Below are 144179 nucleotides of genomic sequence, written 5' to 3'. Positions count from 1 at the left end.
TCGTTTAATTAACCCTCAGGTATCAGCTGGTCTCTTCACACTCAATTATTCAAAGTAAATCATGTGCTAATTATTGGTAATGCGTACTGGGGGATTTAACATTAGCATTTCCGCAGTAGAGAATAAAAATACTAAGCTACTCATAAATTCGTAATGAGGCAATAAAAAGGAAACGGGTCGGTAATCAACTCATTATTTAGGTTTTAAGGCGACCTCATACGGCCAAACGCAAAATGTAAATTTTCATGGCTGATATTTCATCTAAAATATTCATTTTTAATTGGAGCTTTCGGAATAGTATCGTTCCCTGTATCATGGGGCACTAAATTATTTATAATTTTATTCAACAGGTTGCTACATTTTCGCTGATCAATGACAATACTGGTTAAGTTATTTTATTCAAAATTTAAGTGTAATTGCTGGGTAGAAAATTTGAGTCGCAGTTTACGTAGTTTCGACCCCTCGTATTCTTCAGAAAAATCTAATTGAATATTTTTACCAATATATTTCAATTTATTGGGTTCTTTACTTTACCAGTTTCTTGTTGGGATAAAAGATTGCTCGCAATGTGTTATAATTCGGTGTCTAGATATCCATTTCATTACCTGCTCATTGCTTTGCCAAAATTGCTGTAAAACACCACAATTATACAATGCTATGGCTCCATCTACCGTCGAAATTTTTTCTGATATGACTATAATTAAATGGATTCTATCACTATATCACATTAAGTTTATATTTTCCTAAATGAAATAGTTGAAAATTCTGAATGTAGTTGTAAATGGTACTTTGCGTTCTTTCTTGCGAATTAACGCGTTCCAATCGCCGAATCGCCTAAAATAAAGCATATGTATATTTTTATTTATTATTTAATTATATTAAAGTAAAAACAAAAACATATACTGGTATATTATTATAACGACAAATCACATTCAATACAACGAGAAGTAGATAAATCTTACTTGTAAAAAATACAGTTCACTAAGCTTCGTCAAATTTTGATAAGGCAAACTCTCTGATAAGCTTGTTTCATTTGAAATTAACACAACTCACTTTTTCGTGGAATGTTTTAAAAAAATGGAATACAGAGTCATATATATATACGTTACGTTCTAGCATAAAAAACTTTTATCGAGTTGACGTTAATTATCTAAATACGGAAATTGAAAGCATGTGATCGACAAATGATTAACCCTGCAATAAACTTGTTTAATTACTCTTCCTGCGGGAATCGTAGTATTGCATCGTGCGTTTTAACACCACGCTGTCAAAGATTAAGTGGAATTTCCTCGGATCATCGACATAAATATTTTATTAAAATCGTTATATATACGAGTGAGTGTCTTCGCGAACTCGTAACAAAATACTTTGCGCGACAAATAGTCAGGAATAGGGATGGATATATGGCCCCGATCGACGTTAGCTTACTCTATGGCGGGCTATGGGCTATACTGTATAAAAAGAGAGTTTGATTTTGAGAGGTCTGTTTCTTAGCATTTGTCATAGAATTGCCATACTATACAACGCATTTGTGATAACCGCAAAAGCAATAAATATGAAAGATACATATCATCATAATGAAAGCAAATGCGAGAACTTCAAAGATGTGCATTTATTATTCAAACGATCCACCTTCTTCTTTGTACTATATTTGCAGTTATTTATTTGTTTCTTAACTACGTTTGCAAATTACTATTTGAAAAGAAAAAGAAATGGCTTCCTGCAAACTTATCATCGTTTCTGTCGGTGAGTGTTTATCCATATATACATAAATAAAAATAATAAATTATGGCAACATCTTAGAAAATTGATACACGGGAACAAAAAGTAAGTCGAGGTGACATTGCAATTTTTGGCAACGTCATTCAAATCATACACTTTTCGAAGTATCTAAAAATTTGGGTAATTAAAGCTGAGGCTTTTAAAATTACGTCAGTTTTTATACACTACATTTTATTATCATGCACATAGCGCATTTAAGAATTGTCGTCATGACCTATGTAATATATATGTATATTTGTTTTCAGCGTATTTCAAAGATTTATACCCATAGTCTTTTTTCGCAAAATACTAATTTCGTTCGATACAGATAATTAAGGACTTTTATTTATTTATTTGTAGTTTTCTCTCTTGCATTCTCATACGTTATTGGGCAAACAACCATCGCTACCGCTACGGTGACAAACAATTCCACGAACTCTGAGACAATGTCTGCGGCAATGGCAGCAACTGCTGGCACAAATTCAAACAATGGCGATGCAACTCAAACAGGTGAGTCGTATTATAAGACCAATTTATTTGATGCTCATTGTTTAGCCGAAAGTATTTTCAATTGATGCTTTTTCAAATTGGCGAATACTGTATATAGTTTATTCTCCGATTAAAGCTGCATCTAGTTGGGCGCCACGCGCGGGAATCTATCGAGTTAAGTGAGCCATAAACTTTTTTGTTGCTCGAATCCCGCACATTTATTTCATTATAATAAGTAATGAAAATTCATAACTGATGTACCGGTAAAGGCTAGAACCCAAAAATTTCATGTTATATATATAGAAAAATTTTACATGATGATGATATTAAATGTAAGCAACAACAGTATATATTTAATCAAATTCTATTATAGGTGCAACACAAGCCAACCAGGCAACGAACGCTGCTAATCCTTCTGGTACAACCCAAGGTTCAAGCGAAGAACAAACAACCACGTCGGGATTCGAGATCGCCTCCATCTCCAAATATCTGATTGTTTTGAATGTTGCCCTGATCTTCTCCTCAACCAGGATGATTTCCAACTTCTGATCTAGAAAGTTAAACTTTAACACAAGATTTATATTTTATTTTTTGTCTTTATTAAGACTGTAGACTGTAGGTATTATTGATCGAGTGAATAGGTTAAAAGTTGAGGTTTCTTTTGATATATTCAGCAACAACTCATTTATGTCTAAACAATATATATATATATATATGAATACATAATGTATAAAATCTCACTCCGTTTAAATTACTTTTATTCTCTTAATAGAAACCAATGGCAACCCAATAAATGGACTTGGCATTTGGATTATTTGATATTCGAACATTATCTGCTATGTGAAATTAATGAAAGGAAAATTTAAGTATGATCGAAATCCACAACTCTGTATTATTAAAAAACACGCGGGCGATGAAGCGTTCGGCGCTGATGCCACGTTAAAACAAAAACCAGATTGTGTGATCAGTTTATTTATATTACCCAACAGAATTTTTGCATCATACAATACAAGATAGTTTATGTGCATGCTTTATGGATCATAGCTAAATCGGGGTGCGTTTTATTCAATCACGTGTCATTATGACTGAACTATATAGGTATTGCAAAATTGCTGAATAGTGCTACTGCACCATTTGGTCAAATGTTTTCGTATGGAGTATTACATTATAGGCACTTACCTATCCAGGTCCGACTTAAATGCATTAGATTTGTTGCATTGAACTAAATAAATAATTTTTGGAAAAATTGTCTGGACTCTGGTGGCACTTTATTACCGACAGTTGAAAATGTTGAGCTCAGAATGAATTATGCGAGAAGGTTTATGACTGCAGGATGACTGGTAAGGATTTTCAAAATGGAAAACATAAGCAATTTGGGTAAATAATCTTCGGTGAGATGGCATGCAAACGAAAAATCAAATATGCAAACAAAAACGCGCGCCATGTTGTTTGTTAGGTCTTTTAACATCCTCCCTTTTCCACATCCACACACGTCAAAATATATCGCCGCAATATCGTCTAAATCTCAAATATACAACTTAACTACCTGGGACTTCATGTTTTGCCTCCGACCGTCGTCGGGTGCGGACGTGTCAGCTTGAAAAGACTACGCCTTGTATGTTTCGGTATCTGTAATCTGTATCGCGTAATATCAACATCAGCAAAGCCCATCCACTGGAATTAAAGAAGTTTATGGATAAAAGATTGGATTTAAAGTTAAATGGTGGACGATCTGTTACGGGTATAATGCGAGGTTTCGATCCTTTTATGGATCTAGTCGTGGACTTCGTTTTAAGTCTTAGCTAGAGGCATGGAAGGGTAAACAGGTGAAATACTAGAATTGTAAACTGAACAAAAAGTAATAGCGCTGAGGATAACAACTTGGTTAGTGGAAACAAATGGAATACAAAAATGAGAAACAATCAACATTCTAAATGATGGACAACGAAATAATAGCATTCGGATAATAAAGACTACTTTGGCATTGCTGCACGGGCTACCCAAGATTCCAATTTTACATACTTGCTTCGCAAAGAACTCAGGAAAAACAGATGGACAGGCATTTTATATGAAACATTGCACCTAGTATACTACAGCACATCACACCGTCGGATTTTATTTACAATGAGGAAATCAACCAAAGACATTTCGATTTATTTATTACTCATTCTGACACTGACATGACATTGGTAATTAGAGTCAAATTATGAAGTGACCAAACAGCGCATATTGAATCCGATTCAGAGATATATACTTAAATTTATATTCTCCGAGTACCACACAACACTTTTGGACAAATGTAGTACCAAAATTTTTTAACCTACGTTTTTGCCGCCCATTATACGCTGACTGACTGTTCCATTAGATAAGTTTTGAAAAATCATTTTATCAATTCTTTATAAGCGTTTTGAAATCAAAGTGGAGCGAAAATATGATCAAATGCACTCAAAAAAATATACCATTACAAATTCCAAAGCGGAACTCCGATGAATACCGGTATGGGGTTCCATTTCTCTGACAACCGCAGATGGACAAACGGGTCTTAGGATACCCACATTATTTAGTAGCATTCTTAATATACGTATACCCAGGGGCGCAGCCAGGAGAAGGGGTTACATGGGTCGTAACTAGGGCTGGGCATTTCGAATCGAATATTCGAATCGAATAGTAAATTATTCGAATCGATTCAGAGCTAAATTTCGAATCGTCGCCATCTTGTTTTTATCTTTCCGCTAAAAAATCGAGGTGAATTCCCCAATTTTATTTTCATTGGAGTCATATCTTTTCAATGAAATTCTAACATATGACTATTTTCTGTAGTGAGTTATTGATAAAACGTGTTTGTTATTCTGTGTGAGCGCTCAGTAATCTATCTGGGTGATTTATTCTATGTCTTCGGTAATTCATTTGTTGAGAGGACCAATTACTATAATAAAATCGCTTACAATTATATATTTTCAAGTATTCGAGATTCGATTCGATTCGAAAAATATTATTCGATTCGATTCTGAAATCACAAGGTATTCAAAAATGCCCAGCCCTAGTCGTAACCCCCCGTTTGGAATCGTTTTTTTTAATAATGTTACGATACTTTCGCGCAGCGTCCGACTTTATTAATCATGTTTACGATTCGTGATTCAAATTAAAATAGGCTCGTTGAGACGTTAGCATACTTTGTAAAAATTGGCATAGTATCAAAAGGCTTTACTCGGGTAAGCGTGTATGTAGTCTATTGCCGTTAACTTAGCTGTGGGATATCTGCCGCATTTACAGATTAAACACGAAGTTTAGCGAATGGCGCCCCAGACCTCCTAGCATGTATAGGAAATTTAGGAATAAATAAACGCCTTCTCGTGAAAAATACAGTCTTATACCACTGAAAATTTCAAAGCGATTTTCTTACAATAACGGGTGGAAAAATAGGTACAACAACAACAACAACAACAAAAGGATCCACATAAATGAGAAAAAATGATTAGTTTTTTAGAGTGTCTTCACGCATGGATTCAGGTTGACGATGTACGACATTGGTAATTAGAGTCAAATTATGAAGTGACCAAACAGCGCATATTGAATCCGATTCAGAGATATATACTTAAATTTATATTCTCCGAGTACCATACAACACTTTTGGACAAATGTAGTACCAAAATTTTTCAACTTACGTTTTTGCCGCCCATTATACGCTGACTGACTGTTCCATTAGATAAGTTTTGAAAAATCATTTTATTAATTCTTTATAAGCGTTTTGAAATCAAAGTGGCGCGAAAATATGATCAAATGCACTTAAAAAAATATACCATTACAAATTCCAAAACGGAACTCCGATGAATACCGGTATGGGGTTCCATTTCTCTGACAACCGCAGATGGACAAACGGGTCTTAGGATACCCACATTATTTAGTAGCATTCTTAATATACGTATACCCAGGGGCGCAGCCAGGAGAAGGGGTTACATGGGTCGTAACCCCCCGTTTGGAATCGTTTTTTTTAATAATGTTACGATACTTTCGCGCAGCGTCCGACTTTATTAACCCTTTCCGTGCGGTGGGCACGTATAGGTACCCACGACAAAACTCGCTAGATTGCGGCGGGTACGTTGATGTACTCCACTGTTTTATTTAGCAATCGGTCGCAAACTGTTGGTCTAGTTTTTCCGGGTTTTAGTTTATTGATAAGAAGTCTTCTTCGAGATTAACATAAGCGACGGTAAATCTCGCTTTCGTTTACCATGGGAATTTTATTTGCGGCGGAACGAGGGAGTGTTTTTGAAATTTATGCAAATTTCGGTGTTTTTTGGGTGGTAATAGAAGACATATTATCCCTTCCATCTACCAAAGTATTTTGAGTTAGATAACGAAATTGCTACAGCAATATTATGCTATTGTTTGCCAACCAAGAAGCGGTAACAGTAAAGGATTTAGCAAATATTTCTATTTTTTATCACGGTTTGAAGTTTTAACACCCAAGAAGAAAAAAATGCCCTTTTTCTATCCGGTTTGTGACTCAGACCACCCCTTTTAAAAAAAACATTTTTTAATCGCCAATTGCAAGCTCTTTAAATAAGCTTTCCAACGAGCCGTCAGTGGGCAGCAGAGGATCATTACTTTTTCGTTAGTCGATCGATTAGTTGTGGGGGTACAAATGCATAAAGTCGGCGTAGCAAATACGATTATTTAATAAAAAATAAAAATCGCATGGAAAGGGTTAATCATGTTTACGATTCGTGATCGCTGTTACGCGGCAGCTGCCAGCGGGGGGTTACGGAAGTCACAATCTTCACTAAACATTTTTAAATAAAATTGTACTACCTTTCATTTGATAAAAATAGCAACGGACGTATCACACTATTGCCGTCAAAACTATTCCACAAGCGCGCTCTCGCCTCGCCACATTCAACGATATCACAAGCGCGCTCTCGCCTCGCCACATTCAACGCATCCATACTTTTAATCACATACGTTATCGTTGTTTATCGCTAACTACGAATTTTAGTTATGTAGTGCATTTTTATCAAGCGATGGCACCAGGTTCATGAGCAAATAACAGACAAAATGAATTATTGGAAATGTATGGTTTATTAACAAAGGATTGCCAAATGTGGCAGCATCGAAGAAGCATCGAAGAAAAAGTGTCATAAAATAATATTCAATCTTCGAAAACAAAGCATTGCAAAATAATGTTCAATCTTCGATAAAAAAATATTACAGAATAATGTCCAGGCTTCGAGATTTTTGGGTAGCAAACCCGTCCAAGACTCGTCGTTCTCAATCAGTACGATACATGAGCTTGTTATTGAACGATTGTAATCGTTTTATGAAGTTATAAATACGGGAACATCAAATATATATTCATTTTGGAAATGGATTGATATTTTGTGACGCCCCCCTAAAAAATAGTTTATGAACCATTGGCATTTGGCAAATATCATTAATTTATGCTATTTCTTCATGTTTCATGATTGCTAATATTTCATTCTATTCTTATTTTACATTTTTTGCGTTATTTCAATTAAAATCATGTGTGGCATTTTATTTAACCGGTGACAATGGGGCAATAATCGGCGATTACTAAAAGGTTGAAATTGGACATACAAAAACTAAATAAACGAATGTCTGTCAAGGGGGTCGGGCGACAAAGAGCCACATGTGTCGGTGTTTCTCTATCATCGGCATCACTTTGAAACTCTAAAACGCAAGGGCACCCCGCGAAGTGAAGACTTACGCATAGGGAAATATTTGAAATACGATTGCTGAATAAGCGAAAAAAACAAATGCTTATTTTCTTGCTTGAAACAACGATAAACCAATTTAACCCTGTTGCCAAAAATAATAGCATGCATTAACAAACTGGTAATAGTATGTTAATAAATCACCGCTAAAAGTAGAGAAGCGTTATGCGCAGATATCACAGGAATTTAAATTCGCGACGAATTCACTTTCAGTAAAATAGTTAACGGCGCATTGAAATGAAAAGTTGATTATTCTTGACCAAAGTGAATGGTCGACGATTGCTGAAAGTATGACATGCAAAGAAAGGCTAATGAGACACAGCGCCGCACATGTTGTTTTGCCATCATCGGAACATCTTTTTAAAGACCTATTAACGCGTTCTTATTTTACCGCAGAACAAACAAAAATCATTTGCGAGCAATTCATTAAGAATTCAACAGCTATATTAAATATGGGAAGAATAAAATGTATGCTTGATTTTCGGTTCTTTTAGTGCAACAGCCAACAGAGTTGTTTATTACAATACAAAATAATTTATTAAGATCAGTGGAGGAAATTTATACTATAAAAAGCCTATTACTCTGCTACAAATGTAATACTCCATTGAAACATATCTCAGAGAATGTTCAATTTTAAATAAAATTTTCTTTGAAGACAGTGGAATGGAGAAAAACAAAATAGTTTGATCCAGGTATATAGTATTATGCTTGCTACTTATGGAAAAGTGTTTGTAAAAAATACCCATCATTTAAATAATTGCTAAAGAAATTCATACTTTGAAAACCCGCATTATTGTCGCACATGGTAAATTATTAAAACATAATGAATTTGTCATACATGCGATAATTAAATCATAAATTTCCTATGTTCTATGTGCGCCTGTATATTAATATCAATCCTATTATCACATATGGTCATGAACTTGAGTATACTGGAATGGGTTGGCAATTAAAATTCTATAGCACAATAAAAATATATATGTAATCAGCAAGTGCATAAAGGGGTTAATGAAGATTGCCAGGAATTACGCATGAAATGTACTGAAAATTTTTTTTAATCTATTTTCCTTCTTTCTTTTCTGGGCCGCTGATGATTATACTGTTGGTTTTGATAGGAATTGAGTATCAAAAGACAGAAATTGATGACATAAGTTGTGACACATACAACACAAAAATCATGTAAGATGTAAGCAAGAACATATCCAAGATAAATGCACATCAAGACCGTTACGACTGATAACCATAGCAAAATTTTGTTCAAGAGCCTGTTGTTTTGGAAGATTCCTGCATAAAATGTAATAGAACATTATTCGAAATAAGCATACTGAGAAAAACTTCAAACCTAGATAAAGTATCATACCAACTATTTGTAAGCTGTAGAAAAGGATCCCGAAAATTGAATTCGATATGTTAAGTGGACTATCTTTCCCAACAATATGATGAAGAAACCCAAAGCCAGCGCCATATCTGATGAAAAGAGTAGAATCAAGTTGAAAATGTCAACACCGAAACTTTTTTAAACAAAATTATCATATTAAATTACCCTGATTTTCATTACATATACTGATCTATAACATACAGCTTTGAATTACCAAACACTTTCTATCAATGAGAAATGAAAATTTAACAATTTGCACACGATCTGCAATACTTGGACCCCAGTAGACTTGCACAGAAAGTAAGAAGGGTATATTTTTCTTTTAACTGACAATACAGCAATAACCAGAAGTGATTCTATTCGCTTTCGATAATTCACAATACTTACTCAGAAGTGAATATCTTTGAGCAACTTATGCTCTCGCTGATATCACAAAATGCTTCATAATCAGTAGAAGATTGCTTTGCTTTGCTAACATAATTTGCATAGATTGACAAAGTTAATCCGCTCAAAGACAAGAACAAGCCAGAAACTACAACCCAAAATCCAGCTTGTTTTGTTGATTTTGAAGCCATCATCCGGTTGCTCAAATAAAAATATTATTTCTGTGAGTTAAAAATGATATCAAAGGAAACAATACTCAGATATTGCAATATAATACTATAACTGATTGTTTTAGATCAGTGTTACAGTTTTTAATTTTCAATTATTGAATGAAAAATAGATACCGGATAGTCTAAGTCTGAACTTTTAGCCATTAAAATAAAAAAAATTTAATCGTTTGAGTAATTTTGTTTAGATTTTAGTATTTCTGTATTAGATCATTTCAATTACAGAATTATGTCTGTAGGGTAAAGTTGTTCTGTCTGTATGCTAAACTAAGCCCCGAAAGACTGGCAACTGAGTCCGGGTACGGTACTGGTACCGGTATGTCTTTTGGGGTTTCTTCCCAGCACTGCTGTAGTTATCAAGACACGGGTTTTGAGGCCACCGCAATGCCAGCAAAATTCCAGCCAAATCTTGAAAAAGTTGTACCGAATGTCATATCGAAGTGTGGCCGTGATTTTATACGAAATAATTGACTATTTCGAATCTTTTCGGTCACAGGGGAAAAAATTCGAAAACACCATTGGATAGAAGACTACTAATAGAACTTATTCAAACAAAAAAATTAAAGTGACATCCCACGAGTTTTCGAACTTTTTGAGGTTCGAAAATGTTCAAATACACAAAAATTAAACTTTTTCAGGAAAAATCGAATTATTTCGAATCTTTCCGATCTTGGGGGCAAAGATTTGAATATACCATTGGATAGAGGACTAACATAAAAATATATTCCAACAAAAAAATTGTAGTGACATCCGGAGAGTTTTCGAACTTTTTGAGATTCGAAAATGTTCAAATACACAAAAATTTAACTTTTTCATGAAAAATCGAATTATTCCGAATCTTTCCGGTCCTGGGGGCAAAGATTTGAATATACCATTGGATAGATGACTAATATAGGAACACATTCCAACAAAAAAATTGTGGTGACATCCGACGAGTTTCCGAACTTTTTGAGGTTCGAAAATGTTCAAGTATGCGAAAATTGAACTTTTCCACAAAAAATCGAATTATTTCGAATCTTTCCGGTCTTGGGGGCAAAGATTTGAATATACCATTGGATAGAAGACTAATATAGAAACATATTCCAACAAAAAAATTGTGGTGACATCTCACGAGTTTTCGAACTTTTTGAGGTTCGAAAATGTTCAACTACACAAAAATTGAACTTTTTCATGAAATATCGAATTATTCCGAATCTTTCCGGTCTTGGGGGCAAAGATTTGAATATACCATTGGATAGAAGACTAATATAGGAACATATCCCAACAAAAAAATTGTGGTGACATCTGACGAGTTTTCGAACTTTTTGAGGTTCGAAAATGTTCAATTACACAAAAATTGAACTTTTTCATGAAATATCGAATTATTCCGAATCTTTCCGGTCTTGGGGGCAAAGATTTGAATATACCATTGAATAGAAGACTAATATAGGAACATATTCCAACAAAAAAATTGTGGTGACATCCGAAGAGTTTCCGAACTTTTTGATGTTCGAAATTGTTCAAGTATGCGAAAATTGAACTTTTCCACAAAAAATCGAATTATTTCGAATTTTTCCGGTCTTGGGGGCAAAGATTTGAATATACCATTGGATAGAAGACTAATATAGGAACATATCCCAACAAAAAAATTGTGGTGACATCCGAAGAGTTTCCGAACTTTTTGATGTTCGAAATTGTTCAAGTATGCGAAAATTGAACTTTTCCACAAAAAATCGAATTATTTCGAATTTTTCCGGTCTTGGGGGCAAAGATTTGAATATACCATTGGATAGAAGACTAATATAGGAACATATCCCAACAAAAAAATTGTGGTGACATCCGAAGAGTTTCCGAACTTTTTGATGTTCGAAATTGTTCAATTATGCGAAAATTGAACTTTTCCACAAAAAATCGAATTATTTCGAATTTTTCCGGTCTTGGGGGCAAAGATTTGAATATACCATTGGATAGAAGACTAATATAGGAACATATGCCAACAAAAAAATTGTGGTGACATCCGAAGAGTTTCCGAACTTTTTGATGTTCGAAATTGTTCAAGTATGCGAAAATTGAACTTTTCCACAAAAAATCGAATTATTTCGAATCTTTCCGTTCTTGGGGGCAATGATTTGAATATACCATTGGATAGAAAACTAATATAGGAACATATTCCAACAAAAAAAATGTGGTGACATCTGACGAGTTTTCGAACTTTTTGAGGTTCGAAAATGTTCAATTACACAAAAATTGAACTTTTTCATGAAATATTGAATTATTCCGAATCTTTCCGGTCTTGGGGGCAAAGATTTGAATATACCATTGAATAGAAGACTAATATAGGAACATATTCCAACAAAAAAATTGTGGTGACATCCGACGAGTTTTCGAACTTTTTGAGGTTCGAAAATGTTCAATTACACAAAAATTGAACTTTTCCATGAAAAATCGAATTATTCCGAATCTTTCCGGTCTTGGGGGCAAAGATTTGAATATACCATTGGATAGAAGACTAATATAGAAACATATTCCAACAAAAAAATTGTGGTGACATCTGACGAGTTTTCGAACTTTTTGAGGTTCGAAAATGTTCAATTAAACAAAAATTGAACTTTTTCATGAAATATCGAATTATTCCGAATCTTTCCGGTCTTGGGGGCAAAGATTTGAATATACCATTGAATAGAAGACTAATATAGGAACATATTCCAACAAAAAAATTGTTGTGACATCCGAAGAGTTTCCGAACTTTTTGATGTTCGAAATTGTTCAAGTATGCGAAAATTGAACTTTTCCACAAAAAATCGAATTATTTCGAATTTTTCCGGTCTTGGGGGCAAAGATTTGAATATACCATTGGATAGAAGACTAATATAGGAACATATCCCAACAAAAAAATTGTGGTGACATCCGAAGAGTTTCCGAACTTTTTGATGTTCGAAATTGTTCAAGTATGCGAAAATTGAACTTTTCCACAAAAAATCGAATTATTTCGAATCTTTCCGGTCTTGGGGGCAAAGATTTGAATATACCATTGGATAGAAGACTAATATAGAAACATATTCCAACAAAAAAATTGTGGTGACATCTGACGAGTTTTCGAACTTTTTGAGGTTCGAAAATGTTCAACTACACAAAAATTGAACTTTTTCATGAAATATCGAATTATTCCGAATCTTTCCGGTCTTGGGGGCAAAGATTTGAATATACCATTGGATAGAAGACTAATATAGGAACATATCCCAACAAAAAAATTGTGGTGACATCTGACGAGTTTTCGAACTTTTTGAGGTTCGAAAATGTTCAATTACACAAAAATTGAACTTTTTCATGAAATATCGAATTATTCCGAATCTTTCCGGTCTTGGGGGCAAAGATTTGAATATACCATTGAATAGAATACTAATATAGGAACATATTCCAACAAAAAAATTGTGGTGACATCCGACGAGTTTTCGAACTTTTTGAGGTTCGAAAATGTTCAATTACACAAAAATTGAACTTTTTCATGAAAAATCGAATTATTCCGAATCTTTCCGGTCTTGGGGGCAAAGATTTGAATATACCATTGGATAGAAGACTAATATAGAAACATATTCCAACAGAAAAATTGTGGTGACATCTGGCGAGTTTTCGAACTTTTTGAGGTTCGAAAATGTTCAATTAAACAAAAATTGAACTTTTTCATGAAATATCGAATTATTCCGAATCTTTCCGGTCTTGGGGGCAAAGATTTGAATATACCATTGAATAGAAGACTAATATAGGAACATATTCCAACAAAAAAATTGTGGTGACATCCGAAGAGTTTCCGAACTTTTTGATGTTCGAAATTGTTCAAGTATGCGAAAATTGAACTTTTCCACAAAAATCGAATTATTTCGAATCTTTCCGGTCTTGGGGGCAATGATTTGAATATACCATTGGATAGAAGACTAATATAGGAACATATTCCAACAAAAAAATTGTGGTGACATCCGACGAGTTTTCGAACTTTTTGAGGTTCGAAAATGTTCAATTACACAAAAATTGAACTTTTTCATGAAAAATCGAATTATTCCGAATCTTTCCGGTCTTGGGGGCAAAGATTTGAATATACCATTGGATAGAAGACTAATATAGGAACATATTCCAACAAAAAAATTGTTGTGACATCCGAAGAGTTTCCGAACTTTTTGATGTTCGAAATTGTTCAAGTATGCGAAAATTGAACTTTTCCACAAAAAATCGAATTATTTCGAATTTTTCCGGTCTTGGGGGCAAAGATTTGAATATACCATTGGATAGAAGACTAATATAGGAACATATCCCAACAAAAAAATTGTGGTGACATCCGAAGAGTTTACGAACTTTTTGATGTTCGAAATTGTTCAAGTATGCGAAAATTGAACTTTTCCACAAAAAATCGAATTATTTCGAATCTTTCCGGTCTTGGGGGCAAAGATTTGAATATACCATTGGATAGAAGACTAATATAGGAACATATCCCAACAAAAAAATTGTGGTGACATCTGACGAGTTTTCGAACTTTTTGAGGTTCGAAAATGTTCAATTACACAAAAATTGAACTTTTTCATGAAATATCGAATTATTCCGAATCTTTCCGGTCTTGGGGGCAAAGATTTGAATATACCATTGGATAGAAGACTAATATAGGAACATATCCCAACAAAAAAATTGTGGTGACATCTGACGAGTTTTCGAACTTTTTGAGGTTCGAAAATGTTCAATTACACAAAAATTGAACTTTTTCATGAAATATCGAATTATTCCGAATCTTTCCGGTCTTGGGGGCAAAGATTTGAATATACCATTGAATAGAAGACTAATATAGGAACATATTCCAACAAAAAGATTGTGGTGACATCTGAAGAGTTTTCGAACTTTTTGAGGTTCGAAAATGTTCAAATACACAAAAATTGAACTTTTTCATGAAATATTGAATTATTCCAAATCTTTCCGGTCCTGGGGGCAAAGATTTGAATATACCATTGGATAGAGGACTGATAGAAGATCTTTTTCACAAAATATAGAGTTATTTCGAATCTTTCTGGTTTCGGGGGATTTGATTTGAATATACCATTGGATGCTTCGTGCTAAAACTAGACTCTATAGTCGCCCTCCGTCGGTTTCTTTAACTGTCGTCTTGAAATCTTCATTATTACGTCACAATATAGTCTGGTGTAGTATGTCGTGGTTTCGCATTGGAGTGAATGTATTCCAATGCATCGCATTAACTTCTTTTTTATTCCAGTGTTGGCCAACAACTAGATGTCAAAGGTGAGTAGCAATTGAAATTTCAGCAGTATATATTCCAGAATGGTTCTAAATATTAGCTCGTTTTGGGGGTTTAGCAAGCTCGAAAAAAGCCTTTATAAATTCAGCTGATCGCAGTTTACAAATACACTCGTCAGAATGATGTTATGATCTTGAATACCTCACTAGATATTGACTAGGCTATATGATAAATTGTAATTGCATTCTCATTTCAGTGAATCATTGATGAAACAAATCATAGGTATACTTCTGTGGATAAGATATATTGGAATTTTGAAGTTTTCATGAGAGAAATGAAAGGTATATATATTTGAGAATTTTAGGTTAATATTTTGAGAATTTTATTAGGTCTTGTGGCCAGCATTGATGATAGAGCAACTAATAAGTAAAAAATGGATTGTCGGTGTATAATCCATTTTTGTTTAACGCACAAAAAAGACATACCATGAACGGGCTCGCAGATTACCGCGATATTTCAAGAACGGGTTCTCGCGAACCTGCTGAATCCACAACTAATCGATTGAATCGACCTTGATTTGGGCAAACTTGTACTATATGCGAACTACAGAATATATGGTTCATGTCCTATCCCTCCCAAGTTTATCCTCAGGGGATCGTGTTAATGAACTTACAGGGTGTTCATGAGGTCTCGTTGTAACTTGTAATGGAGTCAGTTCTTTATAAATCCTAACCAGGTTTGTTTATTTCAATCCGTGTTAATTCTTGCATTTAAGACTTCATGAGCACCCAGTGTTAGCGGATTAACCGTGTGCGTAGCATAGTTAATGAATGGGATCAGATTTTGTTTTTGATGTGACGTGTAATTTTGAGATTATTTCAACCAATTTACTTACTACAAATACAAGAAAGGCGATAAAGTTTAGCATTGGTGACAGCTAGTTATATGTTATAGGCTTTAAAGAGCACCGTGCAAACAAAGCGAGCAATATTTCAAAAGGAAGAAAGAACCGCGTAATCAGGTATTTCACCAATAGGCAAAAAATTATCACCAGAATGTCAGAGTTTTTTATTTTGAAAAATTTAAATGAGTTTGAATCAGACGGTCAAAGAGAAGACTTTTTGAAGTCTTGTGGATGTTGGATTAAAAGGTCAGCATCCACACGCATCTCTTGTCTCAAGATCTTTTACGAAAATAATTTGAACGATATTGAAAAATGCATCAATTCAAAAAAAAGTGTCGGGCAAAAGGAAATATGTACCACGAAAATACATAATAAATCTCAGGGTTTTTACAAGATGGCCAAAACTATGTTACACCAACGCCATGATACAGCAAGCAGGCATAAAATAAACCAAGTTATGAAAAACTTGACTAGATATAAACCAGATGAAGAAAACAATTATAATGATTTTCCGGAAGAAAAAACTGAAAATAGCGAATTGAATGACGAAACTGTTTTATATTGTATTTGCAAAAGACCATATTCAGGCGAGTTTATGGTTGAGTGCGAAAGTTGTTTTAATTGGTTTCATCCGTCTTGCTTGTTTGACTCGTCGCCAGAAGGGGCGTGGGAGGATCAAAAGTTTTTATGCGAAGGAGTGAAAGTAGAAATAACAGGTAGTACCAGTAAAATATATTTTCATACCAAAAATGGGAATGGAAATTGCTGTGAGTTGATTTCGCCAAAACAAATTAAAGAAGAAATACATGGAAATGAAAAGTCTATGATTAATATCTCATCTGACCAATCAGATTCAGCGGATAGCGTTATAATTGTACGAAAGACAGGCAAAGGTCGCGCACGGAAGTCACGATTTGTAAACTCAGTTCAAAATTGTTCAAAAGATATTTCATGCAAACGCATTCCATCTTTCAAATCCCTGTACCGTTTGGGAAAGTATAATAAAAAAGTAATTAAATCGTTGAAAAGAAAAACTTACATTAAAAGACAAGGAAAATTTCAAATCACGTTTGAGGAATGGAAACGACTTTCAGAGCATCGATCTAAGCACCGCTTCAAGAACACAGATTATACAGAAATATTTCTTAAACATTTCCGGCAAATTTACAATGAATGCGTTCCCTACGTTGCCAATCACTATCTACGCAGCTTGGATAGTGCTCTAATTGGGGAAGCCTATAAAGGAAAGATTAATTTATATTGCGGTCACAGAAAATGCTGCAACTGTCAAGTTGAAGGAAAAATTTTAATATTTTCCCGAAAAGATACCATAGAGTGCACAGTTGACATCATCGGCTATCGAGTCCACAAGTCGAAATGTATTCGCCGGAGATACGTGAGAGGAAATTTGCGGGATGGCATGCATAAAGAAATGGAGTACAAATCGTCAGAGTGCTTCCAGCGGCAACTTTACAATAAAATGACATCAGAGGAAAGATATCTAGGCTCTTTCACAAATGTGCCGAGTAAATCGACTCTTAGGAATATAAAATATGCCGAAACAAACAGCAACGATTGGATTAAAAATTTAGAACATCTGAAAAATGAAATGGAGTCAGAAGGCGACCATTTGTTGAGGCAATTTACAGTTCATCCACCAAGTGTTACCCTATATTCGGACGAACAGCTTGAAATGTACAAGCAAACCTGCAGAAACGATGTTACATATCTTGATGCAACTGGAAGTGTGATGAAACGAAAGTCTGACACAAAAGATTTTCAAGTGTACACACTACTTATACGGAATCCGACCAAAGGAAAGCTAGCTTTGCCAATTGCGACGTTTGTAGCGAATGAACATGGCGCCATGAATATTGGACATTTTTTAGAGAGATTTGTTTTTGACGCCATCAGACACGTGAATTTTGATAAAAAGCCAATCATGATGATAATAGATGGCTCAATGGCTCTCTGGATAGCAGTTTTGAAAGCTTTTTGCCGCGAAACGCGATTGGAATACTATCAAAGATGCTATCGAATTGTTACTGGAATTGCCACAATAGAAGATGCAGAACGAACTATTGTACACAACTGTTTGAGCCATTCGATGCATGCAGCGAAAATCATGTGCCTCAAATATTACCAACGCCACACGGTTTTAGCGATGCATTGGATTACCCTATGCTTCAAATGTGAAAGTCTACAAGAACTAGATGATATAGTGTTCAGTATGCTGGTGGTTACAACTTGTCAGCAATCTTCGCAAGTTGTAATAAAACATTTCAAGAGTTTGATGAATGGAATTGTTTTGAACGAAAATCAAAACCAAAATGAACATTTGATGGTAGAAGAAGTCGGGAGTGGGGACAATTTTTTTCTGTCTTCTAAAAAAGTCGACAAAAAACAAGAAAGAAAATCCCCATTTTATCTAAGATACAAATTTAAATACGATACATTTCGAAAATCAAGATTGTACAAAGTTCATAGCAACAATGAGAAACTTGCGGAAGGCAACATTTACTATTCAGAAAAATTTTTTCGGGCGTTTTTAAATAACATTCTCAGTCGCATACCATCTACGTCTCAATTGATGCTTGGCAATTTGGAAAGACATGCTACTGGTCAAAATTCAAAGGCTTATGACAATTATCGCGACAAGTATAATGATTTGAAAGATTGTTCGTTTCAAACCATTTTTAGTAACAACGAAACTCAGGGAATCATAGAACAGCATTTTGGACAGATGAAGCGCGTATTTTTCAAACATAAAAGGTTCTCTGATTTATATCAGTTTACCAAAACGTATGCTCAGGAATTACAAATAACACAAAAGCAGTACGCAGATTCTATTATCCACGCTAAATCACAGAAAGGAAAAGGCAAGAGCATTAAATTCCCCGAATCAACTTTCAAAAAACGAAAACGTCGCGATAAAGGATTTTACACAACTTATTCGGCTGCCAAAAAGATAGTTCCACCGCAAATTAACGTCAACCAAACCCCGCTTGCACGACTTGGCATTTCAGCAAATTTGGCAAGAGTTACTGATTCGCAATCTAGAGTTGATATATTTTGCTCTGAAGTTTGGGCAGATATGAGCTACGCAGAAAATTCCATCAATCACCCTGCTCTTACACTAGAGAGTGGAATGACTGTAACATTTGCTGATTTGATGTCAGTTAACGAAGCACCGGAAGAACGAATACATGGTGCCCTAAAAAAGCATTCAAATAATCCTTATCATAATCGCGGATGGCTGACCGATAATGTTGCTTGCGCGTTCATTCAGCAATTGACTCGCAGTTACAACGAACTACAAGAAAATAATATTTATGGTTCTTGTGATGCTTTGTTCACTAACCATATTTTATCTGGAAAAAAAATAAAAAACTTCACTAATTTGAAACAGGAATTAACTACACCTTCCAATAACAAGATTCTCCGTGAGCATACATTTTATCCAATATTATATGAAAATCATTTTACTGTCCTGCATATGTGCTCGTCTTCCGGTTCTCTGACATTGATTGATTCGGCTGACGGTAATAATGACGAATTAAAAAGCAAAATAAATATTCACTTCATGCCCTTCCTAAAACAATTTGAAAATATAGAAGATGTCAGATTCGATCAATTGGTTATGCTCCCTCAGGTAGACCAAATGAGTTGTGGAGTATACATGTGTATGGCAGTCAATATGATCTGCTCTAATAAACAAAAGCATCCGACTGATCCCATTCTGTACCGAAGAAAAATTCTTTATGAGTTATGTGTTAGTTCGATTAAAATGGATACTAGCCTAAAAAATAAGTTGGAGGACTCTTTTCACGGATTACTCTTCCAGGGGTTACCAAATTTTTCTCAAAATTGTTGGTTCAATGCTGTAATCCAGTCCATTTATTTCACGACTCGCAACCTGTATTCTATGAGAAAATCTCAAGTAGGAGGATCTCCAGTCATTGTCAACATCATGAATGTGTATCGCAACCTGGTGGACTTAGTTTCAATAAATCATGAAGCTGTTGAAAAGTGTATTCGTATGATATGTGCGTGCCTTGGCTGGAGGTTTGGTGTACAACAAGATGCACAGGAGTTCCTACTTCAATCAGGCCTATTAGCCGCTTTAAAAAATCATGGATACAATCACGAAGTGTCAGTAAGATCACATAGGACGTGCAATAATTGTGACTGGGCTTCAATTGGACAATGTACTAAAGAGACATGCATCATTTCAAATATGTATGAAGATTTGACTGATGGATGCTGTATTACTGACTATATCAAACACTTTCAGTGCATGCCTTCCGATATGGTCTGTCCGTCTTGTCAAAACCAATGCATTTCAGAAAAAGTTCATTTTGAAGATATGCCAAAATATTTGATTATTTGGCTTGCAAGGTACGAATATTCGGATCATAAATGTTCCAAGATTATTCTTCCGAGTATTAAATTTGAGCTAAATGAGACAACGTACAATTTGGACAGTGTACTTCTACACCTAGGAATGGATACACGATCCGGCCATTACCTGGCCTATAACTTCATTAACAACAATTTTATTAAATGCGACGACGAACAGATTTCGTTGGCTTCTTACTCAAACGCAGTTCGGGATATTGGCGAAAACGGATATTTATACTTTTTCGCGCGCGCACGCCTTACAGCTACTGGTGACTCTGTGACCAGAAAAGAAAATTCGTCTGTTCTTCGCCGTCGGTTGCCTGGTGAGCTTCCTCCGGTGGTCGTCACTATTGCCAACGTTGAAGATTCGTATGAAATAAAATTCGACCTCGAATGGGAAAAAATCAATGAGAAATTGCTTGGAGAAATAATATATATTTTGACCACCACTGCTCAACTGACATACGAAAAATCCCAAACTGACTGTACATATTTGAGACATTGTTTGTTTATAAAAGGATGTAACGAAGATACAAAAACTTATCTAAAAGATTCTGCTGCGGTGGATGAGGTCACATTGAACAACCTTCGTCCTTATTTGTTTTTTAAATTCTGCAGACGCACCATTAGGAAGCGACTGAATGGGAAACATGAACTATCTCGTTTCACTTCGCCAGTTCCTATTCACAATTCGACCATCATTGGACCACAAACAGAACTTGGGCACATATTTATCAAAAAAACTAGAACTATAACAGAATATATAGATAGAGTTATGATTTTGGAAGGAATTATAATATTTAATGCTAGAAGACAGGGAATCAGTTACAAAGAGTCATCGGAAGCTTTGTTCCATATTCCGCCATGTACCTTCAACGATTTTATGAAGGATAGAAACTGTAAAACATGATAAGTGAAGAATAAAGACGAGGTAGATAAGCAAGTTACAAAGTTAGATCAACAGCTGGCAAAGTTTCACAATAATATATTATTTTGTTTCAAAATATACGTTTTATCCAGAGGATTACGTTTTGTATCAACCGGTAAAATTTCACAGTGTAGCGTATTTTATATAGCAACCGGAGTCAGATTCACTCCCCAGTTTTTTTCGGCGCTTCAGAAGTATGTGAACCAAGATGGCGAACACTGGAACGTAGTATTTGTACCAGGTTAGCGTTAGGCAATAATTTTATTCCAATTTTCCTTATTTCAGTTCTGTAACGAGTTCGGTGATTCCTATAGTATTTGTACTTGGAATCACGGCCTAAACCTGGTACACATACTACGTTTCCGTGCCCGCCATCTTGGTTCACATCCTTCTGGAGTGCCGTTTTTTCTATGGTTTAGAATCATTTTCTTTTTGGTCTAATATTTGTATTTGCTTAGAAATGCATGAAACAATCTTTTTGCAATTGTTACCTATTCTATTCTAATTAATCATGGACCTTTTTATAAACACGCCGTTTCAATCGTCCACGTGATTGCTTATTGGACACGAAATGGGCATATGGAATTGCTTTCTTATTATGCTATTGTTAGTCTTTTTCTTCTTGTGGTTACCGTATTCAAAAATTTCATTCAGTAACTTTGTTAACTTTTTTATGAATCGTATAATATCTGATATTTCATCCGAAATTTCCGTATTTTTTTTATTTTTCATGGAAATACCGTTTTCATTTCGACAAGCGTGATTGCGGTTTCCAATCTGCGCGATACTCGGATATTACTTATAATAGTGGTACGGTAAGAAAACTGAAAAGTGTTTTTGGACACGGAGTGGACCTATGTATGGATCGTTTTGTTATTATATATATCGGAATTTTGGAATTTTTCCTCATATCGTTATAAAAAATCGCTTTTCTCTTCAATTACCCGACTAATTACTGTGAAATTTTCATCGATTAAAACTTGTATTTACTTTCGAATCTACTAATTTTATTCAAGCGATCCGTGTCCATATACCAGATCATGGCTCTCTTGCATATTTATTACTGAACCAATTGCTTTAAAATTTAATTTATTAAAAATATTTTCGTTTTATTGTGTGTGCGATGACGTTGTTGGTATTTCCTACTTACTTCTCTCTTAAACTACTGTATCGATTGTTTTGAAATTTTCAGTGCTTCAAGTTTGCATTTTTCTTTAGAAGGCTTTCACTTTTGTCTCCAAATAATTTAATATTTGGTTGTCAAAATGATTATGTTTAAAGAAAATCACGCTTGTTTTTACTTTTATTGCTATCGTACCTCATTTAAAATTCAACTTTAGGTGAGGTGGTCTAAGACCTTCAGCGGAAGGTGACAGTTAATTGCCAGGACTCGAAATAGACAAATTTTCGTCTTGAAAAACCAACGTTTTCTGGTTCCCATGCGCAAAAATCCAAAACACAAGGATTGTAGTAAACTGCTTATCTGCGGAATTCTGGTTTGGGTCAGAGAAAACGTTACAGAAATACATTTGTGCTGGTGTGCAGCAGCACTCTTGAATTGTATAGTATGGTATTTTTATTCCAGCTTAAGTCAGCATCCTTGCATCATATGCATATGAATCCACTAGCGCAAAGGCATTGAAAAAGAATAAGTAGTTAGCCTCGCGTAACCTCTACTTATAATTTCATAAAATAAATTAATTTTTGAATCACTAATAGATAACTTCAATTTTTTTCATCCGGGTCCGCAAAATTTGAAAATAGTCGGAAAAATTATCTCATCAAAATTTTCAATTATGAAAAATTTGCCAATAATTGAACCTCAAACGTTCAAAAACTTCAATGGTGTCACTACAATTTTTTTGTTGGAATAAGTTGTTTCATTAGTCAGTATCCAATGTATTTTCAAATTTTTACCTCCGAGACCGGAAAGATTCAAAATAAATCGATTTTTCGAGTGAAAAGTTCAGTTTTAGCGAAATTGACCACTTTCGAACCTCAAAAAGTGTAAAAACTCGTCGAATGTCACTACAATTTTTTTTTGTTGAAATAAATTCTTTTATTAGTCCTCTATCCAATGGTGTTTTCAAACTTTTGCCCCCAAGACGGGAAAGATTCGAAATAATTAGATTTTTCATGAAAAAGTTCAATTTTTGTGTATTTGAACATTTTCGAACCTCAAAAAGTTCTAAAACTCTTCGGATGTCACCACAATTTTTTCGTTGGAATATGTTTTTATGTTAGTCCTCTATCCAATGGTATATTCAAATCTTTGCCCCCGAGACCGGAAAGATTCGAAATAATTCGATTTTTTATGAAAAAAGTTTAATTTTTGTGTATTTGAACAGTTTCGAACCTCAAAAAGTTCGAAAACTCGTCGGATGTCACCACAATTTTTTTGTTGGAATATGTTCCTATATTAGTCTTCTATCCAATGGTATATTCAAATCTTTGCCCCCGAGACCGGAAAGATTCGAAATAATTCGATATTTTGTGAAAAAGTTCAATTTTTTCATACTTGTACATTTTCGAACCTCAAAAAGTTCGAAAACTCGTCGGATGTCACCACAATTTTTTCGTTGGAATATGTTCCTATATTAGTCTTCTATCCAATGGTATATTCAAATATTTGCCCCCGAGACCGGAAAGATTCGAAATAATTCGATATTTTGTGAAAAAGTTCAATTTTTTCATACTTGTACATTTTCGAACCTCAAAAAGTTCGAAAACTCGTCGGATGTCACCACAATTTTTTAGTTGGAATATGTTCCTATATTAGTCTTCTATCCAATGGTATATTCAAATCTTTGCCCCCGAGACCGGAAAGATTCGAAATAATTCGATATTTTGTGAAAAAGTTCAATTTTTTCATACTTGAACATTTTCGAACCTCAAAAAGTTCGAAAACTCGTCGGATGTCACCACAATTTTTTAGTTGGAATATGTTCCTATATTAGTCTTCTATCCAATGGTATATTCAAATCTTTGCCCCCGAGAACGGAAAGATTCGAAATAATTCGATATTTTGTGAAAAAGTTCAATTTTTTCATACTTGTACATTTTCGAACCTCAAAAAGTTCGAAAACTCGTCGGATGTCACCACAATTTTTTTGTTGGAATATGTTCCTATATTAGTCTTCTATCCAATGGTATATTCAAATCTTTGCCCCCGAGACCGGAAAGATTCGAAATAATTCGATATTTTGTGAAAAAGTTCAATTTTTTCATACTTGTACATTTTCGAACCTCAAAAAGTTCGAAAACTCGTCGGATGTCACCACAATTTTTTTGTTGGAATATGTTCCTATATTAGTCTTCTATCCAATGGTATATTCAAATCTTTGCCCCCGAGACCGGAAAGATTCGAAATAATTCGATATTTTGTGAAAAAGTTCAATTTTTTCATACTTGTACATTTTCGAACCTCAAAAAGTTCGAAAACTCGTCGGATGTCACCACAATTTTTTAGTTGGAATATGTTCCTATATTAGTCTTCTATCCAATGGTATATTCAAATCTTTGCCCCCGAGACCGGAAAGATTCGAAATAATTCGATATTTTGTGAAAAAGTTCAATTTTTTCATACTTGTACATTTTCGAACCTCAAAAAGTTCGAAAACTCGTCGGATGTCACCACAATTTTTTAGTTGGAATATGTTCCTATATTAGTCTTCTATCCAATGGTATATTCAAATCTTTGCCCCCGAGACCGGAAAGATTCGAAATAATTCGATATTTTGTGAAAAAGTTCAATTTTTTCATACTTGAACATTTTCGAACCTCAAAAAGTTCGAAAACTCGTCGGATGTCACCACAATTTTTTTGTTGGAATATGTTCCTATATTAGTCTTCTATCCAATGGTATATTCAAATATTTGCCCCCGAGACCGGAAAGATTCGAAATAATTCGATATTTTGTGAAAAAGTTCAATTTTTTCATACTTGTACATTTTCGAACCTCAAAAAGTTCGAAAACTCGTCGGATGTCACCACAATTTTTTCGTTGGAATATGTTCCTATATTAGTCTTCTATCCAATGGTATATTCAAATCTTTGCCCCCAAGACCGGAAAGATTCGAAATATTTCGATATTTTGTGAAAAAGTTCAATTTTTTCATACTTGAACATTTTCGAACCTCAAAAAGTTCGAAAACTCGTCGGATGTCACCACAATTTTTTTGTTGGAATATGTTCCTATATTAGTCTTCTATCCAATGGTATATTCAAATCTTTGCCCCCGAGACCGGAAAGATTCGAAATAATTCGATATTTTGTGAAAAAGTTCAATTTTTTCATACTTGAACATTTTCGAACCTCAAAAAGTTCGAAAACTCGTCGGATGTCACCACAATTTTTTTGTTGGAATATGTTCCTATATTAGTCTTCTATCCAATGGTATATTCAAATATTTGCCCCCGAGACCGGAAAGATTCGAAATAATTCGATATTTTGTGAAAAAGTTCAATTTTTTCATACTTGTACATTTTCGAACCTCAAAAAGTTCGAAAACTCGTCGGATGTCACCACAATTTTTTCGTTGGAATATGTTCCTATATTAGTCTTCTATCCAATGGTATATTCAAATCTTTGCCCCCAATACCGGAAAGATTCGAAATATTTCGATATTTTGTGAAAAAGTTCAATTTTTTCATACTTGAACATTTTCGAACCTCAAAAAGTTCGAAAACTCGTCGGATGTCACCACAATTTTTTTGTTGGAATATGTTCCTATATTAGTCTTCTATCCAATGGTATATTCAAATCTTTGCCCCCGAGACCGGAAAGATTCGAAATAATTCGATATTTTGTGAAAAAGTTCAATTTTTTCATACTTGTACATTTTCGAACCTCAAAAAGTTCGAAAACTCGTCGGATGTCACCACAATTTTTTCGTTGGAATATGTTTTTATGTTAGTCCTCTATCCAATGGTATATTTAAATCTTTGCCCCCGAGACCGGGAAGATTCGAAATAATTCGATATTTTGTGAAAAAGTTCAATTTTTTCATACTTGTACATTTTCGAACCTCAAAAAGTTCGAAAACTCGTCGGATGTCACCACAATTTTTTTGTTGGAATATGTTCCTATATTCGTCTTCTATCCAATGGTATATTCAAATCTTTGCCCCCGAGACCGGAAAGATTCGAAATAATTCGATATTTTGTGAAAAAGTTCAATTTTTTCATACTTGTACATTTTCGAACCTCAAAAAGTTCGAAAACTCTTCGGATGTCACCACAATTTTTTCGTTGGAATATGTTTTTATGTTAGTCCTCTATCCAATGGTATATTTAAATCTTTGCCCCCGAGACCGGAAAGATTCGAAATAATTCGATATTTTGTGAAAAAGTTCAATTTTTTCATACTTGTACATTTTCGAACCTCAAAAAGTTCGAAAACTCGTCGGATGTCACCACAATTTTTTTGTTGGAATATGTTCCTATATTAGTCTTCTATCCAATGGTATATTCAAATCTTTGCCCCCGAGACCGGAAAGATTCGAAATAATTCGATATTTTGTGAAAAAGTTCAATTTTTTCATACTTGTACATTTTCGAACCTCAAAAAGTTCGAAAACTCGTCGGATGTCACCACAATTTTTTTGTTGGAATATGTTCCTATATTAGTCTTCTATCCAATGGTATATTCAAATCTTTGCCCCCGAGACCGGAAAGATTCGAAATAATTCGATATTTTGTGAAAATTTTCAATTTTTTCATACTTGTACATTTTCGAACCTCAAAAAGTTCGAAAACTCGTCGGATGTCACCACAATTTTTTAGTTGGAATATGTTCCTATATTAGTCTTCTATCCAATGGTATATTCAAATCTTTGCCCCCGAGACCGGAAAGATTCGAAATAATTCGATATTTTGTGAAAAAGTTCAATTTTTTCATACTTGTACATTTTCGAACCTCAAAAAGTTCGAAAACTCGTCGGATGTCACCACAATTTTTTCGTTGGAATATGTTCCTATATTAGTCTTCTATCCAATGGTATATTCAAATATTTGCCCCCGAGACCGGAAAGATTCGAAATAATTCGATATTTTGTGAAAAAGTTCAATTTTTTCATACTTGAACATTTTCGAACCTCAAAAAGTTCAAAAACTCGTCGGATGTCACCACAATTTTTTAGTTGGAATATGTTCCTATATTAGTCTTCTATCCAATGGTATATTCAAATCTTTGTCCCCGAGACCGGAAAGATTCGAAATAATTCGATATTTTGTGAAAAAGTTCAATTTTTTCATACTTGAACATTTTCGAACCTCAAAAAGTTCGAAAACTCGTGAGATGTCACCACAATTTTTTTGTTGGAATATGTTCCTATATTAGTCTTCTATCCAATGGTATATTCAAATCTTTGCCCCCGAGACCGGAAAGATTCGAAATAATTCGATATTTTGTGAAAAAGTTCAATTTTTTCATACTTGTACATTTTCGAACCTCAAAAAGTTCGAAAACTCGTCGGATGTCACCACAATTTTTTCGTTGGAATATGTTCCTATATTAGTCTTCTATCCAATGGTATATTCAAATCTTTGCCCCCAAGACCGGAAAAATTCGAAATATTTCGATATTTTGTGAAAAAGTTCAATTTTTTCATACTTGAACATTTTCGAACCTCAAAAAGTTCGAAAACTCGTCGGATGTCACCACAATTTTTTTGTTGGAATATGTTCCTATATTAGTCTTCTATCCAATGGTATATTCAAATCTTTGCCCCCGAGACCGGAAAGATTCGAAATAATTCGATATTTTGTGAAAAAGTTCAATTTTTTCATACTTGTACATTTTCGAACCTCAAAAAGTTCGAAAACTCGTCGGATGTTACCACAATTTTTTTGTTGGAATATGTTCCTATATTAGTCTTCTATCCAATGGTATATTCAAATCTTTGCCCCCGAGACCGGAAAGATTCGAAATAATTCGATATTTTGTGAAAAAGTTCAATTTTTTCATACTTGAACATTTTCGAACCTCAAAAAGTTCGAAAACTCGTCGGATGTTACCACAATTTTTTTGTTGGAATATGTTCCTATATTAGTCTTCTATCCAATGGTATATTCAAATCTTTGCCCCCGAGACCGGAAAGATTCGAAATAATTCGATATTTTGTGAAAAAGTTCAATTTTTTCATACTTGTACATTTTCGAACCTCAAAAAGTTCGAAAACTCGTCGGATGTCACCACAATTTTTTTGTTGGAATATGTTCCTATATTAGTCTTCTATCCAATGGTATATTCAAATCTTTGCCCCCGAGACCGGAAAGATTCGAAATAATTCGATATTTTGTGAAAAAGTTCAATTTTTTCATACTTGTACATTTTCGAACCTCAAAAAGTTCGAAAACTCGTCGGATGTCACCACAATTTTTTCGTTGGAATATGTTCCTATGTTAGTCTTCTATCCAATGGTATATTCAAATCTTTGCCCCCGATACCGGAAAGATTCGAAATAATTCGATATTTTGTGAAAAAGTTCAATTTTTTCATACTTGTACATTTTCGAACCTCAAAAAGTTCAAAAACTCGTCGGATGTCACCACAATTTTTTAGTTGGAATATGTTCCTATATTAGTCTTCTATCCAATGGTATATTCAAATCTTTGCCCCCGAGACCGGAAAGATTCGAAATAATTCGATATTTTGTGAAAAAGTTCAATTTTTTCATACTTGTACATTTTCGAACCTCAAAAAGTTCGAAAACTCGTCGGATGTCACCACAATTTTTTTGTTGGAATGTGTTCCTATATTAGTCATCTATCCAATGGTATATTCAAATCTTTGCCCCCAAGACCGGAAAGATTCGAAATAATTCGATATTTTGTGAAAAAGTTAAATTTTTTCATACTTGTACATTTTCGAACCTCAAAAAGTTCAAAAACTCGTGGGATGTCACCACAATTTTTTTGTTGGAATATATTATTATGTTAGTCCCCTATCCAATGGTAAATTCATATCTTTGCCCCCAAGGCCGAAAAGATTCGAAATATATCGATTTTTTATGAAAAAGTTCAATTTTTGTGTATTTGAACAGTTTCGAACCTCAAAAAGTTCGAAAACTCTTCGGATGTCACCACAATTTTTTTGTTGAAATATGTTTTTATGTTAGTCCTCTATCCAATGGTAAATTCAAATCTTTGCCCCCGAAACCGGAAAGATTCGAAATAATTCGATATTTTGTGAAAAAGTTCAATTTTTTCATACTTGAACATTTTCGAACCTCAAAAAGTTCAAAAAGTCGGGGATGTCACCACAATTTTTTTATTGGAATATGTTCCTATATTAGTCTACTATCCAATGGTATATTCAAATCTTTGCCCCCGAGACCGGAAAGATTCGAAATAATTCGATATTTTGTGAAAAAGTAAATTTTTTTTATACTTGAACATTTTCGAACCTCAAGAAGTTCAAAAACTCGTCGGATGTCACCACAATTTTTTTGTTGGAATATATTTTTATGTTAGTCCTCTATCCAATGGTAAATTCAAATCTTTGCCCCCAAGACCGGAAAGATTCGAAATAATTCGATTTTTTATGATAAAGTTCAATTTTTGTGTATTTGAACAGTTTCGAACCTCAAAAAATTCGAAAACTCGTGGGATGTCACCACAATTTTTTTGTTGGAATATGTTCTTATGTTAGTCCCCTATCCAATGGTATATTCAAATCTTCGCCCTCGAGACCGGAAAGATTTAAAATAATTCGATTTTTTATGAAAAAATTCAATTTTCGCATACTTGAAAGATTTTCGAACCTCAAAAAGTTCGAAAATCACTCAAATTTTTTTGTCGGAATATGTTCTTATGTTAATCCTCTACCCAATGGTATATTCAAATCTTTTCCTCCGAGACCGGAAAGATTTGAAATAATTCTATTTTTAATGAAAAAATTCAATTTTCACACAATTGAACTTTTTTTTCAAATTTTGAATATTTCCCTATCATGTCATTATAATAAGTTGCAGTAATATTCCTAAATCAACATCTGAATATAAATCCTCCGATAGCGTGATGTCCCAAAGTATTAGTTTTCGTTGAAAGTCCGAAAGTACATTTTGTTAGACCAGGAAACACTTTAATATGAAATTCGGGAATATGAGTTTGAAATTTGGCTGGTATTTGGCTGGCATGACAGTGGTGTTTTGAGAATGGAAACCAAATTTCTTATTATTGGAACTTGTCCCTAATTACCAAACATTAACACGCATCAGTCTTGCTTTGGGGGAGAAATTCAAATAGGCTAGCATCATCTTCTATTATAGTACCACAATACACTATCGGTACCGGTAGCCTGCGATGATAAAAAAAAATTGATGGACCTTTTGGCTAATGGCTGTAGATGTTTCTCCGACCCTTGACCCCAGAAAATTCTCCCTAATTTTTAATGCGTATTTTGAGAATAATTTAGAGAGTTGGCGCTTACAAACTGGTTTGAATGTTCAAATCCACCATTTTTAATATAATTATTTAACCAACTGCCGCTAACATTGGCTTTGTAATCAATATTAATTTTTTCATACTCCAATGTCATTGACGAGACTGAAGCCTTCCTCTTTCCCGGGATAAACATACATATCCTCTATTTTCGAGACTGATTTTGATCAATGCATCTAAACCAGAGCTTTTTTTCTAACGTCACCGTTGACAGCTTAGTCAATATTGAGGAAGTAAGCAAGGAAATCGCGGAAAGGCATCCATTGCCTGCTCGTTTTCACGGGATGCTGATTTAGGATTAGCCAACTTGCGGGAATATATTTTGCAAAAGTTTTTATGAAAACTGTTTTTATTTTGAAATTTGTATGCAAAGATGATTGTTTCGTGAATTTAAATGACCTTTTTATGATTTAATTTATTTAAATTCGCGCAAAACCACAGAGAATGAGAGAATTCACTATCGGGTTCAAAGGTCGTTCCACATGAGTAAAGAGGTACGGAAGTAGAAACTGCGATGTTTTTCTCAGCGCGATCTATTTCAGCGTTGGCCGTTTGGTGTTAAGATGTCGCGGGTTCGTATCTTGTCATCCTGATCCGTTAAAATAAAATAAAAAGTTCGTATCTAGCCAATCCATCAGTTCAGGGTCATGATTCGGTAGTTTGCATTCAGAATTATTAAATATGCTTCTCTACTGTTTACTATCAATATTGTATTGGCCTCTGCGATTGAAAACCACTGTATTTTACTCTATTTTTATTGGACTGCTATCTTACCATTTATTCTCATACTAAATCGATGCTAAAACCGTTATCTGTCTGAAATCAGCCACATAGCCTAATTGGTGAGAAAAAGGGAGTGTTGATTAATTAAAGTCAAAAGCATTACCACGTTTAGATTTTCAATTTGCACAATCTCTGTAATTAATTATTTTTCACATACCCAGCCTAGCTCTAGTTCATTACTTTACTATCGGGTTCAAAGGTCGTTCCACATGAGTAAAGAGGTACGGAAGTAGGAAATGCGATGTTTTTCTCAGCGCGATCTATTTCAGCGTTGGCCGTTTGGTGTTAAAATGTCGCGGGTTCGTATCTTGTCATCCTGATCCGTTAAAATAAAAAAATAAAAAGTTCGCATCTAGCCAATCCATCAGTTCAGGGTCATGATTCGGTAGTTTGCATTCAGAATTATTAAATATGTTTCTCTACTGTCTACTATCAATATTGTATTGGCCTCTGCGATTGAAAACCACTGTATTTTACTCTATTTTTATTGGACTGCTATCTTACCATTTATTCTCAAACTAAATCGATGCTAAAACGGTTATCTGTCTGAAATCAGCCACATAGCCTAATTGGTGAGAAAAAAGGAGTGTTGATTAATTAAAAGTCAAAAGCATCACCACGTTTAGATTTACAATTTGCACAATCTCTGTAATTAATTATTTTTCACATACCCAGCCTAGATCTAGTTCATTACTCAGTAACTTATAAGTTATCTTACTTACTGTTATTTAGCTGTATTATGGCTACTAACGAGATACATGGAATTGTTGAGTTCCTTTTTGAGGATTTCGATAAAATCGAAGAATTTCCTCATTCGAAAGCATCAACACAAGTAAAAAATAGAAGAACTACTGAAGTTTCCGATGATCAAGAGATCCGACTTACAGCTAACATTTGAAGGCTTGCCCTCATGCAAGTCTTTGCCAGAGAGAAAGGAGCTTACCAAGTCATGCTAAAATTCTCTCAATGCTCACACCTCTCGCCAAAGATGTTCGCTGGGCATACGGAGAAAATTTTTACAGCGAAAGCCATGTTGGAAATAACCAACTACATTCTCAAGCCACTGGATGACAATGTAACATTTGCCGCCCTGAAAAATTTATAATTGAGTACATTGCAGGATATACCCTGAAAAGGGGGTATATTAAATTTGCAGAATCAGCAAAAGCCCTGGACTCCCTCTGTGCAGAAAGACCCTCCCATTCAACAATCCCATTACTGCAGTTCCCGGAGGGAAAGCTAAAGTATCCAACTCAAGCATACTTGTTACTATTAGAAGAGGCTTATCAAAAAGTAGCGCAGGAATGTGCTAAACAGCCACATCTTATAGACTTTGCAGGAATTGAAAATAAGTTAGAAGAGTCTCAAAACTTTGCTACCAATGTCAATGACATGCTACCCTATTGCAATGAACACAAATAAAGTATCAAGATAGCAAGATATGTAACGAGTTTATTTATAAGAGTGCTTCCACATGCATATGCAAAAAAGTTGTTTTACAAATTATTCAAAAACAAAAAGAGGGCCCCGGGGTCTGGTGTCTGTTCTAGAGGTACTAGACCAGATTTGGCAAGAATCAGCAGCAGTCATATTTTCAATTAGTTTTTTTAAGTACCTGCTTAAATAAAAAGCTTGAGGTACTTGATTGAGTCTATTGTTAAATTATTGTGTGGGCCAGGTTATCTCAGTGTTTCTCTTAGGTACCAAACAAAAAGCACCCAATTAAATTTGATTCGACTAAAATACAAAGTCTCAAATACATCAGTCTATTAAGGCAATAAACTGCATCATCCACTTCAATCTTCTGCCAGCCAAACTTGTTATTTGATTGCCAAGCTATTATAAAACAGCAATAATATTTTTCCGAGCAGGCTGTGAAGCCCAATAAATTTAGACCATAATTCAAATTTGACAAAGAGTTCGAAACAGGCTACAACAAACCAAACTTACAAAAACTTTAGTGAGTCTTACTGAATTTAATTATCTATTGAAAATACTCTAGTCAATTCAATGCTAGACACATATTCCAAACCATTTGCCAGAAAGTATTTGCACATCTCTATGAAATTGTGTGTGGTGAATTTTAGTCCCTCTAAGGTTGGGCGAGCCAGAAAACTCTTTTCATCACCACCATGCTCATTCTATAATTGTTTCTAAGAATAAATAATACATGAAAATACCACTAGCCAACCCCAAAATAACATCTCTCATTTCCAATGTTATGGCAATGTAAATACAATATAATCTTCAAATGCTATGGTTGTAGATCTTTTGTAGGGGGTCTGGTTGTAGGGGGTATATTAAATTTGCAGAATCAGCAAAAGCCCTGGACTCCCTCTGTGCAGAAAGACCCTCCCATTCAACAATCCCATTACTGCAGTTCCCGGAGGGAAAGCTAAAGTATCCAACTCAAGCATACTTGTTACTATTAGAAGAGGCTTACCAAAAAGTAGCGCAGGAATGTGCTAAACAGCCACATCTTATAGACTTTGCAGGAATTGAAAATAAGTTAGAAGAGTCTCAAAACTTTGCTACCAATGTCAATGACATGCTACCCTATTGCAATGGACACAAATAAAGTATCAAGATAGCAAGATATGTAACGAGTTTATTTATAAGAGTGCTTCCACATGCATATGCAAAAAAGTTGTTTTACAAATTATTCAAAAACAAAAAGAGGGCCCCGGGGTCTGGTGTCTGTTCTAGAGGTACTAGACCAGATTTGGCAAGAATCAGCAGCAGTCATATTTTCAATTAGTTTTTTTAAGTACCTGCTTAAATAAAAAGCTTGAGGTACTTGATTGAGTCTATTGTTAAATTATTGTGTGGGCCAGGTTATCTCAGTGTTTCTCTTAGGTACCAAACAAAAAGCACCCAATTAAATTTGATTCGACTAAAATACAAAGTCTCAAATACATCAGTCTATTAAGGCAATAAACTGCATCATCCACTTCAATCTTCTGCCAGCCAAACTTGTTATTTGATTGCCAAGCTATTATAAAACAGCAATAATATTTTTCCGAGCAGGCTGTGAAGCCCAATAAATTTAGACCATAATTCAAATTTGACAAAGAGTTCGAAACAGGCTACAACAAACCAAACTTACAAAAACTTTAGTGAGTCTTACTGAATTTAATTATCTATTGAAAATACTCTAGTCAATTCAATGCTAGACACATATTCCAAACCATTTGCCAGAAAGTATTTGCACATCTCTATGAAATTGTGTGTGGTGAATTTTAGTCCCTCTAAGGTTGGGCGAGCCAGAAAACTCTTTTCATCACCACCATGCTCATTCTATAATTGTTTCTAAGAATAAATAATACATGAAAATACCACTAGCCAACCCCAAAATGACATCTCTCATTTCCAATGTTATGGCAATGTAAATACAATATAATCTTCAAATGCTATGGTTGTAGATCTTTTTAGAGATTGTGATCATATTGAATAAAACCATACAAAAAATACAACTCACTTCCCACTCCAACAGTGAACCTATGAAGTCATTCTTCAACCAAGACAGTCTATCATCGTCGACGCATCGTTATGGGCAATTACAGGAACAGTTGACAATTTCATACCATCTGAATGGACGATACATGCATAACTGACATAAAAATAGGGAATTTTTTTTCTTCTAAAAAATGACAGACTTACTTTGCAAACATCAAAACAAATTTGGCAGTTCCATTCGTCTCATTCATGATTTTTAAACATTGGCAGACGTTCCAGCTCAGCACATCAGTTGCAAGATTGGTTTTTCATCTGAAAATAAAGAAGATTTTCTCAAATCACTCTGTATTAAAAAAAATTAGCTATTGAAAATCCTGTTACCACAGTCAAGGGCATTGGCAGCAAATCAAAAATTTTAGTTGAAATAAGTCCATTTCAGGGATTTCATCAGCGTGTCGTGCGGCCAAACCAACACAAATAGACTATTAGCTTACCTTACTATATGGTGTTAACTCTACAACAGATCTATTCTATATAGGAATATAGCCATCCAAGATCATGCAGAATAACATTGGAACGATGCAACCATTTGATTCCGATGGAGACCCGCACGGTATTTCCCAACGGTGGCAACGTTGGAGACGTTCATTTAAATTATATTTGACGGCCAAGGGAACGACGGAAGATAGCTCCAAGAAAGCTTTGCTTTTGTTCACCGCTGGTGTAAAGGTACAAGATATTTTTTATACTTTAGCGGGACTCGATGAAGAGAAAACATTTTCCGAAACTTTAAATTTACTTGATGAATATTTTACTCCGAAATCCAATATTCCTTTTGAACGACATTTATTCAGGCAAATTAAACAGGCCAGTGATGAAACGGTCGATCAGTTTGTTTGTAGGTTGCGTCAAAGAGCAACAACATGTGGCTTCGATGATAAAGAAGATGATCACATACGGGACCAAGTAATTGATAATTGTCGGTCCAATTCCACGCGACGAAGATTTCTCGAAAAGGAAAATCTCGAATTAAGTGATTTGCTAAAAATTGCAAGGGCAATGGAAGCTGTTGATCATCAGGCAAAAGCAATTGAAGCTGACGCAGAATCGCACCAGGTGAATCTAGTAAATAATCCAAATACGAATTGTGTTGATTGTTCGAATGACGAAAATAGTGAGTTTACATTCACCGTGAGAGATCACAATTCCTACCATGATGGAATAATTACTTTAAAGGTAATTTGTCGAATGTAATAATTGATTCGGGTGCTTGCCGAAATTTCATGGGAAGCAATACTTGGGAATGGCTGAAGAGTGAGAGAATTGTGTGTAATTCGAGAAAATGCTCGATACCATCACTCTACGCTTATGAAGTACTAAACCACTTCAGGTCTTAGGTACGTTTACTGCTAATGTTTTCGTTTTGAATAATGAAAGTAAATGTCGGACTGATTTTGTTGTTGTCAAAGGCAATTGTCAAACTTTGTTAGGAAAAGAAGCTGCAACAAAACTTAATGTATTAAGAGTGGGGCCCGTGAATGCAATGAGTTCCAAAACTATTGATACTTCAAATTCTGATATATTTTCCAAGTATGGAAAGTTGTTTGAAGGAATTGGCCTTTTAAAAGATTACAAATTGACTTTGAATATTGACAAAACTGTTAAACCAATTGCTCAATCTCTGCGCCGTATACCATATGCGTTGCGCGACAAAGTAGATGCAAAAATAGATGAAATGCTGAAAGCAGACTTAATGGAAAAAGCGCCTGAAGGTACCTGGAGTAGCTGGATTTCGCCTTTAACTGTAGATCATAAAAAGGATGGAGATATTAGAATTTGTGTTGACATGCGCCGAGCTAACCAAGCCATACTCCGTGAAAGGCAACCTATACCGACTGTTGAAGACCTACTTACTCCACGACTTGAGCGGAAGCGCCGTATTTTCGAAGTTAGATCTGAAATGGGGGTTTCATCAAATATTGCTGGATGAGAAATGCCGATATATCACAACGTTCGTAACTAATAATGAAATTTTTAGATACAAAAGACTTATGTTTGGTTTATCATCTGCACCAGAAAAGTATCAGCAAATAATCAGAGACGTTGTGAAGAACTGTCGGGGTGTCGCAAACATAGCGGACGATATCATTATCCATGGGCGGAATGTGAAGGAACATGATGAAAGATTATTTGATGTTCTTGATAAGTTGGACAAAGCCGGTCTAACGCTGAATGGTATGAAATGTCAATTTCGACTTACTGAGATCAAGTTTTTTGGTCATAAGCTCACAAGTCAAGGTATTGATCCTTGTGAGGAAAAGGTGGCGGCAGTAAGAAATGCACGACGACCAAAAGATGCCAGAGAAGTAAAATCTTTTATGGGTCTTGTTCAATATTGTGCAAAGTTTATATCAAACCTTTCTTCGATTGCAGCGCCTTTACGTGCATTGACTAAGAAAAATTCTAAATTTGATTGGGATAAGCAGTGTGAAAATTCATTCGAAAGATTGAAACGTTCATTAACTAATGCAAACACATTAGCTTATTTCAGATCTGACTGCAGGACAAGAATAATTGCAGATGCTTCACCGACAGGACTAGGATCCGCTTTAACCCAACTGCAAGACGGAATTTGGAGTGTAATTTCGTATGCTTCGAGGACAATGTCAGACGTAGAAAGACGATATAGCCAGACGGAAAAGGAAGCTTTAGCTATAGTGTGGGCATGTGAGAGATTTAACTTGTATATTTTTGGCAGAAAATTTGAACTTGAAACCGATCACAAACCTTTGGAATGCATATACTCTAAAACTTCAAAGCCCTCAGCAAGGATTGAACGATGGGTATTGCGATTGCAAGCGTATGACTTCAAGGTAATATACCGACCGGGTAAGAATAATATTGCTGATGTATTATCTCGTCTTAATGCGCCTGGCTAGCGTGATACAACAGCGGAATATGATTTCTTCATACGAATGGTTGTGCAAAGTAGTTGCCCGATTGCTTTGACGCCACATGAAATTGGGCAGGCATCTGCTAACGATCCTGAATTGCAAATTGTGAGAGATTGCATTAAATCACAGAATTGGTCAAAGTGTGGTACTTCATTTTTGCATGTGAAGAATGAACTTTGTATTTATGGTCAATTAATTTTACGTGGTACGAGAATTGTAATTCCACAAATACTCAGAAAACGTGTTCTAGAGCTTGCACATGAAGGACACCAGGGAATTGTGAAGACGAAAAATCGACTTCGAAGTAAAGTGTGGTGGCCAAACATTGATCGTGATGCTGAACGAAAATGTAAAGTATGTCATGGATGTCAGGTAACAAGTTCGTATAGTCCGCCTGAACCAATGACGCGAACACGACCACCCAGTGGACCTTGGATAGATTGTTGTGCCGATGTTTTAGGACCTTTGCCTTCTGGTGATAACATACTGGTAATTGTAGATTACTACAGTCGTTTTTATAAAATTGTAATTGTGCGGTCGACAACAAGTAAGAAAATAATTGAAGCGTTGAGCACCATATTTTCACGTTACGGAATTCCACTTACGTTAAGAACTGACAATGCACCACAGTTTGTATCTAATGAATTCAAATCATTTTTAGGCAAACATGGAATTCAACATAAATCTACTACTCCATTGTGGCCACAAGCGAACGGCGAGGTGGAGAGACAAAACCGAAGTTTAATGAAAGCCATACGAATAGCCCAAGTAGAAGGGAAAGATTGGAAATCTGAATTAAACAAATTTCTACTTGCATACAGGTCTACACCGCATACAACGACAGGAGTATCGCCATATTATTTGGGGTTTGGTCGAGAGATGAGAACAAAGCTTCCAGAAATCAGACCAAAGTACAACATAATCGGCAAAGAACACAGAGACAGAGACTGGAGAAACAAGCTACAAGGGAAATTGTACTCAGATTACAACAGAAGAAAGATCAATTTTACAAGATGTTGAGGTCGGAGATTCGGTGTTCGTTAAGCAAGAGAAAGTTGACAAGATGTCGACAAACTTCAATGAATATCCGTGTGAAATCGTCAAGAAGGAAGGAGGGGAAGTCACAGTCTGAGATGAGAAGGGAAAAGAATTTCGTCGCAATTCAACATTTGTAAAGAAATACGAAGAAGACACCCAGAATAAAATTGGCAATAATGCCAAAGAGTCGCAAATTGCTCCAGACGCGACCAGGCCAAGTTCGGAGGAATCAATTACTCAGGCTTATGAGCGTCCAAGGCGAGAACGAAAACTGCCTTCCAGATTTAAAGACTTTATAATAAAATAAGTCTAGTTTACCATCTACTCGTAACAAAAGGAGGGATGTAGTGTTCATGGTTCGATGGTCATGAATTGCACGATTGATTTAGTCCTGCGCGATATAAATGCGCAAGGATACATGTCAAGGGGAGCAGAAGGACATTGACGACGTGGCTGGTGCTGGTTCTATTGTATGGTGTTATTCGCTGTTTATTAAGTTGTATCAGTTATTTTTGTGCATACTGAATTGTAGCAGTAAAAGCCTCTTATTTTGTGTGCAAGATAAAGAACATCGAAGATAGAGGCGAGACTCTACAGTTGGTACTGTGACCATCTGCGATTACAGCGAGGATCTTTTCGCTTCGGCTCTCACATTCAATTAAAAGTTCCCAAAACACCCGACAAAGCTTGGAAGCTGGGGAGTTACAGGTTGCATACCACGCCAAAGGAATTGACAGATCTCGCTTCACGGTTCGTGGAATACTGAAGAAACATGTAAAACATTAATACTGCGTTACATGAAAAGTCTATCGTAGTTTAACCACAGTAACAACTTACCTAAAATGTGTGAAGCAAGCTGGTCATTATTGCCATTTCCTTGTCTACGAAACCAATCAATTTGCCGTTACGACAGACCAGATTTTCTCTAACTGTATCAGAGATTCATATATTTGACAATGATGTAAGATTGTAAATAAAAATTAAGGTGAGTTTACCCTTCATCTCATCGAGAGCAACAAATCCAATCAATGAACCCTTGTCTTTGATGACACTCTCCATTTCTTTCAATGCCAGTTGGTTAATCCCAGATTGTGGTGGAATGACATTTCTGCAAAAATAAAAATAAAATCAGCAATCGCGAGTCACTGACCAATGTATGATATAATGAGTAGACAGATAATAGACAAAATATTTTTTTTAAATAGACCGAAAGAAAACAACATTGCCAAATGGTTATCAAAGTTAATTTAAATTCACCATAGTACACCCCAACAATTGTCAGAAGCATTACATTTACCTGTACGATTCAAAGTGCTTGGGGAAGGGAGAGTCAGCACCTGACTTGTTCGCAGATGATCATAGGCAGAAGGCGATCTGCAATAGAGTTCCATAGTCCAAAGGATCACATCTGGATGGTACCGACGCAAAGAGGGGTGAGCATTGGAGTTGGCAAGCTGCTGACCAAAAATCATTTGCTGCCAAGTATTCAAGATGGAACTTTCAGAAGCGAAAGTGACCAGTGAAAATATTCACAAGTCAGTCATACAATTAATCTCTTGAGTCTAGTGCATGCACATGCACAGTATCATCAACTTGCAACATGACCTGACTTGGATGATGTTCTTCCTCGTCATTTTTGAACTGTTCTGACATGCAGCTGCTGCACATTGGGCATCCAATTGACACATCCACTGAAAATATCCTGTAATCATATATATGCTCTCGAGACAGTCAACAGCAATTTTTTACTAACATACCAATTGTGCTACATGATGTTGACCAATATATATTTTTGATATTAATCTTGTCACCTCCCCACGACAAAACTGGGTGAACCAATGTACTGCCATCCCGCCGATCACTACCGCAACACAACTCCAATTTGCCTAATTTGTCTTAAATGGATAACACAAATTTGAGTTACAGAATAAAACAAAGGTGAACTTGTCAAAAGAAAATGCATACCTAAAACTGAATTTAGAGTATCACATCTGTCAACTCCTAGCTTTGCAATCTTGACTTTCCAGCCAGAAAAATGAGCACTTTGCATTGCACCATCTTCTCAATACTCAACTCTTTTTTCATCATTGTGTAAAATTATTTCAGTTTGTTTTAGATTGATAAGATGTTAGATACAATTTGGTATGTCATATGGCTCATGGGTATATTTGTGATTTTGTATTTGCAATTTATCTTAGCTATTTACTCTGTACAATCCTGTAGCCTCCTAGTATGAGTTTTATTATTCTGCCATCTAAAAATATTCCTTAACGACAAACTTGCACTACAATGAAAAATTTCTGAACTTACAATTCATGCTGTCAAACTCAATTACTACTCAAATGACACAGCAACAAAATAATTGTAAAATAACATGTTATCCTGTTCTCTGCAAGTTGAAAACCAAACTATAATTAATAACTTCTGTTTAAAAACAACTACCTTATACTAGGCACGCAGTAATCATCCTTTCTCATCTCTGCAATAAATTTTCCTCGGTGCTCATACAAAGATCACTTATCTGTATAAAAAGTTCAATCAAAATTTGCTAAACAAGCAAAAAAAATTTCTACAAATGCATACCTTTCATAGATTGCGACAAGTATGAAGTGGCACTGACCAAACTCCTAGTAGATCGATACCGAATTTTTCTGGCAGTGGTTCACGGGAGAGTGGGAGGTTCTTGTTTTTTCCTGGTACACAGCTGAACTCCTGGGAATTTTTCTGCATGGAACTGCTCCGAGTCTTAAAGAGCTTTTTTTCCATGCCGAAGTATATCAGTTCCCAGGAAATGGTCTTCACATATTAAGGCCCTAAATATAAAAAGGTATATTGGTATAACAATATGAAGATGTCAAAAGCTAGCTATGGTCATTTTGTGCAAAATTTGAATTAAATGCAAAACAAATTAGTTGGCTTGGTAGGCTTAGCAAATTATAACGATAAATATACGATAAGAAAAATTAACAAATATTCTGGGTTTCTGATAATCTACACAGCAGACATTTTGAAAGCAATTACTCAATTATACTATTATAGGACGTATAAATTTGTTTATATGTTTAGTATGCCTAGATAAGTATATTACGTTTCTTTGTGCAGCATAGCCTTGATGTTATCTCCTCTGCTACTGTCTCTCATCGCCAATAAAAAATTGGACAACCCTTCTCGGTGTTTCCTTTCCTGAGGAGTCTTTGCCAGATCGGGCCGAAGAACAGAAATTAGTGTTTTTACAGACTGTCCTGCTTTCTTAGACTTGACATAGGAGTAGCTGCATCCCGGCACTGCACAATGCGTTCCAGCTGGCATAGTAAAAAAATATTTAAATCACTTAATATATATATATATAACAATACTCACGTATCGATACCACAAATACTTGGTTTGCTTCTCCAAACTATGTTCCCTCTTCACATAAGTTGAAATAAAGGATTCCTGTGCAAGTACGGTACCTACGATTAGAACTATATGTACCGGTAGATAGATTAGAGCTAAGTTGTCTACAATACTGTGGTACGGGCCTGAAAGCAAAATTACCGAAAATGAAATAGCAATATCTGAATAATATTATTGCTACTGCTGTCAGTTCAGCAGTTACCGGTGCCAGGTTACCGTGCCGTGTTAGGTCAAGTTCGCAGTCTGTGACATAAATATCGCATCGGAACGAAAGCTAGCGTGATTTTTAGTGCTAATCTACTCATATATATATATATACGAAGCGTTACAAAATAACTTTAAAATGCCCGCATCTTGGGGCAACAAAAACCTTTGGTCAAAATATTTGGCGGCAAAGGGTAAGCGCTGAGAAGGTCATACTTCTTTACTCATGCGGAACTATGACGTCACACAGAGGTGGTGTCTCTATCAAAGCAATGACATTAAACAACATGATAGGCAACTCCGACGTCACTCCATAAGACTACAGGCAAAACATTGTATTTCATGATACGCTCCAATGCACATATTTCTCGTCGCCTTTCGCGTCCGTTTTCCGCTCGCTCTTGCTACTCGGCGTCTTTTTTACGTATAGTACCTGCCTTTTTGCGCCTGTAACGAAACAAAATAATCTCTATATCTAAGAAGTTTTGCTTACTTGGAAAGCTGGAATAACAGGCAAGCTGTAAAGAGCAATTCTGGACATCATAGACGTTTTTTTTTTATCAGAGAAGATTACAAACGCGATAGCGGGAAGATTTGTGTGGAACATTTTGCAGATAATGACAAAGTTCAAAGTTAGTAATTTTAATGTTTGCGCTTAATCATTGAAATTTCATTTAAAGAGGGTGTCATACAAAACTGTGCTGCGATACAATTCCATAACACAAAGTTTGCACCTATCGAACTTGCTTTTGTAGGTGAATTTATTAGACATATTACATATTCAGTTAATCGTAGGTAACATTGCTGGTACATAATGCATCGTAGATAGGTTTGTTTAAATTTAGGAATTTAGCTCATAGCCCACTAATTAATATTATCTTCTATGCAGGAGGTTGCAGGGCTGAATTAAACTTGCAGCCTTACCGATCACCTGACGATGCTCATTTAGTTTGGCTCGAGCAAGTCTTCTTGAAATGCTTGTGTGGATGGAAACTACCTATATTTTTTGCCTTCCTCCGATTTTAGACAAATTTATTCTGAGGGATTTCGCATATAATTCTCACTGATTGTTGGCTGTTTATAATTCCTATTGATTGTGAATTCTGATTATAACAATGAGTTGAAAATTTTTTTACCTAATTTACTGGCACCTTTTTCTTGTCAATACTCCAAGCTGAGGTAATAAACATGACAATACATTTATGTCATCTGGAAGCAAAATATGCACACTAATTAATAGTTTGGCACATTGAGATAATACATCATGACAGAAAATACAAGTTCAAGATATGTATGACCATCACATGGTAATTAAAATTAAAAAAAAATAATAGGGGCTGTGGAGTATGGAAAGTTCAAGACAAAGAAAAGAACAAATGTTCATAGCTCATGAACTCTCAATTTGGCCTCCATTGCTTTGTGAAGGCCAGTATATTTCGAGTGGCTGACTTGGTTTACCTTTATGATAGCAACGATTTTGTATTTAATATAGCGAGATTATTTCAATTTAATTGAAGTGATATAATTTCCCAAAGCAATGCTTGAATCGTCTAGAATAGATCAGTGGTGTCAAACTCATGGGTTTTTGAGAGCCGCATTGCATTTTGAAAATTGTAAAAAGAGCCGCAAACAGTTTTTGATAATGTATACTTAAAAGATATTTTTAAGATAGTTTTAGTTTGTGACATATATTGTGATGCAACTAAACAGTTGGATTAAGTTTTATTATTTTCTTCAATTTCAAATGCAATTACATATTATTATTTGCATTCCACTATTATTGCAACATTTGCAAGTTACAGTATTTATTATAAAAAATCGTAAAATTCTATGTACAACCATCAAAATCATTTTTGAACAAGCTTTGAATAAGGAAAGAATAATACATACACTAAAAATAACTTAATCTAAATATATGAACCTAAAATTAACAAAAATACTACAGTATAAACTCAATGTTTTAATAATTACATTTGTCCTGGCGTTTGGCATCTTTTTTGTGTCACCAGCATACTAAGGCCAGTCTGAAATGATTTTATAGTACCAACTCTAACTAACGAGGCCACATGATCATGGGTTTATCTGGATCTTTACGAATGTTTAATTAATTCCAGTAATGCAAAAAAGTTACTTTTATCATTTCATGTATAGATCAGTAAAAAAACAAATGACAGATTTTTTCGACAAGACATTTCGCACTACATTGCGTGGCATAGGATTGCTTGAATTATTATTGATATTGATTTTTAGTAACTAAGTCGTTGTATAATTATATTAATATACAAACACATGGAAATTTTCTGTTCGAAGTTGGTCTTCGAATTTGTCATATTGACTGCTGAGCTTATTGTGTTTTTTGATTGTTTTGATGAAAATATGACAAATTAAACAATGTGCTTCAGAATTTTGTGAAGAGCAGAAATGTTACAACTCCCATTTTCTTCGAAAATGCCACCTTCTTCATGTACTTTGCGTTTAATTTAATTACTCAAGTGTTTTATTCAAGTATTCTTTTGCTAGCTTGATGTGTATTCTTAATTGGGTCAAAATGTGGACAAAAAAAATCAATATTCCAAAACTACTTTCAGTAAATTGTTTTTTGTGTGAATAATCAATTTCACTTTAGAAGGTTTGAAAAATCTATTACATTTAGATAAAAATAAAAAAACTTCCAAAATACTATTACAATTATTGTTAAACGTTCGAGGGCCGCACTGGAAGTTCTCTGGGGCCGCGAGTTTGAGATCCCTGGTCTAGATTGAAGTTGTTCAAAAAATATATGATAGTATTTTATCATGAATGATGATTATACCCCTTCCGGAATTTCTTCTATAGTACTACCAAAAGTTGATGAACCAAATATAACACAGGTGCAGTGAGGTACCCGTAATCCTCATTTCCAAAGCTGTTTTAAGTATGTCTGGCGTGTTTTGTGCCCTTTTACAAATAAGACCGCTTATGCAATCTTACGCTTCGGAATTTTTAGTTATTTTTCTCAAGCCCTGCAGGATGTGGGGGCCATACACAACTCTACCGGAGGGTCAAATGTCTTTGCATGCCTCCATAGGTTGTTTTTCTATTGCAATTTTCTATTTTCAAATGCATTATATTTCTTGGAATCACACTGTCACTGATATGTCGCCAGACTTCTGATATATCCCCGTCTGCTATAGTTGTCCTGTGAATAAATAATAGGAAATTGAGATTAGACGAATAGTTGAAAGTTTTGCTTTATGTCGGCTTAATTTCTTGATTGATATACTTACTATTTCTGCTATTGCCTCTTGTGCTGCAAGAGTCTCACAATGCTTGGACAGGTTTGTCCACAACTTTCACATCTGAAGAAGTTAAGAATAAATAAAGCAGTCTATATGATTCAGAATGGAAAAGCTAATAAATCCAATATCTTATGTTTTATTTAAAAAATATTTTACTGAATTTGGTATATAAACCAACTAATAAAAGGGTTTAGTCAGAAAATTACAAGCATTCGTGGCTCCAAATACTTGAGAAATCAGACTATACAATATAGACCGGTATGAGTGAAATGTTAGGTGAACTTGTTAACACTTTGATTCAATACGCAAATAAAAGTGAATGCGTAATAGTATGTTACAATGAGCAGCAATCAACAATGAGTATATATCCTCACTGATTAAAAAAATCTAACTGGAGGTGCATGAACTATTTGAAACCATAAGGGGTAAGTAAATATGTAATTTCGGCAAATGGGCAACTACGTACCGTATTCGTGCTACGCCTTGAAAGCAGCACACATCCGCTCGTTTTCGTCTCGTCAAGTATGTGCATTGGAGCGTGCTATCGAATACGATCTTCGGACAAAAATGCCGGAGTTGCGCATCATGTTGTTTAATGTCATTGATCAAAGTGACTATAAACCAAGTGGCGACACCGAGTGTAATGATGCATAACAGACGTCATTTTGTGTCCAGCGAATCGGGAAGAACGCGGCAGCGTCGGTTTGTTTTAGCTTCGTCAGAAGGTCTCGTTCGTCAATTTGTTTGAAGATTTTTTTTCTGTTTTGCATTTTATTCGGGTAATTTCATTATTTGTTATTTGCCTGTTTGCCTCGTGGAATCATACTTGTATCGTGCGGTTTCGTGAAAGTTGCGATAGTTATCTTATCATCCCGTGTGAGTTGTGCAACTTTGAAACCTCATATCTCACGAACCTTATATTATATGCAGATACGTTTTTTATTGTTTGAGAGACAATCTAGGAGACTGATTATATTTATGAGATAGAGATAAAATGTTGCGATTATCATACATAAATCGGCAAAATTGAGAAGCGTGGAATATTTTTGAAAAGCTTGTGAATTAAATAACAAAAACTTCGATTTGTTCTTGTTTTAACCTAATATGACATCGACACATTTGCATAGGTTAAAGATAGCTTTTGTCATTAGATAGAATTTATCGTGCACCAGTAAAATTGTATAAGTTATTTCATTCAATGTTCTCCAATTCTTGGCATGTCCACTGCGCCATCTTGAGTTAAACAACAACGTTCCCTAATTATTTCGTTACGCAATTACGTCGCAATGTTCCGTATGAAAAAAACATATCGCTTTCCTTCGCAAGTGTGAATCGTCATTAACCTAATGCATACGTTTAAATCAGGTACTATTTGAACCGGTATTATGATACCTGTTCACACCATGCCAAAAGTTTAAAGCCTGCGTTTTACATTAATCATTCCAGAAACTGATCGAATGAATTTTCTCGGGAAAATTTTTCTTAATTCAACGAGCTGTTGCAACAGTTGCTCCAAAAATTATAGAATGTAAACGATCTCATGGCTGGCACATTGTGTGCCTCATCAATTTCATCGAAGCATGTACATTATAGGGTACAAAATTGAAAAACCAGCCGCCGCGACTGGTGTTGCAGCTCTTATCAACCTATTATTGGCAGGATATTTCAATTCTTTTGCGTCGAAAAATGTAAAATATTTACTAGGTGATCTAGCGACGCCATTATGTCTTCTACGTTCTCGTTGATAAAACTTAATTGTAATTTTATCGATATCCAACAGTGAAAAATTAGCCTTGATGTTTCCGGGGGAACCCTATAAACCACGGGGTTCAAATTGATTGTTTGTTTCTATGAAAAGTGTCAATCCCGATGAATGCCCACAATCGTTACTAACTTTTTTTAGGTCTTACACGCATGATAAATATTTGAAAATTGATAGTTTTACCCAATATTCATGCCACTCATCCAAAAAAGCAATCGTATTTTTGCGCGAAGCATAAAATATATTTCGCGCCAATATTAATATTCATTTTCATAATATATGTTCGCCTATATTTACGGTTCGCCTCTTACTTTTCTGACAGATATAGTTGCTCGAAATATAATTTCCCATCCTGCAACAATATCGCTTTTAAAACTTTGAAACGTTTTCTCAATTTAAAGTTAAATATTCACGCGAAAGAGGAGACAAATAAAATTATTGAAAAACGGTATGCTAGTACACCTCTCGGCAAGAGCTCAAGTCAAATAGATAATATATTATTTTATACACTCCAGATTATTAGATGTTCTTGTAAACTTGGTATACGCCGTTATCCTTCATTCCAAGCATGTAGTATATTTTTTTAATATTATTTTGGCAATGTACACCTTGTTGAAAATGTTAAAATAGGTTTTGTGCAAGTAGCGATACTTACATCAGGAATTTTATAATAAAATGTGTATCTTTTGTTTAATATTTAGGTCTCATTGGGTGTTGATTCATCGAGTGAAGTTGGATGACTTTAACCTTAACTTCGTATATGCTGACCATACCGCCGAGCTGAGTTATCCGAGAAACATCTGCGAATATTTAATTTTTCAGAAGAATGTTCATTTGTTTTGCCGCTGGGAAACTTTGGTCCAAATTATTGAGCATCGTTTATTTTATTCAGCTGTTAACGATCGCAGGTTTAAATCACTCAGTTGGGATCATACAGCGATAGAATTCTGGACACAAAATGGCTGGTGTGACGTCACACGGGCGCTTATAACGTTACCAATGCATGTCCTAGTCCTCTATAGCAAAACGCCATTCTCGCAGCACTGCAATCTTAGGTAGATGTGAAAATGCTATTATTTTGAACAAGTCGCGTTTGCCAATGACCGTGACCATTCCGTCATTTTTTGTTATTCAAGGTTCCTGTCGAATAGACCACTCATACTATAACTATGGTGAGTTTGATTTACCAAATTATATTGGGGTATCTGCTACAATATGTTGATAGACATTTTAAATTAATCGGTATCTCAATTTTTGCAATCTGAATTCCCTATATTTTACTGTTGCAGTGTTCCTTTTTTTCACTTAGGTATACTGGTATATAAATGACATGTTAACACCCTGTTGCCTCAATTCTTTCATTTTCCTTCAACTTCTATCTGTAATTAGATCTGGCCTCTAACAATTGTTTGCATATTTAACACATCTGAGAAATGGCTTTTCGTTAACTACCAGATTTTTTTTTTGGCAGAATGAAACTGTTGTTTTTAATTTAACATTGGGTGTTCTTCATTCTATTTTTCAAATATTGCCTGAAATTAAGTTCCATTAGTATTCCACTACTAGCCCTACAAGACTCTCTCTCTCTCATTGGTATGCCTGTGTGTAGCCTCATCTATCATTGTGAGAAATTGATATGTCATGCAAGAATGATAATTGGAACAAATATGAATGTTTAAAAATAGTTTAACATGTTTCTGTATTGCATTGTTCACTGTTAGTTCAACTTACTTCAGGCATTATGTGTCAATATTTTAGGCATGTTCACATTTTTCATATTATCATGGGGGTAACAAGAAACCTGAATATACACTACTCAAACCATCAACTTTGTTTGCTACTAAACATAACCAAACTGATTTTTGTGCACACATTGACTTGTTTGCTCTTGGTGGAACAATTCCACTATATAGTTACACAAGAAGATTCGTCTTTATCCAAATAAATGGAATCCTGATACTTGCAAATTTAGGCATTCTCACCCTATTTTTTGTTCTCAAACACAATGATGAAGTATATCTCTGCCTGAAAAACTGATGACCATATATTTTTTGCAGTCAAAGAAAAGAGGTTTGAGTTATGAAGAGAAACGAAAAAGAATGTTGGATATATTTTTTGAAAAAAAGGAGTTCTTCCATATCAAAGAGATGGAAAAGATAGCACCAAAGCTTAAAGGAATTAGTATGTAATGTTAGATACCAAATTAAATTTGAATGCTGGGAATAATTTTTATTTTATTATTTATTTAGCTCCAATGAGTGTGAAAGAGGTGCTCCAAAGCTTAGTTGATGATGATATGGTTGAAACAGAAAAAGTGGGAACAAGCAGTTTTTATTGGGCGTTTCCAAGTAAAGCTGTGAATGTGAGGAAGAGAAAGCTACAACATTTGCAAAGTACATACAATGAACAAGAGAAAGAACTTGCATCAACTAAAGATGAGGTTGCGAAAGCAAAGAAAAGTCGTACGGAATCTGTGAGAGTTTTATTATAAATTATCTCTATTTTAACTTGAGGGCACCATACTTCAAATTAACATCAACAGATAACAAAAATTCTCGGCAAACTCTTTCAAATACTTTCAGAATGAACGAGAACGTTTGCTAAGTGAGCTAACGACGCTTCAAGCTGATAAGGATTCGTTGACAGAGGAATTGGCTCGATTAAAAGATTGTGACCCAGAGACTATAAAACAAATGCGTAAGCATACTTCCAAGTTCTGATCTGCTATAATTATTAGTAAACATCTATATTGAAACAAAAGTTAAAAAATTGCAAATATTTTTTTGCAGAAGAAGAAATAGGTATCGCAAAGGATGCAGCAAATAGATGGACAGACAATATATTTTCATTGAAAACATGGATAAAAAGGAAGTTTCCCATTGATGAAAACATCATCAACAAGCAATTTGATATACCAGAAGATTTGGACTATATAACATGACAGGCAAATTTTAGCGAAATTGACACTGCAGGGGAAGAAATTGGCATTGTAAAGGATGCAGCAAACAGGAGATAGATATATTTTCATTAATACCTTGGATAAAAGGGCGGTTTTTCATTGATGGTAACCTGATCAATGAGCAACTTGACACAACACATGACTATAAGCAAAAATCTGTCCGTTGTTTAATTAGGAAATCGAAAGGTTCCGATGCACATCTAATCAGATTGTAATGGCCATATGGTATCTATTACAAAAAGGAAATTTTAACAGATTGCTTCATAAATGGTGTATCAGTTTTATTTTATTATTTGATGGTAATAATTCATTGCTGTTTTTATTAAAGGACGTTTATACAAGCAATTTATCAGAAAATACATAATAGGATTGCTCAGTAGTTACAGACATATATTGCTGTGCCATATTGAGTTCATCCATCTCTATTGATCAGTACATTTTTCGCAAATCACTTTCTAGTGAATACAACTTGGCCTTAAGATTTTTGAGATCATTTTGAATAACTCTCGAACGTCCTGCAGTTGTACGAACAGTTTGTAGTACCTCCACATCTGAGACTGTACCACCAACTGTGACTTTATATAGTTGTTTTTCCACATCCTTCAAACGCTTACGCAACAATTTAATGTCATTCTTGAATCCTTCAACTTCTGAGCATCTGCGCTTCTCTAATGCTTCATATCGTTGTGTCATGAGTTGAAGCCGTTGTGCCATTTTATCAGTTCTCTCTTTAAAAACATTTTTGTGGACGTCTGACTCCTCCCTTATTCTAGCCAGTTGGTCTTCTGCTTGGATGCATTGTTCTCTGTACATGTCTGCAAGCTTCGCAGCTTGCTCCAACTGAGAGTTTAGTGCTTGAATTTCAGCTTCCATCTGTTGTTGTGCCTCGTAATCAGCGAGGTATGCAGCTTTTGATATAAGTTGTGATTTTTTAGATTCGCCATGCCTCGAAGCGAGCTGGTCTCGTGCCATGTCCAGCTCTTGTAAAAGCCTATCTTTTTCGCTCATCCATTCTTTCTCTTTATTTCTCTGCTCAAGTTTTAAATTCAGCATGTCTTTTGTGCTTTCGTATAACATTGATTGAGCATTTTTCATTTTGATCTCAACACGCTGCAACCGGTCCTTATCTCTTTCTCTGCAAAGATCAGCTTCTTCTCGCAAAATTTGGCGGTCGTCTAACAGTGAATTGATTTGGTCCCGAGAGAGTCTTGTTTGCTCTTCTAATTGAGCCTGAAGTGCCTCGACTTGAAGACAGAGTGTCTGATTATCTTTCCTTAGATCACTTGACACAGCCTGGTCTTCAGCCGATTTACTCTTTTTTATAGCATGAGATTTTTTTGATATTGCTGAACTTGCTTTGTTCGGTCTTCCTTCTTCATTCGGGAAGTTTGGCTTTGGAAGTTTTTGTGGAACAATAATTTTGGCTGGAGGATCCTTGTGAAAATAGGAAACTTCTGAAGCAGACGGCCCAGCAATCGCAAGTAAATGTTGAATACGTTTCTGATTTTCAACATCCCGAATCTTTAATCGATCATTTTCGGAATATAGGCGAAGTACTTGTTCCCTCTCTTGCATTATGCAAACTTGCATATCACTGACTGCCTTTTGAAGATCGGCAATTTCATTTTCCCTGTGATGTAATTCACTTTCCAAACGATGTTGATCTTCGTAAGTGCTTTTGTATTGGTCTAGAGTTTTCTGCAATTCACAGTTTTCTTCATCAAAATCCGCGATTTTTTTTCGATAGTACTCCAATAACTCTCGTGATGGACGAAGCTGTGCCAACCTGTGGGTTATAGGAGGAATGGGTGGGTCATCGCTGCCACCATTCAGCATATCGCTGCTTAAATCCATAACTGCTTACGCCTGACTTTCTAGCAATCTTCACAAACGTCCCCAAAAAGCATAGCATAGAATGAAGAAATTTTGAAGATCGCGGGCAAACGTTTACTCGTTTTTGTTGTTGGTAGCGTGGTGCCATCTAACGGTGATTATTCGTTATCTCGTGGATAGGATAGGATGTACATATTTATCCCGGGGGAGAGGAAATTCATATGGGATTAGTTAGTTATTTGTTTTTCGGAAGCATGGACTTGATGGTGGAGGAAGCCGTAACCGACCAGCGGTTACGTGAACCACCCTACGGCGGCGAGGAGTCCAGCAATCCTCTCGCACATATTCATCCTTGCATGGGATTCGAATCTTCGCACCCACGCAGAGTAATCAGAGGTGCAGTGGCGAGCGTATTTCTAACGCTTAGCACAATGTTTTTTATTACATATGTTCTGACGTTTGGCATCTCTTTTGTTCCACCAGTTTACTAACATTAGGTTAAATATGATTTTACAGATTCAACTCTAATTAACGAGGTCACATGATCATCGGTCAATCTGGATCGTTGAGAATGTTTGATTAATTTCGGTAATGCAAAAATATTAAATGTATCATTTCATATAAGGATCAATAAACAAACAAAAATGACCGACTTTTCGGACCAGCCGTTTCCCGCGACATTTCCTACCATTACATGGCATAGAACCGCTTGAGTTATGAATGATATTGATTTTTAGTAACCTCGTAGTTGTATAATTATAACAATATACAAATACATAAATATTTCTGTTCGAAGTTGATCTTTAAATATTTCATATTGACTGCTGAGCTTATTCCGATAATGTCTACTGATATGGTATTCTTTCATTGTACTGAAGGAAATGTGGCAAATTGAACATTGTCCTTTACAATTTTGAGAAATGTAGAAATATTGCAACTCCCATTTTTTCAAAATTGCCACCTTCTTCATGTACTTTGCGTTTTATTGAATTCCTGAATTTTTGTTTTCCAAGTATTTATTTGCTAGCTTGAGGTGTATCCATAAATGGGTCAAATTGAAAACAAACAAAAAAATAATTTTCCAAAACTACATTCAGTAAATTGTCGTTTTCTGTGTGAATAATCAATATCACTTCAAAAAATTTGAAAAATGTATTACATTTAGACAGTGGCGTATCTAGGTGGAATGGCGCCCATGGCAAAGGTTTAAAGATGCGCCCCTACTTCGCTTGTTTTGTTTACGTGATTTAATAATGACACAATAAGCATTGGACGATCGGGCAATAACAAGATCCTAGAATAGTATACTTTTCGTGCCTTTCTTGACGCAAATTCGTCGATGATTTCATCAAAATTTTTTGTTTTGTTTATTCTCTTACCCAGGGGTCACCAACCCGTTGACCGCGGGCACCAAGTCGCCCGCGAAGACCACATGAGTCGCCCGCAGGTCTGTTCCAATCAATTAATTTTTGTCATGTTATTCTTGTATAAATCACACTTATGTCTTATTTTGGAACTGGGAATGACACTATGTTAATTATTATGGTGACGATCATCCTAACTTTAATTTGCCCACAGTAATGTGACGGGTCATTCAATACTCTCCCAATTATGAAATCACACAGATGTCACTTTCTACGAACCCGCGTTTTTTCGTATCCGTTGATTTGTGTCGCAGCAATGCCAATAATGCAATTATTGATTTCAAAGAAAAACGAAAGAAAACCTACCATTTTCACGATGAATGGGAGGTGGATTCCATTCACCACCATAAAAACAGCTTGCGTATGTCTCATTTGCGGGACGATTATAGAGACGACAAATCGAAGAGACATTTCACATCTTGTCACTATCCATTTGCCAGCGCAGTACGGGCTAAAAAAGCCGGACTTTTAAATCAAACAGCAATCCTCTGTTACGAGATCAGTGTCTGGTTCAAGCTATCTTTGTGAATCAACATTTTTTGACATAAACTCTACAAGGAACTAAGCACGGAATACGCCTTACTGATGAAAATCTGCAATACATTGTCAAGTTACACGCCGAAGTACAACACACTGGTGGAGAGCATTAGACCAGATTTGTTCGATTTGGGTTTTCTGCTTGTTGAAAACAAGATATTCATAATTAATTAAATGTGTTTTAAATGTAACATTCGGCATTACAACTGTTGAGTTCATTTCATCTTAGAGTTATGCAGGGTGTTTGTAAAAAGTAGGGGAACATTGTGGACCTGTGGTTTCCAGAGATATTAATGTAGTGATCACTTTAAAATCAATTTGAAAAACACTCAGTTTGAAAATGGAAGTGTCATTTCTGATAATTTATTTTTTGCTACGTTGTGATAATCATGTGATTTCCTGAAGAATCGTAAAGTTTTTTCAGTGGATTTACTTGACTAAATACCAGTAATTATCAATAATTGAAGCTTAATCGAGCAAATTGACTTTTTTTAAAATGTGCATTGAAAGTAGCCCTCGGCTTCGAAAAGGTTGGTGACCCCTGCTCTTACCCTTACCCTCTTTATACTTAATAAAGCCAGATCACACAACCTTTCCTGGCTTATTGAAGATCGAAGGTATGATAGAGTTAATTTTATTTTACTAAACGATCCCTCGCAACTTTCCTTGAATAATGCCATTGTCAGCAAAATTTGCAAAGATATCCGAAGATTGAGTAAACCAAGAAAAGACTCGACACAATAAAATCATTTTGAACACTTGGAGAAAGGTAAGAGGCTGAATGTGCTGTGTTTCAATGGAATCGAGATGCCCTCGCAACACAGGATCAAAGACGGCAAGGAATTTCATAGAAGCCAAGAAAATTACCAACATTTGAATCACTATCTGCTTGAATTGATTCCCTGTATACCCTCGCAAAGCGGGGTTTTGTTCCGCCAGCTACTTTATTACATGCAATATTTATTTAAGAATCTCACACCACCTTTGCCTTTTCATTTCAATTTGTACATGGAAATCGGCGCCAATAATTCCAGTTCTATTGCTCAAATTTTTTTCCACGATGTAAAACACTCGCTCTCATTGTACGAATATTTATAAATGTTCACTCCAGTACGATAGCAGAGCAAATATGAAGTGCAGTCAGTCCAGTACCGTATCAATTTAAGTTTAGTCATGTTAAATTATTACGTGACCGTCAATTGCGCTAACTGACGGAACAAACGGCATTGATTGTTGGCTGACAACTTCTATTGACTTTTATACGAATTTCGAGTATTTTCAAGTTTTATTATAACATTAGAATTTCCCGCGTTTTTTGCGCCCCCTTCCAAACGGCGCCCATGGCACGAGCCATGGCTGCCATACCCTAGATACGCCACTGCATTTAGATAAAAAAAACTTACAAAATCTTACAATTATTGTTGAGCGTTCGAGGGCCGCATTAGAAGTTCTCCGGGGCCGCGAGTTTGACACCCATGTTGTAGACTACGATAGCCTAAAATTATATATCAGTACCTGAAAGCGGAACGTTGTTTATTCTTTTAGGCAATAATAAGAGTATTGCACATGTGAGCCAGCTCTCCAAAATGCTATCAAAATAAGCGTTGAAAATTTTGCAATGATAAATTATAGGAAGAATTGTTTAGGAGTCAAGGGTCGGGAAACGTCCATTTCCATTTTCCGTTACAACAAAACAAAGACGTAATACAAGGCAAGACACACAAAAATGTACGAAAAATCGAAAGAGTAGGCAAAATCTGAAAAGATTCAAGACCTGCTGATGCGCGTGCCCACATATCTAGTCTGGGTTGTAGATTCTATTTTTTTATTTACCTTAAAAATCGGAACGAGATGAACCCATTGAGCCGTTATATACACCTCAATGTATGAACCCAACAGTCATATCATCATATTGTCGCTTTCTTGTGCGATCTTCAAACTTCCGACCGTGACACAGCTTTGAATCTTTATCATTGGTGTGGTGGCGAATTTGCTGTGGTCGCTTAGCAGAGCGAATGTGGGGCGTTTATTTTAACTGAACATTCACGAATTTGTGATCTGAAAGAAAATTCTGATGGGTAGCCGGCTAGCCGCAACCTTTTGTTTAAAGAATATTATGAGATATGAACTTTTATTTGAGAGGGGTGCAACCCAAGCTAATTTGCAAATGGTATTCATGGTACCAAATGTATCACACACTTTACAGTAATTATAAATTATATTTGAAAAATAAAGCACATCAAAATGTATTTTTAAAAAACAATTGGTTTTATTTGCAGATACTAGGTTGATATTGAGATTGACCATTTCAATGCTAAATTTTCTTTAGTCAAAAGGCACACTTGATTCGCAAAGATTTGTGAATGCGCACAGTACACCAATTTGTCTAATGTTTTGATTCCATAGGCAGGAGGTTGTGGATCGGTGCTGCTCAGGATGGGATATTTTTGCCTATAAATGCCTATTACGTGTTTCACATGAATCCATCGTGCTCAGATTCGACTGTTTTCAAGGTCTGAAGGCTCCAACAGCCTAATTTTATCGGTACACAAGAGAATTTTCAGTGTGGCATGCATGGGTCAGTTGGAGTCACTGACCTCAAGATATCTATAAGCAAGGATAAGATAACCTGGAAGTAACTATCCATAATTTAGAGTAAAAACAGTATCTGCCTTCACAGCCCTTTCAAATGGAAGATATGATGCCTCGGGGGTAATTTCTATCAAATATTTTACAGTATTATGGTTCTAGTGAAAAGGGGTGTAGGCGGCTTCTTTTATAAAGTGTGATAGGTCTAGTCGAAAGACACATTAAATGTTTATGCTAACAACTGCAAAGTAATATTGCAACGCATACAAGTTAATGGTCCTGCCTTTTGCCTTTCTTCAAAATCCCCCTTTTTCTAACTATTCTCTTCCTCTCTGGGGATGGCGACAGTTCAAATATCGATGGGACCAATGACATTAAACAACATGATAGGCAACTCTGACGTCACTCCATAAGACTACAGGCAAAACATTGTATTTCATGATACGCTCCAATGCACATATTTCTCGTCGCCTTTCGCGTCCGTTTTCCGCTCGCTTTTGCTACTCGGCGTCTTTTTTACGTGTAGTACCTGCCTTTTTGCGCCTGTAACGAAACAAAATAATCTCTATATCTAAGAAGTTTTGCTTACTTGGAAAGCTGGAATAACAGGCAAGCTGTAAAGAGCAATTCTGGACATCATAAACGTTTTTTTTTTAATAAGAAAAGATTACAAACGCGATAGCGGAAAGATTTGTGTGGAACATTTTGCAGATAATGACAAAGTTCAAAGTTAGTAATTTTAATGTTTGCGCTTAATCATTGAAATTTCATTTAAAGAGGGTGTCATACAAAACTGTGCTGCGATACAATTCCATAACACAAAGTTTGCACCTATCGAACTTGCTTTTGTAGGTGAATTTATTAGACATATTACATATTCACTTAATCGTAGGTAACATTGCTGGTACATAATGCATCGTAGATAGGTTTGTTTAAATTTAGGAATTTAGCTCATAGCCCACTAATTAATATTATCTTCTATGCAGGAGGTTGCAGGGCTGAATTCAACTTGCAGCCTTACCGATCACCTGACGATGCTCATTTAGTTTGGCTCGAGCAAGTCTTCTTGAAATGCTTGTGTGAATGGAAACTACCTATATTTTTTGCCTTCCTCCGATTTTAGACAAATTTATTCTGAGGGATTTCGCATATAATTCTCACTGATTGTTGGCTGTTTATAATTCCTATTGATTGTGAATTCTGATTATAACAATGAGTTGAAAATTTTTTTACCTAATTTACTGGCACCTTTTTCTTGTCAATACTCCAAGCTGAGGTAATAAACATGACAATACATTTATGTCATCTGGAAGCAAAATATGCACACAAATTAATAGTTTGGCACATTGAGATAATAGGGGAAAGTGGGGAAGGTTGGGACACTTTTTTTCTTTTGCATATTTTGAGCCTTTAATTCTGCATATTCCCTTAAGTTGGCGGGACTAATGCATAGAGGGGTAAATGTAGTTTACATTCAGCGAATAAGAAATTTTCTTGCGACACACATCTTACTACTAAAATGCTTTGAAAAACCTCTGTCAAGTGTTCCACTGTACCCCACTTGTGGGGCACATTCGGACAGACCCTGGGGCCCCATGGGTCAGTCCGTCAAAATTCAACGAAGTATGCCCTTAAAAATAAGCAATTAATCAGCATAATCGTCTAAAGAACAGGGAGACTTCAAATTTGAAGCTTTAATATTTTTAAAATCAATGTTCAACTGAAATAGTTCAGATATCAGACAAAAAGTTTCGCAAACAAATTTGATTATTTCTTCCCTCGAATCTAAATCTGGAAATATTATTGATTCACGAATATATTCCATATTGGGCCATGGGTCAAAAGAAACCATAATATTACACTTAATATACCGCATATCTAGGTCTCTAAGCACTCATTGTATCAAACAATGTCGAATTGTGCACTGTAGGGCAAGTCCCACTGTGCCCCGGTCCATTGTTCCTCATAGGCAACAAATATTTTCAGACTATCCCACAGCGAAATCTGGAAGGCACATTCACTCGCCAACGTTATGAATATTCTACAGTGGACTAAAGCTGAATAATATCAGACGGTGGTTTGTCATGTTGGAAAGTCCAATGTAGAAAAAAGAAAAAACTGGAACGGTGAAATTTTAGTTTCAACCTTCCAAAACCAATTTCACTTCATAGCTTGCGCCGCACTACCCTTCCGTTGTCCGTTCGCGGGGACATTGTAACTCACCAAAGGGCGGATTGAAACATCGAACCGCGGACAGGATTGCGGATATAGTATCAGTGTGAGAGCTGATTTTCCACTGTGCCCCATGTCCCAACGTGCCCCACTTTCCCCTACATCATGACAGAAAATACAAGTTAAAGATATGTATGACCATCACATGGTAATTAAAATTAAAAAAAATTAATAGGGGCTGTGGAGTATGGAAAGTTCAAGACAAAGAAAAGAACAAATGTTCATAGCTCATGAACTCTCAATTTTGCCTCCATTGCTTTGTGAAGGCCAATATATTTCGAGTGGCTGAATTGGTTTACCTCTATGATAGCAACGATTTTGTATTTAATATAGCGAGATTATTTCAATTTAATTGAAGTGATATAATTTCCCAAAGCAATGCTTGAATCGTCTAGAATAGATCAGTGGTGTCAAACTCATGGGTTTTCGAGAGCCGCATTGCATTTTGAAAATTGTAAAAAGAGCCGCAAACAGTTTTTGATAATGTATACTTAAAAGATATTTTTAAGATAGTTTTAGTTTGTGACATATATTGTGATGCAACTAAACAGTTGGATTAAGTTTTATTATTTTCTTCAATTTCAAATGCAATTACATATTAATATTTGCATTCCACTATTATTGCAACATTTGCAAGTTACAGTATTTATTATAAAAAATCGTAAAATTCTATGTACAACCATCAAAATCATTTTTGAACAAGCTTTGAATAAGGAAAGAATAATACATACACTAAAAATAACTTAATCTAAATATATGAACCTAAAATTAACAAAAATACTACAGTATAAACTCAATGTTTTAATAATTACATTCGTCCTGGCGTTTGGCATCTTTTTTGTGTCACCAGCATACTAAGGCCAGTCTGAAATGATTTTATAGTACCAACTCTAACTAACGAGGCCACATGATCATGGGTTTATCTGGATCTTTACGAATGTTTAATTAATTCCAGTAATGCAAAAAAGTTACTTTTATCATTTCATGTATAGATCAGTAAAAAAACAAATGACAGATTTTTTCGACAAGACATTTCGCACTACATTGCGTGGCATAGGATTGCTTGAATTATTATTGATATTGATTTTTAGTAACTAAGTCGTTGTATAATTATATTAATATACAAACACATGGAAATTTTCTGTTCGAAGTTGGTCTTCGAATTTGTCATATTGACTGCTGAGCTTATTGTGTTTTTTGATTGTATTGATGGAAATATGACAAATTAAACAATGTGCTTCAGAATTTTGTGAAGAGCAGAAATGTTACAACTCCCATTTTCTTCGAAAATGCCACCTTCTCCGTGTACTTTGCGTTTAATTTAATTACTCAAGTGTTTTATTCAAGTATTCTTTTGCTAGCTTGATGTGTATTCTTAATTGGGTCAAAATGTGGACAAAAAAAATTAATATTCCAAAACTACTTTCAGTAAATTGTTTTCTGTGTGAATAATCAATTTCACTTTAGAAGGTTTGAAAAATCTATTACATTTAGATAAAAAAAAAACTTCCAAAATACTATTACAATTATTGTTAAGCGTTCGAGGGCCGCACTGGAAGTTCTCTGGGGCCGCGAGTTTGAGATCCCTGGTCTAGATTGAAGTTGTTCAAAAAATATATTATAGTATTTTATCATGAATGATGATTATACCCCTTTCGGAATTTCTTCTATAGTACTACCAAAAGTTGATGAACCAAATATAACACAGGTGCAGTGAGGTACCCGTAATCCTCATTTCCAAAGCTGTTTTAAGTATGTCTGGCGTGTTTTGTGCCTTTTTACAAATAAGACCGCTTATGCAATCTTACGCTTTGGAATTTTTAGTTATTTTCCTCAAGCCCTGCAGGATGTGGGGGCCATACACAACTCTACCGGAGGGTCAAATGTCTTTGCATGCCTCCATAGGTTGTTTTTCTATTGCAATTTTCTATTTTCAATTGCATTATATTTCTTGGAATCACACTGTCACTGATATGTCGCCAGACTTCTGATATCTCCACGTCTGCTATAGTTGTCCTGTGAATAAATAATAGGAAAATGAGATTAGTTGAAAGTTTTGCTTTATGTCGGCTTAATTTCTTGATTGATATACTTACTATTTCTGCTATTGCCTCTTGTGCTGCAAGAGTCTCACAATGCTTAGACAGGTTTGTCCACAACTTTCACATCTGAAGAAAGAGAGGAGATTTATTAATTTTCGTTAAGAATAAATAAAGCAGTCTATATGATTCAGAATGGAAAAGCTAATAAATCCAATATCTCATGTTTTATTTAAAAAATATTTTACTGAATTTTGGAAAATAAACCAACTAATAAAAGGGTTTAGTCAGAAAATTACAAGCATTCGTGGCTCCAAATACTTGAGAAATCAGACTATACAATATAGACCGGTATGAGTGAAATGTTAGGTGAACTTGTTAACACTTTGATTAAATACGCAAATAAAAGTGAATGCGTAATAGTATGTTACAATGAGCAGCAATCAACAATGAGTATATATCCTCACTGATTAAAAAAATCTAACTGGAGGTGCATGAACTATTTGAAACCATAAGGAGTAAGTAAATATGTAATTTCGGCAAATGGGCAACTACGTACCGTACTGAATTAATAACTTCGTAGTATTTGACAAAGGCTGGCTTTCCCACATGTACTTAACAGTGCGATGCCCTGGTGTCATATACAACAATAGTATTCACCTTACCTTTTACCGATTTCTTTTTACCCCAACTTTCAAAAATATCATTAAAATCGACAACAACTGTCAAAGCAGGCACGAACACCATTCGTGCTACGCCTTGAAAGCAGCACACATCCGCTCGTTTTCGTCTCGTCAAGTATGTGCATTGGAGCGTGCTATCGAATACGATCTTCGGACAAAAATGCCGGAGTTGCGCATCATGTTGTTTAATGTCATTGATGGGACATATAAGCAGCTGATAATGGGTTTTATCTTCCCTTTTTCCTGGAAATAAATTAAACACTAATCATAATTTGACAGTGCCAAGTTTGTGTATCAGATCAGTAATAAATTACCTGCTAACTAATAAAACAATCAGAAAACACCTTCTGCAATCCCCTCGCACATAACTATCCCCGCATGGGATTGCAACCTGTGAAACTCCCAGGGGGATCAGAGATGCGGTGGCGAGCGTATTCTTAGATGGAGAACTCAATTGAGTTCTGGTTATTTTTTGCATTAGCACTGGCGTTAAACTTTAGTTATCTATTCAACTTTTCACACTTACTAATAGATTACCTGCTAACTAGGGAAACAACACCTTATGGCAATTATTGATTAATACCTTACACGAGTCAAGCCTGCAAGTACAGAAGTAGGCCTACCAATAACAGTAGTTTGTCATCTGCTTTCCATTGAAATGAGGGAGCTTATGAATATTTAAAAAAATTGATAACGGCACATTATGACTCACCATCAACGAAGTGCTGTCCGCAAACAGTGAAACACAAGTGAGATGGCTTCTGGACTTGACACCAAGTAGTCCTGCCAATAGATGATAGCCACATTGCGCGACGTTCCGGATCTTTTGAAAAAGTGGAATATAACTGAAGATCCATTTCGTTGTCTATACTATACGTACAGCCAGCGGAACAATACGAAATAACCATTTCCAACAGCCAAACAAAACGGAAACGTATAATCCGACTTGCAACTGACAGGAGCCAAATGGACGTTTTTGTTTTATTGCCGTCCAGAAAACAAGGTCACGTGACCCGTGCAAGTCCTCCATATCGGACATCAAACTTAAATTAATATGTCAGTTAATCAGTCAGCTTGTCTAAAGCTTTTGTTAGAGCCAACGTATAACGAATAAAATAATGGGTCTTTATATGTGTTGTACGGTTGTACCCAACAATATCTATTGCGTGAACGTAACTTAAGATATCCACCCACAGAATCACACTGTTGCTCAGATGAGGCATGAATGTTCGTTGTCGGAAATAGACCTTATTCATTAAAAACCCATCCTACGCGCAAAAAGAAAAGTGACGTAAAAAAAAACAATTTTAACATTAGCTCTTATGGGGAATGTGATCACCAGAGCAAAAATTTGCATTTTTTGTTATTTTCTAGGTATCTTTCCTTGTATACCTGAGCAGTTTTGAAGATAGAATATTTTTTACATCTTTTTTGATATTTTTATCATGATAAACATGGTCAAGATTTTTGATAATCGTTCATTGAAATTTTAATGAGCGCGGTGTTTCCGATGACGTCATTCTCACCAGACCATGAGATTCTGCCAACGCGTCCTGCGTTGATTTTGGGCTCTGCGGAGCGACCATGAAACGAGAGAGGTCGTTGGCATTGGGAAATTTATTAACGTAGTCGCAGGCGCCATTAAGGGTGAAGTTGTTGGGTCTCATGTAGTTTCTTACCTAACATACTTCTAGTGGGCGTAACATGACAATTTTTTTACATATCAATCCTAACCCCCACCTGACCACACCATCCAAAAATTACGTCACTACGACGTCACAGTGACGTAATAGAGCGCTTCAAACTATGCGAACTGTCATCCAAGACGCGCAGACGAGAACCCGAAATCGAACAGCCATTTCTCTCGTTTTCTCGTCGCAACGATCCCGATAGGAGAGAGGTCGCGACGTCAGTCAGTTCTTTATCGTCGGCGCCGATGGACCCTACTAAAAAGGTAGGTATCATAGGTATCACAGGTATCATAGGTATCACTCAGTAAAAAGATAGGTATCAGTAGTAAATGACTAAAAAGGTAGGTATCAGTAGTAGATGATTAAAAAGGTAGGTATCAGTAGTAAATAACTAAAAAGGTAGGTATATCAGTAGTAGATGACTAAAAAGGTAGGTATCAGTAGTAAATGTAGGTATCAGTAGTATATGACTAAAAAGGGGGCTCCCGAAGTATGCGAACCAAGATGGCGGACATCGGAATGTAATATGTGTACTAGGTTAGGGTTAGGCCACAATTTTAGGTATAAATACTACGGGAGGCCCTTGGCTAGTCTTAGAACTGATAATAGGACTAAAATAAGGAAAATTGGAAAAAAATTATCGCCTAACCCTAACCTGTTACCCATGTTACGTTCCGATGTCCGCTTAGTCATTTACTACTGATACCTACATTTTTAGACACTGATACCTACCTTTTTAGTCATCTACTACTGATACCTACCTTTTTAGTCATTTACCACTGATACCTACCTTTTTAGTGAGTGATACCTGTGATACCTATGATACCTACCTTTTTAGTAGGGCCCGCGCCGATGCTATTTCGGGCGATCGTACGAGTATTTGACAAGCTCTATGACGTGATTGTGACGTCGTAGTGACGTAATTTTTGGATGGCGTAGTCAGGTGAGGGTTAGGATTGGCATGTCAAAAAATTGTTATGCTACGCCTACTAGAAGTACGAAACTACACGAGACCCGACGTTGTTATACTTTGACAAGCTCTATTTCGTGATTGTGACGTCGCAGGGACGTAATTTTTTGGTGACGTAGTCAGGGGGGGGGGGGTCAGCAGTAACATATTAAAAAAGCCACGCCCACTAGAAGTACTAAACTATACCAGACCCCACTATAGTTTGCACTCAAATTTGAAGCCGAAATACTGTATTATTATAACCGTAATATTATTACAAAATATGTAATTGCATACGAAGTTGACCTATTTCTGTATTATATGGATCATTTTGTATTCTTATTCTTTTTGTTACCGGTACTGTATCCATTTTCTCGTTGACTAGCCTACTGTCAGACTGTCAATGATATGTTTCTCTCATCTTATTATTACTTTTTTGTGACTATGTTGAAATAGTATACTGGAATATTGGCCTAAGATATAAAATAGAATCTATAATACAGAAACCTCTTGTCATGCATATTGCTGAAAATGGAAGTCGGTGGGGAACACAGGAACACTAATTTGACTTGGGAAGATGATATTGAAGAAATACCTCAAGAGTGTTTAATATGTAAAAACTCAAATTTTATAGATTTTAATTCATCAATAAGCTGTGTGAAAAAGAAAAATGTAATTTGCCCAAGTTGCAATAAATTTCTAAACAGAGAACTTTTCAGAATTGTCTACGGAAAATCACAGATTTTGATATCTAGTGCACCTCATCAAAGATTCTATTTTAACATTAGGAAAAATCTGAGTTTAAACGGCACATTTTATTGCTGCATGTGCGGAAAACCATTTAATAATGTATCAAACTTTATTCGACATCTGAGGAGACATATTTGTTGGAGACGAACTTATCTCAACAATAACTTTCATAATCATTTGTTGAAGCATTATGCCGTTCACACCAAAAATTGCTTGAAAATGTATGAAGGATATAAAGAATTTGAGAAATGGAAAAACAGCAGTGATGAAATTCGTAATCCTAGAAAATATCTCAGGAGGTTTTTACTTTGGAAAAGAAAACATCGACATCGTGTACTTGATTGTAAAAAGAACATTAGGCCCTGTGGACCATGTCACAAGAAATGTACTAGTGCACTTTCACATAAAATCCACATTAAGACTCATAATACTGGACATAAAAGAAGAATTTCAATTTTAACTAAAAGATATATTAAAAGAATTGGTAAAACGAAGAAAACATGTCATATATCTCCCAAAGATTCCGATATTACTAAGCAGAAAGTAATAACGCCAAACAAAGCAAAACCAATATTCAGGCTACCAGAGAATAAAAATGGAAATGAAAAACTATGCTATATTTGCAATAAGCAATTTTCAAGTAGATCATGTTTGGTTAGACATGTCAAATTGGTACACGAAGGTGAAAAACCATACAAATGTGAACAGTGTTACAACAGATTTGCTGATAGGAATAGCCTGAACAGACATATGGCCAAACATACAGGGGTTCCACTTCCAAAGACTCATGAATGCGTGATTTGTAGAAAATCATTTACCAGAAAGAGTATTTTAAATAGGCACATGAGGAGTCATGGTGACAAAGATTTCATTTGCTCTCATTGCCATAAGGCATTTACTCATCAAAAAATACTTGACCGTCATATCACAACACATATACTTGAGAAATGCTTTCGATGTACACAATGCCAACAAAATTTTTTGACAAAGAGCAACTTGGAGCGTCACATCAAAATTCACACTAATAATAAGCCATTCCAATGTGAAAATTGCAACAAAACCTTCAGACAAAAAGGAAATCTGAAATCGCACGAAAGAACTCACACCGGTTTGAAACCATTTAAATGTGAAAAATGCAGCAGAAGTTTTGCACAAAGTGGGAATTTGAAACAACATTTATTGATACATGATGGAAAAAGGCCACAAAGGATTCGTGTTCGAAAAATTCGATCAGCGGAATGTATAAAATCAAGAATATTGATGCAAACGGATAATGATGTTCAGAATCAAGTCTCTGCATCTGAGCCTGGATATGTACATTTCGCACAACCTCAAAGTGGTGATGCTGAACAAGATGGAAAGTCATCAAAAGTTATTCACCAGACCTCATCAGAGCTTCCCGATGGAGATATTATACAGGAAGCTGTATGTAGTGCAGAGATAGTTCAGTTAGGTGCCCATTCGCAACAGGATTCAAATGAAACAACACTGATATCACCACAAGTGTTGAAAAATGCGGATATATGTCCTGAAAAGAACTCAATGCCAGATGAAACTCAGCCTGCAATTTTTTTACCAACAGCAGTTCAGAACATCCCTGGACAAGATGCCAGACCATTACAAAATATAAAAATGTGTACACACTTTGTAATATCTTCCTATAATCCTGGTAAAAGTGTTTTAAATACACCTGTGAAATTACCCCTGTCAACAACAGTTACAAGTGTATTGCAAGCACCCTCAAATGAAAGCAGAACAGAATCACCAAGAGGCCGTGTCAAATATCAAAATGTTATACCACACATACGAACCATGTCAAATGTGAAGTACGTTATTGCTAAAGGACAGCCTGTTCAATCTTATACACTTCATGGACGGGGTTTTCATAGCAATGGGTGAAAATTTTGATGGGATAGAGTTGGAGACTTTCCTTTCTATTCCACATTTCTGTAACAACATTAGTAATGTGGGCTTAACTCTTTGATAATAATCATGTCAAAACGTCACTATCTGAAACTATAAATAAAATCTCCAGTATTCTGAACTGGTTGCTGCAGTTTCATAATCAATGTATATTCTTTACAGACCCTCAATCGGCCATCACAAAGTGAATACAGACTCATTTCACCTTGTTATCAATAAATCTTATAATATTTGGAACTTTATTGCACTTCTAGCTATGTAGTATTCAATAAAATATGGTATCTATGGCTGTTGGAATGTGCCTAATATTATACATGAATTTTATGTCATCATACGATGACTAAATCCCCCCCCCCCATATGTATTGCTGAGGTTGAGATCGAAGATAGAAAGTATCCAACTGAATCAATCGCTTGTCGATATATGTACACTAGCGCAGCAGGAACAGGTTTTCTGGCATGTGTCATTTTATTACTTTGTGAGCTTCCTAACTTGTGGCGCATCATTGCAATTCCAGGCACATACGACATTTCCGGTTACCTATTCAACAAACTTCCTCGTACGCCACCACATATACATACAAGGTAAATCATTTGTACTCACCCTCTTGAGTATAAATAAAAACAATTTATAAGTGGGTCCAGATTACTATTTTATTAGACCACGAAATCAAAAAAACAGAAGCAGTAGAATAGATTAATGTGAAGTTTTTGATGATTGAATGCAGCTTAGACCTTGATCAATTGACTGACTTTATTAACGATAATAATGCAAGATTAATTAGGTAAAATTGATGGCTACGAAGCTAAAAAATTGGTGCTTGTCTGGAATACACACAAAGGATGATATTTCTAGTGATTAATTATTCTATGATAAATTGAAATAATAAATAAAAAAAATTGATCATATATTATATGATAAATTACAAAATAAGCATTTGTATTCCCAATATACCACTATTTGTCTAAAAAGTGCAACAAACTATGATTTGAGCAAGAGACCAGGTTTCAAATATAATGAGGGATAACTACTCACTACTCGATTATGTCCATGGATCTGTTTTTTATACATTGTAAGCGATTTCAAACTAAGTTTCTGGAATCCATTTGTTTTTATAGAAAATAGCAAATTTTTTTGTTCATTTGTCCAGATGCAATGTGAGATAATTACTCAAAGAAGAATGCACTAAATTTTGAAAAGCATTTTTGATTTTCACCGCTATGAAATAAAAAGATGAAAAATCATAATTCAAGACACCAAGTACACTCGCAATGAAATGGCATAAATAGAACAAAACCGTACACAGACTTAGCAGTAGACAATAAATATAATGGCATCAATTTTGCAGCACAATATACAATCTACTTAATATGTATAGAACATATTGGGTTGTAGAGAGTGACAATTGCTGGCAACTTTAACATGGACATAATTAACTGAAAGATATGCCAAAAAACATAGCAGACGATATGTGATAATAATCAGTGTGATAAGAAGATGGTAGTCCTAGTATGTAAAATATAACTAGTTCTATGAATGCTTGCAGCTGATGCCCAAACTCCATGGCAACAACTGCGTACACATTTTGACCAAGGATTAAAATAGGTAAATTATCAAGTCTAATATTTTGAATCCAAATTGTTATTTTCAACGAGGTAGGCAAAATTAAGAGTAGTGCTGTGCAAGATAAAAATGTACTCCGAAAGGTCTTTTAGGCAGTGGTCATTTTATAGAATCCTATCGAATTAGGAAAAAAAATAATTGGTTTCGGAAACCTATGTAAATTTGTGTATGGTGCCAACATGGTAAAAATACATGAGTAATTACAACAAAGACCGTCAGGAATCATTTTTTTTGGCAAATCCTGACAAGAAATATTTGAAATTAGAAAATTGCAGGAAGTACGAAAAGCTGAAAATAAAAAAAAATTTTTTTTTTTTTGAGAAGATAAACAAAATACAATATCTTAGAAGCTCATAAATTCCAAAAAAACGTTGATTAATCTAGATCAGTGGTTCTCAAATGATGGGTCGCGCCACATAAGAGGGGCGTCGACAATTTTTCGAGGGTGCGTGACGCTAATAAAAAATATTTGTTTAGATTTGATCTTGCCTGTCTTATTTTGGATAGTACTCACATTTCTATATTTTAGATATTTATGATTCATCCACATATTTTCAAAGTGTTTTTTTTAATAAAGCATACTTTTTCCTTATAATCTGTTATTTATGGCTTATTGTTAGCTACTTATTTTCAAGATGGGGCGTGACACTTGACAAATTCTAAAAAAGGGGGCGCGGTTTAAAAAGTTTGAGAACCACTGGACTAGATCTTCATATTTTGCTTGAAACCAGTGTTGAGGCTCGTGTCACCATATTTCAAAGACTTGAAGTGACAAGAGTCATCTAAGTAAAGAGACTTCTACACTAACCGCCAGTTGAGACTATCTCAGTGTTTAACTCGACTCAAATGACTATAATTGTGCTACTATTTTAAATAAATTGTTTCGATGTCCAGTAGCTTTGATCCATAATTTATGTCGGTAATAACAAAAAGTTTTGACAAACTGATATTTGCATTTCTTCAGCATGAAATTTCAAGCAATATATGAAACAAGTAAGCATTGAATAAATTGGAAATTCAATGAAAAAAGTCTACAACTACTAATTCAGTTCGAAGCGCCTTAATTACATGCACTGCAGACAGTTGTCTTTGATGATTTAGTAGCTTGTCACCCAGAGCTTTGTTGAGAGAAGACATCCAAGGAAATAGATTCTATGTCTATGCTTCTCTCAGGCTTTGTTATGAGTAAAAAGTGAGAACGCTTGTTTGATTTCCTCTCATGAGTAACATAGGTGGCATGTCACGTGAAAGTTCTTCTAACCATGACATGTATAATCCTGCTGAACAGGTACCTTTTCTTGCCATTGGAAGTGTCCTAAATGTTGAAAATAGGATTTTATGAAGTTTATTTACTATATGTGATGAGGAGTACAGAATTTTGAATGCCACTGTCTAGTTGCCTTTATTTAGATATGTTTTTCACTGTGCATTCACAGAAATTAGTTCAATAAGATCTTTTGAAATATTGAAAATTGTCGATTATCCATCACTCGTATTTTTTGAAGAAGTATGACATATTATATAAAATGTAATGAATTTTAGATAGAGAGTATGCTATTTGTTGATCGATGGGGATATCAAGACTACAATGGTTTAAAAGCGCTCCATATTCAGCTTTTACTAATTTGAAGGTTTCCTGAACATTGTTGCCTTTGAAAAATGAATTTTGCTCACTATTATTAATCATTGACTCAAAACTATAGTGATTAAGCATTTCAATTATATTAAGTTTAACAATTTTATGTGCGAAGTAATCCAAGTTGTAAAAGGTGGAAATACTTAAAATTGATAAAGAAACCATATAATTACACTTACATAACAACCAGTGCAGCATCCATCGAATGTGTCTGTATAAGTTCCCTGAGACGAATTTGTCTGTTCGTCTGAAGAAATTAATTTGATATATAAGGCAGTGGCGACAGAAACATGGGAATAAAATGTTCACAATACCAACATGCACACTGTAGAGTACAGTACATCAGTCTGTAGCACAAAATTTGAATTGTGTATCAATTATAATATTTAAGGTGCAGTGCTATGGTCTTCCTTAGTGACTACAAAAAATGCCATAAACACAATCTATTCAAATATTCCATTATGCAATTCAAAAGTCCTGCCGCACACTAACACAAATGTATTTCTGTAAGTCAGACAGCCTCAGACAAGCAATTTATAACAATTTACCTTTTCTTTCAATACTTCCAATTCGTCATCTGTAATTTTCCACGGCTCTTTTGTTCTGGCAATTTGTCGATCTTCTTCAGACATTTCGCCATCGAGCATTCGAAATGGTTTGATAAGCTCTTCAAAATTACTGATACTGGAAAAATCGAGAGAAATGTTAAAATCATTTGAAAATTGCTTATAATTAGTATTTACACGATAATATTAACAAAACTAATATCTAATCATCTAGCCAAGAACAATTAGTGGCTTTTACTGGTTTCTGCGAAACCCTGGAGTTCTACAGTACAGGTGTTCCACAAGTTTGAATATAATCAAATACCTATTAGGTTCGTCACTATCATTAAACCTGCTACTACACTTTAAAGATCATTCTGTTTTACCAGTATTAGATTTGCTTTTATATATATTTATAGTTTATACAATTCAGACAATAAAAGTCAATTAACTACTGCACAGGAGTTCCTCGATCCCCTGGAATGTTTCATTGGGGACTCCACCAAGAAGGATGAAAACCACTGAGCTAAGTAGTAAGGTTACCTTGATTTTTTTGGTTTCTGGTTGATATCTGGAACGACAATAACATCCTTGAAATCAATTCGAAACTTGCTTAGCAACTGAGCCATTCTGAAACAGATTTTGATTTTGAAGTTTCAATAGCTTCTATACAAGTAATTTAAAAGAACAGTGGATCAAAACACTATTGTCAAGAAAAAAAAACATTAAGTAATTACTACAGTTAAAAATAGAACATGAGAAAGACTTTTTAACTTTAGTATTCTATAGCGATGATTTATATTAATTCAAAACACTTCAATTTTGCATAAAAAAATATTTGATCTGATATGTTTGCAGGGAGCTAAAAATCATCGGGTATTGAAAGGTTGACAGGACAAAAAAAATTTGTTCAAGCACTCATATTACTTACGTTCTCTTCTCTTGATCGATTCGACTTTGTTTTCCTCCAGTAAAAACTCTCAGGTGACATCCAGACCATTGTTGTTTAATAGACAAAAGATATGGCAGCAAAATTGTGAGGCCTGTAAGAGGAGAATTTGAATAATTATCTGGATTTGCTTGGTTAGTTTATTTTATTTTTTGCTGATTCATATCCAAGCATCTGCAATGTGGAACTGGTTCCCGCACCCACCTTAGCAGTTAAAGACACATTAAAAAGTGTGTAACGCCATGGTTCTTCATAGATTAATTGTTTTAGTGGCTTTCTCCTCCTGGGAGATAAAGGAGGAATTTTTATCTCAACTTGGGATAAAAGTCAGTGATCACTAATCCTAAGTAGATTAAAAATCATTACAACTTCCTAAATCTGACATGAGCAAACTACGGCCCACGGGCCAAATCCAGCTCGTTATGTAATTCAATCTGGCCTGCCTGATGCTGCGATCTAACTAAAACCAAATTTTGATGTTTTAGCTAAAATAACTAAGGAATTTGTTGAAATTGCGATTAAATTTAGTTTCGTCACGAGGCTTATTGACGGTTATTGTTTTCCACTTTTGCTTTTGTAACTCTTTTTTCTCTTTTCTCTTGCTTTTTTACGTTATACTCACATGTCACAGTCACATGTCACAGTCTAGGTGGGCAAATTTTTGACCCCTGGTCCAAAAAGCTTGCCCACCCCTGTTTTAGAAGAATGTTGTTAGCTTTAACAAATTGGTCGCTTGACACAACTTACCGTACATCCAGTCAGATAGCATCAGACAAGATCTAAACTTGGTTTTTATTATTGATAGACCAATTTTGTGTTGATGTAGCAAACAAGTCAGTCATAAAATACGAACCTCCATCATCAAACAACCACCAGACATCAATTGTTTTTCCTTTGTCTTGTTTAACTTGAAACCTGTTCATTTCTTTCAGTATTTGTGGATTGACATCCTAGAAAACACACACAAATGTATAAGATGATATAGTACATTAGACGCATCATATAGAACAGGGGTGTGCATCCTTTATTACAGGAGGGCCAGACACAAATACCTGAGTGAAACCGTGGGCCGCACCATTATTTAACATAGGCTTTGGCTTTCTAGTAGTTGCACGGTTATTTATCATTGACATGAGTTCGCCTTGCACAAGCTAGCTGTTATGGCATTGTAACGTCATAGGCATAGATAATAAATTGGACAAAGGTATAGGCTTTGCAAAGCAAAGGGATTGGAATTACTCGCACGTACCAGATAAAACTAAATAAAAAACTCGTTTCGCGGGTTGCACACAATTCGCAACTGGCATTCCTCCATGGGTCGCACAATTTTTCCTTGTGGACCACAGGTTGCACACCCCTGATATAGAATGTTTTACACAAGAGAATATTTGTATATCAAGATTACTGATATACATTGATTGGCACTCCAGAAGTATTGGCGCACAACCTGATAACCCTAACCTGGTACACATTCTATGTTCAGGTTTGTGCGCCATCTTGGTGCACATACTTCAGGAGCACCCATTAATTCTAATGTACAAATCAAATGTGCAATAAGAATAAGCATCACTGATGTGCATATTTTTTTAGTCATTCACTCTGCGCGCCTGATCATAAAAGACAGATCATAATGAATATCAGACTTTCATGTTTGTTTTTTCAATTATAAATTCCTGATCGGCATCCAAAACTTCATTTTTTGAGAAGAATGTACAGTTTTATCAACTGAACATTGTCACCTAGAAACCTTTGTGATCTTTTATGATGTGCCATTTTTCCAGTTCAAACATAATAACAGAGATGGCCAAAACCGATTATTTTACATTTTGAATACATTCTGATAAATAATTTTGAATATGAAATATTGAATACGTATTCGAAATTGGTAGCAAGTTTGTGGGAAATTAGAAAAATCACTATATATTCAAGTTGATCATATCTAAAACAACAAATATAAATGAGTTTTCTCCGTATTGTTTGTTACCAATTGAGATATTGTACGGTTTGATATGCTTTTCTGACAGCTCAAAACCCTAATTCTCAATTAAAAGATTCTAAATAAATCCTGAATTCAATTTTTTATATCGAATATAAATAATGAATGATAAATCGAATATAATGAAATTTCAAAAGTATTCATTTTTCAATTAGTTTTGTATATTCCTGGATAATGAAGATTACTTCACACCAAATACTTCTTTACCTTATTTCCTAAATATTTTGAGCCACTTCTATGCATATGCATTGCTTCTGATGATGACCTGATGACACTTTGTGAAAGTGGTTTCATGTTAAAACCTTCTTTCGATTCTAGGTCGTTGACAGGAACAGGTGTTGCCTCAGAAATTTCAGATTGTAATTCCGGTTGTTCATGCACAACCCCGAGTGCCAATGATTTTTCTCCTTCCTGCGGACTGTTTGAATATGCTGACATGTCAGATGCCGATGGAATCAATGAAATACTGCTTGGATGTGATATTTTATGATCTGAAACCGAATAGTGACACAGATTATATAAAATGACAAAGACAAGATTCAGACTAAAGAAAAACGAAGAAAACCAAAGAGGGCAAAATAATGGACTTGATTAATGATTGTAATGAACTTTCATGATCCTTGGCCTCCTCATAAAGACTCTCAACACTCGTGGCTCTCTTTTCTATAAAAATACCGTGTTTTGCTTTAATGGATCAAATTTCCATAATTTATTTTATGCAAGACATTTAATAATATAAAAGCCAACAAATATTACATTCGAAGTATTAAAAAAAAACAGTAAATTTACTTTAAATTAATGTAGTCATCGCGGATGATATCTAGCCAAAGTCTTCACTCATGGGCCCCCAAGGAAGCCGAGGGCCTACTTTAAGAAACGCTGTACTAGATATTTCCATTTTGTCTCAGAAAATTCATACACAGACATATTTTAAACCTTCAAATCCATGATATTCAAAAGAGGAAATGAAATTACCAAGTTCAGGAGTATTAGAATCTTTCAAGTATGGTGAGACATCAAATCCTTCCTTCAGTCTCAATATACAGACTCCATAATTCAGATCAAAAGCATCACTGTGATAAGAAGAAATTAGTATAGAGATTGGTTGCTGCCAGGTAAATCATAGTAATGCAAACAGAACTATAAAAACTAACTATATCTGTTGCCTATTACCAGCTGAACGTCCATTACTAGTATAACTGAATATTAGCGTCAACAATAACATTTCATTATTTATGTATTATGAGTTTATTGCTTAAGTCAATATAAGTTCATATTTAGAAATGTTGGATGTGTATATCAATAATATTTGTTTTAGACATTCCATATTTAATTGCATGATAATTGAATCACCCAACTATTTTAAAATCCTACATAAACACCTGTTGAATACTTACTGTATTATATCAATATATTCTACAAGCTTTTCCTTGGCATCTTCTCTCCAGTCTTTCTTGAAACCCATTAAAATTGTATTTGCGCGTAGTTTTCCCATTCCAACGCCCTAAAAACATTGATTTTCAAACATGTGAAAATCCTCTATTTGTGTCAAATTTTGCAACAATGAATGAATATGAGTAATATGACATACAACTCAACTTAGAATTCCTAAAATCGAATGGAAAAAGTGGACAAGATGGCCTCGTGATTAAAAGCATTGGACTTAACTATTTTGATATCGCAAGTTCAAATCCTATGCCCACTACCTCATCCAAGGTGAACTAACAAAATGGTAAACCAGGGGTGGGAAAAATAACATCGTAATGACTCAGATTGCCTCTTGTTATTATATAAATGTCATCCTAGCTTTTGTAAATAAACTGTTTTTTATTCATAGTTTTTCATATTGAGTCTTGAGCCTCCAGCCCATTAACCAAGTTTATTTTTTGTAACTGGCACACTCTGAAAAGTAATTGCCCACCCCTGAGGAAAACAATGTTGAACTGAACGATTCCAGTTCTTCCAAAATAAAGCACCTGCTAACATAGCAGTTTGTGCTTGTACAGAGACTTGTTCAAAATGACGGGCATATAAAATAGCCCATATAAAATTATAAAAACAGTAGAATTTTAGAAAGCATCCCTACAATTACTGTTTGCACTAAACTGTTGTTTGCACAAATGATTTACCTGCATTAAAGATGCTGCACCAGCCTTTACACTAGGTGCAACTAAGCTATTGTAAAACGATTTGATTCTTTGTTGTTTCAACCAATGTTGACTTGCATATCCCTGTTTCATGAATGTTCTGTAAGGATTTTTACCTCGTGGCTGGAAAAAGAATTGTGAATTAATAAAATATTCAAGACACTGAAATCTTTCATCTAAATTGTATAATGGTATAAAGCAGGGCTACTCAACTATTTTTGCTAAAGGTCCGTATACAAAACTTGAAAATTCTTGGGGTCCGGTATGGCCAGAAAATGTATTTCATACTGCGCCTAACTATAATTCAGTGACTCTATCTTTTCGGTTAAAAAGTTAAGGAAACGCGAGTTGTGGAAAACTGAGTAACCGCAAGATATTCCACATCCTTTTACAGATCCAAAGTTAAATGGAGACAATCTTCCGAAATAAAAATAAAATCAGACGCGGTCCGAATCGAATACTCGAAAAGTCCGAATTCGGACCGCGGTCCGCCAGTTGAGTAGCCCTGGTATAAAGTATAAACCCGACATGGGCAAGGCCCGTTGGGTAGTGCAATCTGGCCCGCCTGATGCTGCCACAATCCAACTAAAACCAAATTTTGATGTTTTAGCTGAAAAATTGCTCAAGGAATTTGTTGATATTGCGATTAAATTTAGTTTTGGCATGAGGCTTATAGTTTTCCACCCTTGGTATAGAAGATACAATTGCTTATGCGTTTATAATGTACTCAAGTAAATATTATTGGGCAAATATACTATGAAGCTATCAAGTTTTCTGCCACCATAACCTGGCAAATGGGTTTGTCACTTGACAAATTCACAATAACTTGGTTTGATGGAAATTTCATGTCTGACCAAAGCAGTACGATTCTGATGTTCAGGTAGGTACAACTTTTACAACTAAAAATTTTTTTCTCCAACTAGACCAATTTTATTATTTATCTTGATAAAAGATTGAAGAATGGAAAAGTAAATTAAATTGATTTGCCTACCTCAATAATATTAGCACAGGTCATCAAGGCAACATTCTTAGTAAATTGTGAAGCGAAATGAACCAGTGCTGGTCGGTGAGATGGCTGTCCTGTTAGAACTAATGTTTGTGGCCTAAAATTAAATGAAAATGTTACATGTTTTCAAGTCAAATCGTGTATGAACCATTGGTAAGTTTTGTAATAATTCAAGTTAAACCAAGCATGGAACATACATGAAACCTAATTATGTGACATTAAATGAATTTAGAATCTATAGTAATCAAATTTTCTACTTGACAAAGACTATTTTCAAATTGTAACACTCATTACTAAATTGAATCCTACTTTGCATCTAGTGAAAAATTCATTTTAAAAATTCAATCCCAACAAATTCTTTGAAATGATAAAAAGGAGATCATCAATTCTTAGGCATGAAAACTATTTTCTACTTTTTGGCCAAATTATGCCAGATCTCGAAGTTCACACCATAAGAAATGAAAAAACTGATGACATGAAAATACAAACCTGAAATTTTTTACGTGATCCTCAACAGATTGAAGTTTGAGTGCGCTGTTGAGTGCTTGAATGTATAAATACGCCTGAGTGGAAGATCCCCAATTCACATCTGAAAATTCAGAAAATATTTAATTAGACAAAAATAACATGTTAAAATTGAAGTCCTCAAACGTTTAAAACTTGTGACGCATTTACTTTCTGTAATACAGGCCATGACACTTTTGAAGGAAATTTGAATTTATTAATATTAAATTATGCCAAAGAAAAGTTTTAAACATAGCCTATGCATATTTTATTCATGGGAATTTTAAGCTATATTTTTTGTTCGTAAATAAAATAACGCGGCTGATTGTCTACATCACCAATGTTACTTTTCTCTCAATATTTGGTTCAACAAATTTTATCATTTTGTGACAATTTCCAACAAATGAACAAAAAGTTTAGAAAAATAAATCAACCTTTTGACTGCTCACTCGAAATAATCTTGGGACGCAGTTTTGGAACAGCTGTGTTAAACCATAGGCAAATTATTTTTTGCCTAAAGCACATTATGCAATTGGCAGGCTTTGCAGCAATTTTATAGTACTACCGAATTATAGTACTACCTACATCAATCACTTACCTGGCTTCTTATAATCCACAAACTTATACAAAGCCATGACAATGACTATGGTGATGAGAGCAGTGTACCACTCTATGACAAACATGATGGCACAACATATCAAAGCACCAAATAAGGATAACCACATGTTGTAAAATTTGAAAGCAGGTCGCCAGCCTGTAGAACAAGAAAAATCATTAAACAAAACAAATACCGGTACTATTAAATTTATGGTATAACCACACATCACACCAATCCAAAAACCTGTTAATTTAACGATTATGAAAAATGATCATCTTGCTTTGATATTTCAAATGTATATCTGAACTAACTTTTTAATAAGCATTTAATAATAGATAGCATTTATTGTAGCTCACTACTACATATAATTAGCAATTGCTCAATTTGATCTTTCTGCTTAATTTTCTTTTACTGTGGAGCGGAATCCGATTTAAAACTCAATTCATGCATTTTACATAACTATGATTATGATGGCTTAGTGGTTAGAGGACTGGACTTGACTATCTTGCGTCAAGATTACTGATCTTGAGTTCCCAAAGAAAAGTGTAATAAATTGGGTGGGCAATGCAGAACCAGATAGAATCCAGTCCCTTTAAAAATACTTACTCCTCAGTTGAAGCATACATAGCCCTATTCAGAGTGACAAGTATTCATTAAAAAGGCTTATTACAGACTGAATTAATTCCTTTACATTACCTGGCGACTTTGACAGTGAAGCAGCAAAACAAGAATAATTAATCAACGTATAAGAAGCAAGGAAGAAATTCGAAATGATTGGAGCGATTGTATTGAGTTCTCCGATCAGAATAAATCCAAGAGCAATCAGAAATGCAAGAACATAGGCCCGACGAGGTTCATCAGTTCCTGGTGCTCCTTTGCCAAAAAATGCAATTCCAGGAAAAATCTTGTCTTTACATACAGCCTGTGGAAAAAAGGAGACAATAATATAATTATTGGAACGTTTTGGAAAAATTGACAATTCCCTCTGTACAATACAAATGTGTAAAAAATCTTTTGAATGGATCTAATTTAAGGCCAAACTAAGGTGTTTCATTATTTATTCATTACCCTTAAGTTTTTTCAATTTGACTATTTTTTCATCAATAAAGTAGCTTTAACTAAACATTCAATTACTTTACGGCAATTTGTCTTGAAGAAAAAAACTAAGCTTTTCATTCACATTGAGAAATTCCACTTTTGCTACCGCTGCTATTGAATTTACCTGAAAAATTTTCGGTGCACTGACAAGGCTGGCCAGAGCAGAAGATAATGTGGCAGCAAATATACCAGCAGTAATGATCGGACCAAAAGCACTCATCTTTTCCATAGCCTGCACAAATACAAAATATGCTTTGCTTATATCAAAGCCAAAAGATCAAGTAAAAACTACCTCAAATGAGATTAGTTATCCAGATGCCAATCGGAACATCATGGAGTCAGACACTACATGGTGGTCAATAGAATGAATACAATTTCCTAGGTATGGTTACAATACAACACATACCAAGGACATAAGTTAAAATCAAAAGCAGTGTGTGGTTCCAAAATACTTTCGAATGACTGACCTTAGTCATAGAAGGTGTTCGATTTAGGATAGGATTGTCATACCAGACCAGTGTTACGTGGACCACCCTACAGCAATGAGGAAATCAATGGGAAATCCTTTTGTACCTAATCATCCCCTCTCAGTCACATTCCATAATAACCAGTGAGGAATATGTCAGCAGGAAATCCTTCAATGCCAAAAAGTATGTTTCTTACATGAACAAGGCTAGTGTGACATGTAGACTATTTTATTTAACAGTGAAACTGTTTTATAAAGTATTTCATTGTAAATTACCTGCATGTCATAGAGAAGACCACCAGGATAACAATCTACACCTTCTTCTCCACAATTTGAGACAGGTTTGTAATCCCAACCCAACTGACAAGCTGCAGTTGTGCAATTTGTGACTTCGGTAATGTTTGCACCAAGAAAATCTGGCAAAAGCAATATAGGAATTGCACAACAATGCAGATAGTGTGCTTGGGCAGCATGCGGGCCTAGCGGTTGAGGCATGAGACTTGACTGTGTTGGCACCGTAGATAACACATAGGGTTCAAGTCCCTTTCCCCCAGTGGTTCCCAACCCAAATAATCGTTAAGCATGTATTCAAAAATCTATATTAAATGATGCAATTATCCCTGGTTAACAAAGTTACAATCTTTTTGATAAAAAAAAATATGTTAATGATTGCAAATGAGTTTTGTAACACTGAAATATGTCCATTTATTTACTTAGAAGAATGATAAGGTTGTTGTGTTTCCATTTTTGTTCAGTGGGATTAAACAGATGTTACAGCCAATAGAAAATTATGATCTTTATCTTTATACTGCATTTGCACTAGCTTTTGCAGAAGTAATTGTCATTATTTTAAATATGATGTAATTGTTTCTATTTGCACAGAATTGGAAAGTCTGAAATGTAAAGTACAAGGACAAACTATAGTTGATTTGCTCCACTATGCACTTGCAAGTGTAACTTCTATGTGATTAATTGAAATTACATAAAACATGTATTTCACGATAAATATTTGCTTATCCAACATCGAGGGTTGGCTGTGGACTAACTTTTGAATAAAAATAGAGCATTGCTCAAATTTTGGGACAAATGACCACCACATTTTCAGCAAAATTATATTCAAATGTTAAAAAAAGTATAACAAATTCTGAATGGAGAGAAAAAAAAACTTTGTATGTAAAAACTTTGTCGTCCCCAGTCAGAAGATAGTAACAGCCATCTAGCAAGTTCTTTCATACAAAAGCACTGTAAATTTGAAATTAATTGGTCCATTAATTAGAAAAAAAGGAAATTTAGAGCAAAACAATCCATGGATCAAGTTTGTGCCCAATAACAACAGATGACAAACCTGTAACATTCCCAGATGCAGTTCTTACTTCAACACATCCAATCATAACCACAACCATACAGTAGACAATTGACGTTATTAAAATTGCAAGTAGAGTTCCTTTCGGAATTGCTTTCTGAGCATCCTGTAAGTGTAGTGGAATGTTATGAATGACATAAATTAACATATGCTTTGATATTACTGACAAATGCATTGGAGATCAAGGCTCTTCAAACTGGGGGTCTCAGTGGGTCGTGAAAGGGCTCAATGGGGGCGCGGGGTATGTTTCTAGAGCATTTTGAACAGATAAGAAAAACAGATCCTGACTTGATGTGACGAAGCCTACCGTCACACTTAACAAAGAAGTATGCTTCTCCCAATCAGACCAATACCAAACTTAGACAAGTTACATTCCAACTTCACTATTAGTTTTAAGATCATATGTTTAGAGAACATGGAGACGAATTAAAGGCTACCGTTACTAAGGTAAGTTAAATCTGAGCAGTCAGTTGGGCAGTAATAGCTCTATTAATGTTCAGTAATTGTTCTATTAATTTATTTTTATTTTTAATCCCAGAATCCCGAAAAAAACTTGAACATGACAAGTGGGTAATGATAAAAGATGTTTGAAGAACATTGAATTGAACTCTTCCTATTTCCTATTTGTATAAAATTTTGCATCGCTGGCAGCGTGAAATAGAAGTGCTTTATATCTCAAATCAACAATTCTCTGCACAGCAATGAAGTACGAAAAAAATAATAAAATTTTTATAAATAAAGTTTTACCTTGAGATCACCAGAAATATTACATCCAGCTAGAATTCCAGTAGCCGCAGGGAAAAAAATGGCAAATACAGAGAAAAAACCTTCACCTTGAAAATCTGGCATGAAATTCTCATTTGCAATAGTTCCTGAGGTAAAGTGGAAAAAGGTAATGTCATGTTAAATTTGCCTACAAGTTTCTAAATTCATCAAGGAGAATCGAAAAATTTAATCAAACCTTGACAGTTTACACCATAATGAGTGAATTCAAAATAAACAAAGAAATCAGAAAAAATATCAGGTTGGGAAACATCCAACTCTTTCCTTAAGAGCAATGGATATATTTAATGATGAATAAAATATTCTCTGTCAATATTTTTCTTTCCAGTATTTCGATATAGGCTTGGCTGCAACTATTAATAACGACTTCCGCAATGAGTAAGATCATTGAGTAAGCACAATCAAATTTAATATTAATGAAAAATAGCTCAATAAGTCTTGATAGTGCATTTGAGCCGTGATCCATATTTGAGCACTAACAAAATCAACACGCAAGATAAAACCTATCCATCATGACAAGGTTTGATGTATGGAGATTTAATGAATGAATATAAAATTTGATGTCGTAAAAGGAACAGTGACAATACAACACACCTTGATAATTGAAAAATCCATATGATTTATCTTCCATGTTAACAGGAATGAATGTCCCAACGATGAAATTTATTATCGCTACAATGAGAATAAAGAGCAGAACCAGTTGAGCCTAAGAAGAGCAAAAACAGGAAACAAATATTTGAGCAATTTATATTCAAAATTTTCGTAGCAGGCACAGGATTCAGGCAATATATTGGCTTATAGAAACTATGGTAATATAAAAACACTGCATTCAGGATGAATGTATGCAATAAAATGAAGGGATTTCGATTGGGTTGCTTTCAATATTGGATACAAAAGATTGGAAGCAGAAATTGAAGTGAAATAAATTATGGGTTTGTAATAGACCTAATTCCAACTTGAAAACATGCTTTATATCCTCAGTAGTCAAAGCACCAGTTTCTGAGCTATTTTTGACAACGTTCTTTTCAGTGACTACAAATGCCCTTCATGACAAAGAAAATAAAGTACATGTTTCTTCCAACACTATTGATTGTTCACTGGAATGTTCTAAACTCAATATATTTCATATTTAAAATACCTTGAAAATTAAAATTGTCAACAAGTACAATAAACAATATGAAATTCTAAAGAATAAAAACAAACATCCAAATATGCTTTCAGGTTTCAGTTTTGATATAAAAACCCAATAAACCGCAGATGTTTTATTGAGCCATAACATTATTGCAAGCTGCGGAAAAATTTACCTCAAGAGCTACCAATAAATGTGAACCAAAAATTGAGATTTCGTAGAGGTATACCATATAAAGAAGTCATTTATTTGAAAATGGAGTTACTATAAGTAAAATTATGATAAGCGAGGTTATACAGAGTGTTCATTAAGTCCATATTAATTTCTAATTTTAATATGAAGTCAGTTCTTAATATATCTTAATCAGGTTTGTTGTTTTTTACCCAGTAATCACTTCATTTAATACATTTGTGAGGCCCAAAACAATATGGTTTCGATAAATTACCTTTGCAAATTTAAGACTTTGTTTATGGACTATATACTTGAAAAGTAGCGAAATGAATCAAACAGTTGCTTTCAATCCACTTTATTAAAAACATATTTAATTGAACTCCTAAACTATATAGCACATCGGATAAAGGAACATTGTTCTCAAATCTCAATGTAGAAGAAATATATTCTTACTTTTGCTTCCCATGCCATTCCAAGTTGAGTGATCCCAAGCAAAAGAAGTACAGTGATGGCTCCAACAATTCGAGTGTCATGGAGTACATTTTGAGTCATGGAAGCACCAAATTCCTAAATTAAGAAAATAATTGATTAAAATAAAAACACTGTTTATGATACATAAAAATATGAAAATGGATCAAATCTTCTGGGTTATCAAATTGTACTTGTGGCAAAGCCTCATCTGGAAATTGTTTAAATAATATTCTAAAATTCCTGCAGGAGCATATACGATGCGATTTTAGATTTAATATTTCAGCATGTGCTTTTTCACATACCCTATTGCTTGTACAACATAAAATTTGCTGAAATATCACAAAATGGTTTATATGAAACTAAAGAATGTTTTGTTTAAGCCCACAGACCCAATTTTCTACCTAAACATAAAGCAATAACATGCCTAGTTGTTACCAACAGTTGTTAGGCTAAACCCTCACTCAATATAGATAAATTATTCAACGAGTTTTCAGTCTGCTCCAATCTGGCAACATGAACATGACAAGTACAATATATCAAAAAATATAGGCAACAGAGCCTGAGTATTGTATTAATCTAATATCGAACAAATAGATAGCTTGCTACTTTATATACTGTTTACACCAGGTTTTCCCAAGCTTTTTGGGCCGCGGACCCCATTTTTGAATCTTATTTTTGACATACCCCATCCTATGTCATATTAATTTGCCCAACCAACGAGGAAGGATAATGTTTCCTTTGGCAAAATAAAACTCATGAAAGTCTGAATCAATATGTACTCACATTAAATACAGGCAGGCTAACAACGATTCGATGAGATAATGATCAATTTGTATAGGTTTCAGACTATTTTCAGAAAGTTGCGACCCCCCGGTGCAGTTATTACAGACCCCCATGGGTCCGCGAACCCCAGTTTGGGTAAGCCTGGTTTACACAAATGTCGGCATAACGAGAGAGTTATCCAAAATACTATTATTTGATATTTGGATATGAAGGTAATTTTAACATGCCTAATTAATCTAATGTTTTAAGAGGAGCCTAATGTAATGAAATACTTTGAAGAACAAATGAAAACCATCTGAATAGGCATTTTGCTTGATTTTTATGACTAATTTTTACACAGTAAAAATAGATTCAATTCATATTGAACTAGCAATATAAAAAAAGAATGATTTTTTTTTGTTGCATTTCACACAAGCAAACACTTGATATCTGGTAAAGTTTGGATATCATCCAAGTTTCTACCTAAAATCGACAATGCAAGATATTGTAGAATGTAAGGAGAATATGAACTGATCAATCAAATTGAAGCATGACGTAACCTTCAAATTGAGTAATTTCGCACAATATAAGGAAGTAGTCCAAGTTTGTTAGATATATAAAAAAAAATGTTCCCAACATACACACTAAGTAATGAAGGCAGGTCAAAGAAGATTAAGTTCATGTTTAAATGTATATTTAATAGCCATCAATTTCAAAATGAGCCTAAAATATTTTTGAGCACGCAAAATACTTAGAATGGAAAATTACAGAACTTAAAAACAATATTCAATTCACACAATTCCACTACATTACTAGATACTAGTATTTCAATTGGAATCACATACAGATAAATAATGAAACATAGTGTTGATTATTTTAATTATGGTTTGAGCTCACTTAGTCTCAGAGGAAGTCAATAATTATTAAACATATAATAATTTCAGAACCGAGGCTTTTTAAACCTGTGTGATGGTACACCCTTGGGCATAAGAAAATATTTTGAGGACAAAAATTGTACCTTATTTCACTGTTTTTGCGAGCACACAAATTGAGATATAAGTTTGTGCAAATACAGTACAATAGAATACAGCTGAAAAGTGATGAAAAATTAACCTGCATAAGAGCGACGACAGTTTCCGCGAATCCCACAACATACATTGCAACACCAACTGCATTTGCAAGTGAAAATATGAGTCCAATCGCACCTCCAAATTCTGGACCTAAACTACGTGATATTAAGTAATACGCTCCACCTTAAATAGAAAAAAGGGGTATTTAAGTGACAATATTTGTAAAAAAATTTGTTGCCATGATGGTCTAGCTATGAAGGTGAAGCCAAGCCGAATTGAAAATATTTTACTTTTTTCATATGCGATTAGCTCCTATATGATAGTTTGAGAAATGATAATTGTCACCTTATAACACAAGCAGAAATAATTCAGAACAATGAATTAATCTCGCATAGACTTTTGACCAAAAATTTTGAATCCATAACGTAAATCGTTACCTCCACGCACTTGTCCATTAGTGCATATTGCAGACATTGATAAAGTTGTTATTGTTGTTACCAACGCAGATAGTAAGACGATAACAATGCTCAAACCTGTAAAAATAATTTTGGCACATAAAAAAAAGTCAGTGGAAGCAATAAAATACATCCAGATGAACATTTAAACAGCTTTTTTCCATGTGCAACTATTATCTGTGCAGACTGAAATTATCTTATTAAATTCTAAATTAATTTCAAATAATTCAAATATAAAAACCTATTTTTAAATATGAGGACTTTGGTTAAAATTAGTTACTTGCGGCTCAATACTTATAATGGATTGAAAAGTAGATTTAAATCGTGAATCAAGTAGTATAAGCAAGGATTATCATGAATGGTGAATGGTGATATTAATCTGATAATTTTTAAAATACAATACAAAAAACTTCTAATCCAGATTAACATATGAATAATAGGCCATTGGCACATGATGAAATTGAATGGGGTCAAATGAAACCTGCAGATGTCGAAAAACTCAGAGCTGAGGTTATTTAATATTCACAATAATTTTTCTAAAAGTTTAGAAACTCGATTATAGTTTTTTTTATTAAATTACGTCATTTAGACTCAAGAGCATTACTGCCATCACATGTATATTTGGAATATCGCTTGCTGAGGATAAAATAAACTATTTTTGACACAATATGTATAATTTATTTTGCAATTCCACCAGAATTACTATGATAGGCCTACAAATTTTATTGCAAGATACCAGTAACAAACATTGTTTCCACATAGTTATTAAGACTGATAAAAGAGCAAAACATACCCAATCATAATTTGTTATGTATAATTATAAAGGCTTAATCAAGACGCCCACAAGAAGAAAGCTAGAGATAATGAAAACATATTGTGTGTGAAGTCTGAAAAAACTAATTTTATAATATAAAGAAACCTACAATGCAATTTCCAGATCCTAATAAAATGTAATCAATAGGGATATGAAACCCTGCTTTAATAATCTATGAATATAAATTTGAATGGTTGAACAAACTACAAATTTGATGGAATATCAATTTATGTTTTTTGTCACGTAAAGCCAATCCAATCTCATAAAAATATTATTAAACAAATAAACTGGTTTAAACTAGCGATGACTCACAAAAACATATGCCAGTTCAACAGTAGTTTTTCTAAACAAGTAAATATTTTTGCCAAAGAGCTGCAACATGACCCCGATAAGTCTCAATGACATACCGGTGTTTTGTAATAGATTACGGAAGTCGGAAGCTGTAGCATAAACTTGATGATGATATCATTATTCATTAAATGTCGTTTTCAAAGCCGGATTAATTTTTGCAAAAAAACAACTGAATCATTGCAGACTATTGACTTCAAAGTTTAAACCGAAAACAATGCACACTCAGAACAAACAGCTGTGCAAAACAGTATTTTATGTGAAAATATGGACATTTCACAATATAACAAAACAAGTTTTATAATACAAAGTTTTGTTTTGATACGTTTATCCTTTCCATATGCATAATAGGTGATTTTCACAATATTAAATAAAGTAAGTTTAATATGTGGATTTGTTTACGGATTCGACAAGGATAAAATTTCCGTATTTTAATAACACTTTCTTATTACAAATTCACATTTAATCCAGTATTATGATAAGGAGTTTAAAACTTCAAATGAAGTTATAACAAACAATAAATTACCACCGGATAATAACATATGACATAATTGCTGGAGGCAATATTATATGTTGTCAACACCGGCAGATGACTGTTGCAGCTTGACCTTTCAAAAAGGTCTAGGAAGATTTTGAATTCGCAGGTCAAAGTAAATCCAAACAACTGGATAGTAGATGTTATACAATTATTTATTCCAAATGGAAGTTACCACTATATTTACACATGCTATGATGTAAGTTATGCTGCAAGATTTCTATATATAAAAAGTTAGCTTGTCACCTTTATGGTTATGTTAAAACATTTGAAAAGAATTTATGTAAACATGATTTTTAACAACCGTGTTTATGAGTATTCAATGGGTTTTCCATTTCAGACAACATAAATGTAAATTATTGATATGTCATAATGATAAAGTTTTTATTGTGTTTGCTTTAAAGAAAATGAAAGAAAACAAAAATAGTTACCTACGTAGAGGTGTTAAAATAACACTTAAATTTTGAACATAGAGGTGTTTGATAAAATTAAAATAACACTGAATATATGGAAATCTTACCCATTCCAGCTTGTCCAACAACCCACGACATTCTCAAAAATAACATGACACCCCAGATATTGAGTAAACATCGTACCTGTAAACACGTGGAGGTAAATATAAATATGAAAACTATAGTAAGTGGTCGACCATCTACATGCGCCAATATTGTCATGACATGAAAATTAGATGTCGGTACTAAATGTTAAATATGCTTCTCTCAAAAGAATTTTGACAATCTCACCAAAACCCCCTTTATCCATCCAAATTTGATAGGAGCAGAAGCTGAAGCAATGGCAGCTTCTGGATCAGGTTGGGCAGTCAGTTCCATTCTTTGTTCATGAACAGGCGATTCCACTTCATCCTGGATAATATTACATAAAATTGCAATAAGTGCGTCTTTTAATTTGCCGTAATACTAAAATGACAATTTTTTTAAAATTGCACATTTACAGCAATAACTCAAAACAATTAAGTAGACTGAGTCAGCCTATTAATATTTATGCATAGAATTCTTTATAACTTTATAACAAAAACGGTCATTGACATTTATTTTCTTCAATTTTGTAGCATCATCGAAGATGACGGCTTAGTGAATGGAGGGTAATAATATATCAGCAAACAAATTGATTTGGATACTTCCTTCATTTACATCCTTAATTTGTTTCAAACATTTGAAAACGGATATATAATACAATAGAAAACCTTGTGATCATGAAGTTCATCTAATGTCGGTCTTTTCTTTCCGGCCACGGAACTGGAATTATGATAATAAGCAACCATTGGTACTGCTTCCTGCAAAAAAATGAAAAGGAAGTTTGATAAATTATAGCATGGAGATATTAAACAGACAGGCAGAAAACTGAAGTTAACTGGCTCATTGTGATGAAATGTCATATACCAAGTGCATTCATATTTGAAAATTACAGTACAAGTTATAGTACAATTAGAATAACAATATTGATTTCATATATCATAATATGTTCTTTGAATAATTCAATATAAATGCAGTCGTAGTGATTGCAGTCTTTCTATAAGCCAAACATGATCTAAAACAGAATACGCATCATACCACAGGTTGGATTTTGCGGATTATATTTGAAAAATTATTTCATGATGGCAGCCATAAAGTACAAAGTTTAAGCTACGTAATAAACTGTGCTCAAAACAAAATTAAATTACCTGTGTATTGTGGCCAAAGGTCCTATTATAATAAGTTCTACTGTGTGTATTATTAGTCATAGAATTGGTCATGCTATCATGATTAGGTGATAGTGGCGGAGAATGCGTTTCATTATCTGTAACAAAAATGAAGTTTATATAGCAAATAACATTGAAAATGATAATATTTTGAATATTGTGAAAATCAGTGTTATTAATACGATAGAAACAAAATCCACATATTGCCAAGAAATTTGATTGCAGGACAAAATATGAATGTAATCATGTTCATCAATCAATTTTGCTACATTACTAATTGGAATGATGCTTGTTATTTAAAAAAAATCCTCATCCTGTTTGTAAGAAAAATAATGGCTCCAACACAACTTGAAATATTTTTTATCCCTATATACAGTCAGTGATAAAAAAAAATAAAAAAAATGTGAGACATGAACTCACCATCTTTGCTATCAACAAACTCAACATGGAAACGACTTTTTCCCTTTTCTGTTGTAGTTTTGTCTTCTGGTGCCTAAAAAAGATTACATTAATATTGCAAATACAAAATGAGAAAGAATATCGATTTCTTCACTGAATCATATTGAACAGCACTTGTGAATAAGAAATATTTTCATGAATTTTAGTATGCTGTCGCAACGCTATACAACGAGTTTTCCCAAATTCTATAAAAAGTGTAATTTACTGCTTGGCCAGGGATCAATTATGTACAAAAATACAAAAAATTGCAATAATTCCTGAAATTTAATCAACTATAAAACAATCGGTACACAAATACTTAGGCATGTACTTCACACTCGCTGCAGTCACTTATAAAAAAAACTCAGTAATTGATATTATAAAAAATATAATATATGATAATCTAATAAGGCAATATTCCCCAATTTTCTGCAAAAGATATATATTGTAGAATGACATTCAGAAGCACACTATATAAAAATATAGCTAATTCAACATACATTGCTCACAGCAGGTACAGGCTCTAATTTCTCTGGTGTCACAGGTTTCATGACTAACCCAACTTCAGGTTGTGCGTCGGGTTGAACTGTAGTTTCTTTTCCATCATATGGAGGAGGCTTTTCTATATTAGAATCTGCTTGAGCACTCTCATCTGGTAATAAAGATTGTCCTTCTTTTTGTTCAGATGTTTGTGGTTTATTAACAATTGTTTGTCCATTTCCATTTGCATGTGGTACAAAAGGTTTAGTTTCCGTTGGTGTGGAAGAACCACTATCAGTTGCAGACTCCAATAGTTTCACGTTGGTAGAATCTATTGATGAAAACAAGATTATCATATTTTCCATAAATGCAATGATTCAATGATTGGGAACATCACACATTCAAAGCGTTATTTGCAATTTGACCAATTCTAAATACAGAAACGTATTGGAGCAATGCGGCTAAACAATCTTATTCTGTAGCCCTAGACACACGCTGAGATTAACTAATATTTTTCCTACCTGATGCCTTTGGGATGTCTTGTCCAGTGTCACTTTCTGAGACCTTTTGTACCTGTAGCAATTAATATTAATGTTGAAATCGATTGAAAAGCTGTGAAACAAACCATCAGTAACTATAACAGATCTAGAAACTATGAAGTTTAGTTTCATATTGTGTCCATAGTGCACAAAAAAAATATCATACTGTACAAAACAGAAAAAAAAAGACAGATGGATAGGATAGGATTTACATATTTATCCCGGAGGGGAGGAATTACGATACGACGGCTTAACCCCATGGCAAACCACGGCCTCTCGTCCAATTACCATTCCATGTCGGGTATGGGATTAATCAAGTATTTGTTTTCGGAAGCATGGACTTGATGATGGAAGAAGTCGTAACCGATTAACAGTTACGTGAACCACCCTACGTCAGCGCGGAGTCCCGCAATCCTCTGACACATAACCATCCCCACATGGTATTCGAACCTGTGAACCCATGCAGAGTAATCTGAGGTGCGGTGGCGAGCATATTCCTAACGCTTAGCACAATGAGCCACACTGCCTCGCCGCTGTACAAAACAGAACAAGAGAGGCAGATGAGTAGATGGTAATGACAGGTTTGAATATACTGATATACCAGACTGGATTCCATGGCAGGTGCACGCCCGAGGGCGCTAGCGCTCCGCAAAAATGCACGCGAGCGAAATCAATTTTGCACGCCGAAAATTTGCAATTGCTCACCAATGTAAATCGGTTTAAATGGTTTTAAAATCAATAATCCAGTAATATAAAGATGCCAAAATATTATAACTCCACAATTGTCGACAAATACCAGCATGCAAGATTTGGTCTGATCGAAATATTGCGAAGCAAAAAGACCATGGACCTTTCCCCAACCTTTGACCCGCGAAAAATTCCTCTCATTGTTACGTCCTTTTTTGCATCTTGCTGATTGGCCAATGTCACGAAGTAAACAAGGAAGTCGATGCTCGGGGAAAGGTCCATATCGTGTTGAATGATAGGAAATAGGAATCCCGTGAGAATAGTTATGGACGAAAGGATCGCCTCCGCACTATGGCCAAGTACGGCTCTGATTCAGCGTATTTTTCATACAATAATTTTACACGAATGTACTGAACAGTACCGGTATCTAAAGTTGCTCAAACACTCCCAAAATTAGTGACAAAGTATGAAAATAACGTTTGGGGTCAAAGGTCAAACGTTCATGTTGCTCTAATTTGACGTATTTTTTATCCATTAATTCTACGTAAAAACACTACCAAAATTAATAACAAAGTATGTCCATTTTGCTCTGATTCAACGTATTTTTTATCCAATAATTTTACGCGGATGTACTGAACAGTACCGGTATCCAAAGTCGCACAAACACTCTCAAAATTAGCGACAAACTGTAGAAATAATGTTTGGGGTCAAAGGTCAAACGTCCATTTTTTCTCTGATTCAACGTATTTTTTATCCGATACCGGTAATTTTACGCGGATGTATTGAGAGGTATCTGATGTCAAAGTCAGTTGCACGCGAGTGCAGTTGTTTTGCACGTCGTGAGCTATAATTGCACGCCAGGAATTCTTATTTGCACGCGGCAATTTCTGATTGCACGCCCGATTTCTCGTTCAAAAAGGCCATGAAATCCAGACTGGCTGATATATAATCAAACAAACTCATATTTATTACCTTGAATCTTGATGACATTTTCAACAGCAAACCAACGATTTCAATAACCAATGAAAACTAGTTGCATAGAAGTGAAAAATAATCCAACTTCAAAACTTGTGTGCAACAATGACAAATCCTGAAATTAATATTCCACAGTACAGGAGTTAATGCTGTAATGTATTGACCTATCTGATACAGTGATAAGGTGACTGATACAAATTCTAGTAGGCACAGTTAATACGGCTGTATGGTAATAGACATTCTGTTATTTTCAATAGCCATCTTATTACAGTATTATACCAGTCTGCCAGTACAGTTTCTTCTGTTCTTAGCGGACCTGTATACAGTTATCTGGTAATAGATCCGTACCGGTAGATAGGTACCGGTATCGGTAGTGACTGATGGAAGAATTTATTCAAATTTGATTTCTAAATGCAGAAATGACTTTACTAAATAAATACCGTACGGTAACTCCTGAACTTATAGCCTACCTACTTAACTTCAGTTGCTCACAACATGTCTGCAGCTACAAGTACAATCCTGCAGTCTATACTTTTACAGTTATATCACGTAGCAGTATATGCAAACAAATTGAATGAGCAATGCATCCTGGCGTCTGTATTTAGACTCCAGCATAACTAGCATTTAAATACAAATTGCAAGTATTAAAAATTAGAAAGCTAGCCTAAACTCAAACGCAATTCGTCGATTTTTAGCCAATGGAAAAATGAATTCGATCCATCCAGATTACAATTACAACCCATGTAAATCACCGAACTGAATATAAACATCAAATGACGTCATTTATTTTTAGTTGCGCAAAAGGAGAACGCGTCCTCGCGTCTACTCTGCAGTCTGCACGTGACAACCTGCGAGTCACGAGCGAAGCGTAGTGAGATAAGGCGTCTTTAGTCAGATCAGATGCGCAACTCCGGCATTTTTGTCCGAAGATCGTATTCGATAGCACGCTCCAATGCACATACTTGACGAGATGAAAACGAGCGGATGTGTGCTGCTTTCAAGGCGTAGCACGAATGGTGTTCGTGCCTGCTTTGACAATTGTTGTCGATTTTAATGATATTTTTGAAAGTTGGGATAAAAAGAAATCGGTAAAAGGTAAGGTGAATACTATTGTTGTATATCACACCCGGGCATCGCACTGTTAAGTACATGTGGGAAAGCCAGCCTTTGTCAAATACTACGAAGTTATTAATTCAGTACGGTACGTAGTTGCCCATTTGCCGAAATTACATATTTACTTACTCCTTATGGTTTCAAATAGTTCATGCACCTCCAGTTAGATTTTTTTAATCAGTGAGGATATATACTCATTGTTGATTGCTGCTCATTGTAACATACTATTACGCATTCACTTTTATTTGCGTATTGAATCAAAGTGTTAACAAGTTCACCTAACATTTCACTCATACCGGTCTATATTGTATAGTCTGATTTCTCAAGTATTTGGAGCCACGAATGCTTGTAATTTTCTGACTAAACCCTTTTATTAGTTGGTTTATATACCAAATTCAGTAAAATATTTTTCAAATAAAACATGAGATATTGGATTTATTAGCTTTTCCATTCTGAATCATATAGACTGCTTTATTTATTCTTAACGAAAATTAATAAATCTCCTCTCTTTCTTCAGATGTGAAAGTTGTGGACAAACCTGTCTAAGCATTGTGAGACTCTTGCAGCACAAGAGGCAATAGCAGAAATAGTAAGTATATCAATCAAGAAATTAAGCCGACATAAAGCAAAACTTTCAACTATTCGTCTAATCTCAATTTCCTATTATTTATTCACAGGACAACTATAGCAGACGGGGAGATATCAGAAGTCTGGCGACATATCAGTGTCAGTGTGATTCCAAGAAATATAATGCAATTGAAAATTGCAATAGAAAAACAACCTATGGAGGCATGCAAAGACATTTGACCCTCCGGTAGAGTTGTGTATGGCCCCCACATCCTGCAGGGCTTGAGGAAAATAACTAAAAATTCCAAAGCGTAAGATTGCATAAGCGGTCTTATTTGTAAAAAGGCACAAAACACGCCAGACATACTTAAAACAGCTTTGGAAATGAGGATTACGGGTACCTCACTGCACCTGTGTTATATTTGGTTCATCAACTTTTGGTAGTACTATAGAAGAAATTCCGGAAGGGGTATAATCATCATTCATGATAAAATACTATCATATATTTTTTGAACAACTTCAATCTAGACCTGGGATCTCAAACTCGCGGCCCCAGAGAACTTCCAGTGCGGCCCTCGAACGCTTAACAATAATTGTAATAGTATTTTTTTTTTTTTTTTTTTTTTTATCTAAATGTAATAGATTTTTCAAACCTTCTAAAGTGAAATTGATTATTCACACAGAAAACAATTTACTGAAAGTAGTTTTGGAATATTAATTTTTTTGTCCACATTTTGACCCAATTAAGAATACACATCAAGCTAGCAAAAGAATACTTGAATAAAACACTTGAGTAATTAAATTAAACGCAAAGTACATGAAGAAGGTGGCATTTTCGGAGAAAATGGGAGTTGTAACATTTCTGCTCTTCACAAAATTCTGAAGCACATTGTTTAATTTGTCATATTTCCGTCAATACAATCAAAAAACACAATAAGCTCAGCAGTCAATATGACAAATTCGAAGACCAACTTCGAACAGAAAATTTCCATGTGTTTGTATATCAATATAATTATACAACGACTTAGTTACTAAAAATCAATATCAATAATAATTCAAGCAATCCTATGCCACGCAATGTAGTGCGAAATGTCTTGTTGTTTTTTTACTGATCTATACATGAAATGATAAAAGTAACTTTTTTGCATTACTGGAATTAATTAAACATTCGTAAAGATCCAGATAAACCCATGATCATGTGGCCTCGTTAGTTAGAGTTGGTACTATAAAATCATTTCAGACTGGCCTTAGTATGCTGGTGACACAAAAAAGATGCCAAACGCCAGGACAAATGTAATTATTAAAACATTGAGTTTATACTGTAGTATTTTTGTTAATTTTAGGTTCATATATTCAGATTAAGTTATTTTTAGTGTATGTATTATTCTTTCCTTATTCAAAGCTTGTTCAAAAATGATTTTGATGGTTGTACATAGAATTTTACGATTTTTTATAATAAATACTGTAACTTGCAAATGTTGCAATAATAGTGGAATGCAAATATTAATATGTAATTGCATTTGAAATTGAAGAAAATAATAAAACTTAATCCAACTGTTTAGTTGCATCACAATATATGTCACAAACTAAAACTATCTTAAAAATATCTTTTAAGTATACATTATCAAAAACTGTTTGCGGCTCTTTTTACAATTTTCAAAATGCAATGCGGCTCTCGAAAACCCATGAGTTTGACACCGCTGATCTATTCTAGACGATTCAAGCATTGCTTTGGGAAATTATATCACTTCAATTAAATTGAAATAATCTCGCTATATTAAATACAAAATCGTTGCTATCATAAAGGTAAACCAATTCAGCCACTCGAAATATATTGGCCTTCACAAAGCAATGGAGGCAAAATTGAGAAATCATGAGCTATGAACATTTGTTCTTTTCTTTGTCTTGAACTTTCCATACTCCACAGCCCCTATTAATTTTTTTTAATTTTAATTACCATGTGATGGTCATACATATCTTTAACTTGTATTTTCTGTCATGATGTATTATCTCAATGTGCCAAACTATTAATTAGTGTGCATATTTTGCTTCCAGATGACATAAATGTATTGTCATGTTTATTACCTCAGCTTGGAGTATTGACAAGAAAAAGGTGCCAGTAAATTAGGTAAAAAAATTTTCAACTCATTGTTATAATCAGAATTCACAATCAATAGGAATTATAAACAGCCAACAATCAGTGAGAATTATATGCGAAATCCCTCAGAATAAATTTGTCTAAAATCGGAGGAAGGCAAAAAATATAGGTAGTTTCCATCCACACAAGCATTTCAAGAAGACTTGCTCGAGCCAAACTAAATGAGCATCGTCAGGTGATCGGTAAGGCTGCAAGTTGAATTCAGCCCTGCAACCTCCTGCATAGAAGATAATATTAATTAGTGGGCTATGAGCTAAATTCCTAAATTTAAACAAACCTATCTACGATGCATTATGTACCAGCAATGTTACCTACGATTAACTGAATATGTAATATGTCTAATAAATTCACCTACAAAAGCAAGTTCGATAGGTGCAAACTTTGTGTTATGGAATTGTATCGCAGCACAGTTTTGTATGACACCCTCTTTAAATGAAATTTCAATGATTAAGCGCAAACATTAAAATTACTAACTTTGAACTTTGTCATTATCTGCAAAATGTTCCACACAAATCTTTCCGCTATCGCGTTTGTAAACCTCTCTGATAAAAAAACGTCTATGATGTCCAGAATTGCTCTTTACAGCTTGCCTGTTATTCCAGCTTTCCGAGTAAGCAAAACTTCTTAGATATAGAGATTATTTTGTTTCGTTACAGGCGCAAAAAGGCAGGTACTACACGTAAAAAAGACGCCGAGTAGCAAAAGCGAGCGGAAAACGGACGCGAAAGGCGACGAGAAATATGTGCATTGGAGCGTATCATGAAATACAATGTTTTGCCTGTAGTCTTATGGAGTGACGTCAGAGTTGCCTATCATGTTGTTTAATGTCATTGGTCAGATCTCGCGTTGTTATTTTCAACGAGACGACCGTGTAGTTCTTTCCCAATGACCGCGGGAAATCACTGGTATGACTTTGGGTGGCATTTGAACACTCTGTGATAATCCATGGTCGATTCCCAACTTCCACAATAATTTTTATTTATGGTTATAGTTGTGTACCGTTTATCATTCATGTTAAAATGGCACCTACGGAGAAATAGTTGTACTTTAGTTTTATTACAATTAAATGAGACTAGAAGTTCCCATAAAGTTGCCAATGCGTTGGTATAACAACGTAAATAAATACAGAGGGACCTTCAATAACGGAACCAATTAATTTCTCAATTGCTCCTATGAAAATGGAGAATATTTGTTTATTTTATTTGCGCTTGAACCCATTCATTCATGACTTTTCCATTTACAACGAAAAAATTATTGTTGTATTGAAATGAACTATTGCGATGTCAATAGCATATTCACTGAAAATGATGACATCACTATGGAGTTCTGTGACGTCGTTTGGAAACAACATCATATAAGAAAGGTAGTAAGCAAATTCACCGAAATTACCGCCCCCCCAAAATTACCGCAATGAAACTACTAATAATAAACAATAACATTATTCAATTTTACAACGAAATGGGCTATATGTTCTCTGAGTCATTTTTCAGTTCATGTAAAAACATTCCAAACCAGTTTCTTCCCTTCGAGCATGATTGTTCGCTGTACTTGTCCACACAACGAGCAAAATTCGTTCTACAGATTTTTATATTGTTAGAAAATGTCCAGTCCAGAAAATCGATAGAAACGCTCGTAATATCCAGGACTTTATATCGCTTGAGATATATTGGATAGTCTTGATAAGAAATTGATCAAGATTGTCGTACTAGTTTTTTTCTAGATAATGGTGGAGATTTTACAATAAGAGACTCCAATGTGCACAGATTCAATTGATTCTTCTAATCTAAGGATTTCCCGCATAAGCACGCGGTTGAAAATCGACGCATGGGCGGACGGAATATCATTAAAATATACACCTTCGCTGTTTGCTATACTCTCCGAACATCGTCCACGTAATTCCCTCCAGATACTGATCGTTACTGTGGTATTTATGTGTTGAACTAGAGCTAGGCTAATGTGAAACTATTGCATGGACGCGCCAATATACAAATCCCCCTCCTAGTTGCCCCGCATATTTATTGGACACGTAGTGGACATAACGATCGTTTCAAAATTTTGTTGTTATTGTTATTATTTGTCTCCGTCAACACGTTTTGAAGAAATCGCTTTTCTCTTCGAATACTGGACCAATTGCTTTGAAATTTTCAGTGGTTAAAGATAAAAAAAATTTCCAGAAGGCTATTACTTTTTTTTCTCTATGACGTCATCGAAATTATGTGACTCTACGTGTCCATATATTTGAGCATAGCTCTCTTGTCATAATTCCATAAACATTTGTTCCCAATTAGAGCCGGGCAATTTCGAATACCTAGTGGTTTCCAAATCAAATGGAATATTTTTTCGAATCGAATTTCGAATACTTGGAAAGATTGGTATCTAAATGCGGCTTTTTGATGGATTATTGAAAACATACAATCCATCACGCAGACAGTTGGTTGTGTGTTCACACGGAATAAAAAAAAAACTGTTTCATCAATAAATCAGTCTCATGTCAGTTTGTATTGTAAAAAATTATACCTCCGCAAAAAATGACGGATGCACCTCGATGTTTGGTAAATAAAATAAAAAAGATGGCGGCGATTCGACATTTTAGATGGGGGCCATATAGGGGCAGCCGCCCTGGGGAGCACGTTTTGGGAGTGAGTTTGTTGCTTAGTTTGATGATTTAATAAAAATAATACGAATATTTCACTCGCTTAAGCTTTAATTGATCCATTCTCATGTATAACAACATCTATAATTTGTTTATCCTTCGTATCATTTTTTAAGTTAGGTGTAGGGGAACTTTCAAGGAATTACGCAAATAATCTACGAAATTGAAAATAGCTTAAAAAAGCAGTGTATAGCGGTAGCCTATGTGTAAATAAGTGTATTGTTTCTTCAATTTAGTTCTTCACATAAATTGCTGTAGGCAATCCGCTATATATCTATATCCAACCTGTTTTTAAACTTACCAAGAAAAGCTTAAACTATTGAGGGTCACAAAACGCTCGTGTCACATGTAGTGGTCAGACAACGTGCGGTTCGAAAGGTTAGTGGGTAGGAAAAATTATATTTTTAACTACTGAAAATTTCAGAGCAATTGGTCCAGTAATCAAAAAGAAAAGCGACTTTTTAGGTTTTCCACTAGGTGTCCAAAAACGTGTCAAAGAGCAAGAACAACAACATAATATTGAAACGATCCATAGGTCCACTACGTGTCCAATAATTTACATATTTGTTTTAAATATTGAGTGTGAGTTAAAATATTGTACCTGTTGTTGTAACTATTTATTCATGTATTTTATATTAGGCGGTAACAGACTGATGTTTTTAACCGTCGTATCGTTACCACTCAATTATAAGTATATATAAGTATAAATTTATTTCGACTCCATAATCAGCAATAGACGATAAAACAAGAGAGCAACGCTCAAATATATGGACACGTGGACTAGAGCGAAGCAGGGTTTACCTTTGACGTTACCGGTACCGTACCCTCAAAAAGTTCCGGGTTTTCAGTAGCAAAAATTTTCACAGTCAGCCGTCACGCTTGGCGGATTAAAAACCGTGTTCCCATAATTAAAAATTAATACAGCGCAATTTTGGATGAAATATTAGATCTCATAAGATTCATAGAAAATTCAGGAATAAATGAAAGTAATAGCCTTCTGGCAAAAAAATCAATCTTGAACCACCGAAAATTCCAAAGCAATTGGTCCAGTATTCGAAGAGAAAAGCGATTTTTTAATGATAATGACGAAAGAAAATAACAATAACAACAAAATTTTGAAACGATCGTTATGGCCACTAAACGTGTCCAATAATAGATAAAAACAAAAAATAAAAGTAACTGATTATAGAATCGGGAGAGCAAACAAAACCTCAAGAAAGGTTTTGAAGCGTACAGATTTTAGATGGAATGGTATTGATAAAAGAAGTAGTACGTGTTCGCTCACCCAAAAGTAAAAAAAAACTAATTAAGGCACGCACACACACACACAATACAATCGAGACATAATTAGGTCGGAAGTAAAAAAAGCGAGACTTGAAATCAATTAAATTACCCAGTAAAAAGAAAAATATACAAACAAATGAAAAAAATGAATGAATTCTTCTGTCACACCAAACTAATTTATCTTTATGAGAATTGCCAAATTGGATAACGAATTAGTCAACAGGAGTAATATACTGTGGATAGAAAAGTATTCCTCAAAAGATATCGTCAAACTGATTATAATTGGAGTCACCTAATGCCGAAGTACAATTGATGATAATCTAAGCGCAAAACCGCATAGTAGTCAACTAGCTAGGAAGTTATCACAAACCGTTGGTATTTTTCATGAACTAAGACACATTTGGAATTAAAAAAACGCTGAAAGTAGTTTGTTATAATTTATTTCACTCGCGATTGCAATATGGAATTCTTAGTTGGAGATGAGCAGCCAAACCTACATTGCAACCAATTCAAGTTTTACAGAATAAAACACTTGGGTGCATATCATTTTCAGAGAAGAGTCGTATAACCAACCTCAGACTTTCTGTCAAAATGAAATTATGCAGCTTTCAGAGATTGCATACTTTAGAAACTGCTAAATTTATTCGTCGACATGAAAATGGCCTTCTTTCTCCTGCTTTTAAGGACTATTACTACACACCTAGAAGATGTGCGTAAATACGGTACTAGATCCAAGAAAATTAGATCCTATTTTACATCGAAGGTTTCCACTGATTTTGGGAAGCTATCTGTAAAATATAATGATGTACAGCAGGGGTCATCAACCTTTTCGAGGCCGAGGGCTACTTTCTGGGTACAGATCAAGCTGTGGGCTACCAGTTCAATGTACACTTCTAAAAGTCAGTTTGCTCGATTAAGCTTCAAATATTGATAATTACTGGTATTTAGTCAAGTAGAGACACTGATAAACTTTAGAATTCCTCAGGAAATCAAACGATTATACCAAGTATCAAATAAATTTCTATCAATAACACTTCCATTTCAAAACTGAATGTTTCCAAATTGATTTTAAAGTGATCACTACTATAATATCCTAGGAAACCACAATGTACCTGGATTATTTACAAACACTCTGCACAAGTCTAGGATAAAAATGAACTTAACAGTTGTACTATCAAATGTTGCAGAGTGTTGTAGTTACGACGTGTAACTTGTCACTGTGACTATGAGCGAGTCTTGCAGATTTTCATTAGTGAGGCGTGTTCCGTGTTTGTTCCTGTTGGAGTGAGTCGCGGCGGTGTGGACCATTGTGCTAAGCGTTAAGAACGTTAGGTTCGCAGGTTAGAATTCCACGCGGGGATAGTTATGTACAAGAGGTATGCTGAACTCCTCGCCGCCGTTGGGTGGTAACCGCTGGTTACGGCTCCTGTCGCCATCAAGTTCATGCTTCCAAAAACTAATAACTAGCTAATCCCAAACCCGACATGAAATGGTAACCGGACGAGAATGCGTGCGTTCTGCGTTGGGTGAGCCGTCTTATCGACTATCTTCTCCATCGGTATAAATATGTAAATCCCATCCTATCCTGAGTTTATGTCGAAATGTTGATTCACAAAGATAAGTGGAACCAGACAATGGTCTCGTAAAATAGGATTGCTGTATGATTTGAATCGCGAACTTTTTCTGCTTGTACTGCGCTGACCAGTGAGTGAGTGGATAGTTAGCGCAGTAGATGCGTGACAAGATGTAAAATATCTCTTCGCTTTGCCGTCGCTACAATCGCCCCACTAATGAGACACACGCAGACTATTTTCATGGTGGTAAAATATATATATATAATAACGGACAAGAGAAAGCGCGGTTTCGTGGAAATTGATATCAGTGTGATGTCATAATTCGAACATTGTTGATTAACCTGTCACATTACCGAGGTCAACTAAAAATCAGGTTGATGTTTACAATAATTAATATAGTGTCATTCCCAGTTCCCATATAAGTGTGATTAATACAAGAATAGAAGGACAAAATTAATTGATGTAGCTTACTTATAAGCGCCGTTATTAAGCTTAGTTTGGAACAGACCTGCGGGCGACTCGTATTGTCTTCGCGGGCGACTTGGTGCCCGCGGGCAACGCGTTGGTGACCCCTGGTGTACAGGTTTGGGATGATGTCTCACCTGAAATACATCTCTTTTTACTTAGAAAATGAAAAAGCTTTTGCTAACGAAGTATTCAGACTAGTAAACATTTTTCTGTAATCCCCCAGTAATATGAGTGATTGTGAAATATTTATTACTCTTTTAGTTTGCATTATATTTTCAACTTCTTATTGTATATCAGCGTGTATCCTATATATTGCCCCAGAATTAGTGTATACTGTTAATAATTGCCCTACTTTTAGAATAATATAACCATGGTGAAATTTTTTTTCATTATTGTGTCTGTGCTATTCTTATTGTTTATTTATATTTTATACTGAGCCCAAACTCTGTTATGGTGATCTGTAGGGCTGGGAATGATAAACCGGTTAACCGATTTTAGATGGTTAACGGTTACGATTTATTTTAACAATGTGTGAATTGGATAGTTCTATAAAATTATGTTCATTGTTTGTAGAAATAAAATCTCTCTCGATCTCTGTCACATAGCCCTACCGAAAATTTCGATTCTCCCTCTGTGCAGACCCCGTTCTCTCCGAAGCAGTGATTTTCAACCGCGGCTCCTTGAGTCAAATGCAACTTTCAACTGTTTTTCCTCGGCTCTCATTATCCTTTTCAGTGAAAATTTTTTATTGAAAAATAATCAATGACTAGAAATTGAAAGAATGTATGGCAGTAGTTGGATTGAATGGCATGGTAGCTGTTAGATCGTTTTGAGTGCAATTTTTTATTATGATGGCATAGTGTCCCCCAATGGTAAACCTACGTTTCAGTACACTGATTTCATTGTTTCCAGTACCACAAGCACAAGGCTATCCTGTACACTGCGCAAAGTTCAGGCATTTTCGAACAAAAAGATTATTTGTTAGTTTGTCGTTGTTGGTATGTTAGTCGTTGGTTTGTCAAGACAAAATGTCAATCAAAGCACACAGTCGTAAAATCTCGCACTCGTTATAAATACAAGAGAGCTATGCTCAAATATATGGACACGTAGCGCCACCCAATGGCAATAATTTTGATGACGTCATAGCGAAAAAAAAAGTAATAGGCTTCTGGAGAAAAATTTTATCATTAACCACTGAAAATTTCAGTTGCAAGCAATTGGTCCAGTATTCGAAGAGAAAGGCGATTTTTTAATGATAATGGCGAAAGAAAATAACAGCAAAATTTTGAAACGATCGTTATGACCACTAAACGTGTTCAATAATCGGGTGTTTCAATGTGATTGGAAGTAGAAATTATTGTAAAAAAAGGGAGCCAGCTATTTTTATATCTACTGTTGGAGAATGGACTCATAACGATTGCAGCCCCCTTTCAGACTTCAGAATTAAATGTCAATGTCAAGTTTAGCATTGAATTGTTTTTTTACCACGAGTTTTGTTAATTTTTTTTATTTTGAAATACATACTTCAGTTTTGTTTTGTCGCTATTTTAATTTGCGTTATTTTTTATGCGTCTCTTTATATTTTCAAGGTATGAAATTTGGCTCTGACACTAAAAAAAAATTGAGAAAAACACTTCTATAAAAGATTGCTGCCATTCGACTGCTCGCGCTAGCCACCGAGATGGTGAGATGTTTGGTGACGCTTCGTTGACCATCGCTACTTTCTGAACTGCGCATCATCTGTGAGTTCCTTTTCCGTGTAAATCCGAAGATGGTGGGTTCTTGTCAAAGTTGATATTATATCTGAGTAATCGTTTGTCCTACAGCAGCCATTTGGGTCCTGATTAGCGTTTCTGTTTTATTCGTATAACATTTAAACATTTTTTTAGTGTGTGAGACATTCGTATAAACATATGATTGTTGGACTGGTGTCTCAAAATGGCCGTGTAAACGCAGAGTAGTAAACTGAAATTCCAGCTTAAATTCTAGTGTTGGTGTGGATCAATTTTATTTTCTGGTTGTTCAAATATAAATATTGAGATATATATGAGTACTATAACTATGTGCTAGGATATACATGAAAGTGAAGAGCCAAACTTCAGGTTATCATGGTATTCAGGTATTAGATGATCCAATGATAAAAAAACGATTCGATTGATCGGAATGTCAAAAGCATACTACGACTACTGTATGTAACCTGCACAAGAAAATACCATACTGAAGCTAATGTTATACGTCTGTATGTATTTTCAGTCTGCCTGTCTTAGCTTTTTTCATTCGGTCACCGACTATTGGGTGTCTAATACATGCAGGGTACGGTATTAAGGAAAAATTTCATTATAAGAAATCCAAAATATTAGTCGTTTTTGTACTGTAATAGTGATCTAAGTGTTTTGTTGCAGGGTCGTGTTCGAACCAAAACCGTCAAGAAGGCGGCCAGGGTGATCATTGAGAAATATTATACACGTCTGACTTTGGACTTTCACACTAACAAGAGAGTATGTGAAGAAATTGCAATAATTCCAAGCAAAAAGCTTCGTAATCAAATAGCAGGGTAAGGTGATACAAAATGCTTGTAATGACTTATTTTATTATCACTTTTGTTGCTGAAATAATTCATGATGTCTTGGTTAACTTGGTATTTTCCTTTTTTTCAAGCCTGCTATTTATTGTAAATAGGTAAATAAATTCAGTTATAATGTTGTAACAAATAAGCCAACTCCAAACTTTTATCATTAGAGCAAAAATCTTTTTAAAATGTTTAAAATAACAAAACCCATTCAGGAAATGAATGTAGTGACTAGTAGATTACACCTTTTACAAGCTTTTCAGATGATAAGATAATTTTTATCCAATTCCCAGTTCAAAGTAGCCGGGGCTCAAGGAACCACTGTAAATTAATAACATGTGCAGATTAAATTAATTAATTTCTGTCAAGGTTCGGAAAATATATATTATACAAGATCGATGATTGCATTTCTCAGCATGGATATATGGAATTGCAATTTTGTAGAGCTTGTAAACTTGTCTTTGTCTTATTGTAAAGAAAAACTCCATGAAAATTATTGTTCATTTGACTTGATTATCATTGAGGATAGCTTCATTCAAATTGGTTCAAATTTCTTCCTGATCCATACATTCGATAAATTGTTGCCTTTTTCTCAGGTTAAGATGGGTTTGGCATAAGCCTGATTCTTTCTAAGCTTATATTCTTTATTCATATTCAAATAAAAAAATGCAAATAACTGGCCAATTCTATTGTCTTCTAATATACATGTCAAGTATGTAAGTTTTTGTTCAAGTCAAAATGTGCCATCCAAACGATCTTGTGATACTTTGTTTAAATGTCTTCAGGTGATAATGACATTACCATCTTACGAATCAGTTTTTATTATCTTTGGCATGTCATAAGAACATCGAGAATAGACAACATATTTTCATTTTAGGTTTGTTACTCATTTGATGAAGCGAATCAGGCAGGGGCCTGTTAGAGGTATTTCCATCAAATTGCAAGAAGAGGAACGTGAAAGAAGAGACAATTATGTTCCAGACACTTCTGCACTTGATCAAGAAATCATAGAAGTTGATGCCACAACAAAGGAGATGCTTAAAGTTTTGGTTCGTTTCAATTATATGATAGATGTAATGTGTTCAGTGCATGCCTAATTTTGCTGCTACCGTCCCCACATTCTCTAATTCGCCAATTATCAACTTGTATTGCATACTTGTAATTGCTGCATGTTGAAAAATATCAATTTAATTCATTGCTAAAATTAGAAGTGTTCACTTCAGGATCCGAATAGTATTTCAAATCTTCGATTCAAAGCAGTATAGCACTTTTAACTAAGTGACACTTTATCACCAAATTTAGTCAAAATAATCGGTACTCCCGTAGTATGTGTACCAGGTTAGGGCTGGCCATAGTTTTTATACTGATTTTCCTTATTTTAGTAATATTACGGGTTAGGGGACTGTCTGCGTTAGCCAAGTGAATATACCCCCCTGCACATAGGTTTCAGGCTCTTTACACAACTTGATGTAAAATAGGTGAACAAAATTATTGGTACACATACTTCTGGAATGCCAAATAATCGAACTTAATGATATAATTTATAGAATCGGATTCGGAAATATTTAAATGTCCTTTGGCACTATATTTTGTGCCCCTCTTTATCAGTCCTCTGTTTTTGCAAAATCACTATCCGCCAATGCAGTTTAATTGAAAATGTCAAGGTATATTTTGCAATAATTGCTTCTAATCAATCACTATTGGAAAATTGTAGCAATAATTACAACAGTGGCCTATTAATTACCATAGTGGCCGATGATTAATCAGCATGGCAAGAATTTTAATTTGATGAAAACCTTGTCACTACCTCCAATGAGGCCATTAATTTTCATTTTGTGATTATCAGTTGATAAACATATTTCATAGAGTACAAAGAAATCAGTGTTCAACCTCTTCGATTTTTGTTTCAGGAATTTGCTGGTATCCCAAACCTGCAGCTGATGCAGACAACCGTTCCAAGTTATACTGGTCCCCAACAAAGGAATGACTCCCGCCCTGGAAATCGGTGAAAGTCGAAATAAAATGTAAAATTATGGAGATTGGTGTTGTTTTTGTGGCCAGGAAAAGTAGATCCCCAAGAGTTTTTGAACATAGCTCATATCTCTACTTTCTATACTTGTTTTCAGACGATAGACAGAATTGGCATGCTTTTCGGATTTGTTAACGGCATTTTGTCCGAGGTTATGTTCTGCTTCGAGGTCGTTTCGCATTTTTAGAGTTTAACGTAGGCTGAGGCTTATTGTCGCCAAAATGTGTTTTTGCAGAGTACTCATTTGCATCAATTCTGGTTCATAATTTTCGTCACAGTGAGCTGGGGTCGTTTTTAAATGGATTGGGTTTCAATGGGTATTTTCTCTGATGCAAAAGGTTCCTCCCGACGGGGCCGCCTTGAGTCCGAGATGACGTTACCGAATAGTTTTGATGTCTAACAGGCCTTCAAAATATATCTCCCAAATTTCTCGATGTTGTGGGTTCCATTAAATGGAATATTTAAATGATAATATGTGGAAAAAAAAACGGTAGCTCAGAGTTTCTACTTTAAGCGAGTATATTTTTGCCACGTGTTTATCCAGGGAATATCCGCAAATATTTTTGGAGATAGGTTGGTGAGTCAGTGTTCTTCTCTGCTTCTGAATAGTACAGAGCATTCTCTAGTAAATAATTTTTCACGTAGTAAAAGATCACAACTTCGATCTTCAGTAGCCTATTTACTTAACTAAATTAGGGGTAATAGGCTACAATATGCGTTTTTTAAATTTTAACGCTATTAAAATATCCACTTGGGTCGTTGAATTTCATAAGTCAGGGAAACTGCATATAAAATTTTACCATGACAAAAATGATCCCGAGCAGAATTGAAGCTTTTTAAAAAGATCAAGTTCATTTTTTAAAATTATTTTTTTTTATGCTATTTCCTATTATGTAATTGATTGCTTTTATTCAATTCGTTTATTAACACAAAATTGTAGCCACCTTCACGTTGGTATTTATTCTCCCTAAATAATCACGAATTTCCATCATCACGTGCATGTGTTGTTCCACGAGGGCGACGATAATTACTTTTCGGTTCTCCCACGAAATTGTGAGTTTGGGGTGAAAAACGAGTTATTATAATCATCGATGACGAGATGCTTAAGATAAAATATATATATATGGAGTGAATCCATAAGCGAAATTTTTTGATTGAAAAGCGGCATTGTAAAACACTAATAATAAAACGAATGGAAACACCATGAGATTAGTTCTACGAGTTTTTCAGAGTTGCTTTTCTTTTACCGTAAGTCGACGAAAATGCGAGTAACGATGAACATAATTACATTAATATGAGAAGACATTTTAAATGCTCACATCGGCCCTAGATTGAATATTTTACGCAACAGAAAATTCTTATCCGCTGAAAAAGACCATTTTAACGAGTGGCGTAATCTCGGCGCCTGTTTTAGAAACCGTTGCACGGGAATTATTTTCAATTCCCTTTTTTGAACCCCCCTTTTGAAATCTTGGCTACGCCGCTGAATGTAGATATAACATATATATACAATTGCGCATCAAAATTTAATTTCGCTGTTCAATGACATATCCTATAGACCAGGGGTGTGCAACCTTTTTTATTGGCGGGCCAAATACAAGTAACTGGGTGAAGCTGCGGGCCGCACCTTTATTTAATTTAGGCTTTCTGGTAGTTGCAAGCACAAAAATTGCCTATATTTGCTATTGATCTTACGGCATTATTAGGGGTTCTTGCAGAAACAGTAGATTTGAAACGCATAAACTTCTGAAGAAACCGCTATTTAAATTTTTTGTCACACCGACTTCAGACGAATGCAGTGAGAAACACGTTTTTGTAATATAAATCGTGTATTTTGCAACATAATTTTGCTAGCTTGTTTTGCTAATATGATTGGTATGGGCTTTGCGACGAAAAAGAATAAATACTCGTTTTGCGGGTACACCATTCGAAATTGTTATTTCTCCGCGGGCCGCACAATTTCTTCTTGCGGGCCGCAGTTTGCATACCCCTGCTATAGACCTATAAATTGACGCTGTCTGTCAGTGAATGAGATATCGTGGTATAAATCGTTCATTTTTGCACAGAATCTTGAATGAATTCAAATAAATAATTCAATTCACCTCCTACACATGTCGGAAAATATCTTCCAGCAAAATTGGCAAAGCTATATATGACAATGGACACAGCCTAAAATCATAACAGCGAGAAAATCACTACTGACAATGGAGCGAACAAAGGAACTCTAAATCAATTCCCAGCGCTCAATGGATATATATTTTGCGCACCCCGGCTGAATGGACCGGGAGAGCTTTGTATTTACTTCGTAGTTATATTTTTGGAGCCGCGTTGAGAACACTGGCTACCCAATACCAGTGGCATTTGTCAGGAGAATTACTTTATTACGCAATAAAATAGATCTTGAGATGAAAATACTATCTAGCTGTATCACCAATATTGACCACTGTATTTTTGGGCCGGTTATTTCAAAATGAAATCCACTACTACTTCATTATGTAGCTTTGGGAGGTTTAGTTGAATTATCTACGCAGTATATATATAATACTTGAGTGATACATAATAAGTTGGATACATCATACATATCGTATATTAGTACTGTTTCTCATTTCATTATATTTGAAACCAGTAAAAGCGCGGCGTGGTGTCGCGTGGTAATGGCATTTATGCATGCTTTCACCCAGTGTTCCCTCTAAGGTGTGCGCGTGTGCGCGCGCACACAGCTTTCAGAGACTGCGCACACGCATAGATTTACTGCGCACAGACGTATTTCGATGTAATGTAACAATGTGCTCGGTTGGCAGGTTGAGAAAGTTTGTTGTTGGCCCACTTATTACCCGGTTAGAACGCCAAAATTTCTTCATTGGTTTTTGCACAAATAATAGTCATTTCCAAAAAAGTGTGCACACACCAAAATTTCTGCGCACACATACTACAAAAAATTAGAGGGAACATTGCTTTCACCTATCTGTCTACAACTATAATAGTATATATATATATATATATTATACATGTATAAAGAAATATATTGCGTTCTAAAATATCAAACTATAATAAAGTAAGTAAAATAGTAAACTATCTTTAATGACAGTTGATTGTTCTGAAGTTGTGTGATATTTCTACATGTAAAACATTGCGTTATAAAATATAAAGGCACATGGTATATTATAATAGCAAAAATGTGAGATATATCAATAAATACTCATTCAAATTTGCAGTAGTTTCAGAAATGTGGCCTATATCTCCGTTAATCAACTTTTTAACGTTGCTCTATAGTGGTCAAGTAGCCATTTGATGACCCTCTACATCCGGAACAAACATTATATATATATATATATATATATATATATACTATTTTTTACAAAGTATACTTTTATTTTTCCTGTCGGACTGAATGAACGATGAATTGCTTCAAAAGTTCCAAAGTTGTAGGTAAGTGCAGAACATTGCTAAATGTTTTTAAATAATTCTGGCTTTTTACTTCTAATTGCAGCGTTGAACAGCTATTATTTATTAGTAATGTTTTTATTTTCATTTTTGAAATCCACTACAGTTGTTTATTCTATTATAATATTTTCATTTTGAGATCCCTCAATTTTGCAAGGGAGTGAGGGATAATAAGTTTACCAAAAAAGTCCATGAATGGCAAATGGTATTGACTTTATTTACGCAATAAAACTATAGTCATAATCAGTAAATTTTAAAGTGGTGACATGTAGTGACCATCCACGCCCACTATGTCATTGCCCGATTGTGTTTGAAATATATCGTCCACGGTAACCATTTCGCCGAATGACTTGGTCATGCGCCGCTGTCTTTTTACAAAGACGTTGGTGATAAGTAAACACTCGATCGTATAAATTAGTCGTTAAGACGCGTTGACACACATATATATGTTCGAGATCACGATGCAAAACAAACACGGCCACTACAATAACGATATTTTCTTCATCATATATATACGCTCTGATATTCTCATAGCATAGCAGTGTGAATGCTGTTTTGATATAGTAAATTGGATACTCCCGTAGTATGTGAACAAATATGGCGGACACCGGTACGTAGTATGTATACCAAGTTAGGCTATAATTTCAGGTACAGATACTATACGGGAGCCACTTGGCTAGTCCCCGAACTCGTAACAGAACTAAAATACGGAAAATTGGAATAAAATTATGGTCTAACTCCAACATGGTACACATACTACGTTCCGGTGTCCGCATACTACAGGAGTGCCGTAAATTGTGATGTGAGTATAGCTACAGTGCCAACGTTAAAGTTGATCTTGTAGGTTTTTGTAATAATTCTTAAAACTAATATGGATGACAACAACGGAAATTTATCTGGACATATTTCGCATACTGAAGTAACTTATGCAGGAACAAAGCGCAAAAGGAAAAAACGGACTATTAAAAGTATTGTCAAATCTTCAAAAGTTGATGCGTATAATATACAAATGCACCCAGGTACATAGTTTCACAATGTCACCAAGGATGGCTTTTTACCAAAACTGGCCAGCCTTACGGTGGCGCTAGGAACTCTTATATGTTAACGCATGGTAGACTTGCTCACCTACATGTTTTCAGAAATTTCTTTAAAACAAGTGTGGGAAAAGGACACGGCATTTTTTGAGACACCCATGTATTTATGATATATTCGCGTGGTGAAATTTAAAACCTAAATGGTGGAAATAAAATAAAAATGAATCTAAAGGTCGACGGTATTTTATCGACAAGTGGATCCTGTTTTTAAATACACAGGGGTGATAGTGACGATCACCATATGGTCAATTCAAAAATATTTTTCTAAAAGCATCCAAATATCTTACCATTAAATTATAAACTTTGAGAACAAATGTATATGAGTAGTTTTCGACTCGTGTAGATCTCACCTTGTCGGCCATTATCTGGTCGCAGGGTTCCAAATCTCCAAAGATAAATTCAAGAAGTGTGTGTACCAATATGGAGGTAACTAATTTTGTTCGCCTACTTTACACCAAGTTGTGTAAAGGAACTGAAGTCTATGGACAGGGGATATATTCACTTGACAATCAAAGACAGTCCCCGAACTCGTAATAGAACTAAAATAAGGAAACTCGGGAATAAAATTATGGCCTAACCCTAACCGGGTACACACACTACAGGAGTACCAATTCAAGTATGCACTATGTGAGCTGTTTGTTTTGGCGTAAAATGACAATGCTCAAAAGAGTTGGATAATGTAATAACCTGGTAAAACGGGTGGTGAATAGAGTTTAAGTTTATTTTGTTCACTATATATAGATCTTCGAGGTTCTGTGAAAATTACTGCAGACACTCGCTTTTTCGAGATCAAATTACAATAAAAACACGTTCATTGTAATATAATTTAATATATCAAAATGAGTAAGTATAGTGCATCTAGCTATAATATCTGGCAAATTATCTTCTTATCTACATTGAAATATAGCTTACGATCAGACGGACTTGGATAATAATTATATGTTCTTTTTGGTGAAAGTAGTCACGCATGACGCGAAGTACAATAAGACTGATATTCTGTAGTTTGACTTATAAGTTTGAGGAAGGCCTGAAGTTTGCTCGTTTTTTAAATTCAGAATTTAGTTCGTTTTTATTCAGCGAAGTGATCAAGGTGACATGTAAATGCATGATGAAGTTGATAGCGATTAATTTGTAAAATTTATTCAGAGGGATAATTCAAATGAAAAATAGCTTACTACCTTTACTTATTTGGCAAATATATGATTTTACATAAGGAAATAACACGAATTTCTAAGGAAATTCGCTTTATCCTTCTAGCTAGGGGGTTGGGTACTGTCGTTCAGAAGGTATAATTAAATCTTCCAATGTGTCATTTATATTTTTATTTTACTAGTTTAGTATTCTTTAGGTATTATGACACTTTAACTATATGACAATATATTAAAACTGTACATTGTACAAGTAGCATTTTAGTATTAATGCCGATTCAAATGTACGTTTCGACCAATGATATCAACTATAGTTCCAATCGATTCGCCTTCGGCAATTTTTAAATAAACGTTTACGGAGAACCTAATCTACAATATTGTTTGATAATGGTTTTTATTAGCGATCCAGATAGTGTTCGATCATGTATGGGTTACAAAGACGCCCACATTGAAATGAAGTCGAAGTTTTATGTTGTTATACTAAGATGTTAATTCAACCAATTTGCCGCATTTGATCGATATAAACCCGATTATCATAATTATACCTTAATTTTAGATTCTACTTCCAAAACGGAAGATTCAGGAAAGATGGAATCTGACAAAACACACGAAAGGGAGGAAGAGCTTCCTAAGGCTGTCTACCTGCAACCGACACCTCGGACTCTGCCTCCTATCGATATCAAAACATCTGTCGGAACTTCATCCGTGGTCGCTACATCTGCTGCATTTCCAGATATACAAAAAACTACTCGACCAACTAATCCTGTTTTGTTGCCACCAATAAATCAAGACAATAAAGTAAACTAACATATTTAAAATATGTTTCCCCTGTTTTAAGCATTTATAGGAGAGAACAACTTATGATGAGGATTAATGTTTGTTTGCTAAATTATTTGTGATAGGCTCTTCCAATATTGTTAGTATAATTGTCGGTAGCATGATATATTCCCATCTTGCAATAGTGCGCAGAAGTAAATGTAATCACATTAGTAGGACGTCTACACCGACTTGTGATGTAAGCATTATTCAATAAGCCATACTTTAACAAACGACTTGTATTGGGGTATTCCACCTGAAGTTTGGCTTTACGTAACTATCTTAATTAAGGTATGTCGGATTTCGCCAATATTTACAAATGACCTTGCTTTGGGTAGACCTTGACTTGAATCTATTTGTAATGCAGAAAGGTGTGGACAATGCTTCGTACACAAAACATGCAGAAAAATCTGATTCGGATACACAAAATTTGAATAACGGAATCAATGAAAACCAACCTTTGAATGAAGATACTAAAAAGAAAAAGTATTATCAAGTATGTTACTTTTTCAAAACATTGAAAGAATTTCGACTGCTAACATTTCTTATATGAATTGAACTGCTAATGTACGGCGATGCAATGCTATCCCTATAGGGACTGCAGGCAGAACAAACTGGACGTTTCATGTAACTGCTTTTAGACTATAGTCGGGATTGTTAGCTATTGCGATTCAACTCTAGGTGCTAATAATTTAGATTGTAGGCTATTCCTCAACTACGTTACTTCATTGGTTTGAAAGATTATTCACAAACAAATAGCCACGCCGGATTTTCAAGATGATACTGAAAACTTTTATTTCTTTTGTACCTCTCTTTCGCGTGACATATCAAAATTCCTCAGTGTACTCATGTAACAATTGCGGTTGTGTAGAATGTAGATCACTATCCCCTGTAATATATTCTTAGCTTAAGCACGAACGCAAGTGTAATCGTAAAGTAAAAATAAAAAACAAGATACGAATCCAACGTATCGTGTTACTATTCCGACCAATGGATGGATTTTGAAGGTTTTGATTCATCAAAATATTCATTCTATTTCAATTAAAAGCATCCAGACATTTTCATTTGCTGATTTAAGTCAGATTTACTGAGTTAGGATTTCGCCGAATACATTCTTTTATCTTAAGACTCGCCGACAGTAAGGAGTGGTTTGATACAAATCACCGTGTATTCACCGGAATGGTCGTATACAAATCACCGTATTTTATGAACAGGCTTAAAATCCTTAGCAATTTATATAGTTGGCAAATAGGTTTCCGGCAAGTCGTAAAATGAATTAATCAATGAAGCGTAAGAGCGCGACTCATATCTCCCATGGGAATGGTCGCGCATTCGATTCGCGCCTTGATAGCATTGGCTTGGGAGCTTGAAATTGTTTGTAGCCATGATTTCAGAGCTACATTGGCAGTATATATGCTCATTTATATAAAAAAAAAATCGACGCGATTACGTTCGTTTATCTAAAATCACTCTGGAAAAGTTGTTACTGCTTTGTATTGCCTCTCATTTTTTATTACAGGAAGATTATTGCTATATTGTAATTTTTATATTAAAGACGCTTATTTATATAAAAAAAATCGACGCGATTACGTTCGTATATCTAAAATCACTCTGGAAAAGTTGTTACCATAAAAAAATCGACGCGATTACGTTCGTTTATCTAAAATCACTCTGGAAAAGTTGTTACTGCTTTGTATTGCCTCTCATATTTTATTACAGGAAGGTTATTGCTATATTGTAATTTTTATATTAAAGACGCGGAGTTATACTGGTAGACCGGCGTAGCACAAAAGATGAATAATGCGCGGCAGTATATCGCCGAAAACCATAGAAGTCATAGAACTGTGTGTGTATACATTATGTTTGCGGTATTGATGTAGCTGCTTGATATAAAAAAAAGTAACGAGATAGTCGTTAGGTAATTTGGTAGCAAATTAATGAATAATCTCAGATCACCTCGCAATATTGAGTAGAATAAAATTTTCAGAAATGTCTTGTACAAATTAAACGCAAACAATATTGTTTAGCTTTGTCCATAGATAAACATTCGCATCACAGATAATTTCCTTAAATGCCCTTTTCTACCTATGTTCGAATGAGAAAGAGGGTGCAAAGTGTAACCGGAAGTATTCGAGGGCAGATTGAGTGTTGGTGCCTTGTTTGCTCTTGCTCTATTCCTATTATTCGTCGCATATAGGTCGACAAAGATAAACTCGTTATTACTTGTGCAAGTATGTAATAAGGAAAACGCCTGATATGTCGTGTTTTTGTATGGCCTACGATAAATAATGTTTGTTTTTAATTGCCAGTAGCAAACTGGTGTATAACCAAATAGTTAATTATTGTTTTGTGTAGCAGGCGATATAAATTATGATCATTATCTTGAGCCCATAGTCTGTTTCGTGTCGTTTTCTAATTTTGGTTGAGGGCTACTTATTTCAGGCCAATCTTGCTGCGCAAGAATATAGATGTATTTACAGATTTTTAGGTTGATTTGTCAGTTTTCAATCTTTTTTAAGTGGGTGTACGTCGAGTTAACATAAATTGAGCTGGCATGTTGACTCAAAACTTTCTTTTGGTGAGGCATGTTATCATAGCATTAGTCACAGAAGTGCAGGAAAGTTAGCATAGCAGATATAGTTATTTCTGCTAAAATGAATAGTTTGAAATTTCACTGGCATATAGCTTGACCATAGCACTATCAGATATGCTAGTTTTACAACTTTATTTAAAATTGGGGTTATATACCTCGACAGAGCTATATATACGATTATACGGTATTTATTTGTTTCAGTTCGTTTGTATGCATATGACAAAATGCGTTGGCTACTTATCTCAATGGTGTTAGCTTGTCCGTTATATTTGCCCGTTATTGATACTGTAACATTTGCGTTAGATTTCTTAAATGATATATATATACTATACATATGGATAACGGATCCAACGACCATCTTGTAAAATCTAAGAGTAGCGATGGAACTGGTTTTTCAAGTTCCACTTCGAAGCAAATATCAGGAGAAGAAAATGAGCTGTACAGACTTGGTTCCTCAATAAGTGATGTTGCCGGCCAATTGAGGCCAGGGACATACAAAGTTAGAAATCAAGAAGTGTCTACGGAATATCAGGTATTAATTGAAGTTCATCTTGAATACGTACGCCTCCACGACAGCGTATCTAACCAATGAAAGATATATTTTAAACATTTTGATAATTCATGCTGCTTGTGTTTACAATGGTTGTATTTACGACCTCTGTTAGGTTACCAGCAAGGTTCTACCTATATTTTAACATTGCGTGATTTTAATGCACTGAGGTATCTGAAGCTACATTCCTACAAAAACAAAATGAAAACAACGTCATCACATTCTCAATAAATATAAACGAACCTAAAACCAAAAGGTGTTCACAAAGGTTCCATTACATTTGAACCCGTGTACATTTGAACCCACGACAATTGTATCTACATTCTATTGCACCTATGGATTTTTTTTTTGTTTTACGGATATTTGAACCCATACCAACCCTAACTCATGGGTTTTAGCACCCGCATATAAATTGAACCCGCGGATATACGCATGGGTTCAAATGTACGTGGGTTCAAATGTACGGTCACCGTTCACAAATAATCTTGAAAATATATCCGGGAGAAAAGTGTGTCTGTTCGACTTCTAAATTCAAGGATTGCGTCGGGGATACCTGTCTGATTTTTAGCAATTGTTTCGAAAATGCACAAGGAAGTTGATGTTTTGGGGAAAATTCATGACATATAAAACGCAGTATCAGATAACATCGCTCCAGTCCGGTCGGTGCGCTACACTTAGTCAAGTTGGTTTCTGTGTTTAGCTTTTGCTCGAAAAATTGCTTTGATAAACCTAGGTTTGGCCCAATATACGAAAATTACGTAATAGTAACGAAATATCATATTGAGGCCGCCCGCGTATGACTTTATGAACCTACTTAATTCTTTGTCATGAACCGAAGTGCACGAGGTATAGAAAACTGGAGTCATCTGTACACTTTCACTTTTGAATATCGTATATCTAGATTCTAGATATAAGAACTTTTAAAGTGTACTAACTGGCCTTGCAGAATGCTGTTTTATGAATAGGTATACCCACCGTATTCGTGTTAAAATTACTCCTATTTCCTCTTGGGCATGGTGCTGTTTATGATAGGCAGTCCCTCGAGGTTACTGTAAAGTTTGGCAACGAAAGGGAGAAGTATTTACGTCATAATGGCACTGGCTTAGTGATATAGCGAATGCTTCAGAATTCATTGTTGGCGAATGCTTGTTAGATTTGGCTATGTGTGAACGCGATTGCTGTTCGAAGTTTATTTGCTGCCGTTGTTGGGATTTCTTATTCTATCCTAATGATGACGGGGTATGTTTTGGTATTTTGAAACTTTAATATTATTTTAACTTTTATACGATCTGAACTTTTTAATTGACAGGAAGAGTACCGGTATAGCTATTAGCAGTATTACTTTGTCATTTCATTTGTTGCAGGAGCGTGAATAGTACCAAACTAAATCGAGCGATGCATAGTACTGCATAAAATTCGAACTTATACGTGTGTACTTAAAATCGGAAAGTACGATTATCTCTAATTAGTAGAGTTTACGTGTTTGTGCAGTGACATTCGAACCAGTTTGCGCTGTGATAATAGCAATGCTTTACAGATGCAGGGTGTACTAATATCAGTCAGAACATAATTTTGTCATAATAAGCCCTATTTTCTGAACCTATGATAAAATTACCTGTTTTTTTCCTGGCACAGCGTTAAGAAATATGCCTGTGCTCGCTTGCTAAAGCAATCTTGCTATCGGTATTTTAGGTAGGTTTGTCCACGCCAGCGTCACGCGGCATCGTCTAAATCTAAAAGCTTACATATGAGCCAGAAAAAATCGAATCAACAAAATAATATAAAAATTCGAATCCAAGCTTGGTTCAAATGCATCACAATCATTTCTTAGGCTATAAATATAAAGCCGAATTCGGCATGATTTCAGAAATTTCCGCAAACTCGAGAACTCGAAAAGTATCATTGCACTGAGCGTAATTTGGATTCCAGTGACACCGTGGACTGAAACGACGTAAATACCGAGTTTGTTCTGACGTACATATGTGCGAGTTGTTGTGCCCACATCCTTGATTTGCTTTCTAATAACTTTCTTAGATACAACGTGATAGTAAAATGTCAGTACTCATCAAAAAATTTATATTCAGAAACCGAGAGCCACATTGTACTTCAAAGATAATGAACGACGAATAGACTTCGTGCTCGCCTATGACGACGATGAACAAGACAGCGAGAAGAAAACCAAACGAGATAAATTTGAAAATGGCCTTATGGAAACCGGTCTTCAATTGGAGTGGGAGCCCAAAGAGGTATAAACCAAAGTTGACTACAGATGAAAAGTTTTTACCCCATCTCTACGTTTATACTTTGATTATTGTTTGCTACGTTTCTTTTCTAGGAATCTCAAGATCAAAAAACCTGTTTTGTCAAAATTCATGCTCCATGGTCCGTTTTGTTGAAATATGCTGAAATAATGCGAATCAAAATGCCTTTGAAGGAAGACGAATCTTGTGAATCGCGAGAAAAGCTCGAGGAAGAACATGAGAATGCCGATATTTGTTGCCATTCGGTCTGGTCCAAATGTAAATGCTGTTTCGATCCATGTAGATTGGACAGTGGCTTTATTGAGGTATCTTATATCTTTTTTTCTGCTGCTGAATTAATGTTCCTTTAACTTGTGCAAGTGGTTTAGATTTGGGATGTTATAGCTTATATCAAAAACCATTACTATTTGGAATGAATATTTGCAGTTTACCTTTCATTCAATTATATACATTGTCTTCCATTTTGGGTCCTTTCATGATTTTGTACATCTTATTTATATATTCATTTATGTCAGTGAAGTCAAAATATGTTTTTAATATCTTCAATATGCAACCAGATTAAAGCATCTAATTTTTTATAAGTAGATTTTTATGGATGTTTTCTTACGGAAATATGAGTTGCCAGCCTATTTCTATAGTTTAAATAAAAAAGTCTGGTTAAATCAAATGAAATAGTATTGTACTTCCGTAAAACCCGTGTTATCTGTTGAACCTGAAACGATTTAATTTTGGCTTACCTAGGGTTTAACCCTAGTCAGAATAGGTTATTCATACTGTGGTAATAATTTTCAGGATGAAGGAAATTATTACACTGCTGAGTTTTCCAAAGAAAAACAGTCGTTTTTTGATATAAAAGATAGGAAGACATTCTTTTCTAATTCGGAAAGATCCAGAATTGTAAGTTACGTCGACTTATTTTAATCACATATTTTTTGTTTAATTTTACGTTGACATGGACCCCACAAAAATAATTCACTGAGAATTGGCCACAGATTAAATGAGGTTGTCGTGTTTTTTTCAGAATTTTGATATTCAAACCTCTTACTTACAGTATAGGGACAATTAATAGGGACAACAGTATTTGGGACAATAAATTGGACATATCTTTCTCCCAACCTGCGTAGTCTGCTATTTGCCCATATTAGGCCCGTAATTATATGTCTTTACTCCGAACAAGGCTCTGTACGGGCGGTTACTGTCTGATAAGAAGCTACTACATATATGTAACATAACAATGATGAAATTTAAGCAACACGTAAATTCTAATGTAACGAGTAGTTTACTACTACAACGAAAGGGTTAACTTGTTCAGTACACGTATGACCTAAAACACGAGTTCATTCTTGTTTTTTAGACTTACCGGATTTTAAGTGAAACTAGATTTGCTCCAGGGAAATTACAACTTGGAATACAAAGGCTCATTAATCAAAGTGTATACGATTCTGCATTTCCGTTGCATGAGGTACGTTATACAGTCACAGTTAAAAAAAAGAATTTCAATATTGTTACTTAGAAATACCAACAAATTTTGAGCGATTGTATATAATATATCATGATCATTCTACATGTGGTTACACGAAAATTATTCCGTCAAGCTGAAGCCCCTACGGCGAACTTAAACTTGATTGTAAAACGATACGACATATGGGAATCTAATTTGCAATCTGTCTGCCCAACACACCACACGAAATTCTATATAAACGATATAAACAATTTCAATTGGGCTGCCGGGCTTCTTGTCGCTGTATATGAAAAGCGAAAAAATTGTACAAAACTTGTCGACCCGGTTAATCGAATTCTCAAAATTATTTTTGAACTCAGCTTGCGTTAAACGCATTTGTCAGCTTATGACTGTTTTTTAAAATTGATGGCTTGGAATCATTATTGAACCAACTTAATTTTTGCTGTTTGCCGACTTCAAAAGTCGAAATTTGTCTGAACGATGAGTCCGACGTACCTATGTCCAGTGCACATTATAAGTTTTCGGTTGGGCAAAAAAATTGGTTTTAGACAAACATGACACGTTAATCAAAATTGTGCTGGACTTTGTGGAATAATCACCTGTGAACTGGTTTTCTGATATTCCTATGAGTCATGCATAAGCTTTTTTATCTGTTCTATACCTAATGAGTCTCAATTGTATACTTTTTTTTATGACGAATGGACCCGTAATGATTGTTATTTGTTTTGCAATATGGCAATATTACATTTTTTCATTATTGACCGCAACAAGAGGGTACGGTACCTATGCCCTAATTCCCCCTGGCGCTCTAATATTTTTTTTTATAATATTTGTGTAATAGTAATGAAAACGGAGTTGGCATCACAAACAAAATTTTAGTCATAGTGATTTCAGAATAAACCAACCTAGTCAACTCCCCAAAAGTAAATTCTATGTTTTAGAAAAGAGTAGAAATTGCCTTGTATGAGAGTCTATTGTCAAAAACTTCTATTTCCAACACAATACGTTGCTGTAAAAAAGACGGTAACCTGTATTTACATTACACCACCATTGAAACTAATTGTGTATTCACATGATAGTTTTTTCATTTCTATACATTCGAGAATAACTACGTTTTGTTTGTTCAGGGCAAGCATACGGCCAAAGATTCTAAGTTACCTGTAAACAGTAATATGCGACGAATGCTGTATTGGGAATGGGCAAGATGGGGTCGGTGGTACAAATTTCAACCACTGGATGCAGTCAGGTGAATCCAAAAATGAAATAAAAATATCTTGTCATTTTTTTTATCTACCCCTAGACTAGACAATACAGAAACATGTAACAATTCAAAAAAGTCTCTAGATTTTATAAAAAGCGTTAATTGACAATCTACGTGCTGTCTGTTTTTTTAATAAATTTCTCTTTACATCATAGTCATAACTGGGTTGTTCGATTTTTGTGATCTATGTCATTATTTATACATTTTAACAATTTAATCAAAATGAACATGATTTTAGTTAATTTTTTCTTATATAAATTTTAATTAGAATTCCGATTCTTCCATTTCCAAAATTAATTTTGCGTTATCCTGGTTCAGAACGTATCTAGGGGAAAAGATAGCTATGTATTTTGCTTTCCTCGGCTTCTATACTCAGATGCTGGCTATAGCTGCTCTTGTTGGAACGATTGTTGTTATTTATGGAGGCGTGACCCTTGTCCAAAGCGATAATCCTAGGTATATTCAAAACAGCATGAACCAGACTAACCCCAAAAGCACGTGGTTGCGCAGTAGAAAACTACGCTGGTTAACTCCTCCGGCTAAAGCTTGGGTAGAGCATGGCCTGATTTGGCAATTTATTTATTTTGATTCCTACTAACGTAATGAGGATAAGCGACTGACGTTTTCGTATTTACACCATGTAAGTTCCAGGGCAGATGACCATATTTTTCTATCACACCTTACTCATTTTCGGCCATTATATAGTCTAACTTAGTTGTTATGGGATAAATAATCATTTTTTTTTTGATTTAGTGGAATGCAATTTTGGATGATATAGCAATTATGAATATCAGCATTCTTATTAACATTTTTCGAATCCTCAATTTTTCTTCCCAACTTTCCCAAAGTGTTCCGGGACATTTGTCATTCCGCGGTTTGATTTCTGGGAAGTATTTATAAAATTTATCGTTGGCTTACGAAAATGAGATTATTGAACATTGTTCGCGGTAAATAATAGCGTCGAATTTCCCGACATTGAGTTCTCCCGAATTTCCCGAGTTTGATTTGAAATTGTCTGCAATTCTCAGTTCTTATGCGAATTTACTGTTATCAAGATGCGCTTTTATGAAATATGATATGCTTTTGAAAATTTTAATGCGTACATATGTCTGTAAGTTTTAGAATGAAAAAAAAAATATGTTATTCTGGGCCATATCTGATTCATTCACACGGCATTGTACAAGCTAATAGTATTTGTAATCGCTCTCTTAATGTAAATCGAACCGTAGGAAAGTGGATTTTTGTTAGTATATAACGTACTACCAATGCCGTTTTTTTCTTTTGACATAATGAACCTGAGGCCTTAACCATCTTATTATATGGCAGCAATATGCACGTAAGTTATAGATTTTGATGCAACGCATCGTTAGACGCACTCAAAATCCTCAATCAATATTAATTGTGGTTGACTTGTGGTAAAGTACAACGTTATGTGAACAGTCATGATATCGGGGCTAAATTTTTACTTCGCTAGAAAATTTCGCTTAGCAAGGCTTATTCGATCTAAGTTTCATATGTAACTAACTAACTAAACTTTTTATATATTCTTTTTCTGCATGCATACTTTTGTTATCAACTCTAACAAACGTTACGTAGAAAATATTTTGGAGACAGCATCGGTATATACTTCACTTGGCTTGGCTTTTATACTCACATGCTTGTTTATCCATCTATTCTGGGAATCATAGTATTTTGCTACAGCGCTGCAACCTTGTCCGGTGATCCGAATTCGTAAGTAGTGAGGCGAGATGCAGAACCAAACTGGGTGATTTTGGTATTGTAACATAGGGTGTTAATCACTGTCTCAAATTTTAATTTAGTGTCATCATCGACATTATTAAAATATTCTTCTAAAAAATTTGTATGATTCTTTTTGTTGATTTAACTAATCGCACGACTTTCCTCTTTTCTCAAATTGAATTAATCTTTATATATTCTCATGCTTTGATAGATTTAATAATGTGGAAAAATACAATATCGAACACCATTCACTCTCTTCTCTATCACTCAGTTGGGATATCTTACCGAAATGTATTAGTTGCCGAACCTAATCGGAGAACTGTGATTGATTTTGTTGCGGAAAAAAGCACGATTACATTAGTATAACTGTAATTTATCAAGTTTATATCACGTACATATTCCAAAAGTAGTACTGATGTAGAATGTAGATGATATATTACAAAATATACTATTGGTTTAATTTAGTATCGTTTCATATACGATAGCATGTGATAATGTACAAATATGCTAAAGAATAAAATATAGTTAATACCGCTTTCCTAGCTTTTTGTAATTACGATTCACAAAGACATGGCGCATAGTAGTTACAATATGATCCTCAGGATTGTTACCTTTTTATACATAGTCGTGAAATATGTGATGACACCTATCCAACATATGTTGGGAATGAAACAATGTGTCCTGTATGTGACGTTGATTGTTCGTACTGGAAGTTGACAACTTCGTGTCTCGCAGCTCGGGTAAGTCAAATCCCTAAACACACTTTAGGTTGATGTTTACCGTTATTTTCAAAAGCTTTCAGACAATTCATATTAAACCTTTATCTGTTTTTTAAATTTGTCGTATATTTACAATGGTAAAGTTGAAATAGGCTGTGTTGACAGTTGCTGAGTATGGAACCGTCTTCAAATGGCTTCTATATTCATATGAGAGAATGTAACTCTAAATTTACTTTGTTTCAGTTCACACATCTCTTTGACAACAATTCTACGATATTTTTTGCTGTTTTCATGTCTCTATGGGGTGAGTTTGCGTACTAATGGCGATAAATATGTATTGACTGAAGTTAGGATTTTTTGCCTGGTTCGAAGTAGCCATTGAAGTCGAAAAATAAATTGAATCAAATCCATTCAAGTTTTGAGAAATGAGAAACAGAAGGGATTCAGAAATGATGACGACATAATATTGCCTGCACTCCGCCGTGATATTAGCCAGATTCTTTCATATTATTTCCATTGATATGATATGCTTCTTAAGTAAATGTCCCATCGAATTCCGTAACAAAAATCTGTTCAATTTACGAATTTGGTATCTGAATTTGCCTTCGTTGAACTTGAGGTGAAGTATCTTTTATTCCTTATTCAGCAACCATGTTTCTTGAATTTTGGAAGCGTGAACAATTTCGTCTTTCGTATGAATGGGATTTAGTCGATTACGACGAAGAACAAGATCTAATTCGGCCGGAGTTTGAGGCTGTTGTTAAAAAGGAACGGTTGAATCCAGTCACCCAACAAAAAGAACCTTACCTCGACGCGCGAACAAAATATTCGCGAGTGGCATTTTCATTGGTCACTGTGATTTTCTGGGTGAGTTTTGTACTGTATTTCAGCAGTTACTTAATAGATTACAAACAAGTTTCCAACTATGGCCGAACGACGGGTTTTAAATCCCACCCATGAAAATTTCACCAAAGAGATTCCTCCTTCGGAAAGTTCCAGTAATGGAAAGCTTCCCATGGAATATTCCGTCCAGACAATATCAACACCAACCTCCATTAAAAGACTTTTTATAGAAGACAGTTTATTAGTGAAATTTTCATGGGTAGATTTTTTGCGATTTTATCATTCCGGAGAACGGCCAAACAACTTCCATGCGAAATGCCCGAAAAAGGGTTCATTTTCAACCTTTTTGCCACAAACTGGTATACGTGGTCGAGTAAGAATTATCATGACAATTTATACGGGCGTGTCTCGTCGTCATAATCCAATATTAGTTTATTCTGAAACTACTTGTTGATTCCGATTATTCACATGGGGGTTCGTGGCTAGACCTTCTCTATGGAAGTTAATAAATTATGAAATTATTTGTACAAAATCACTCATTATCTTTTTGCAATGAAATCATTTTTAGTCTAGTATGATAAATGCATTTCACGATAGTTATTCTTTAACCCTTGGTGGGATAACCCATCAAGGTATTTTTTATGTAAAAATAACATAACAGTACATAGAACATAATTTTTCATTCCAGCTTCTCGTAATCGTGGCGGCTGTTTTTGCCATCATTGTTTATCGTCTCGCTATCAAGGCAATTTTCGCTGTATCTATCGATTTCACCCAAGTACAAGATGTTGAATTGATTGGCCAGTTTGCGACTCCACAGATGTTGACTACGATAACTGCTTCATTACTATCTCTCATTGTCATTATGGTACTAAACAAGGTAAATTGAATATACCATGTTAAGCAAATGTATACATACCCATTTTACATCAGTTGAAGGATTTAGTTTCGTGAAAGCTTTTCATTAACTAGATTTCGTCGGACTAGAGCAGTATTCATTGCTCAATTTCAGGTATATATTCTTATGACACAGAGTTTAAATTAAGTGTACAATGTTCTCCGGATAGCGAATACTGACACGATTATTTTCCCTATCGATATCACCAATTTTAACAGGATGTCGACCAAAATTTTACATTCAACAAACTGGCATTCTAAGCTTCTGCCCATGGTTAGCACCTTAGACCTAATTATGTTGGCCAAACAGGTTGAATATGTATGGTGCAACCCATGTTCATCATCTCACCCAGGATGTAATAAATTGATTAGACAATGCCAAACCATAATTCTTTTTTTTCCTCTGTCGCAGCTTTTTACATATTGGTGGGCGTTCGCAGTGCTGGGTGAACAGTTCTTTATTTCATACTAATAAAAGTAGTCTGGAACTGACCAGCTTCAGCTTTATAATCAGTTCGCACAATTTTTCAGGTTTACGAAGTCGTCGCATTAAAGCTCACACATATGGGTAAATAGTTTTGTTCGTCTTCTATTTAAAATGTATTTAGTTTCTAAAATAAATGATCTTCAAACGAGAGTTGTTGCAGATTTAGTTTTGTAAAAATTTAACCAAAAAGAGTGTTGTTTTAACCATATTGTTCCGTTGTACGAGTACAGACATTTATTATTTTGATAGGTGTAGCCTATTTCGAGGCGCGATAACCTAGTGCAGTGGCTTTCAATCTTTTTGGCAGAGCGGAACCCCTGTGCGATAATATAACTTTCTTTAATGACTAAGTTGTATTAACCATAAATATATAACAAAAATATGTATTAATACTGGTAATACAAAATGATCTTTGAATAAACAGCAAGTTTAATAAAAGTGGCAAATTTAATAGGTATTTGATTATATACACGTAACAATCGACTTGAAGAAAACTGGTATATCATGTTTATTAATTGACCGTGAACCAATGCTGGTTTGCGACATTAGATAAGTAGGCTACATGTAAATATTAATTCGAGTTTTTTTTTTTGAAAAAGCACAGCCTCCTAGTCTGTATAGAAACCTCTGAGTCCCTACAAACGGCAATCAAACCCAAGATATCTCACCGGTGACTGATGATTGTCTTTGTTGCAAAAATTGAAGCAAGCAAAATGAGTATGCAATAATGACCTTTATCTTCTTCCATCTTCCAGAATTACCAAGAACTCAGATGGAATTCGATGACAGTTTCACCTTCAAAATGTTTTGTTTCCAATTTGTGAATTATTATTCCTACCTATTTTATGTCGCGTTTTTCAAGACATCGATAGCTGGCAATCCCAGCAATTATACTTATCTCGGAGACTGGAGATGGGAACAGGTATTGAAAATTTGTTTTCGAATGTCAGATATTTTTCTGCATCTCTAATCAATTTAACGTTTCTAGTGTGATCCTGGTGGTTGTATGTACGAACTATCAATCCAGCTGATCATTATCATGCTCGGAAAACAATTGTGGAATAATACGTTGGAGATAGTACTTCCATGGACCCTGAATAAATACAGGTCAATTAAAAATTGCCATATTTTTTAGATTAGTGGATTAGTGTAGCGCCAAGCGCGACATCTTTTGGCAAGCGCACAATTTGAATATCTAAATGTGTAGTGTTTTCAAGATATATTATGTATTATGGTTATACCTTAGTGCAGTGGTTTGCAGGCCGCGGTCCAGTTATGGCCTGCGTAACGATTTAATATTGCCCGCCGAACTTGATTGAAATAGTTTACCACTTTATGTTTTTACCTTTTTGCGGTCTAAATGCCGCCAAGCACGTGTATATTCGTAGCAATTCAATTATACTGTTATCTCAAATATACGTACCGGTATCGGCCCCTTGCGGGGAACTCCCCTTTTTCGGCCCGCGAATATCCTCACGCTTCTAATTTTGGCCCTCGCTCAACCAACCTTGTGAACCACTGTCCTAGTGATTATTTTGCGAATCTTGTTTGTCTTGACATAATAGTCTTTTTCTCTAGTAGAGTGTCATTATATCTTACAGGCAATATAAATCAACTAAGCGTTCGAAAGAAATGCCTGATAACGAATATACAAGATGGGAGCAGGATTATGATTTACAACAAGCAACTGAGATGGGATTGTTTTATGAATACTTGGAAATGAGTAAGCTGCTACCGCGCGGTCGACCGGTTGTGCAACTTATTTTTATTTAATAGTGAAAATATTAGATTTAAAAAAAAGGAAGGTAGCCGGGTCTGTGGTGCAGTTGGTAAATCAAAAATTTTAATAATCGTAAAATTAAAGGTTCGTAACTTCGCCCCTCTAACAATGGTGACCGAGAAATCGGATATTTGAAACATTCATTGCGCATTCTCTATACAAATTTCGTGAATAACGATTGTTGCTTTTGGGTTGAAGAAATTAAAAATACGAATGGGTCATGCATGTTACGTATATAAAAAAACCTATAGACCATTGTTATAGTGAAAGAGTTTATCTGTATCCGGTCTTTTTTTGGGTTAATTCGAAGCCGAAAATCACGAGAAAATCAAATTTTGATAACAAGAAACTTTGGCGTATGCAACCCTCTTTTATTGGACTGTAAAGAACCCTAAATGAACTTAATATTTTTTAAGTTACTGTAAAAAATGTTGATTTTCTTCATCAACATCGAAAGTCTAAATTCCGAAACCCAACTCCAATAATTAATGTAGGTATTTCGACAGTTTTAAAATGCGACTTCTTCAGCGAAAACATGCCAAACTTTAACTCAATAGCCCTGGTTTGAACATTTTTTATTACAAATTGAATAAACAAAAATTAATTCATTTATTCTAAGAGCTTTGTGTCCGCGTTTAGGATCTACTGAATAATAAAACATAAATTATTTTTAGTTATACAATTTGGATTTGTCACATTATTCGTTGCCGCATTTCCCTTGGCTCCTCTTCTTGCTTTACTCAACAATATCATCGAAATACGACTTGATGCCAACAAATTTATATGTGAACTCAGGTATGCACGTTTTGCTATTTCAAGTATAAGAACATTGATGACACTATTTCTTCAGTATTTGTTATTCAATTAATTAAACAATGCGTGTGAAAAGATTCCGGATCTTTCGAATTCAGTAACTCCCAATGACCAATTGATGTTTCCCTCAGAATAGACTTTCTTGTTTAATTCTGTAGCATTAACTAATGGCAACAGTGACGTAACAATAGAATATCCATCCACTAAAGTCTCTTTCTCGAGGAAAATACCATAAATAACATTTCATTCAAATAAGCATTGATTTCTGGTTGGAATTTTATAGATAAACATAAACCAGGTAGATTGCAGAATCCTAGCCCATTATTGGTGTTATTCTGGTTATCGTTAACGAATTATTGTAAATCTTGTGTGGCGACTGCTCTGGCGAATAATTAATCATGGGTGTTATGAAATCACTGATTTAATATGAAGAAGTCAAATTAGAACCACGTACAATCAACATCTAATTACGTAAAAATGAACGGAACTTTTGACTGCATTGAATCGTTCATTTTACTCCGAATATATTTTTAATATTAATACCTAAAAACTTGTTTATTATTTCAGACGACCTCTCGCTCAGAAATGCGCTGATATTGGAGCTTGGTACCACTTACTTGAATTTATTGCGACTATCTCAGTCGTAACTAACGTGAGTTATCATAATTTGTAGCAGGTACATATTTGGGAATCATTTGTTTTACTGCACTATCTTCGTTGTTATTACTATCATTTTACCAAACGTGGACTATGAGAGCGCTTGGTACTGTCCGTCTTTATCTTCATAGCTGGAGATTAAAGGTAAGATCGGGCCCAAAAATTTCAGACCGACCCCACCCGGGCCCGACTAATTAACTGGATTTGCAGGCCCGAGCCCGAAGCAAAATGGAAATTTCATATTTTATTTATTCTTTGAATTTTCATTGCTAGAGTTTAGTACAGTATGTGTCGTGTTGATGAGGCAACTTCTGTTTTTTTTTGCAGACCACGGTCTCTCGTCTATTTAAAAAAAAAAATCTGCGATAGAGAAGCCTGGCCCGCCCGACCCGAACGTAATGATTGACATTCCAGGCCCGTCCCGGGTTTCGAGCGGGCCGGGCTCGGGCTTCAGATCTTAGCTCTACTGGAGATAGCTTTTGTTCTGAAATTTCAATCAGTTTTAATTGTATCCACTCCACAAGTTCATTTTTATCAAGTTTAACTCTGTATAAATTTTTTATATAGTCGCATAACTTTCTTGTTTTATAATTTTTCATCATAAATCAATTACCTACAGTTTAGCTATACTAATATGCGTCTTTACCATTACTAATAAAACCACGGCCTAATTGGGCAAATAGATAACAGTGATTTAAAAAAAAATTTTTTATTTGCAATGTATGTACTTATTGTAGGAAATCTTGTCGAAGCATGTTCAGGTATTATATTTAGTATATTGAATTTTTATCTTAGTATTATTTCCCCTGATCTTTAAAGCTGTTACAATGCTGTATGCTTGGACTTGGTAGCGAAGGTCAATTTGTTGATTTTATTTTGTAGTCATTCACCATAGCTATAACATCAGAAGCAATCCCCAAGATGGTTTACTATTACGAATATTCAATAGAACCATACGGATCATACACGGAAAGAACCCTTCAGGTATGCATAACCAATTACTTCTTTAACACCATTTTAATTAACTAAGATCATTATCATCGTACAATGTTGGCTCTCCGTCGGAAAAAGCGAAAATGGTTTTGTGTTAAAAATGTATATGTCTTAAAATGGTCTGAAAAAACTTTTCAGTGTACAAGTGCAGACATTTTATTGTAATTTTCTGGGTTGGATTCGCTAGTTTCTCTGAACTCGACTAAGGAAGGCGTATGGAAGGTCTTCCCCAGTGACATGCGCAACCAATGCGAGCAATCAGATGTTTACGATCCCAATGCAATTTTTGGGTGCTTGGGTGAATATTTTATCCAGCCTTTTTGTCTTTGGCGTTACTTTTGTCCTGTAATTTCCCCTCTGCTAGACATCATGACGGAAGAGATGTTCACTGGAACCATTCATTCTTCGATTTTTTAGTGATATCTTTTATTTATATTGAGAAAATACTGTTTTAACCCGGAAATATTGAAATAAAGTTTCCGAATTTTTTTTAACCAATATTTGTACTCTCTGATTGCAACATAATTCAATTGCGTTCAGGGATACACAAATGACAGTCTATCTTTATTCAACACGTCTGATTTCAGTGAACGAAGTATGCCGAAAAATCCTGATCCATTTGGTACTGGCAATGTTACAATTTGCAGGTGGGACAATTAGTTAATTACAATGCCGCTTAGCTACCAATCCCGTTTTTTACCTTATTTATCCCCGGATTGAATAATGATCGGTACGTGCAGCAACGAATTAGGTTGTCGATTCTCGATAAATATTATAGGGCCATTTATTTTTTCGTAGACAATTGAAGATTTTGAAAAATATTTTTAAAATTCAACGGCAAGTTACATGAATCATCTGTCATGTTGTCAAACCCATTCTTGTATCCACTCATACATACATGTACATAATTGATCTGACGATATACCTTATTTTTGTTAGGCATTATAACTTATCCATGATCAAATCATTATATATCTTTTTGAATGTTTGCCGATGTTTCCATCATGCGTAATATTGTCTGTAATTCAAATACAGAGTAATGCTTATGTCAAAATATTTATTGGATTTTAAGCGTTATTGCTAATGGTTATCAGAGCGTTAGTCCTAATTATTTTGACATCAAAGTTTAAACATCTCGAGTTCATACCCCGCGGTGACTACCTCACACAGGGTGTGATAATATAGCTAGGCAATGCCGCACCGGAAATATTACCTTACTTATAAAATTACTAGCGTTTCCGCATCATTAGCTTCTTTTACAGAGCTGGTCATTCCCCGTTTTATGAAATCCGTATACTTTTCAGGTACCGGGATTATCGAACACCACCGTCGTCTGATCCAAAATATGCGTTAACAATGCAGTATTGGCATGTTGTCGCCGCTAGATTAGCTTTCGTTATCGTTATGGAGGTAAGCACACTTTCATATTGCGGTAATGAACTTTTCTAGCTATATGTGGTGAGTGCAAATCAACTAGCTACACTTGACATAACAGTGTTTATGGATTTGAGAATACCGAATAATTATCAATGATATTGAATATGGTGAAAGCCATATTTGCTCCAAAATTTAATCTAGAGGACTTTAAGTTACAATGGAGTTAATAATCAAGATTCAGCGATTATTAATCAATCAGCGACTTGAATAAAATTAGCTCAGCAAAAATATTGTCAAAAGGACAATTTTTTTAATTATCTGTGTTCGACGATCGATTAGGAACTTTCGCGTTTATATAATTGAACGCACAGTTTTGCAAGAAATAAAATAATTAATACATATGTACGCTGCTGCGAAAGGATGAGTGATACTCGTCAGATATGTAGAATCTGCGGGAAGATATTCATCCAATACCTGCAAAGTTATAAACGCTGACGAATAGTATCAGCAATTATAACGTAATAAACAGAATCAAAAATTCGTTGCGCTGTCAACGACCTCTTTGGCATCACAGTAATTCCCAGCGAAGGCAGGTGTCGACTCTTCCTTACTTTTATTTCTCATAAATTTCACCACTTCATAAACGTTTTAGACGCAAGTCAATAACATATATTATTAAATACCAATTCTATAACTAATAGATATAGCTCATAAAGATCTCGATCCCACTGGCGGCCGTAGAATTTTTACAAAAACGTAATGCGGCCGTCTAAAGAAAAAAGGTGGTGCACCCCTGCTCTAAGTCTATACTAAGCAATCGGAGGTCAAATGACTACTATGACCACCGCGATGTCAATCAATTGTAGCAGAATTGTACATGTTATATGATGATGTGCCGGTGAAATATAAAAACCAGTGAAATTGAGGGTGACATATCGGTCCCTGTAGGAGTCAAATAAAGTTTGATAACAACTAATAAAAATACTAGCTTTCCAGCGACTACTTCCAAGTTTAAGTACTAAAATTTTGAAATCGAATATATTATATAGGTTCATTCTGTCCAATAACCTTTTCTATATGACCTCTTTTAGCATGTCGTATTCTTATTGAAACGATTCTTGGATTACATAATACCAGACAGACCGAAGAAATTGAGAGATTTAATAAAACGAGAACATTTTCTTGTCAAAGAAATGTTGGTTAAAGCCGAGGCTGAACATCTGTGGAAACAGGGCGTTAAAAGTAAGAATACGAATTCATTTTTTCAATAAATTTGTTTTTGATTGGTTCGGTCACAAGGTAATACAACGTTTTTATATCTAATAACCCGTAATACAAAGTATCGATATAATATATTCTGATATCAATAACTTAAACTTGTGAATAAATCGGGAGGGCAGAAAATTATTCTGGTATTCAGACTATTTCCCATTCAAATTTGCCTGTGCTGTTTATTTTGCTTTCAAACATCCAAACAACAAATGTTTTCACCGTGTTCATCAATGAATATATTCTCGAAATTCCATTATTATATTATAATCTTTTTTGGAGTCCTGGACAACCTGAGCCACATACGTTGAATAAGCATAGAGAACTTAATTCCATTTAATTGCGCTTATCTTTTTTAACAATGAGAAGTTGTGAAGTATTCTGTTATTTCCATTGCAAAGGAAATACAATTAACTAATTTGGATTAGCATTGTATTAATATATTAACCTGCTGACATTTTCAAAGCGATCTAATATTGTTTTGTCGACCTAATATTGTTTTTGTTCGAAAAATCCAGCCGAAAATGAAATGGCCGGGAGGAAAGAAAAACCAACTGGTAATACAAGAACCGTACAACCAATGATGTCATCAACTTTCGACAACTTTTCAATAGCAGATCACGTTTCATCCTCAACTCCACTCTAACGCAATGAAACAATATTCCTATCAGTCTCTCTCCCTCCACGGCGCGTTCCACCTAAGTTTCATGATGTACAAAGTTCATCCGTCATTCTAATCATATCTCTTCAAATAATAGATCAGATCATTAGAGCCAGTGGGTGGTTTGGGAAGTCGGAACACCCCCTTTTGAAATGTGAAAAAAATAAAAGCATCTTCCTGCATCATACATGGCAATTTTTAAACCCACAAGACTCGCGAAAACACACGTTTTCTGGCCAGACCCGCTAGCTGTTTCAATCTAACTTGGCAAATGGAAATATCCCCCCTCCCCATTCGAAAATTTTTGGCTACGTGCTTGTTAGAGCAGTGGTTCCCAATTTTTTTTCAAAGATCAAAATTTGAAAAAATTAAATTTTGTAAAATCTCGCGACCCAAGGATTCACTTAAATACTAGTCGGCGTGTAGTATTTTAATGGCGCAAAATGAACTGACTATAATATAAAACTACCATTTTTACATAAAATAATTTTTTCTGAAATTTACTCAAAGTGAGAAAGCTGCGCTTATTTCCCATAAACAAGTTTTTGAAATCGTGGCGTGGCTTTATTTAAGCCAATTAGATGTTTCCAAGTTTTTACGCCGACATACTTCCCACACTACAGTAGAGCATTAGCAATGTAATGAAATATATCGACTCGATTTGTATTACTTGTGATCAATTCGGTTCATGTTTGAGCTTAACTATAGTCTATAGGTATAGGTAATCCATTTTAGTGACCATATTTTTATTGGACATAATTTCTAAAATAAAAGTATCATAAACATGTTTTAGGTCGTATAGGGTAGATATTACTTTATTTTCTTTTTATTTCAAAATTCGAATCGTTAATGCATGTTCCATGATTTATTGCATTTTAGCGTATATTTTAAATTATATTTGTGTTGAACAATTACATACATATTGAACAAAAAGCGAAGTGTGCCATTTTTTTTTAACTTGCTTGGATGAGTAAATCGTCCCAACTAGAGATCTCGGGTTCAAGCCCGGTTGAAACAGCTGCCATCTCATCCTGTAATAATATAGATAGCTCGCTAAGCCCCGTCGTCTTACTAACTAACAGGCGACCCTTTTTGCAGAAATACTTTTTAAAGCTCCTAAATGATGTAAAACTTTTCTACCCGAATGTATAATATAGTTGTAGTTTACCAAAATTTAAAAGAATTTAAAATTATTTGAAGAAATGCGATTTTTATTACTGAATATCCATTTTCCCGCTTTATTTTGGACATGTCCAAAATAGCGAAATGAACAGTTTTGAGTTGCTATATTTTACTTTTCAAAATATTTCATTCGTTTTTGCAACAGACATGAATGCTGTCATCATTTCTTTCATTAACGTTTTGAATTCGAATTTCCGTGTTCCGTCCATTGTTAGTTCTTTGATCACAGATTTATTGATGCTATCTTTGTCTAATTGTAACTTTTTCTAATTTGAACAAATTGTTAATATACTACGTTGCACGTATTTTGATTGCATAGTTCACATTTCCGAATAAATTTATTATTTTGCATCGTTCATTCTGTTTTGGATAGTATCCACCTGAATCGCAGAATCGTGGTGAAGCACAGCAACATAGGATCGCGCGATAGATAGTAACCTAGACACGCAGCGTCCGCATCTATGGAAAGGTAACTTTGACTTCGGGTTGAGAAAAATGGGCGCTCCAGAAGTGTGTGTATACCAATATGGAGGTTGTTCGACTACCTCACATCAAGTTGTGTAAATGAACCGAAGACTTTGGGAAGGAGGTATATTCACCTGGCTAACACAGACAGTCTCCGAACTGTAATAGAACTAAAATAAGGGAAATCGGAGTAAAATTATGGCCTAACTCTAACTCGGCACACACATTACAGATGTACCAATACCTTCCACGCTGGGTTGTAATAATTATCGATAGACAGTCAAGTAGAAGTGATGCTGTTTGAGTACATTTTGACTTCTTTATCAACATTGAATGTTTAAAACTACGACTCAAGACTCCGGGTAGTTGAAATACGATTCCGACGAATAAATACATGCTAAACTCAGGCTGCACAACTCTGATAGCATATTTTGCAGACACATACCGATATGAATTTATGTTTGTTTGACGTATATCGTATGTGTAGTTGTCGTATAACGTACCGTGTTATTTTATGGAAATTGTGACTCAGTAAAAACGATATGTTTGTTTGATCATTAGTGCAGAAAGTTTCTCATAATTATTCCATATTACCATTCATAATTCTCATCCTATATTTCGGGGGAAAATTTATTTCGTTACATAAATTTATATTTATTTTTCCAATGAAAAGTAAAACGGTAATAATTTAACAATAATATACACGAAACGTTAGATCCACTAAGAGAAAAATATCTTTCGGATTTATTTTTTGAAGAAATCATTATAAAAGTCTGGATGAAACAACCGATTTATCGATGATTTTCGAAGAAACGTTGCAAATTCCCAACCAACTGGAGCGGGAGGAACTACATTTCCGTCCTCTTTAAATAAATTTCTTTGATCAATTCTGTAAGAAATATTCATAATATTTTCCATATCGGTGAATGGTAAAATTTTCACCTGTCACATGCAGCGCCCTAAGCATGAATATTTCATGTACAAACACAAAATAACGATTAAAGGCTTCATTTTCAGAATCTCGGAAATTTATTCAACATGGTACGTACTCTCGGCTATTTTCATCCATTGAGTATTATAATTCACGCAATCATGCGCGATCGATTAGAGTGAACGTTATTCGGTCCAGATAACGCCCTGTTTTGCTTCTCCACATCTCTAGAGATGTTGAAACCATTCTAGAGAAAAATAGGCATCAGTCATGCTCATCTTACTCGCTATGAACTGTGAGTAAATTTTCATTCCATGCATCAAAGCACGTCTCAACTTGGAAATTTTATACTTTGTGAATGTATACAATTGTGACTTTGTACTCGGAGATAATAGTCTAAAAACGATTACTTTTTATTATTGTGTCTTTCTTATTCCTCTCCCACTTTATCCTCAGTTATGTCAGGTGGGTCATCTTCGATTTCATGTATGAATGTTCCTGAAATTTTCTCCGGTGATACAATTTCGCTTTCTACACATTCTTCTACGCTATCCAGCGTGCCTTCTCTCGCCAGATTAGAACAGGGAAATGAATGCTGTTTCAGCATGACCGGACATTTCTTGTTCTCGTCTAGACTTCTTGACCAACGTCCTCCATCTTGCCATCGAGCGACGGCCGGGTGAACTGGTTGAGGGTGTAATAAGTTTGCTTCCTCGCTGTGATGACGACCCATAGTAACGATAGATGATGCTGGCCGTGCACGTATTGTTTGGTCAGAACCGGTTATGCCGCCTAGTCGATTCTGTCGCTGAAGGAATACTTGACAATGGTTCCTGAGAACGCTCACGCCCCCGGTCTCTGCCGCGATTTCACTTAGAGAAGTATGCGCCATGTTACGTCTCGGAAGTGAACGCGTCCTGTGGTCGTCTACGGAAACGCTTTGTTGCAAAATAGTTCGAATGCGCGCCGCTGTTTCTTCGTAAGAGTGTGACGTTCTGCGAGCGTATCTGGCATGGCGTAGTCGCTGGGAAACATCCACTGAGGCTAAACACGACATCTCGATTTCAGGGTTATGTAACTGCCCATCTAGGTTGCCAGATTGTGAATATGATATTCCCTCCACTGGCCCAGACAATGTTGCAGCCCTGTGCATTCTAGACTGCACGCGAAGGCGATATCTTGGGTTATCACTTACATCTACAGACGCTGAGGTGGTCAATGCGTCACTAGTTTTTGTTTCAGATTCTATATTCCGCTCATTTTCCAGAGCAAGAATCGCCGCCTGTGGTGTGCGTACAACAGCCAGCGGACTCAAAGCCCGTGGGGCTCTTCGTCGCGAGTTTCGGCGTGATGACGAGCGTCCCGGTCGACATCGGGAATAAGGTAGTCTTTCAGCATCACTGGGAAGATTTGGAACACTTTGTGTTTTCTGTTCTCTATGCAAACTGTTTAATTTGGGGAATGGTTTTGAACACAAATTTAATGCTTGTGTTTCAATAGTGCCGGTATCAACAGAATACGCCTGGCCTTGCAACTGTTTTCTGGTCGCATATGGTTCTGCATTGATATTGACAATCACATCTACTTTAGATTCTTCTTGTGCCAATGGTTCTTCAATGTTGGTATCTTCTGGTCTGTAAAGCAATAAGAATTTAAATCAAGCGAAAATATCTTTCATTATATATATATAGGACCTTTCCCCGAGCATCGACTTCCTTGTTTACCTCGTGACATTGGCCAATCAGCAAGATGTAAAAAGTGACGTAACAATGCCCCCTTTTCGCATCCGCTCAGACACTTTTCTCACTCAGACAGGTTTTCAAGCGTGGTTGTAAACATTACCTCGTTTTCGCGTTTTTGAACTCTATTTGTTAGTTTTCAGTTGTGTTTCGGAAACTTAAATAAAAATCAGATAATTCAATGATTACTCTGTCTTCCTAGGAGTTTTAATTTAATTGCAGTAATGAAAATTAGTGCAGAAATAGCTGTGATAGACTATCCTGAAATTCTTTACCGGTACTTTTAAAAAACAGATTGTTGTATGCGATGAATCATAATGATGGTTTGAAACACATACCCCATTTTACAGGCGCCAACTCGCAAAAGCACTCTTAAAATAGCCCCGAAAATTTTGCAATGGTAAAGTATAGGAAGAATTTTCCGGGGATCAAAGGTCGGGGAAAGGTCCATTAAGATGTAGGATGACATACTTGTATTTAGTAGGCTATATAACTATATATCAACGACAATTCAAGTCTAAAAAGTAACTTCACTAAAACTGAATATTACTTGCAGCAGTCAACTTCATATGCGTATTATATCAAGTAAAAATTACGTTTTACCCGCAAACTTCTTGTGCGAGCACTCCGTTTATTTGTTTCCGAGTTTGAGCATGCGAATGGAGAAAAACTGGTGCCAATGCACAAAGCATTCCAGCAACCATGGCGCTTCCAGTCGAAAACCAAATTGCCTGTGCTGATCTTCCAAACCCTTCTTTCACTCCTTCGGGAAAGTTATATAATTCAGCCGGAGATCGATTGAGTTCAGCATCGAAAAGTAAAACAGATGTTCCCACTGCGAGCAGTTGGAATAAACCTTAAAAGTAGAAATTTAGATTAAAACACTTGCAAATCAAGCTTTCTATTAAGCTTATTAGTACATCTGTACTTATTTCTAAGCGGGTGCAATTGTATGTGGGTGAAACTTCATATATATATATATATATGTAAATATGTTAATGCGTAGAAAACGTCTGTAGGCGTAAGCATTATTCTTCCCAGCTTTTGCATTTTATATGGGGGTTTCCATTCCAAATGTAGGGGGTGCTTGTAGATGTTTTGCTATTAGCAATAAAACTATTTGTAACTTATAATATTGTGTTCTGTATCAGACTGATTATCTGCAATGGTGTGAACGCCATAGTCTGGATACCCAAATACAATTTATTTCAGGTGATGAATTAAACTGTAGTGTAACATCTCAAAATTAGGGGAAAAGGGGGGATTTGGAATTTTAGGTGGATGTCAACCCTATAAGGGAGGGGGTGTTGGGAAATGACTCGGCGTAAATATATGGTATGGAATGCGAGCATAAACACCGTCGCAATGGGGTATCGAGATTATCGAGCCATTGAGTTTATCCTCTTTGTGAATATTATATGAGAATGCATCAATTTTCTACTCAATTCATCATTGCAATCAACGAATAATACGCCTCTTGCAACGGAATGACTGTCATATAGTTTTGTTCAGCATCACTTACGGCTTTCCATGTTTCCCACCTGACATAACTAGGACGAGACCCCCGGAATAAATTATAAAGCCGCGTTGTGTAATCCATCCTATAATGACTAATATCAATCCAAATACTTGTACTGGTGCAGCCATGCATAAAAACGATGTCAAAATTCTTCTGAGATCTAAAATATAAGTTTGTAATTTATATATACCATGTTTCCCCCAAAATAAGACCTACCCTGAAAGTAAGACCTACCCTGAATTTCTAAAAATGATATTAATGTGAGCCCTCTTCTTAAAATAAGACCTATAGTCAATAACGGGAAATATTTTTTACCCATTCGATAGCAAGAAATCTCTCCTACACGTTTTAAATGATTGATAATAATTGATTGATTTATGTTTTGTAGTTACTTTGAATAAAAACGTGTTATTTTAAAGTAAATGGATATAGATTTTCATAATTTGTATATATATTTTCGGGGAAACATGGTAGATATATTTGAGAAGTACTTTTATAATTTACTTGAAAATGGAGGCGAGTGCCACAATGAGGTGGTTCACGCAAGTAAAAATTAGGCTGTTATGCTTGGGAAAATGAATGCGTATGTCATCATACACTAAACGCCTCAAGGGAATCAGAATTTTGATCAGTATTGATCGGTATTCAGAGACGGAATAATAATTATGTATCAGTTTTAAGCATAAGCGTGTTATGCTAGTTTACTTGATTTCTCTAATGTTAATATTCTTTTCATCTAAAAATAGATTCTAAAGTTGAATGATAATTCTATCCTGAATTTCATGGTATTTTTATTTGACATCCAAGATGGGAATTAGGGTAGGAGCTTAACACTGGTTCATTTATTTTGTTAGTTTCTTAAAGATTCCTGTTTCTAATGGACATAGGTAGGACAAGCCTTCATTTACATTCAGTAAAGCACAATGTATACTCACGCAACGTTTTCCATTCTTCGCGATAAACATCTTCAGTTTCTTCTGCACTCAATCCAGCTGGCAGTGTCCCCACTTTCAAATTACCGTACCGCACAGGAGCGCATCTGACAAGTTTTCCTGTCGACAAGAAAATTTGCCAATATGATTCAAATTATCAGTGGATGGAGGCATTTTGTATACCGATGTGAAACGATGTTGCGCGGTAACTAATTTCCAATCAAATTTATTTTTAACGCTAATAAAAATCGCGGGAATTTTTGTATGGGTATGCATCGAGAGCATGTCATGGACTATACTTGAGTTTAATCCTATTTTTCAATAAGTATCCGGTATAGAAAATGATGTATTTGTTTGTAACGAAAATAAATGACATTGCTAATTGCACAAATTTGCATACGGCCTAATTTTGAATCCACAGCACAAAGATTTGATCGCCACCTGCCAAGTGTCGTTTCGCGTGGCAATGACATATGAAAATTGATTGCAGTTTTTCGCACTATATAACGAAGAAAAACTCGAGGGATTTTTATAGGAGCATTCTCCAACCATAATAGAGAATCAAGATGAATTTAGCATTACTGTTCCGCTAAAAAAGTTTACACAATTATAACCTGAAGTAACTGAAAATGGGAATACCAACAAAAGGCATCACTATATCCACAATTTTTATAATCTTGTAAATTGATAAATCATTTTGTTTTATTGACTTAGTGATGAGTTACTATGATTCCGAGACTTGACCTGTTTTTGAATTTCTACTTCAAAACATTTTCAGGCTCCAAAACGTTTTTTTTTAAAAATCGGACATGGTTCGGTACTGACCCAACGGTATAACAAATAATGTGGAAGTGATATAAATACTCGCCAGAATAAATGACTTCGTTTTTCCATTAAGACTTGCATAATTGAATAATTTTACATATCCATAAATGTGGCCTCACCATTTCTTGTACAGCATTTTTAGTCAAAAGGTTTTCGTCAAACGTTTCCAAGCGTGCAATACAACACAACCAACGAAGCAATAAATTATTCACGCGATTTCGTTCTCATATTCTGAACAGACCGCACTTAATCTTGTTTTTACTCGATAATGAACTTTCGTGTCGAAAGCTGATGTTAAATTACTAAAGAAATATCATTGGCTACAATGTAATAAACTGCAGAGCGAGACTGAAGGTGATCCTGATACGACAGGGATGCCGTTTATCTATCACGAAACAAAAATAATAATTGTATAACATTGCTGCAACGTATGACTTATCGTGACATTATTAATATGAAATGAAGACAAATAGGAATGCTATTTTATTACGTGATAGATCTATTTTGATTTATGTACATGAAATCAAGCAATCATCGTTATTAAATGTAAGGCATAATTGACACAACATACCTCTCTCTATAACTTTTCTAAGCACTTCTCCATCATTCGCATCAAAACATGTTTGCCATAGTCCAGTATATGCTGAGAACTGACGTTTTTCGCAACTTCGAGTCCCCACATTTGAAGGCAGCTTACGGTCTGGATTTTGTTTTATGTTTGCGCAGAGTTCAGTTTTGTTTCCATTCTTAAAAAAATAAGCGGAATGTTTTTATGTTAATTAAAAATGTATGTGAATGAAACCCGTCGCATTGCCGGTCCAACTTTTAGTATTCTTCTTATAAACGATGTGAAAGTAATTGTTTCCTAAAAGGATGATAATGTTCGCAATATATTATTATTTACGTGTTTATCTCATTGGTAAGGGGTCCAATAAATCATATTTGGCATTTTCTTCATGAAAACGTGAAACATCAGAGTTTCTATGAATGGCATCAAATATTCAATATAGATGAGTGTGACCGTCCGTAATAATTGAAAAATATCGATTATTATTTCCCCCTGTCGATCATATTACGCTGAACGACACGACATCTTACTTTTGAATTTTCAGTTAAACCATGAGCATAATTACCGAAATCGATTTTCTTTGTTGATTAACGCACTCGTTGTTTTTTGATCCGACTGGTTTAGCGTGCCTCCCTCTGTAAAATGTTATGTCACGACCCCCAAATCCGTACAAATTAATTCGCAAATCTTTCGCAAATTGATTCCATTTATTTACTTTTGATTCTTGTATATCCCAATCTGATTTTTTCAACGTATTTACCGAGGCGCGTTTCCCATTTTTATCGTCAAGCAATCTACTTGGAACAAACTTGTTTTGCTTTTTCTGTACCCGTTGCAGCAGAGGTGCCGGGTGGTGAGATTTGCTACTTGCTTTCAACGGCAATCCAGGCCAATCATTTGCAGGTCTGTCTATTTTGGGTCTATTAAACTTCACTCTATCATTTTGTTGTAAAATCACGTTTTTGTCTCCCGAAAAAGGTACGTCGTCTTCAGCTTCAATAGTTTTCGAATCGATATCTTCGTTTACATGAAGTTCACCTTGCCATGGATACGTTTCCTCCAAATATTTGTTCTCCTTACATTTTAGAATATATTCCGAAGCATCAATTACAAACCATTTATCCGTGAGCATGGACCATAATAAGACTGTCGTTGAAATGATGCACAAGAGTAATCCAGGTACCAAAACTTTACCCGAAGCCATATAAATCAGGCCAGGCCTTAGCAAATCGTACTAAAGGGATTACATTATAATAAGTTTAATCGCGTCTAAACCTGGTGATAAATAAGTTAATCTGCATGGTTGTATAGGTCAAACTTATCGTGGTAATATAGTACATAGACATAGATATTCTTTTAGTTCTGTGAAACATAGTTCTGTAAAAAATTCACGATCACATTACTATAGATGCTGAACATTTCTGGCGAATTCATCTTTCTGATACCACAGTTTCTATTCAATCGGGTCATTTCATATAGTCTTTACACATTATACTGTAAAAATTCTAATTTCAACCAGTGACAAAAAACCTTCCAAAAAATTCCAAATATTTCTAACTGATGCTTTTACTGTGAAATTTTGGTAAATTTCTATTTTTTTCTATTTATGAAACTGTTTGTTTTATTTTTTTAAAACTATTTGATCAGAAAGCAATATCTGATAACAAAAATGAATAGAGAGTCCTGAGAATCGAATGACTCGCTTGCTGTACAAGAGAACGCTTTAGTTTTCTTCGAACCACGAACAACGCGTTCTTCATTAATTGATGTGATTGTCTCACAATCTTAGATAAAAATATAAATCTATTAATATTGATTGCCTGATCCTGATTTCTATATCAAGGGAGTAAAATTTGAAAATCAAACAATCAGGGCGACGTGGAACTTTGCATGAACAATCACCATCGCATATCTTTACAATCAAATTCATTGAATTGCGAATATTTTTAGTTTTAAATTTTTGTCAATTTCATAGAGTGCTCTACTTATCCTTTTTTGCCTATATTACCCCCAACCTAGCTTGATTCTGATTTTTCTATATTCTCTACATTCCACGGCCGATGCTTCTTCATACACACGGAGCCGTATCAAATACTAATAAATACCGTACAA

The 144179-nt window shown here is 35.0% G+C and overlaps 10 protein-coding genes and 1 long non-coding RNA gene across 15 annotated transcripts; 6 read left to right on the top strand and 5 right to left on the bottom strand.

The window, feature by feature from the left end:
- The first annotated feature begins 1587 nt into the window (after positions 1-1587).
- Positions 1588-3497, top strand: LOC144425771 (uncharacterized). Its single transcript, XM_078115405.1, has 3 exons — positions 1588-1746; positions 2122-2271; positions 2624-3497. The coding sequence occupies exons 1-3, from the start codon at positions 1713-1715 to the stop codon at positions 2797-2799; spliced, it is 360 nt and encodes a 119-aa protein (XP_077971531.1). The 5' UTR covers positions 1588-1712; the 3' UTR covers positions 2800-3497.
- A 5015-nt stretch (positions 3498-8512) lies between these two features.
- LOC144425770 (vitamin K epoxide reductase complex subunit 1-like) lies at positions 8513-10061 on the bottom strand. Its single transcript, XM_078115404.1, has 3 exons — positions 9748-10061; positions 9343-9449; positions 8513-9266 (listed from the first exon to the last, which is right to left on the bottom strand). The coding sequence occupies exons 1-3, from the start codon at positions 9936-9938 to the stop codon at positions 9037-9039; spliced, it is 528 nt and encodes a 175-aa protein (XP_077971530.1). The 5' UTR covers positions 9939-10061; the 3' UTR covers positions 8513-9036.
- A 25595-nt stretch (positions 10062-35656) lies between these two features.
- Positions 35657-37088, top strand: LOC120341791 (uncharacterized). Its single transcript, XM_078115251.1, has 2 exons — positions 35657-36334; positions 36489-37088. Exons 1-2 carry the CDS (start codon positions 35657-35659, stop codon positions 37086-37088), a joined length of 1278 nt encoding a protein of 425 aa, XP_077971377.1.
- Positions 37089-48743: 11655 nt separating this feature from the next.
- LOC144425769 (meiotic nuclear division protein 1 homolog) lies at positions 48744-51072 on the top strand. Its single transcript, XM_078115403.1, has 5 exons — positions 48744-48902; positions 49788-49911; positions 49980-50203; positions 50313-50427; positions 50520-51072. Exons 1-5 carry the CDS (start codon positions 48900-48902, stop codon positions 50669-50671), a joined length of 618 nt encoding a protein of 205 aa, XP_077971529.1. The 5' UTR covers positions 48744-48899; the 3' UTR covers positions 50672-51072.
- Positions 50496-52692, bottom strand: LOC144425768 (coiled-coil domain-containing protein 77-like). The gene has a single exon (XM_078115402.1). It carries the CDS (start codon positions 52541-52543, stop codon positions 51119-51121), a length of 1425 nt encoding a protein of 474 aa, XP_077971528.1. The 5' UTR covers positions 52544-52692; the 3' UTR covers positions 50496-51118.
- Positions 52693-60598: 7906 nt separating this feature from the next.
- LOC144425773 (uncharacterized) lies at positions 60599-62232 on the bottom strand. Its single transcript, XR_013477645.1, has 3 exons — positions 62009-62232; positions 61401-61472; positions 60599-61320 (listed from the first exon to the last, which is right to left on the bottom strand). It is a non-coding gene; the product is annotated as an uncharacterized LOC144425773 (long non-coding RNA).
- Positions 62233-64820: 2588 nt separating this feature from the next.
- On the top strand, positions 64821-67645 carry LOC144425797 (uncharacterized). The gene has a single exon (XM_078115464.1). It carries the CDS (start codon positions 65198-65200, stop codon positions 67313-67315), a length of 2118 nt encoding a protein of 705 aa, XP_077971590.1. The 5' UTR covers positions 64821-65197; the 3' UTR covers positions 67316-67645.
- An 816-nt stretch (positions 67646-68461) lies between these two features.
- Positions 68462-92814, bottom strand: LOC144425796 (solute carrier family 12 member 1-like). The gene is made up of 30 exons (XM_078115463.1): positions 92624-92814; positions 90947-90998; positions 90446-90756; positions 89928-90000; positions 89490-89605; positions 89013-89102; positions 88552-88671; positions 88329-88404; positions 86094-86189; positions 85700-85839; positions 83807-83920; positions 82648-82759; positions 82018-82142; positions 81253-81376; positions 80184-80323; positions 79566-79673; positions 79040-79265; positions 78344-78499; positions 77731-77830; positions 77227-77338; positions 76218-76358; positions 75486-75592; positions 75064-75161; positions 74296-74579; positions 72946-73042; positions 72075-72186; positions 71687-71773; positions 71147-71282; positions 70778-70845; positions 68462-70277 (listed from the first exon to the last, which is right to left on the bottom strand). Exons 1-30 carry the CDS (start codon positions 92639-92641, stop codon positions 70142-70144), a joined length of 3675 nt encoding a protein of 1224 aa, XP_077971589.1. The 5' UTR covers positions 92642-92814; the 3' UTR covers positions 68462-70141.
- Positions 92815-104093: 11279 nt separating this feature from the next.
- Positions 104094-107049, top strand: LOC144425840 (small ribosomal subunit protein eS17-like). The gene is made up of 4 exons (XM_078115562.1): positions 104094-104217; positions 104846-104997; positions 105890-106061; positions 106923-107049. The coding sequence occupies exons 1-4, from the start codon at positions 104215-104217 to the stop codon at positions 107019-107021; spliced, it is 426 nt and encodes a 141-aa protein (XP_077971688.1). The 5' UTR covers positions 104094-104214; the 3' UTR covers positions 107022-107049.
- Positions 107050-110287: 3238 nt separating this feature from the next.
- LOC144425730 (anoctamin-5-like) lies at positions 110288-135149 on the top strand. Of its 5 annotated transcripts, none has more exons than XM_078115284.1 (24): positions 110288-110470; positions 113284-113525; positions 113911-114039; positions 118771-118932; positions 119022-119252; positions 119740-119844; positions 120302-120409; positions 121537-121655; positions 121989-122126; positions 124036-124150; positions 124373-124433; positions 124776-124996; positions 125661-125852; positions 126401-126437; positions 127112-127278; positions 127345-127463; positions 127958-128079; positions 128811-128931; positions 129517-129601; positions 130489-130590; positions 131140-131246; positions 131904-132009; positions 133068-133218; positions 133764-135149. In XM_078115284.1, exons 1-24 carry the CDS (start codon positions 110440-110442, stop codon positions 133889-133891), a joined length of 3099 nt encoding a protein of 1032 aa, XP_077971410.1. In that variant the 5' UTR covers positions 110288-110439; the 3' UTR covers positions 133892-135149. The 5 variants fall into 5 exon arrangements, with proteins under 5 accessions (XP_077971410.1, XP_077971409.1, XP_077971408.1 ...); XM_078115283.1 differs by lacking the exons at positions 110288-110470; positions 121989-122126 and adding exons at positions 111285-111504; positions 123267-123401; XM_078115282.1 differs by lacking the exon at positions 110288-110470 and adding an exon at positions 111285-111504.
- A 1032-nt stretch (positions 135150-136181) lies between these two features.
- Positions 136182-143372, bottom strand: LOC144425842 (uncharacterized). Its single transcript, XM_078115566.1, has 6 exons — positions 142633-143372; positions 142071-142245; positions 140678-140794; positions 139765-139902; positions 138827-139079; positions 136182-138118 (listed from the first exon to the last, which is right to left on the bottom strand). Exons 1-6 carry the CDS (start codon positions 143269-143271, stop codon positions 136915-136917), a joined length of 2526 nt encoding a protein of 841 aa, XP_077971692.1. The 5' UTR covers positions 143272-143372; the 3' UTR covers positions 136182-136914.
- Positions 143373-144179: the final 807 nt, after the last annotated feature.

The sequence above is a fragment of the Styela clava genome, chromosome 8 (genome assembly GCF_964204865.1).
Source record: "Styela clava chromosome 8, kaStyClav1.hap1.2, whole genome shotgun sequence".
Lineage (NCBI taxonomy): Eukaryota > Metazoa > Chordata > Ascidiacea > Stolidobranchia > Styelidae > Styela > Styela clava.
The sequence above is the reverse complement of the archived record's forward strand: the minus strand, read 5'-3'. Positions and strand labels throughout refer to the sequence as shown.

Bases quoted from the DNA above. Each gene is read 5' to 3' on its own strand.
- LOC144425771 (XM_078115405.1), top strand. From the start codon at position 1,713: ATGGCTTCCTGCAAACTTATCATCGTTTCTGTCG. The intron at 1,747-2,121 runs GTGAGTGTTTAT...ATTTATTTGTAG, and splicing joins ACTTATCATCGTTTCTGTCG to TTTTCTCTCTTGCATTCTCA. The intron at 2,272-2,623 runs GTGAGTCGTATT...ATTCTATTATAG, and splicing joins TGGCGATGCAACTCAAACAG to GTGCAACACAAGCCAACCAG.
- LOC144425770 (XM_078115404.1), bottom strand. From the start codon at position 9,938: ATGATGGCTTCAAAATCAACAAAACAAGCTGGATTTTGGGTTGTAGTT. The intron at 9,450-9,747 runs GTAAGTATTGTG...TCTTTTCATCAG, and splicing joins TCAAAGATATTCACTTCTGA to ATATGGCGCTGGCTTTGGGT. The intron at 9,267-9,342 runs GTATGATACTTT...CATTTTATGCAG, and splicing joins CTACAGCTTACAAATAGTTG to GAATCTTCCAAAACAACAGG.
- LOC120341791 (XM_078115251.1), top strand. From the start codon at position 35,657: ATGCAGAATAACATTGGAACGATGCAACCATTTGATTCCGATGGAGAC. The intron at 36,335-36,488 runs GTAATTTGTCGA...AAACCACTTCAG, and splicing joins ATGGAATAATTACTTTAAAG to GTCTTAGGTACGTTTACTGC.
- LOC144425769 (XM_078115403.1), top strand. The intron at 49,912-49,979 runs GTATGTAATGTT...TTATTTATTTAG, and splicing joins ACCAAAGCTTAAAGGAATTA to CTCCAATGAGTGTGAAAGAG. The intron at 50,204-50,312 runs GTGAGAGTTTTA...AAATACTTTCAG, and splicing joins AGAAAAGTCGTACGGAATCT to AATGAACGAGAACGTTTGCT.
- LOC144425768 (XM_078115402.1), bottom strand. From the start codon at position 52,543: ATGGATTTAAGCAGCGATATGCTGAATGGTGGCAGCGATGACCCACCC.
- LOC144425797 (XM_078115464.1), top strand. From the start codon at position 65,198: ATGGAAGTCGGTGGGGAACACAGGAACACTAATTTGACTTGGGAAGAT.
- LOC144425796 (XM_078115463.1), bottom strand. The intron at 76,359-77,226 runs GTAGGCAAATCA...TTCTTTTTCCAG, and splicing joins CCTGTGCTAATATTATTGAG to CCACGAGGTAAAAATCCTTA. The intron at 72,187-72,945 runs GTTCGTATTTTA...CTCCTCTTACAG, and splicing joins GTGGTTGTTTGATGATGGAG to GCCTCACAATTTTGCTGCCA.
- LOC144425840 (XM_078115562.1), top strand. The intron at 104,998-105,889 runs GTAAGGTGATAC...TTTTCATTTTAG, and splicing joins CTTCGTAATCAAATAGCAGG to GTTTGTTACTCATTTGATGA. The intron at 106,062-106,922 runs GTTCGTTTCAAT...TTTTTGTTTCAG, and splicing joins AGGAGATGCTTAAAGTTTTG to GAATTTGCTGGTATCCCAAA.
- LOC144425730 (XM_078115282.1), top strand. From the start codon at position 111,357: ATGGATGACAACAACGGAAATTTATCTGGACATATTTCGCATACTGAA. The intron at 120,410-121,536 runs GTACGTTATACA...TTGTTTGTTCAG, and splicing joins CTGCATTTCCGTTGCATGAG to GGCAAGCATACGGCCAAAGA. The intron at 127,279-127,344 runs GTATTGAAAATT...TAACGTTTCTAG, and splicing joins GAGACTGGAGATGGGAACAG to TGTGATCCTGGTGGTTGTAT.
- LOC144425842 (XM_078115566.1), bottom strand. From the start codon at position 143,271: ATGGCTTCGGGTAAAGTTTTGGTACCTGGATTACTCTTGTGCATCATT. The intron at 139,080-139,764 runs GTGGGAAACATG...TCTACTTTTAAG, and splicing joins TCTCGTCCTAGTTATGTCAG to GTTTATTCCAACTGCTCGCA. The intron at 138,119-138,826 runs GTAAAACGTAAT...ATTGCTTTACAG, and splicing joins CTCGCACAAGAAGTTTGCGG to ACCAGAAGATACCAACATTG.